Here is a 119,485-nt window from a genome sequence, read left to right on the forward strand (position 1 = left end):
AAGTGGAAACTAATATGATGCCCTCACAATGCCATAGGACTCCAGTTCCCATCAGCATGGCTGGTGGCAAGGGATGATGGGAGTCCCAACAACTTCCAGAGGGGGCGCTACAGTAGCTGCTCCTGTTTTGCTACCTAAAGAGGCCCTTTGCACAACACAGGAATAAGATGAATAGCTCAGCTGGTTAGAGTGTGGTGCTGATAACGCCAAGGTTGCAGGTTCGATCCTTGTATGGGGCAGCTGCATATTCCAGCATTGCAGGGGGTTGGACTATTATCCTCAAGGTCCCTTCCAACTCTATGATTCTATGAAATATTTCTATGAATCTGGAGCTTTGGGCAGGGGGAGGGAACCCCAGAAACACAGAATAAAAACTAGGGATTTAAGTCAACCAATTAATTGTTGAGTTTGAATTATGGCAGAGGTGGGGAGCCTATTTATGGCCCACCAAACTTTGTTGGGAACCCAACCGCCTGCCCCCCAACAGCCCAATCCAGCTTGTTCAATGATCAGAGATGCTGGAAATTGTAACAGGTTCTGCTGGACTAGGGAGAAACAGCAGATCCCAGTTTATTTTGCTTATTTTGGGTGACAAAACATTTATCGGTTTTGGTTTGCTTGCTTTTAGCCTGGTACCCTGGAGGAAAAAATTACCGGGGTAAAACAAATCTCTGCATCTGGACTGCAACCAGAAGAGCTGGAGCAAACGTCCATTTTAAGGAAATGACAGGCCAGAAATGGTTTGTGCTGTATGACGTGATCGTCAGTGTTATTGCATCCATTCTGGCAGCTAACAAATCAACCCAGAAGAGTTTTAGTGCCTGTAGAAAGAGAACCTTGCTCTCCTCTCATGGAACCAACCCTATTTAATCATCACTGTTACATATTCACGGCTTGAATCAAAATACCAGGTGACAGGCATTAATCAGAAATAAACTCAAATGTGAGCTAAAGTGGTATTTTAATTACCCAGAATGCGTTAAGACGTATCTACACTATGAACTGAAAGTGGTTTAAATGGGCATTTTCTCCCTTCAGGAAACTCTGGGGCTGTGGTTCTGTGAGGTGATTTAGGCTTTCAAACATACAGTCGTACCTTGGTTGTCCAACTTAATCCGTTCCGGCAGTCTGTTCGACTCCTGGAACTGTTCGACAGCCAAGGCACAGCTTCCGATTGGCTGCAGGAGCTTCCAGCACTTAACTAGAAGCAGTGGAAGCCGTGTCAGACGTTCGGCTTCCAAAAAGCGTTCACAAACCGAAACACTCACTTCTGGGTTTGTGGCGTTTGGGAACCAAAACGTCCGATTACCAAGGCGTTCCAGAACCAAGGTACAACTGTACTCCTGTTCCTCTCATCAGACTTCATTTCCCAGGATTCTCTGGGGGTAGCCATGGCAGTTAAAATGGCACAAAATCAATGTAAGTTTGTAGTGTAGTTGCAGCCCTAGTTTCCGGATATAACCATTGTTCTTTTCAAGACCGCGGGCTTGTTTTTCCAACAGACACATTGCATACACTTTCCTTTTTTTTTAAGTTTATTTTTTTTAGCAAAAAAAAAGTTACAAAGCTGCACCCCAAATGTACAGATTGAAAAGATGTACAAATTACATTTTTAAAAACAACACCAACAACAATGGATTTGATAGTAAAAAAAACAACAACTGCATTTGTGACCGAGGTCAACTCGTTTTAGTTTTCATCTTTCTTTTTTAATACTGTGAGATATAGGTAAAAACATAACTCTGCATAATTTATACAGTAAGTTGCCTTCTGACTTGGTTGACCCTCTGAGTAGCGGCCTGACAAACGCACAGCGCTCGTGAATCGGTTATGCTCTCGCAGCCCCTGAAACCCTGGCCAAGCTTGGGAGCTGCTGTCATTTAAATTAGTTCCATTTTGCATTCATAAGACTACCTGCCCATGATCCACTATAACGTCTTCTTTTTCCCTTGGTCTCAGATGCTTCTGGAGATATTAACAAAACTGATACAACAACAATGCACATTCTCAAAAGGTCCTTTCAATGCCCTTGTCTTAAAATATACATATTTATTTATAGGAATATATATATTTATTAATTTCTCTCTCTCTCTCTTTTTTTTCCAGTTGGGTGAAAAGCAACAAGCCACAATTGGCTTCATAGCTAAGATTCCAGTTGGGTGTCTCCAAACAAAGTCCTATAATATAGGAGCTTGCTTCTGCTTCCGCCCCCAAACCGGAAAACAAAACAAAACAAAAAAACTGGTCATCGCCATTAGTCTGGAACAAACAAACATTTATCTTCTAAGACTTAGAGGTCTTGGTCTTTTCCTTCCCAAAACAAAAAAACAAAAACAAAAAGCGCCTTGGACTTTACAACGCTTTGTCTAAGATCTGAAGTGATAACCACTGCAAATTCCAAAACGCATTCCACTTGGCTCTAGAGAGGATATAAGGCTTAGAACCAAAATAAAACGCGTAATACTGGCCCGCCGGAGAATCCACCTGCCTGTCCAAGACAGAGTTACAAAAAGAAAAAGACTCCAATAATAATTATAATAATTATAATATCCAGTTTTTCAGCTTTCTTCCCAACGGAAAGGCACATGTCCAACAGCAACAAGAAAAGAAATGTCCAGAGATATCCACGGATGGAAAAAAGAACAGCTCGTCACATGGAGAAAGGCGCCTAGTAGTAGCTGCCCAGGTGCGATGGCATATGGGAGTTGGCATGGCGTGGCACGTTTGGGTTGGGGTAGATGCTTCCTGCCGGGGAAGTCCAATAGGGCGACGCGGCGCCAAAGAAACTGGAGGAAGTGACGGGCATGGAGGAAGGATGTGGAGGCACAAAGTTCACCTTCTGCTGGTGCGCGTGGTACGAAGGCACGTAGGAGAGATCCGAAGGGTATTTGTACATGGAGGACTCGGTGGGGTGAGGCTGGAGCGCCTGGGCGATGCCGTGAAAGTCAAACTTGTAGGCATACCTCTTGCCGTGCACCTTGGTCATAATGTTCTTGTCGTAATAGTAGCGCAGGGCCCGGCTCAGCTTGTCGTAGTTCATGTTGGGCTTGCTCTTGCGCTCGCCCCAGCGCTTGGCCACCTCGTCGGGGTCTGTCATTTTGAACTCCCCGTTGGTGCCTTCCCACGTGATGCAGCTGGCGTTGGAGCTGTCAGACAGCAGCTCCAGGAGGAACTGCCAGAGCTGGATCTGACCGCTCCCTGCAAGAGAAGAGGCCACAAATTGCCCAGTTACCAGGAGGTACAATGCCCCAAAGCCAAGGGGCTGGGAATATCATCTACCAAGTGATAATTGATCAAGGCCAAAGTGGTGCAGTGGTTAGAATGCCAGACTGGGACCGGGGAAAGACCAAGGTTCTTTTTTAATATATATAAAAATATTTATTTGGTTTTTCAAATTAAAATTTTAGAGATATATCAAAGATATATCATAAAAACAAGATTCCAAGGAATCTCATCCCGTGGGGGGTGGAATTACCAAGGAGGGCACTAAGAGGCAAGCGGTGCTGGAGATGTAAATGACTATCAGATTTTGAAAAGCTGATGTCACTGGATCAAGTACATCAAATTTTGTTGAATTATAGTTTTAATTGGATTTTGAATAAATGTGCAATTAATTGTTACTGTTGCAAATTTTATTGCATTGTGTTCTTTTGAATGATGCTTTTTATAGGGTTGGGTATAGGGCACTGGGGGCGAGTTTATGGAATCAAGGTGGTGGTGGCCTCAAAAGGTTTGAGAACCACTCAATTAAATAGAAGCTTCAGAGGGGATTTTTGTTGGGACTTCATGGGGGTGGTGAAAAGGGTTAAACCCTTCCTCACAGCTCTACTCCTGGTCAGACCTGGTCAGGCTTCCTCCCCCTGCAGCTGCTTTTTTAAAAAACAAGGATGACCAATTATCCCCAGTAAATTTTATGTTTCCGTTTGGTGCCCCCGGACAGCTGGTCTACCTGGCGGCTCCCATGAATGAAATCACAACACTCTGCTTGTTTGTTTTCTGTTAAATAGCAGCCATTGGAGAAGGAGGAAATTTGCCTTGTGAACAGCCACTTCGGTCTGCTCCCAACAGAATATTAAAAACACGATAAAACATTAAACATTAAAAACTTCCCTAAACAGGGCTGCCTTTCAGATGTCTTCTAAAAGTCAGATGGTTGTTTATTTCCTTGGCATCTGATGGGAGGGTGTTCCACAGGGTGGGTGCCACCACCGAGAAGGCCCTCTGCCTGGTTACAATGTACCGGTAATCACATTCTCAAAGCAGCTGCAGAAATTCCAGCTAATATTTTGTGAATGAGCAAACTGGCTGTGGTGAGGTATAAGCTGATCCATCAAGTCAATGCCATACATTGGTTTATTATTTCTTGGACCAGATGAAACTGACAGGGTTTTTTTATTTTTTGTTTTGCCAATGCAACTGTGACTCACCCATACCTGCCTTCAGAATTCAGCAATGACATTCCTTGTGCTTAGGATGTCTGTGTTCAGGGTATGATTTTTCAAGCCTTGTGAATCTTGGCATTGGATTTAGAAAACTCCAGCTAGCCAATATATATTCAACAAACTTTCTTTCTTTCTTTCTTTCTTTCTTTCTTTCTTTCTTTCTTTCTTTCTTTCTTTCTCCAAAATGAATACTGTGCTCGCCACACACCCCCCAGGTCTCAGCTAACAGGAATGCTCCCTGGACAGAAACCCAGTGACCTTAAACTAAAACAACATGTGACCCCAATAGTTGGTGAGTGTTTCATTGAACGGGGTGGGGGGGGGTGGGACCCAGAGTGAGAACTGCAGCCCATACAAGAGATGAGAGCCATAAGGTATTGATATAAGAACTGGAGAGATAGAATGAGCCCATGGGCTGTTAACCTGTTGACCTACTAGACTCACCTGGGTTGGCTAAACGGCTGCTGGTAGGTCCTAAAATCTGGTAGGGATCTAAGTAAAGAGACCAACAAAAGGAAAAGAAAATTAGACACTGTTCAGTCCTCTGTACTAAAGACTACTTATCACAGCTGCAAACTGCAATGTTATTGTTAGCTTCAATGTGATGCTATTTCCACTGTCCATAAGAGCACCTGAGAGATCCCTGCTTGCTGTTCGTTTCCTGGGTAACCAATAGTTATACATAGAATATTTATTAAGGGTGTGCATCACCTCTGTGTACTTTCTGAATTACGAGGCAAATAGGCATGATTTGGGTAAGCTTAAAACTACTCTTATGTCATAGTGGTATAATAATAATAATAATAATAATAATAATAATAATAATAATAAAATGCTCCACCCATCTGGCTGGGCATATACATATTTTTCTAAGGGAATAAACTTCCGACACCAGTACCTGGCTGGGGTCGCTGTTGCTCCACACTCTTGCTCACAGCTTGCGTCCCTCCCAGAGGAGGACCTGGGGGTATCAGAGAAACGAAAGCATTTCAGATCACAGGAGAAAAAAGGAAACAGATTCCATGCGCAATAAAAGAAGACTATGTAATACGGTATTTGAAGGCAGACCTTGTCGCCATAGTCCGTGTTTTTCACCAATGAGCGATGCTGGTGAAGTTCTCCTGAGCCAGGCTGAGCAAGAGACTTTGTGAGCTCAAAAAAGCCTGCCTGGGAGAAGAGGTGAGCCTTACCAGCACCTGGAGTTTTCTCTGGTTTGGATTCAAATCCAATCCAGAGAAGAATTCCCAGCTGCCCTGCCCCACCTCACCACTAGGCCACTCTGTCCTTCAACCCCCACAGACCTGCTAGCTTCCCCCCACTCCCCTAAATATTCTCAGATTGACTCAATCAATCCAAGGTCCTCTTCTTTGTGGTCTGTTTATGCAGGCCTTCCAGATAACCTACAATAGTTTGGGTCTCTTTGTTTCTGTAAGAACAAAAATACAACCCTCTGCATTTTAATCATAGGGGTGTTGTGTGCCCTATTTTCATTGCATTTGTTTAGTTGATAAGTCAGTCAATTTTATTGTATATAGCCAAAGGCCTTTACAACGAATAAAAGGAAACTTTCCTCTAAAACAGGCATAGGCAAACTCGGCCCTCCAGATGTTTTGGGACTACAACTCCCATCATCCCTAGCTAACAGGACCAGTGGTCAGGGATGATGGGAGTTGTAGTCTCAAAACATCTGGAGAGCAGAGTTTGCCTATGCCTGATCTAAAATCATACAATGTAACCTGTAGCTGTTTGCAGCATAAAAAGAAATTTAGAGCATTAAAACTTAAGATTGGAGTGCAGTCACATAGCAGGAGTGGAGCTTCTTGGCTGCCAGAGCAAATTTGGCTACCTGGTGTGTAATATGTACCTGTAGATGTTTATCTGCTAGGAGTTCAACTGCTATGTCCTGTGCAGATTGACCTGGAAGCCATTTAAGAATTGGCAGTATAAATTTTCCTCTGGGCGTTGTATACAGGAGGCAAATCAGCAGATAGCGTGTGATGTCCTCTGCCAGATTGCATCCATGTATACATTTGCAATCCATATGGGGAATTTCCTGGTATCTCCCCTCCAAATATGCTATGGGCATCTGTTGAAATCTTAGTTCCACAAAGGCCCTGTGTAGTTGTGGGAAGGTCAGAGTCTCAAGGTAATAGGGCCTTGAGTGATTGGTCTTAATTTGGGGGGTACCAAGTAGAGTAATGGGTGGCAATGATGGATGCTCTGTCTTGGTTGGCGTCCTAATCAAAAATCCAATTTCTAAGGTCACATGGGCTAAGTAGTTCTCCATTTGAAAATTATAAGCCCTAAGTTTCTCTTGGCACTTTTGTGCCCAGTTCCCTGTCCTTAGTTGCTCTAACCAGCAGAGCTTAGTATGAGTATGATCCTTGAAGGCATTTAGCCTGTGTCAGTATCTCAGATAGGCTAGATCATGGGTAGGCAAACTAAGGACCAGGGGCCGAATCCGGCCCAATTGCCTTCTAACTCTGGCCCACAGACGGTCCGGGAATCAGTGTGTTTTTACATGAGTAGAACATGTCCTTTTATTTAAAATGCATCTCTGGGTTATTTGTGGGGCCTGCCTGGCGTTTATACATGAGTAGAATGTATGCTTTTATTTAAAATGCATCTCTGGGTTATTTGTGGGACATAGGAATTCGTTCTTTCCAAAAAAAAAATATAGTCTGGGCCCCCACAAGGTCTGAGGGACAGTGGACCGGCCCCCTGCTGAAAAAGTTTGCTGACCCCTGGGCTAGATCAATTGTGGCTGCTAGTAAGGGGTGTCCCACAGGGAAGCCCCAAAATCTGCCTATTGTAGGACCTCTATTTCAGATTTAACACCAATTCCCCATATCTCAGCCCCATAGAGCCTTTGGGCAATGACTTTTGTCTCTAAAAAAAATAAAAATCTTAATAGCTGGGTTGATTAACTGTCCACCCTTTGAATGGAAGAACCTATATAGCTGCCCAGTAGAATGACCCAGATATAAGCTTAATTCCTTCCAGGTGGGGTTTCCATGATGACTTCTCATCCATAAGTAATCCTAGATATTTAAATCTGGGTACTTCCTCAAGGGTGTGACCTCCTGAACTTGGTAGTCCTCTTGCCAAATACAGTGACCTTGGTTTTATCGTAGTTAAGTTTTAGATGCTCTTTTTTTTTACACAGCTGTCCAAATTTAACCAGCATCCTTCTAAGTCCGATTTTATTCTGAGATAACAAAACAAAATCATCAGCGTAGAGCAGAATTGGCACTTTACGATTCTCAAGGGTGGGGATGCCATATCAGGGATGAGATTATTGATATACTAATTAAATAGGAAGGGTGCCAGTATACATCCTTGCTTGACACCTCTGTTAATTGGAATTGCCTTGAAGGCCCAGTCTCACTTGCATGAGGTTCCCTCGATGTTGGGTGAGCCAGAGAAGTCTTTTATCTATATTTGAATGGGCCAGTTTCTTCCATAGCTGTCCCCTATCTATTAAATCAAAGGTTGAGGAGAAGTCAACGGTTGCAGCATAGAGAGTCTTATGCGAGCTTTTGGTGAATTTACAGATTAGGTGGTACAAAACAAAAACTTGATCTGCCCTTCATAAATACTGCTTGCATTTATTTAGTTTTGATTTCAATGCTTTCTAAAAATGTTTCATTTTATATTTACATTGTTTTATGACTCTAAGCAGCCCAGAAACTTTGTGCTCCGAGGGGATGCTAAAGTAAACATCCCTTCCGCAATGTTAACTGATGTCTGTTTGAAACTTTTTAATGGTTTTTATTGTATGTTTTTAAAGCTATAAACTGCTTTGATTTTTTTTATGATAGAACGGCATGCAAATATTTTAAATACATGAATGAATAAATAAATAAATAAATAAATAGATGAGTTAGCTGAGCAGAGCTCCCACTGAAATTAGGGGGAGTCAAGTGAAGTCATGCCTAACTTGTCATGAGTCCTTTAATAAAGCCCATGTTTCATAAAGCAAGTCTGAATCCAACCCAATATTTATGCATGTTTACTAATGGAAGTTCTTGAGATGGCTTAAACTAAAATTAAAACACAGTAACACAGGCGGTTGGGACTTCACCGTCACTTAACCCCATTCCTTCATGGTATGAACATCAACAGAGCCAATGGCACTGCTCTCCCTTTCTATATCTCAGCTGAACACCTTGTGTTCTCAAGCCGAGATACAGATGAGAGTGACAGCTGAGATGCCTAACCGAAGAAATCTGCCGAAGTCTCTGCTTATTTTGAGGTCAAAATGGGTTAAAGATTCTCTCTTTCCTTTGTGTGAGAGGAGGACACAGCCATTGTTGTAGCGCTTAATTCAATTTTTTAAAAAGTTAAACAGAATACAGTGGTGCCTCGCAAGACGAAATTAATTCGTTCCGCAAGTCTCTTCGTCTTGCGGTTTTTTCGTCTTGCGATGCACGGTTTCCCATAGGAATGCATTGAAAATCAATTAATGCGTTCCTAGGGAAACCGCCTTCAGACCAGGCTGAAGGCTGGGGGGGGGGGAACAAGGGCTTTTCTTCCCACCCCCAGCATTTTAAAAAACCCTGGGACAGCGGAGGACTTCTCCGCTGTCCGGGCGATCTTAAAATGCTGGCGGGCGGCATTTTAAAATCGCCCCGGGACAGCGGAGGACTTCTCCGCTGTCCGGGGCGATTTAAAAGCCCCTGGGAAGGCAGGCAGGGGGGACAAAGACTTTCGCCCCCCGCCCGCCTTCAGAAGGTGTTCCCGCCCCCCCCCGCCCGGCTTTGCAGCAGCGCTACGAAGCCCGGCGGCTGGGGCAGGTGTTCCCGCCCCCCCACCCCGCTTCGGAGCAGCGTTCCGAAGCGGGGTGGCTGGGGCAGGTGTTCCCGCCCCCCGCCCGGCTTTGCAGCAGTGCTACGAAGCCCGGCGGCTGGGGCAGGTGTTCCCGCCCCCCCCACCCCGCTTCGGAGCAGCGTTCCGAAGCGGGGTGGCTGGGGCAGGTGTTCCCGCCCCCCCCGCCCGGTTTTGCAGCAGCGCTACGAAGCCCGGCGGCTGGGGCAGGTGTTCCCGCCCCCCCACCCCGCTTCGGAGCACCGGGAGAAGCGATCTCCCCGCCGCCCCTTGCTTCAAAAGAGAAGACCCGCTGTCCCCGGGGCCAGCTTCGTTTTTCGAAGCAAGCCCATAGGGAAATTCGTCTTGCGAGGCAACTCGAAAACGAAAAAACCTTTCGTTTTGCGAGTTTTTCGTCTCGCGAGGCGTTCGTCTTGCGGGGTACCACTGTATGCCATTTGCCCTCTAGGCCATCGGCAACTCACTTTTGTTGTTGTGGCTGGAGTTCATGCTATTGCCCCATCCTGATCTTCTGACTGCATCATAGGAAGAAGCATCTAGGAAAAAAGAAGAAGCGAATGTTTCACTTAGAGCAGGGCACAGAGGCAAGAACGGGAGGAAAGAATGGCTGGTGTTAGAAAGTGGTTAAAAATTTGTGCTTGCTTTCATTACAATCTAGGAATCGAGGTGAGCTAGTGCCCTCTGAGATGTCCATTAACCATGACTCCTGCCTTCCCTGACCATTGGACCTGCTGGCTGTGACTGATGGGAGTTGGAGTCCAACAGCATCTTAAGGGCCACAGATCCCTCGCTCCTGTTGTCCTGGATATGCTGCAGCCAACCGGTGTGAGAGGTGGGCATCACCATCAGCAGCTGTGAGGTGCTCTGAGACGTCTGAAAAGTCAAGCTGAGCCCAGGAGACGCAGCATACAAATAACGGACGTAGCCAATAGCACCTTGAAAGGAATACCGTATTTTTTGCTCTATAAGACTCACTTTTTCCCTCCTAAAAAGTAAGGGGAAATGTGTGTGCGTCTTATAGAGCAAATGCAGGCTGCCCAGCTATCCCAAAAGCCAGAACAGCAAGAGGGATTGCTGCTTTCACTGCGCAGCGATCCCTCTTGCTGTTCTGGCTTCTGAGATTCTGAATATATTTTTTCTTGTCTTCCTCCTCCAAAAACTAGGTGCGTCTTGTGGTCTGGTGTGTCTTATAGAGCGAAAAATACGGGTATGTAGGAAGCGGAGACAGGGGGTGTCCTGTTTCACATGCAGAGGGTGCTCATGCCAAATAGACCACAGGCACCATCTTCCTGTGGGACCTTTTAAAAAATGTGAACACCCTTGTTGACACCTAACCCTAAGCCAAATCGTAACCTCTCTTACCATTTGCCTGCCCTCCCTCAGTCCTCCTCTTGCCCTTTTTGTTGACTCACTGCCTTGTTTTGCTTCTTGGTGGCAGTTGCAGCAGCCCTAGGACGTTGGGGTTGGACTCGATGACCTCTGGGGGTCCCTTCCAACCCCACATTTCCATGATTCTATCATCTGAATGCTCAATGTGTATACATGCTGGCTTTGATCTTTTCCAGACAGCAATTCTGCTAAAAAAATATTAATAAATCCTGGAATTTCCATGTTCCAAGAGAGCAAGAATTTTGCCTCAGGGTAACAGCTCTGAATCAACAGGATTTGAAACAGGGAGATATTATTGAATGAGTATCCACAGGACCAAAGCCTAATACCAAAAGGAGTAACAGGGAGAGCCATCGCCTTACTCAACAAGAAAAGAACCAGCATCTCTAAAAACTAAATGCTTCCGACATTTTTCCATCAGCAAATGAGATGCCCCATTTTTGTGGCTCATTGTTTTTTTATTTTCAAAACAAAACAGCATTATGGAAGTATAAAACTACAACGGTGCTCTCTACACAGCACTTCTGTATGCCACAGGTTCACTAGACTCTGGTCCAAAGTCACCTCCATGACATGCATTTAAAGAAATTTTATGCCACTGTTAACACTCACAGAGAATCTTGGGAAACGTAGTTCTGCCCTCCCGGAGCTACAGTTCCTGGCACCCTTTGCAAACTATGGTTCCCAGGATTCTCCATGACTGTTAAAAGCTGTATAGGTAAAGGTAAAGGGACCGCTGACCATTAGGTCCAGTCGTGGCCGACTCTGGGGTTGCAGCGCTCATCTTGCTTAATGGCCAAGGGAGCCGGCGTACAGCTTCCGGGTCATGTGGCCAGCATGACTAAGCTTCTGGCGAACCAGAGCAACACACGGAAACACCGTTTACCTTCCCGCTGGAGTGGTACCTATTTATCTACTTGCACTTGACGTGCTTTCGAACTGCTAGGTTGGCAGGAGCAGGGACCGAGCAATGGGAGCTCACCCCGTCGCAGGGATTCGAACCGTCAACCTTCTGATCAGCAAGTCCTAGGCTCTGTGGTTTAACCCACAGCGCCACCCGCGTCCTAAAAGCTGTATAATCATGTATTAAATGTACAGAGTAGATGTGACCACACCGAGTCAGTGAAATAATATACTTTGCAAAGAAGAAATTGCCAACCTACCAGTTTGAGAAAACTTTCGGTCCTTGTCAATTATTTTCAGTTCTATTTTTCAAAAAATAATAAAAACCCCACCACTCAGCAGCAAAGGGGTCTTTCTGTCGCTTTCCTTTAGCCACAAGTGCAAATTCCCATCCCTGCCATCTGGCGAACCTGGCACTTGAGAGACCCTTGAAAGGGCAGTTTTGAAACAAGTCCTGAGATAATGCTCTTGGGATGGGAAGGAGAACAGCTTTAATCTCCCAAACGAATTAAAGCCAGAAGATCCTATTGTCTGCTCCTTTTGGGAATGACAAAGACTGCAAAAATTGTCAGATGGAAAAAACCCCTCATGTTGTTGTCTATTCCAGCTGGTGCAGGGAAAGCTTCCTTGGTATTTTCCTGGTTTCGTTTTTTAAACGTTAGAAGCTGGTGTGGATCTTTTAAAACAACAACAGACAAACAGAGGCAGAGTCATCTGTATGCATGATGCATGTTTCGTCAGTTATTTGTGTGTATTTGCGTGTATGCGGGATGTGGGATGGTTGTGGGACTGTCTCATCGCCCAGGGATTAGCTTGCTAGGAACACAGGTAGCCACCTTATACTGAGTCAGCCTATTGGGCCATGCAGCTCAGTACTGTTTGCACTGACCGGCAGTGGCTCTCCAGGGTTTCAGGCACAGATCTCTACCAGGTGTCCCTGGAGATGCCTGGGACCTTCTGCATGCAAAGCAGATGCTCTACCACTGAGCTACAGTCCTTCCCCTAAAAACAAGCAAGATCCCAGTCCTCAACGTTCTGCAATAGAAACACGGGAATCTCCCTTATATGGAGTCAGTCCATTGGCCCAACACTACAGCTAGAATGGAGAAGAAGTGAGGCTAAAAGCTGGGACAGCTCAGTTGGTGGCACATGAGGATCTTAATCTCAAGGTCATGGGTTCGAGCCCCACGCTGGACAAAAGATTGCAAGGGGTTGGACTAGATGACCCTCGGAGTACCTTCGAACTCTACCATTCTGTGCTTCTATGATTCCAGCTGAAACCTGTGAGGGAGACACGGCCCCAGGAAGAGGAGCTTTGGGTTGGGAATTTTGGAATCAGCAACAACTTAATGAGTGCATTTCCACATCTTTCCAAAATGACAATGACAATAGTTGCTCAGGGGAGCCAACATTTTTCTGGTTCTCTGGCTCCAAAGCCCACCCCCCTGCCATCAGCCAAATGAATGCAATGTGTGCACCACGGCAGCACTCGGCAGCCACCTAACCCAGAGCCTTGCAAAATGTGTTTCAGACACAATGAGGCATTCTCAGCCAGGGAAGCAATCCAGAGCACGGGGTTTCTGTTTATTTATTTTGCAAAAACAATCCCATTCTTGTGACAGAGCTCGCAGCCAGCCTGTTGCGTTGGGCAAAGTTGGCAGGAGACGCTGGATTTCAGCCCCCCACCCCAGCCAAACACTGAGATGCAGCTCTGAGCTATGGAAGTTGGGGGTAGGGTCAGTATGGATGATGCTTCGAGTCCCTTCCAATTATTGGGATTTTGTATCGGGGGGGGGGGGGGCTAGAATGTACGAAAACAAGATGGCCAGACTAACCACTTCGTCTCTAGGCAATGGCCATGGCTGACTAGTCAAGCATCGTGATTAATGTACAGTGGTACCTCTGGTTGTGAACAGAGGCCTGTTCGCAACATGAAAAGAGCGCAACCCACAGTGGCGCGTCTGCGCACACGCGGGTTGCGATTCGCTGCTTCTGTGTATGCGCGTGATGTCATTTTGTGCTTCTGCGCATGCGTGAGCGGCGAAACCCGGAAGTAACCCTTTCCGGTACTTCCGGGTCACCGCGGGACGTAGCCTGAAAGAACGTAACATGAAGCAGACATAACACGAGGTATGACTTTAATGAAATAAATTGCTCTGTGCCATAGAACAAATGGATGTGCCTTACTGCCCGGCCCATAGAATGAATGGGTGGTGCTTCCCCTTCCCCTAGATGCAAGGTGAGGGGAAAATAGGGGAAGAGTGAGTGTGTGGGAGCTGATTAGAAAGCAAGCTGGAAGCTGGAGACACAGAGACCTGCTTGCTCTGTGCTGGATCCAGAGCTGAAACTAATTGAGAAGCAGTATCTGTTGGGGTATTGATGCTGGGAGCCCCTCCATCCTGTGCTCAGGTTAAATATGTGTGGAAATATATCCAATAGACACCACAGTCTCTGCTGAGCTTCATTCCAAGGAAACCAAACCCGGGTAAGCGCCTGGAATCCCTGCAGTCTCTCACCACTAGGTGACCCTCCCAAGTGTCCCTATTTTCCAGGGACAGTCCCAGATTTACAGAAGCCGTCCTAGTTTCTGATCTGATCCCAAAATGTCCCGCTTTTCCTTAGGAGGTCCCCATTTTCATCAGAGAAATGTTGGAAGGTACAGAGTTATGCTACCCCTAAGCCAAGGAGATAAGATACAACTTTTAGAAGACATCTGAAGGCAGCCCTTTAAATGCTAAATGTTTTATTATGCTGTTATCTATATGTTGGAAGCCACCCAAAATGGCTGGGGCAACCTAGTCGGATGGGTGGGATATAAATAATTTGAATTATTATAATTCTTATGGAATAAACAGCCTGAGATGATGGACATTGTAGTTCAATGACTTCTGGAGGGCCAGAAGTCCCCCATAGGTAAAGGGACTCCTGACCATTAGGTCAAGTCGTGGCCGACTCTGGGGTTGCGGCGCTCATCTTGCTTTAATGTTCAAGAGAGCGGGCGTACAGCTTCTGGGTCATGTGGCCAGCATGACTAAGTCACTTCTGGCGAACCAGAGCAGCGCATGGAAAAGCCGTTTTCCTTCCTGCCGGAGCGGTACCTATTTATCTACTTGCACTGTGATGTGCTTTCGAACTGCTAGGTGGGCAGGAGCAGTGACTGAGCAATGGGAGTTCACCCCGTCGTGGGGATTCAAACCGCCGACTTTCTGATCGGCAAGTCCTAGGCTCTGTGGTTTAACCCACAGCGCCACCCGTGTCCCTCTTATGGAATAGGGCATCGCTATTTTCATCAGATAAATGCTGGAGGGTGATGTAGGAGACTGAGGTGGCACGTAACAATATTTTGCAAATGATGAGGGAAAAAGAGCTGCCCTCTGGTGTAGCTCGCTGCCATCCTGCCAGCTTCAGCAGATATGAGGATCTCTGTGACGGCTTCCATGACAAATGTGTGTCCAATTCCAAACAAAATTAAAAAGCACAATATAAATCCTATGAGGCTTTCAAGAGCCGTCATCTTGCAGCCATCTGGTTTCCATCCAGAAGGTCCTTGAATGAACACAGACTCTATTGCAAACCAGAGAAAAAGGATATTAAACAATGTCTACAACGTCACGGACTCTTTCATCCAAAGATCTCTCAGATTTGCAGACCATTTAGGCCTCATTGATAATTTCTGGGAGCAGCTCTGCCTGCTGCCTTTGTGCTGGTGTTTCCTGTAAGGGAGGCTTCAGTTTTGAATCGCTCCTTGCTAGCCTTAGCTGCTTTCCCTTCCAGTTAGCCAACTGCTAACCTTGGCCTATAAAATACTTCAGGCCTCAATAAGTGCCATGAATTCATGGTGCTTACTTCTGATTTACATAGTCAGGATGCGGAACCTGGGCACTCTGAATGCTGCTGGACTACAACTCCCATCATTCCTGACATCGCCCAAGCTGGCTGGGACTGATGGGGGTTGGAGTCTGGCAGCATCTACAGGGACACCCCTGGTGTATAGGATGCACTGAAAATCATGGCTTGCTTAAATAAATACTTTCCTTTTGGCCTTTCTGGTTTTCCCAGGCTTTTAAGAACAGCTAGGCGCTTAGGGTTAAATCACAGAGCCCAGGACTTGCCGATCAGAAGGTCGGCGGTTCGAATCCCTGCAACGGGGTGAGCTCCCGTTGCTCAGTCCCTGCTCCTGCCAACCTAGCAGTTCGAAAGCACGTCAAAATGCAAGTAGAGAAATAGGTACCGCTCCAGCGGGAAGGTAAACGGCGTTTCTGTGTGCTGCTCTGGTTCGCCAGAAGTGGCTTAGTCATGCTGGCCACATGACCTGGAAGCTGTATGCTGGCTCCCACGGCCAATAAAGCGAGGTGAGCACCGCAACCCCAGAGTCCACGACTGGACCTAACGGTCAGGGGTCCCTTTACCTTTACTGTTAGCATCTTTTAACATTTGTAACTATTTTGATTTAATCGCCTGCTTGACTCCCTTTGACCTGAGGGCCACATTGATGGTAAGCAACTTCTCAGGAGGGCCAGGAGGCCTGGCAGGCAGAAAACATTTTCTCTCCCCATCTCAATGTGGAGGAAGCCCCACAGCCCTGAAATGGGGTGATCAAGCTTCCAGCTTGCCAGGCTAGATCTGGCTTAGGGGGTCTGCTACCCCTGGTCTCTTGAATAAACAGTTGCTTCCTGTTGCGTTCATCTCTTTGCCAATAATTTTATTATTTTCTTTTTAAAAGAAAATGCACTTTTATGCTTATTCCATTGTTAGTCACCCAGGGAAACGTTTGTTGAGAGTGGGGTTGCAGCATATGCAAATAAAATAATTTAAAGTGATTTTAGAGGTGGGGGAAATTCCACCCACTTGAAGCACCATCCAAGCCCAAGGTCAGCCAGGATGAGTATGTTCAGAATAGGTGCCCCCACAACAGGTGGGACTTCCACAACCTGGCTCAACCAGGGATGTGCTGGTGTTAGTTCCCCTCACTAGTTTAAGTCCTGGGACTCCACTGGTGAAAGTAATGCTGCTGTCAGCCTTCGCCCACCCAGCAAAAAAATAAAATCAAACAGATTTTCAGGAACTCTTGAAACTCTACACTCTTGCAGCCAATAGAAATGCAAGATCTATTTCTCCAAACAGCTAAGGGTGCATCTGCACGGTTCTGTGCCCTCTTCCCCAACGTAATCCTCACAACAGCCTCATAAGGTAGGCTAGGCAGGAAGATAGCAACCAGCTCAGGTCAGCCAGTGAACGTTATGGCCGAGTGGGGACTAGAAGAACAAGTCCTCATCCAACACTTTTAACCAGGACACAACCCTGGTTCCATTTCTGCATGGTGAGGCTGCGGACATGCCATTCATTTGACACACATTCCCTCTCTGCAAAGTTAAACTATGGAACTCCCTCCCACAGGAGGCAATGATGATTACCGACTCAGACGGCTTTGAAAGAGGAATAGGCAAATTCATGGAGGAGGAGAGGGCTCTCGGTGGCCACTAGCCATGATGGCTATGCTCTGCCTACACAGCTGGAGGCAGCAATGCTTGTGGATGCCAGTTGCTGGAAGCTGCAGGAAAGGAGAGGGCTCTTGTGTTCGAATCCTGCTTGTGGGTTTCCCCTTTGGGGCCCCTGGTTGGCCCCTGTGAGTACAGGATGCTGGACTACCTAGGCACCCATGGACCTGATCCAGCTTCCTTCTTCCTATGTTCTTATGAATCTGGGGAGCTGTAGCTTACCCTTCCCAGCACTACGATTCCCAGCACCCTTAAAAAAAACTGCAGTCCCCAGGATTCTTGGGCAAGAGGAAATGGGATTCAATTGCATGGTGTGCATGCAGCCAGAACTCAGTACTCGTACGCATGAGCACAGGCGTAATAAAAGCTGGAGAAAGACACACGCTGTTGGTCTGTAGAAACACACCATCAGGAAACGCATTAACTTTTTGTCTTAGGAAAAAGCCCGGATCAGTCTGGGATCTTTCTGAAGGGGGCAAAGGTATCCCCTCCAGCGCATTCCTTGCACACATGTGCCAGAGGACTGCACTCCATGCACTCAAGGCAGAGGGAGGGAGGGAGGGAGATGGATGGGGGCAGAGAAGCCCCCTTATTTAGCAAGGGGCAAAGGAAGGATAATGGTTACTTAGAAAGTGCTCCAGACAAGCTGTCAGGTTGAATTCAGCCCACTGGAGTCTTGCGCTGGGACAGTCCTGGCCTTCAGGGATCCCCTGTGAGCAGTGTTTCCTGCCTGCTCCAGCGCAGAGACAACAGGGCTTTGTTTCCAGGAGGGGTTGCCTTCCCCTCCTTCCCCCCCCCCTCTCTCTCTCTGAAAAATGCACATGGCTACCTCCAAAGCGGGTCAGGGAGAAATGCAGACACAACACCAGCACTGGAATTTCAAAGGAAAACAGTGGTGGTTTTTTTTTTTAAGCTCCCAAGAGCAAGCTACTGTTTCTCCTGGAACCAAAAAATCCTGACTTTATAGTTCCACACAGGAGCAGCAGCAACAACAACATAAAGTATACGTGGTGGTGGCTGCAGGTGGGGGACGACAGCAAATTTTGGTGCGCCAAGTCCTGACTGGGATATGGGGTTGTTTGGCCAGTAAAAGGGGTGGGGGGGGAGGAATGAGGGAAAGATGCAAAGGTTCCTGAGAGGGAGAGACGGTTAAAAAGAAAGGAGATTCCAACTAAATGTCAGGAAGAACATAATGAAGGGAAGAGCTGTTTGACAGTGCAAGGGACTCCCTTGGAAGGGGGTGGAGTCTCAGGAGAGGCTGAATGCCCATCTCTCATGGATGCTTTAGTTTAGCTGATATTCCTGCGTTGCAGAGGACTGGATCAGAAGACCCTCGGGGTTCCCCTCCAATTCTATGAAATCTCTCAGAAGAGTTTGGATTTGATATCCCGCTTTATCACTACCCAAAGGAGTCTCAAAGCGGCCAACATTCTCCCTTCCCATCCTCCCCCACAACAAACACTCTGTGAGGTGAGTGGGGCTGAGAGACTTCAGAGAAGTGTGACTAGCCCAAGGTCACCCAGCAGCTGCATGTGGAGGAGCGGAGATGCGAACCCGGTTCCCCAGATTACGAAATCTACCGCTCTTAACCACTACACCACACTGGCTCTCAGGGTAAGCAAAGGTGTGTTTTTCTATCTGCAGAAGGTCTTCCTGGCAGGATGGCCTCCTTCATTCACAAAAGATGCTTCAAAAACCAATATATTACTTATGGGGGTGTGTGATCCTTCCCTTGTGGAAAAAGGTCTAGAACTCACTCTTTATAGAGCATGGATAGGCAAACTAAGGCCCGGGGGCCAGATCCAGCCCAATCACATTCTCAATCCAGCCCGTGGACAGTCCGGGAATCAGTGTGTTTTTACATGAGTAGAATGTGTCCTTTTATTTAAAATGCATCTCTGGGTTATTTGTGGGGCAGAGGAATTCATCCCCCCCCAAATATAGTCTGGCCCCCCACAAGGTCTGAGAGACCGGGGACCGGCCCCCTGCTAAAGAAGTTTGCTGACCCCCTGTTCTGGAGTAACTCTACTTCTGAGGGCACAGTGAGTTGTGCTATTTGTTAAAGAGTTTTTAGCGTTGCATAGCTGTTGCTGTTTTAATTAAATTGCCTTCTCTCTCTCTCTCTCTCTCTCTCTCTCTCTCTCTCTCTGTGTGTGTGTGTGTGTGTGTGTGTGTGTGTGTGTTTGGAGGGAAGAACAGATTTGGACCTCACATGTGGGGAAGGTTGTGGGTTTTTTTTAACTCATTGGTCTGTCTGCCATCCTCGTTGGAACAGGAGTGGTGGCGTCTGCCCACTATCTGCAATAGGCTTACCACTTGCACATTGCAACTCCCCCCACCCTGCCCACACACACACAAAAAAGAGGAAACACACTGAGGAAAAAGAGGACACTGGTTTGCATAAACATGCACGTGCTGATTTGTATACAAATCTATAGAGAATTACAATAATCTGAATAGAAATATGTCCTGTTTGTGCATTTTTACCACAGAGGGGTACATGAGTGCCTGCTTTGCATTAGACTGGGACATCAAAGCCATCAAGGTCATAGAATTATTCATTCATATGTGCCACTTAATTACAATGTTCTCTATGCGATTTACAAAGATGCAAAATAAAAAAATAAGTAAAAACTATAATATTTAGCGGGGCAGAGAGACATTACTGCCCCCATCCCAATCCCAACGCCAATAATAATTATCTTCAGGGATAATGAACGAAACAACTCAAATTTGCATTTTGTGTGTATTTTCATTCAGTTGTGTTGTCTGTCTGTCCGTCTCTTTTCTTTCTTATATTGCATGTTACTTAACTGTATGTCCTTTCTTAGATAAATAAACAAATTAAAAACTATAAAATGAAACATGCACACACACACACACACACACTCCCGCTCCTGTGGTTCCCCTATTGTTATGCCATTTTACCAAAAGGCACTGGTGCCATCTCCAGGGGGTCCTGGGTACCCACAAAGTTTTCACTGTGGGTGCCCATTCTCTGCCTGCCACCACCACCTGCTGCCTTAGCTCCAGCTCTCTGCTGCCACGGTGGCAACTGGGCTGGGGCCTCTGCCTCCACCACAGGTCCTCTGTTGGTTTTTTGTGTCCTCGGCCCTCCCCTTCTCTGCCATTTTTTCCCCATGTTAAAAACTGTTGCCAGAAGCTTTTTGCAGACTCCCAAGACCCTCGCCCAAATCTGGCCTTTTAAAAACAAAAATGTAATTTCCCCTTTTAAAAAGCAACATCTCTGACCATTTCTGTGTGCTCACTGCTGCGATGCCAAAAGGTTTCCATGTCTTCTGCGCACACCCCTTACATTTGTCCATTTAAATTGTTGTCGCTGCTGTTTGCTGAATTGAACGATGGATGATAAAATAAGGATTTAAAATGGCGCTGAACAGCTAATGGGCAAAGAAGAAGACCTGAGAATTCTGAAGTTCTTGCCACACCCACTTTTGCACATTGGCCACGCCCACATTGGCCACACCCACTTTGATGAGCAGCCCTCAGAATGTTGACTGAGGGTCAAGGCCACCCTCAGCCTCAAAAGATTTAGCCACTCCTGATGTAAGCCATGCCGTTTTGCATTGCCATATTGAAATCTGGTTTGGCAAAACGCGAATGGTGTTCTGAGGATGCTACCCTGCCTGTACAATAAACTACCTTGTGGTGTCTCCCATTTTCCTTATGCGCCTGCAATATCTGACCTGGTCTGCCAAGTCATGGAAACCGAAACAGACTCTTTCCCATCAAAACAAAACAAGCAGAGAGGCCCAAATCGTTCCACTTAGTGATGAGAGGAGCCTCATTTCGTTTGCAAGAAAATTGTTCCTTGGCCAGGAAAGCCTGATGATTCTCATTAGGACCACTCAGGTCTCCAAGGCAGCTGAAGACAATTTGTACCAAGGACGCGAAACCCCGTACATTTGTACGGTTGGGATGCTTGCTAACGGGGCACCTCAGCCAATGTCCAGAGGAGGCCGGGCTTGATCCCAAAGGAACCTGCCACATGAACCACAAGGCAGACTGTTGTGGAGGGAGCCAGAGACAACCTGAACATGTTCCCCAGCAAAACCACAACTGCCTGTGATACCGTTAGGAGCAATCTGCTCTCTTGCTTAGTGGCTTGGCTCCTAACCATGAATGCTGATTAATAGCCAATTAACACCAGCAAGGAATGCATAGCACAGCTCCTCCAAGTGTCCCTATTTTCCAGGGACAGTCCAGGATTTGCAAAAGCTATCCCAGTTTCTGATTTGATCCTGGAATGTCCTGCTTTTCCTTAGGGCATCCCTATTTTCCTTGGAGAATTCTTGGAGGGTATGATAGCATACCTACTGACTAAGGTGGCAGCCAAGCTAATTGTTGTTGAGGGGGGGCTGTGTGTGTGTGTGTGTGTGTGTGTGTGTGTGTGAGAGAGAGAGAGAGAGAGAGAGAGAGAGAGAGATCTCCTAATTTAGCAGTCATTTCTGTACTCCAGTTATACTGTGCAAATAAACACAACCCCTGAAATACTGACCATGACCATGAGTTTCATGGTCTTTTGGTTCCACAGTGTGTAATATCCCCTTTTAACCTGTGTTGCATCTCAAGTCCCAGTAGGCAATACCACTTAATTCTGGAGTGCCCTTTGGATTGTTGCTCAACTACACCATCCTGCGGAAACAAGCCCAGGCCCCATAGTCTTTACCAGATGTCCTTTACAGTGTGTCTCTTCCAAAGGAGGTGTGGAGGGTGTCCGCATGGACATGCTCTCCCCGGGGAAATGTGCCTAGTGCCATCCTTGTCTATTCTTAGGCACCAGACTAAGATGGTTTTTTTTCACCTAGCGCTTTGGTGGCTAAATCATCCTCTCCTGTGGTGCTCATCTTTTAGTTCATTGTCGGATGAGCATTTTGGGAATGTTGTACTTTGCACTTTTTTAAATGTGGTTTTTAATTTATTTTTTTATCTATATTTTATCTAGAGACCTTTGAGATCCTTTTTTTTTGGATAAAGCAACTAAGAAATGTGAATAGCAATAGCAAAAAAAAAAAAAAAAAAAAGTCCACAAAACATCTCTAACCACTGGGCATGCTAGCTGGAATTGATGGGAGTTGGAGCCCAAGAATATCTGGAGAGCACCAGGTTGGCTACTGCAGACTTCCTGCATCCCATAATACACTCTCTAGTCCAGAAAAAGCTCTCCTTACGCCACACTAAACTTAGAACATCATGTACTTGCACAAGATAAGCGCGCTTGGGGACAATCCAAATTTTTCAAACCAGTTTGAGCAAATATGGGATCCATTTGCTGCATTCTGGAAGTCTTAATTTCAAGAACTGACAGTCAAGTTGTGATTGTTGTTTGAATTATAAATTATTCTGCCCTTAATCTAATAAAGAGGGGTGGGGGAAGACAGCATTTCCCTGTGCTAGTTTCCAACAGATTCTTAGGAGACCTTTTCTTTTTCTTGGGATTTTTGTGGGCAATTTTTTCTTCTTCATTCGACTCCAATCCTTTTCCCCTTTTATTTAGAGGGAGACATACAAGGAAAGCACCCCTGTACATTAACCGCGTGAAGACCAGACACCAAATAAAATGCAGCCTCTTGCATGCTCTGGACAAAAAGATATCTAACCAGGTTGCCTTTTGAAAATGAACACAGGGCTGCTCTCGAGCGACAGAAGTTACGCCAGATTCAACAAAACCGCACAAAACCCAGAAGGGTTACTTTTGCAGCCTGAGCGCGCTCTCTCTGTCTCTCTCTGTCTCTCTCTGTCTCTCTCTGCTTGCCGTCCTGTGTTTACAGTCGCAGCACCTGTCCCCCAAGGGGTCCAGAAAGGAATGAGGCTCAGCTCTCTCAGTGAGGTTGATGGGTTTGTGTGCACTCCCCGCTTTCAGATGGAGGCTCCGGGCTCTCCTTGTTTGCTTCGTCCAAACAAGCTTTTGTTATTATTCTCAAACAGATACCCATTCACCCAGAGAAGGAGCTGGAGGCAAGCGTGGTGAGCTTTGTTGCCACCTTGCAGCCGCGCTGCTCAGAGGAGGGCGAGGAGGGCACAGGGCGCTCAAGTGGGCGGCTGCTGCAGAGACAATGGCAGCACCTGCAGGGTGCCGCATTCACACACACACACACACACACACACACACAATGTTTGCGTACTGCTTCTCTCTGCCTGCGAGGCAGGTGGCGGCTGAGGTTAGAAGGCGCAGCAGCAGAATCAGATAACATCCTCTGCTGAGGCCAAAACCACACAGAGCAGGAAACACAAGGGTGTCACCCCAAGCAGGCACCCTCGTGATGATCTCCCATTGCTCAGCCACAAGGCCTATGCTCACCTTCACCTCTTCAGGGAGTGCATCGTCACAACCGGCAAAATCACGCCTCGCTGCTCATTGCAGCTGGTTATGATGTGGTGGTGGTGGTGGGGACTCAGAAGAATGCAAAAAGAAGAAACTAGCCCTCATCGGCGCCAGCTATCAAGGTTTAGGTCCACAGACCCTCCAAGTGTCCCTGTTTACAGAACCCATCCCAGTTTCTGATTTGATCCAGGAATGTCCCACCTTTCCTTAAAGGTAAAAGGACCCCTGATCATTAGGTCCAGTCATGGCCAACTCTCGTTTCCGTGTGCGGCTCTGGCTCGCCAGATGCAGCTTTGTCACGCTGGCCACGTGACCCGGAAAGTGTCTCCGGACAGCGCTGGCCCCCGGCCTCTTAAGTGAGATGGGCGCACAACCCTAGAGTCTGTCAAGACTGGCCCGTACAGGCAGGGGTACCTTTACCTTTTATATATTATATTGCAGGACCTGCATGTGATGCCCAGGACAGGGCCTTCTCTGTGGCAGCCCCAAAGTGGTAGAACTCCCTCCCAAAGAGATACATTTGGCAACTTCACTATATAGCATCCAGAGGATGCTGAAGACGCAGCTCTTTACCCTGGCTTTTGACACCTAAGAGGTATATTTTCAGGACCCACTCTATTTCTTAAGCTCTTTATTAAATGGTTGCACCCTGGGACCTTTGGGAGAATGGCAGGTAATAAATTAAAATTGCGACATTGAATTGCATTGCTTTGATCCTGATTATTATATCATAGTTTTATATGCTGTTACGGCTGTAGATATGAAAAACACATCTAAAAAAGGAAATTGTAATCAATGAAACATCAAGTTATAAAAAGACCTGGCCCTTTTCCCTCCCCCAAAATCTCCTAGAGCCAAACCCATCAACCGTCAGCACACAGGAGATGTTGGCAGAGCTTAAACTGAAACAGATACGCTACTTGCTTCTTCTTTTTTCTGTAGGTGGGGAGGGTTAGGCTTATAAAGCCAGGATGAAGCTGGGATTTAGATTAAGTGATTGCTAAGGGAAATGGACTCAGCGGCTGCAGGATGTGGGAATGTGGAAGTACCACGAGACACAACACTTTGCAGAAGGGATTTTTATATAAAATGTGGGCTTCGTGCTGAAACAGACAGTTGCAAAGGCATGAATTAGCTAAAACCCAGACCCCGCCCCACCCCCCTTGTCAGAGAACAAGCAGGCTCTGGTGGGGTGCTGTGCTTGGAAAGTCATAAGGAGGATTCTTCGCTTGTTGGCCTCTAGACGAACAGACGTCCAAAGAGTAAATGTCTGGCTTCAACATTTGAGCAATTCACAGGATATTTTCTCCATGGATCTAGGGCAGTGCCATCCCATGGGGCACACTTATCTGAAAGTAAGGGCTCTCCCAGACAGTCATTGTTTAGTGGGTAGGATTCAGATTGCATACTGCCAAAATTCATGTTGCAGGATTAACGTGGGCTTGGTGCTTTTGTGTGGAAAAACCTGCCCCTCCCCCCCTCCCCAGATATGCAAGAAATATTTTTGCATTAAGGAAAATGGGCAAATCTGTCTATTTCGGTGCCCCTCGTTTTTTCCAGGCTTAAATTTAATCTGCCTTGTTTCCACATCCGTTTGCAATTTTTCCTGTACAAATCTGCACAAACGTTTCTGGGGTTTTTTTCCCTGTATGCAAACTTTTGTATCCAATTTGGGCCCATTTCTGCAGTTCCCCAATCAACTCTCCTTATTATTATTAGATGATAGATAGATAGATAGATAGATAGATAGATAGATGATAGATAGATAGATAGATAGATAGATAGATAGATAGATAGATGATAGATAGATAGATAGATGATAGATAGATAGATAGATGATAGATAGATAGATGATAGATAGATGATAGATAGATGATAGATAGATAGATAGATAGATAGATAGATAGATAGATAGACAGACAGACAGACAGATGTTAGATAGATAGATGATAGATAGATTAGATAGATAGATAGATAGATATAGATAGATATAGATAGATAGATAGATAGATAGATAGATAGATAGATAGATAGATAGATAGCATCCTTTTGGGGCAGAGAACTGCCTCACAAATTTCAGAGGAGGGAGGAGGGGAGGTCAGGTTGGGGTGGCGGAGGGAGCCAAGCAGACTTGCACCATGCTAGACCAACAGGTGGTGACTGATGTGGAGCACCAATGAAATGGAGCAAAGGAGAGGATGAGAAAGGAAAGTTGTTCCTTCTCCCTCTCTATTGTCGCTCGCACCGGGCCAGGCTCCTCGTCAACCACACCAACAGCGACACAGCCACCATTTTGGGCCAGCTGAGCTGAAATACGGGGATTGTGTTTGAAGTCCAAATGGGACAGGGGACACTTTTGTCAAAAAATGGGGCAATCCTGTTTTTTCTAGGGACGGGTGGCAACCTCTGGTATCATGAAGAGGAGGCTGCACAAAAGATGGATAACCAGAGAACTTTTCCAAAAGCAGTTAATTTCAAGGGCAGCTGTGTGTGTGGAGAGCTTTATTGCAGAGCTAGAAGCACGATGCCCGATTGCTGACTCAGTTCCTGGTACGGCAAGCCAGGAGGGCCAAGACAACGCAGTACACATCCAAAGACCAAGATCAGCCTCTGGGATGCACACGCTTTAAACTTTCCATCTCCCCACCAGCTGCCTCCACAATGCTGTGATCAAAGCCTTCACACACATACACTCACAAGGGTCGACTCAGATATTGCACAACCTGCACCCCTCTTAACATGATGAGGAAACCCAACCCCTAAAGAAGTGCTGCAGACCTGCTTTGGACCTTTGCTCAGCTTTGGCTTAGCAGAGATGCAGACATAGAGAAGGAGAGAGGAGGCCATGGAGGGGGAAAGGTCCAGGGGCTGCCTAGCATGGATGGGGGCCTCTACCGGGGAGGCCACATACAGGGCTGGATTTAGGCTTGATGAGGCCCTCAGCTACTGAAGGTAATGGAGCCCTTTATATGTCCAGCTGTCCTTTGTCAACAACAAATTGTCACTGTTTTTTTGTGTTGAATATATGCTATATGGTAATTTATTGACCTAATAGGTATCTAAAGCCATTTGCACATAACATAATATGTAATTGATCAAAGTAACTGTTGAACTGAAATGCAATTAAAAAGAAGTATATTAATAGTGAAATGGGGGGGGGGGCAAGAGAGTGGGGTCCTAAGCTATAGCTTGTTCAGCTTATACGTAAATCCGGCACTGGCCACATAAAGGGCAAATAAAGATAAAAGCCCCCAGGGGGACAATTACACACCTGTTCAACTGCACTGACGAATGCAACAAACAGAAAAGCAGAGCACCATCAACACACTTGGGTACATTAAAAGCAAAATACAGCAAAAGAAGGCAATTCTCTGCCCCAGTAAGGTGAGGATCTGAACTTTAGAGCAGGAACAGGGAACCTGTGGCCCTCCTGAACTTCATAGTATCATAGAATTGTGGAGTTGGAAGGAACCTCAAGAGTCAACCTCTTACAAGGGTGGAATCTCATGATTAATGCCCATCCAACCTGTGCTTTAAAACCTCCAGTGAGGGAGAGTCCATAATCTCCAGAGGGAGTCCACTCCCCTGTTGAACAGCTCCTAACGCCAGCAAGTTGCTGGACTGCAACTCCCATCAGCCCCAGCATGCATGGCCAATGGCCAGGGTTGATGGCAGTCGTAGTTCAGTAGCTTCTGGAGGGTCAAAGGTTCCCCACACCTGTTTAGACAATGGGGAAGAAAGGGAAAGCATCCTCCCCAGCCTCTGGTATGAAGAGACAAGGAAGCAGATTCTGTGCATTTCCAAACTGAGCTCCTTGTTTGGTGCTTTTTACAGGAAAACAGTCTCAGACAAATGATCAAGATCCAGAAGAAGGAACTCACCTTCTTTGGCATTGAGTCGAGAGGATTGTTCCGTGTGGGCTGGTGTGTTGTAAGACAGCAAGGAACTACCTGGAAGGGGGGGGGGGGGAATAAAGGACAAGAAGAGGTTTAGCCTTTGCAAAAAAGGTATTTAAAAAAAACAATGTGTAGGGGAAAAGCCTGTATTTTGTATGGTGGTAGGGTAGAGAAATGCTGCAATTAAGTATTCGTGATCAAATTATTTGCTTGGAAGGGATCTGTGCAGAGAAAGGAAGGAGAAATGAACAGTTTCCTAGTTCCCTTCTGCAGTTAGGAAAATCAAATTGTAGAAGAATCATCTCACGGATCATCTAGTCCAACCCCCTGCAATGCAGTGAATCACAGCTAAAGAATCCCTAACGTTCATGATCTCAAAAGGAAAATTAGCAGGTGTTCTGCAAAGTGCATCATCATAATCAGAGATCAACATCAGGGATCACTTCTAATCTTGATGGAGCACTATTGATGACTAGTTGCCATAGTCTATAAATGGAGACCATAAATCAGTTCAAAGTATCTAGCCAATTAAATCTCCCTGTTTGAATATAAACAAGACAATAATTTTGAAGAGAAAACATCCCCCGTGTTAGAGAAGAGGCATTTCCCCCATTCAGCCAAGTGTGAGAGAACTGGGAATACCTTTTACGATATGACACATACCAAAACTACCGTTAAGTATTTATATTATCTATCTATGGGTTGTATCCAACGTTGGTCATACTCAGAGTAGACCCCCTGGCATGAATGGATATGACTAATTTAGGTTTATTAATTTCAGTGGGTTTGATCTGAGTAGAACTTAGATACAGTTAAGGTTGGGAAACAGTGATTCAACTAAAAATTCATGAAACTGACCTGGTAATTTGAGATGAAATCAGTTTCCACTGATTCTTCAACAGGGGTAAATTCCATTAAACTCATGGGGTTTCCTTCTGATTAGCCCTATGCAGGGTGGCATTGTTAATCTCAGATTCTCCTCTCCTCTCTCTCCAAGCGGCATGTGATTCCCATCATGCCCATACGATGCCCATTAAGGGAAGCGTGCAAGCAAGATTCAATGCAAAATAGCAACTCTCCTGTGGCTTCCAGCAAGTGGTATTCAAGAGCATTGCTGCCTCTCACCGTGGAGGCAGAGATGCCGTCAACAGCCCTCTCCTCCTCCATGAATTTGCCTAATCCTCATTTGAGTGCCAAGGTCTCCTAACGGAAACACATTTGCAAGCAATTTCCCTTAATGCTATTTTCACAAATGCTGGCCTTTTTATGCACGTTCCTCCTTACAATACAGATTTTTGTTCACATTACTTGTTTGGAGAATCGCATCAAGAACCATCAGAGAGGTGCAAATTCCAAGGAACTGCTGCATTTTGGTTCGCCGATCTCATTCCGGAACGTGTGATTTATTTAGGTTGGTTCACATTAAAATACAAACCAAACCAAACTTCTCACCCACCCCCTTATCCTTGGTTTTTGCTTGGTGTTTCGTTTCGCTTTTAATTTGTTCCTCTCAAATATCTCAGCGAGGGAACTAATTCATGCCTGACACGTTTTCTGGCTTCTGGTTGGAAACTGATCCAGATTTCGATGTTCAGTACAACAGCATCAGCCAGCCAGCCCAGTGCCCCAAGACAGACAGCCTACATGGCTGAAGTTGCAGACTGTGGGGCAGGGAGTGGGGCTGGCGAGGGAGAGGGGGAATTCCCGTCTAAGTGAACTTGTCAGATAAAACAAGGGCCACTCTCTGCTGAAAAGCACAAGTTGTGGCCGTCAAAAGGGAGAGAGTCGCCCCAGGTTTATTGCTGAAAGTTCTCACCTTTGCCCAGCAGTCTGAGGTTTCTAGTTGGGAACACCAGAAAAGGAAGAAAAATGTGTTTCCTATTAAGATGCTTAAATGAAAAAAGGAGGGGAATGTGTGCGGGGGGGGGGGGGGAGCAAGAATGAAGCAGACATCAAGACTTTAAGGGCACTGAGACCAGCAGAAATACCAGACCTGGAATCCTTAACTGACAACTTTTACATTCTAAAGGGCTTGTGCCGGGATGGCAATCCCTCATTGCTAATTCCAGGTTATTATTTATTTTATCATTTTTATCAGAGTAAGTTAAACACAGGAATACAATAAAAACAACAGAAGTTCAAACACACGACAAAGAAGCAGAGTACTTAAGACCATTAGGAAATTTCACATTGTACCACGGAAAGCTGATAAATCATTTGGCTGCAGAGTGCAGGGCTGCTTGAAAGCCCTTTTGCAAACAGCCGCATGCTGCCTTTTAAACCTCCACTGCCCAGACATTTAGAGGGGTGTGTGTGTGTGTGTTGAACATCCCTATGCTATGCTTTGAAGCCCCAACAGTTGGGGGCTTCAAAGCACAGCATCACCTGATGTCACTATGTTGTTGGGCAACTGACAGGTGGGTGACCCAGCTCATCTGTCAGATTTGGGCCTCCAAGGGTAAGGAGGAAAGGATCTGTCCTGCTGGGCAGAAAAGGTCCCCCACCCATGGTGTTTCATTTCAGAAAGTGCAAATGTGTTAATTTTACCTTTAGATGACAAGTGAACCAGATCTCCCACCTCACCGCTTGCTGAGTCTTTAGAGACTGAAAAAGGATGTGATTGACCCCCCTGTAAGCTGTTTGTCTGTGATTCTTACCCTGGTGCCTTCAGGGCAGGACTCTGGCCCAGGACCCCAGTCAGCTACCATAGGGCTGGCTTGCCCTACTTTTAAGCAAGTGACCATCCGGACAACCATTAAACCCAGAGTCTAAAATTCCCCAACTGCTCCTCTGCTCTCTGCAAAGTGTTCCTCACTCACTTCAGTGGATTAAAGTGCCCCCAATGTCCCTCTGTTGTGGGGAAGTAAGGAGCCATCTCCTCCAGTGCCCTTCTTGGTTCAGAGATGCAGCGCAAAACATCCAGTGGAAATTAAGTCTGGAAAAACAATAAATTCCCTTCAAAGGCATGACGCCACAAGGGAGTTGCCCAGAAATCCAGAAACCAGACTGTCGTGAAGCAGGCACAGGAACAGCTGTTTGGAAAGGAGTCATGTCCAGTAGCCTGGCTTGGCCTGTGAACACGCTTTAATGAGAACAAGGCTTTGCCCTATCTCCCTCAAAGCCCACACCTCTTCCCACCCCCAATTACAGCCAGAGATGGCAGCAGCAAGAAAGCAGCGCAGAGGATCGCAGCCTCATCTCATGGAGTCAGTGTGCAAAACAGAAGAAAGGAACAGGTCAGGTGCCCAGGGAGGCAGGCTTGTGCAAGTCATTGACCACAGCAATCAAGCTGAAAAGTGTGCAGAGGAAGGCAACCAAGATGATCAAGGGTCTGGAAACCAAGCCTGAAGAGGAGCGGAGGAGGAAGTTGGCGATGCTTAGCTTGGAGAAGAGAAGACTGAGAAGTGGTATGACAGCCATCTTCAAATATCTGAAGGGTTGTCACGCAGAAGATGGAGGAAGCTTGTTTTCTGCTTCTCCAGAAGAGAAGATCCAAACCAATGGATTCAAGTTACAAGAAAGGAGATTCCAACCAAACATCAGGAAGAACTTTCTGATAGTAAGAGCCGTCCAATAATGGAATGGATGACCTTGGAAGGTGATGGACTCTCCTTCATTGGAGGCTTTTAGAGCAGCCCTTCTCAACCTGTGGGTCCCCAGATGTTGTTGAGCTACAAGGCTTGCAAGGCCAGAGCTCAGCGATGATGGGATTTGTAGTCCAACAACATCTGGGGACCCACAGGTTGAGAACCACTGTATTAGAGAGAGGCTGGATGGCTGTCTGACAGGGATTCTTTAGCTGTGACTCCTCCATTGCATGGGGTTGAATTAGATGACCCTTTGGGTCTCTTCCAACTCTACAATTCTATGGTGGTTGAGCTCAGGTCACTGCACTGTGACGGCAGGAAAACACCAAGAAAGTGATGTTGATCAGCACAACTCTCCTAGTTGCCAAGTCAGATGTGGGTGGAAAGAAGCCTCAGAACGTGGCGGTGCTGAGCATTACGTCCTCAAAGTTGCTGCACTCCAGGAAACCACATTTTGAGGCAGATAAGAGTGCGAGGCTGCTGAACTGGAGGTTGCTGGCAAATCTGTTTGGCTTTGGGTTGCACTGAAAAAGGACTTTGATGGGTTCACTCACTGAGAGGCTGGTTGAACCCTGGAACTGGGAGCCAACTAATGTCTACGCAGAGTAGACCCACTGAAATGAATGGACCTAAGCTAGCCATGCCAGTAAAATTCAGCAAATCTGTTCTGTATTGGATACAAGTCTTCGTGACTGGATCTTACAAATTCCAGGTGTACAGAAAGCAGAAATGCAAACCCTTTGGTTCCTCTTTTGCACTCTCCCCATGCCAAACAGATTTGCACGGTTCTCATTTCTGAGTTCACATGCATATAGGCATTCTGCTCTAGCTCTTTATTATGACATACATCTGCATGCAAACCTAACTACACATTAAACCAGCTATGGGACTTGCAGCCAATCAGGTGATAAAAAAACAACAACATCCTAGGCACACACACCCCATGGATTTCCATTGGGATTACACCATGTGTGGAGGGGACATGTGAACCTTCCCTCCCCAATTGCAACCCTAATAGAAAAAAACTACCCTGTGCTGCAATTAGCAATGGGGGGGCAAAGTTCCCATTGGCCCCCATAAGGGTCATGTGTGCTGTGCCCTTAAGGAGAGGCTCCCCACACACTTCACTATATATCGCTTGCACAGAGACAGAGCTTCTATAACTACTTAATCTTTCCATCAGTTAATTGGAGACACCTTTTTTCAGCCAGACAAAATGTCTGCGGCTTGGTGTTTTAAAAAGTTGTTCTCAGCGAGATAGCAGAGCTAAACAAATAAGCAATTCATTGATCTGCATTTTCAGAGGAAACCCGGTGGATCTGCTCTTCCACAATGCCAGCTAGGTTTTTGTGATAGGAGCCTCAGGGGTGGACTTTGGACTTTCAAATTTCAGAGGTGCCCTATGTGAGGCCAAAAGTCAGTGCCCCACCACCTCTCCCTTTCTGCTCAATTCACTACTGTTGCAATGCCTCCTTGGCTTGGTGGCCAGAGTAGTGGAACCAGTTGTGCTGCCCTAAATCCACCTCTGAGAGTGGGTACAAGAAAAAACCAGGCAGAACAAGCACAGCTTGGGAGATTTTGCTTCAGGCATGGAGAGACTTTGGCCCTCCAGATGTTCCTGGACTCCAAATCCCATCCGCCCCAGAAAGCAGGGCTATGGGCCAGGAATGATGGGAGTTAGAGTCCAGAAACATCAGGAAAGACACTGTTTTCTTGCATTTCTTGTTGTATGTATGTATGTATGTATGTATGTATGTATTTCAGTTATATACCACCTTTATTTTCCAAGGATCTCAAAGAGAGGCACATGGTTCTCTTCCTCCCCATTTTCATCCTCACAACAACCCTGCGAGGGAGTGAGTGGGTGGCCCAAGGTCACCCAGTGAGCTTCATGGCTGAGTAGGGGATTCGAACTCTGCTCTCCCAGGTCCTAGCCCAACACTCTAACCATTGTGCCACACTGGCTCCTGCTGTTGACCCTGGCCCGCTTTCAACCTCTTTCCTTTTCTCCTGCCAGCTACCCTTCTGACTTCAGCTCTCGGCCAAAAGAACCTACTCTTTGTTTGACATGCCAGGCAGGCCTCCGAGAAAGAAGAAGGCAGAACAGAGCAGTCACTTACTTTCCCTGAGGTAGCTGAGGTGAGACAGCAGAACTTCCGTGTTGTAGAGAGATGTGGTCCGGAGGAAATCCTCCTTGTTCATCTTGCAGAGCTCCTTCCCGTCCATGTTCTGGAAGAGGTTGGTGTCGATCTCCATCAAGCCGTACTCCTTGATAGCCCACTCAAGCCACTGGCGGACATGCTCCTGGGTCCATAATGTGGGGTCTGCCAGAAGGAAGCGGGGGGGGGGGGATAGTGATAAGTAACCAAACAAACCCCTGTGTTGCAAAGACAACGTCAGCAATGTCTAGGCAACACGATGACCATGTACATAAGCAATAGACAATCTTTTATAGAATTCCTTCAAACCATAACAAATCCAAAATGAAATCTTTGGTCTCAAAGTCTCTGAAAATCTTTAAATGAAGTGAGGTACCAGACTTTGCACGATGAAAGACAAGCTGTGAAGCTTTGTGTATTCAGCAAATATGATGTCCAACACTGAACAGTGATTCTGGATATAGACTACTATTTCGTAGAATTCTTTGTCAGCGTGGTGGGAGGATATAGAATTGCTTCATAAAGCTATCTTATTTCGAATGAATGTATGTAAATGAAAATATCAAATGTTGTGTGTGGAACAGTGCTCATGTAGTCATCAAGGTTTTTCTCCTACAACAGGTATGGGGGACATTTGGCCCTCCAGAAGTCACTGAATTACAATGTCCATCATCTCAGGTTGTTGGCCATGCTTGCAGGGGCTGATGGGAGTTGTGGCTCAGTAACATCCAGAGGACCAAAAAAAGCCCCCACCCCCACCCCTGCTTTAGAGCAACAGTAAAGCTGTTATCCTCCTCCCTGCAACAATGTGTATAGCCTTTGAGATTCCAAGTGTTCAGAGTGGATTATATGCCAATGTGTTTATTATTGATTCAACAAAATTTATGTACCGCTTAATTGCTGTAAAACCTGCAATTATGCTTTGCTGTAAAAACTCGCAATAACAATCACATCCTGGCTACTGGCTTGAATAAAACCACCACTTCCAGAAGATGCACAGGCTCTGGCTTTGGAGAGTCTCCAGGGGAAGAAAATTCTGAAGCTGGGGAGCAGCCACTGAGAACATTTCTCTGTGCACCGTTGTTCTTATGTAGGTCACAGTGGATCACAGGAGTGAAGACAGTTCTGCAGGTAAGTTGGGCCAGATTGTTTAGGGCAGGCATGAGCAACCTGTGAAGGCCTCTGGATGCTGCTGGACTCCAGTTCCCATCAGCCCCACCCAGCATGGCCTATGAACAGGGATTATTGGAGTTGTAGTCCAAAGTCATGGGGGGGGGGGTTGCCAGGAGCTTTCCTGCTCCGTCAATGTACAGGTAGCTAAGGACATTTTCCCTGCTTGATTGTGAGACTGAGCTATGCATTGGGAAAGTCCACAGTGCAAATCCCACCTCTGCCACGAACTCACCACTTGGCTTTAGGAAAGGCACTCCCTCTCAGCTTCAATCTTCCCTGTTTGTGATATTCAGGATAATGACACTGACCTACTTTACAGGGTTGTTGTAAGGACTGCAACTAAGCAAGTGGGGGGGGGAGATCTGGGCACTTGAAAATGCAAACAAGCACCGAAAGATTGTTGAGGGGGGTGTTATTCCTATCAATGAGCCATCAGTTTCAGATACTGAAGAGATTAGAATCATAGCATTGTAGAATTTGTAGACTTGGAAGGGACCACAAGGGTCATCTAGTCCAACCCCCTGCAATGCAGGAATATTTTGCTCAACGTGGGGTTCAAACCCGAGATGCTGAGATTAAGAGTCTCGTGCTCTACCAACTGAGCTAGATGAGAAATTTTTCCATCAGTAAGACTTCAGTGGGACTAAGAGGGTTGCCTCTGTCTTCCTCTCTCTCTTGCTACAGACGGACTGGTGGGCTAACCTTGGCCAGCCAGGGGTCCCAATTTGGCCTCCGATGATCTTTTCCCCAAGCCACGCTCACCTGCCACTCAGCGGACATACTTGTGACATCAGCAGATGGGAGGGCACAGCTCATTTCTGCATTAGCTGTGGGTGCTTGTGTGAGAAGCCAAATGGGCAGGATTTGACCCCACCACTCAACAACTCACTGCACACACCACACTGACCCCATCACAGCACCTCTGTTTCCTGAAGAGCAGGAGGTCTTACTCCCCACCCCCTTCAGCTACTCTTGCAGGTCTCCAGTCGCAAAGCAGCTACAAACGGGCAGGCCAGCACATTTGGTCCTCCTCTCAGCCCGTTGCAAATCTCGTACAGATGGGTTATTAAAATTTTTGGACGGATGTTCCTTACTGTGCTCCAGAAAGTAGTAAATTCTGTGAAAATGACCTCTCCTTGCTCAGACAAGCTGGCTTCCTCGGTCTGAGTCATATTTCCAGACCCTGCTGACAAAAACAAACTCTCCCCCGCCCACTCACCCTTCCCTTGCCACGCTAGCCCTGCAGAGTCAACACAGGAGGAGGAGGGCAGTAAGAATGATGGATTCCGTCCACAACGACACATTGCTGCCAAGGACTGACATACAGAATGCTAACCGCCAGTGGCGATTCTAGGAACCGATAGGGCAATTCCACACTTGGCTTGTGCAGGCTGGAGGAGTTTAGGGTACCAACTACATTAGGCTGGCCTTATGCCAACTTTAGGGAAGCAGGTGGCGCTGTGGGTTAAACCACAGAGCCTAGGACTTGCCGATCCGAAGGTCGGCAATTCGAATCCCCGCGACGGTGTGAGCTCCCGTTGCTCGGTCCCTGCTCCTGCCAACCTAGCAGTTCAAAAGCACATCAAAGTGCAAGTAGATAAATAGGTACCACTCCAGCGGGAAGGTAAATGGTGTTTCCGTGCGCTGCTCTGGTTTCACCAGAAGCGGATTAGTCCTGCTGGCCACATGACCCGGAAGCTGTACGCCGGCTCCCTCGGCCAATAAAGCGAGATGAGCGCCGCAACCCCAGAGTCGGTCACGACTGGACCTAATGGTCAGGGGTCCCTTTACCTTATGCCAACTTTATCAGACTCTGATATAGCAAGATCAGAAAACTGCCTTAAGTGCAGACACATTTGTGCAGACACAAGCCCAGGGTTGCCTACCCTAACCACCAGCAGCTCTCTAGGAAGAGATCTTTCCCACATCTCATTCTGCCACCCGTTTCTTTTAACTGGAAATGGCAGGGAGGGAACCTAGGCGCTTCAGACTGCAGTGCACATTCTCTACCACTGAGCCATAGCTTCTTCCTCCAAAACCATTCACTCTGCAGAATCTGCTGTAGCCATGTTTGGTCGTAATGCCAGACCATGGTTTAGTGGAAGATCCCATGATCCTAGATTTCCCCAGGCTCCTAGATTTGCTCCCTCTCTTCCTTCCACACAGCTGAGGAGTTCAGAAGCATGCTCAGTTGAAACAAGCAAGCTCCATAAACCATGGTTGGGGTTATTTAAAGCTAACCATAGTTACCGTGAACCGCAGTTAACTATAAAATAAAGTAAATCTAATATAAAGTTTCTACTTTAAAAGCAACACCCTTGTGCCTCTCCTTAGGGAGCAATATATCAGGGTCTGAAGCTGTTTTTACAGAGGTACCTATCAGTGCATGTCTGCCTCTCTATCTGCATCCTGTGCTATTTTTCTCATGACTCTTATCTAGACACGCTGGGGTACCCTTCGGAAAAAGAGTCATAGCAGAATGTATTCTGGCATGCCCTATACTTTCCTTCTCCGCTCTCCCAGATTCCATCCTCAGGTGAACTCTTGCAATTGCAATTACAGCACGATAGCATCTTGCATGGGGGTTATGAACCAGGATTGGTGCACATAAGCAAAAACACGTGCACTTGAACCGTCTCCTTGGAACAGTCCTTGCATGACCATCCTTGCTTACCGAGAAAAGTTGAAACATGCAAAATGTTAAAATACTAAAACAGGTTAAAACCCACCTCAGCATTTCTAAGCATCTGGACAGTCTTATCTCAACAAGAATGTTTTTAGCAGGTGCCAAAAAGAGTACAGTGGCGGTGCCTGCCTTACGTCAAGAGGCAGGGAGTTCCACAGCACAGATGCTGCCACACTAAACAACCAAGTTCTTACAAATGAGGAACGAGTATTATGTGGCACGTGTAGTAGTGCCAATTCAGCAAGTGGGCACATGTGGGATAAGGTGATCTCATAGGTTCCAAGTTGTTTAGGGCTTTCTAACCAATAGCAGAACCTTGAACTTGACCTGGCAGCAAATTGGCAACTGGTGCAGATCTCTGAGCACAAGGTGTTATATGCTGGCAAGCCCTTACACCTGGCAGCAATCGTTCATTCTGCACCAACTGCAGCTTCTGGATGAAGCGCGAGGGAAGCCCTGAATAGAGCGTGCTGCAGTAATCCAGTCTTGAAGTAATTCAAGTGCATGAACTGCTGTGACAAGGCTTTGGGTCAGGGATGAGGAGCCTGTGGCCCTCCAGGACTAGAGCTCCCGTCAAACCTGCCCATCAGCCATATTGACTGGGACTAATGGGAGTCCAACAGCATCTGGGGGCAGGGCAAGGGCACAGGTTCCCCAAGTTTGGACCAGATTCATCAAGGCAATTCATGCATCTTCAACTTGCCATCTTGCCATGATGTTTGGATTCATCACTGACCCCAAAATGGAGCCTTCAGGAGCAACCACAATAACCACCCTTCATTGAAGGCCTACAGTATTCCTGTTCATTTCTCTGATGAAAGAGGTCATGTTAGGACCACAACCAAATTTGGGCTATGCAGATGGGTGTCAGTGTCCCAGAAACTGTTGAACCCCTACCTGCTGGCACAATGACTCTCCTCTCATTGGTTGTCATGTTGGGGGGAGGAGGTCCGTTCTTCTCATCCATGTAGGTGCCATAATTTAAGGGGTTTGATTCGGTCCCGGCACCAACCAGCTTGTTGCATTTGCTGACGCTGCAATCCACCGGGGACTCCCTGAAATGCAAACACAGGGGCAGATCAGTACCAGGCAATCGTCAGCTCCAGTGCAACTACACAGAACAGTAGAGTTAGAAGTGATCCAATGGGTCAGCCCCCTGCAATGCCAGAGGAAGGAGGGCTTCTTGTGCCAAGGAGGGAAAGTGGGGCAGCAAAAATATGTTAGGAAAGCCCTGGGCAGCCATGATGACCCACAGGCCTGCCCACCATGGGACATTAAAGCAACTCCCATCTGAAACGACTGAGGACCATGATCAGTGTAGACCAAGTATAAAGGGAAAGGCTGTAGCTCAGTGGTTAGAGCATCTGTTTTGTATCCAAAAGGTCCCAGGCATCATCTCCAGTGGAGGCAACTCAGGTGGGAGTGGGAACATCATTCACCTGAAACCCTGGAGAGCTGCTGACTATCAATGTCTCAACAAAGAGCTAGATGGACCAGGGGGTCTTCCTTCCATGTTCCTTTTACATGCCAGCCACACCCATGGAGGGCAGGGGATGTGGTCACGGCCTGTGTTACCCATGGAAAGCAGAGCTTGCCCACATGGGACAGTGGACATTATACATCATATATTATTTCAGGGTGTGTATGTGTGTGTCATCTGAACTTGCTACCTCTCACATTCACACACAACCACCTCCCACATTCACACACACACACACACACACACACACACACACACACACAACCACCTCTCACATTCACACACACACAAAATCCAGCGTTGAAATAATTGCCCCTATTCACTGAAAAGGGAAGCCTTACAACTCTGTGCTGGATTCCCATCTGGCGAACAAGCCTGAAGGATTTTCCAATTGAGAACATTAAATTTGTTTGTTAAGGCGCGGAGGCAGAATTACTCTAGCATAGTTATCGTGGCTAGGAGATAAACGTTCCGCTGAGATATTCTTGAGGCGGATGGTAATTTTTTCCTCATGTCTTTCTGGGGAGAAAGGCTGCTTGGAAATGGAAATAAGATGTATAACTTACACATGTTAGAATTTAAGGTTGCACTATTTCGCCTACTGTTTTTCCAGGCACCGAACCAAAGTCAGTCTTTGGAGAGGCAAATTGCTGGAGTTTTAATGTCCCCGTGGCAGTCGGGGGGGGGGGTGTTGAGGAACTGCAGGGCAGACAAGCCTTGGAGAGAGAGAGAGAGAGAGAGAGAGAGAGAGAGAGAGAGAGAGAGAGAGAGAAGGCCAGACCATTTCTCACTGGCAATAGAAATTCTCAGTGTCAGGTGTTAAAAGCTGCAAGTATTTGGAGTGCAAAATCTTTGGCATGCTACAGAGTTTCTCTGGAGGGATTACAGCCTTCTCCAAAGTAGTGTTTGGGCTGCCAGCAGATGTATAAGATGGGACAGCATCAGAGAGCAGAAACTGCTGTCAGGGTTTCAGTTTCAGGTGTCTGGTGCTGCAAGGCTGAGGGGTTGAAGCTGTGGTCCTCTGGATATCATTGGCCTTCGATTCCCATCAGTCCCAACCAGTGCTTTTTTTCTAAAACAAAAATGTTTAGGGGTATTCTCATTTTCCTACACATATTGAAATACTGCCCCTCAGTGAGGCCAAACTTAGATTCACAAAATGTTTAGGGGTATGTGCCCCCCCCCCCAGAAAAATAAGCACTGGTCCCAACCAAACAGACCAAAGGATGATGGGAGTTGAAGTCCAGCAACATCAGGACAGCAACTTCTTCAGCAATCTAGGAGGGGCCCAGAAGCTGAGACTCTTAGGTAGCAACCATGCTGTGACTACCCTGGTGTTTCTCACAGTGGGAAGGGGAGATCTGAATGCGACAAACACTCAATGGGACATGTTGGAGAGCAGCAATTGGTCACAGTGCTATGAGCATGGACCCACTGAGGATAGAGAAAGCCACGTACGGTCTCTCTGATGAATATGAGAATGGCAGTTGTCTCAATTATTTTGTTTAAAAGCCACCTAAGGTTTCCAAAGGATCTCATATCAGGTCAGTCCACTGGGGCTTCTAGCTCAGCATTGTCTACAGTGGCTTGCAGTTCTTCCAGTCCAGGTAGAGATATAAAGAACTGGGTGCAGAGCATGTGCTATGGGCCTTCCCAAAGTTCACAGGGATTTGTACATGGATTCCTGGAGAAGGAACGGACTACCAAGAGCTACCAGCCACAATGATCATGCTCAGCTTTCAAAATTCTCACTTTTCTGAATTTTGCAAGCAAGGAATATAAAAACGCATTTACTGGGGGTAAAATGTACATCAAAATGGATCTGTTCATGAAAAAGAGCACTGCAAAATGGCTCGCGTTTGGGGAGATAGCTTCACAAAAAAGAAAAAAAAATCTATATTGGGCAAAATTGCATACAGATTAGGGGAATTTCACATGTGGGAATGAGAATGAATTTTCATGAAAAAGAAATTGCAAACCGGTGTGGAAATGTAGAGAACTGATTGGCAGAAAGGCAGATCCAGAGAGCAAGTGAAAGGGACAGATTTGCCCAGTGCTTTTTTCGGGGGGGTGCAGGGGTACGCATACCCCTAAACATTTTGTGAATCTTTGTACTTTTGTCCATTTACTGTATTTGTTTTTCCCAATTTGAAGTATAAAACGGTAATTTTATTGCGTCAAAATGAGAGTACCCCTAAACATTTTTTTATGGGGGGAAGCAGTGGATTTGCCCATCCCTGGCTGGACGCACAGGTGAAGAAGAGAGTAAAGGCTGCTTTCTTGGGAGGCAGCTGGAGCCCTGTAAAGAGGGGGGCTGAGGGTGAGGCGAAAAGAAAGAAAGAAGAGAGAGAGAGAGAGAGAGAGAGAGAGAGAGAGAGAGAGAGAGAGACCATGTTTATTACTCAGAATCCAAGAGTCACAGCTCTGCCAAACGATTGCAGGGTACAAGAAACACATGAACGGGGTGGAGGTGGAGGCGGACCCTGCAAACCACAAACATGGGGTTTCAGCATGGCCTTTCTGCGTGGCACGATGCCAAGGACACCAGCTACTTTGCCAGTGAGGGGACTCAGGCTACATACAAAGATGAGCGAGTCTCGAGCCTATTATCAAACTCTCCCCTTGTGTTTGCAAAAGGAGGAAATTTCACAAAGATTTCAACTGGCCTTCTATAGGAATGGAATTGCCCCCAAAAGATGTTAGATTGTTTTTGTATGCCACAACTGCAGCGAGAATTTTACTAGCCCAAAACTGGAAATCACAAGAAATACCAACAGTGGAAGATTGGCAGATGAAGATGTTGGACTTTTTGGAGCTGGCCAACCTTACTAGAAGAATCCGCAAGCAGAAAGAGGAGAAATATCAAGAAGATTGGAAGAAATTTCAGGAATGTTTAGCTAAATTTTATAGTATAACGTAAGTGGAAATACTTGCAAGTACCAAATTGTTTTAGGATTAAAGTGTGTTGAATTGTATAATACTATGGATTGAGATTATCATGAAAAGAAAGGAAGTTAACAATTTGAACTAGTTAATTTTATTAGAAAGTACATATTGGAAAATCGCTTAGGAAGTGAAAATCAGTTAGGAAGGATTCGAGGAAGTCATTTAACAATGGAAATTAACTTGGATTTTTAACTGTAAGAAGTTTTATATGTTTGTTTTGCCTTTTTAATATGTTTTGTTATTTTGTGTTTCTTATAAATTTGGAAAACTAATAATTTTTTTGGGGGGGGAAGGAAGATTTCAACTGGCCTTCTGCGTCTCCCCCCACCACCCAAAGATGGGGACAATTTGCCCCGCTTTCCAAGGACCCTCCATCTCCTGCAGACTAAAGGAAGAGAAATCAGAATAGCCAGGATAACAATGAGAGAAGGCATCTGAAGCCTCTGTTTCTTTCACGGCTGTGGTTGAGAAGCAGGCATTTCTCTCTGGATCAGTTTGGCATTATCAATGAATTAAGCCAGGGAGAAAGGTAAGTACAGTGGTACCTCGGGTTACATACACTTCAGGTTACATACGCTTCAGGTTACAGACTCCGCTAGCCCAGAAATAGTGTTTCAGGTTAAGAACTTTGTTTCAGGAAGAAAACAGAAATCGTGCTCCGGCGGCGCGGCAACAGCAGGAGGCCCCATTAGCTAAAGTGGTGCTTCAGGTTAAGAACAGTTTCAGGTTAAGAACGCACCTCCGGAACGAATTAAGTACTTAACCCGAGGTACCACTGTATTCTGGGCCCTGATGTGAAGGAGCCAAGATGAGTGCAGCGAGGAGGCTTCCCAGCCATTGGGATAAATCAAGGCCACTGCAGATTTTAAAGGGCTGCTTAAACCGGGTCCCCCTCCCCTTGTCCGAGGACTTTCTGTGCTGGTTTACACACACACATGCACACAGACACACACTCTGTTTTCCTGGGCAGATAAACCACGATTCCACGTGGAGAAGGGCACTTTCTGAAAGTCACAAACTCCACCCAATGGAGTATTTTTACAAGGCGAAATACAGAAGTGAGGAATTGGAGGCAAGTGTAGGTATGTGCTGGATTTCCCCCCACCCTCTCTGATGTTTTTCTTAACTTTGATATGACCCATGGTGCTCCCCCAGTTCAGTGGCAGGCAGCTGTTAGACTTAACCCATGAGGTAATTTTGAGATCCTGGTCTGAAATGGTCTTACTCTATAATACCAACAAAGGAAGAATGGCAGATGAAATGGATAGAATATGTAGAAATGGCAAGATTGACCAACAGAATAAGAAACCAAGATGGGGGGGGGGGGACATTTAAAGAAGATTGGAAATGTTTTACGGAATATTTGGAAAATTATTGTAAGCCTATTAAAAAGTTAACAGCAACAGAGTAAATTCAGCAGTAACAATTATTGAGATAAAAAAATGAGAAAATGAAAAGTCAATTAGAATATGCTGTGGAAAATAAAATAATGAAGTAAACCATGGAAAGGGTGGGGGGTGTCAACATTAAATGTTTATTTGATATTGGGATTATTATCTAATGTTGCAATTGTGAAATGAAAATGAAAAATGAAATTATTTTTAAAATGAAGAAATGAAATGGTCTTGCTACCCCCACCCTCTCAAATTCTACGAAATGCATTTTACTGTAAATCACTTTCCCGGTTGTGTGTGTGTGTGTTTAACCATCAAGCAGTATATAAATTTGGTAAATTAAATGAAATGTAATACGATACAACAGTACATAAGAAATAAAATAAGTTATTTAAATATAATTTAAAAGCATACAACACCTAGCACGGTGCATTACTATGGCTACAACAGGCAGAAAAATTGTTATGTGATTCGCCAAAACCATCCACAGTGGTCTGTGGAGGTAGGAGGAGTTTGAGAACCGCTGGAGCTGAAGATTGCTCTTGGGACTCTTTTATTAATTCCTATTTTTGAATGATAAAGGTTGACATTCCTACTGTCTGGTTTTTGTTTGTTTGCTTGTTGTGGTTATTGAAAACAACGATAAAAAAATTGTTTCAATAAAGAAAATATCCCAGGGACAGGCATATGGAGTCTGCCAGCAGAGCTCAGAATTAACATTGCTGTCTCTAAGGTGTCAGGGTTAAGATTCCCACCCAGATAGTTCCATAATCCTATAGCAACCTTAAAATCAAAGCACCAGGCATTATTCTTACAGAGTTGTCCTGTTTGCAAAAAAATAAAAAAAAATAAAATAACAGCTGCTAATCCAGCACAGACTCAGGCACTAGAAAATATTTATCCGGTTCTCGTTGGAAGGATAATAATTCAAATTGCCTTGACTCATGGAGCCTGACATATTGTCCCCATTTCTTTTGGAGCACAAGATTCCTCGGAACGAGCCACCAATTCTGTTTATCTGCCTCTAGGCGCTGCTTCTGAATTTCCTCATTTCAGGCGCAGGAAAGAAGAACGTCACAAGGGAGGCTAAACAGCAAGCCAGTGGCCAGCGGCGAGTTCCCCCCATTGCTGATCATGGGATGAAAAGCGCCATCAGGGCAAAACCACACCACAGCTAAGATGTCCATTTGTAGCCCCTCTGAAGGAAAGTGTAAGAAAGGGTGACCTATGGCCTGATAGTCACTGGCTCCATTTTTCTGTCTTTGCATTGGGATTGGCAAGGATCACAAAGGCGGAAGGTGGCAGGCTCTCATTCATTGGAGGTTTTTAAGAAGAGGTTGAATGGCCACCGGTCTGGGATTCTTTCGCTGTGGTTCCTGAATTGTTGGGTGATGCTTGAGGATCCCTTCCAACTCTACAATTCTATGAGGTGCAAAGGCCAGTTTGCCAAAACTACTGGGGAGAAGAGAGAAATTGTGCTCTACAAAGAAGCACATTGCAATTTGCAGGTCACAGCAAAATTTTGTTCTCTGGTGCTGGCTTTCCAGGTCCTGATGTAGAGGGGTCGCAGCTGTGGATGGCCCTCATGCCCCTGCCCCCAAGTCCTCTTCCTGCTCTCCTCTTGTTCTTCCCAGAGTGCAAAAAATGAAGTCCTGGGGTTGCAGCCAAAGTAGCGATACAAAATTCATATCATCAGGGCTTGCACAACGGAGCTCCCCTCTCTTCTCCTCCTGTGACCTCTGTTCTAGGGATTACCCCAAAACTCCAGAGCAATTTGGGGAGAGTTCAGAGAGCACTTGGGAGGGGGCAGAATTTCTGCTGTACAAGCAGAAATTCATGCCCTGATGAGACACGTTCCTTGGATACTTCACTAAGCAGATGCAGAAGGGAGGCAGAGACTGGAAATAGAGGGGAGAAATGGAGCAAGCTGAAGGCATCCCTGCGCCAGCTCTGATTCCCCTGACATATCTAGAGGCAGTTGTCCTGTATATGTTTGTAGCACCTCTGGATCACAAACTGACAAGCCTAAACCCTTATCCTGGAGTCTGAAAACCAATGGCCAAGGATGATGGGAGTTGTAGTCCGGCAACAGCAAGTTCCCCATCCCTATTTTTCAGTATGTGCTAGAATTTCATGCAACAACTCTCCTTTTTCCTTCCATGTTATGGCAAGTTGCCAGAGGCTCTTATCTAGAACCAAATTCTATTTCAGGAGGGGGGAATTGGCACTGGTTACTTGGATGTAGGGGAAGACACACACACACACACACACACTGCTGGAGCAGTGAGGAAAATTAGTGACAGTTTCCAGGTTCCATCGAGATCTCGCAAGAGTCCTGTGAAATCTTGTGAAGGCCTCGTGCAACTTTACCAGAGTCTTGTGAAGGCCACATGAGGTCTCTGAGAGATCTTGCAGAGATCTTGCCAGAACCTGGAGGCAGTGGTGTAGCGTGGGTTGTCAGCACCCGGGGCAAGGCAAGTAATTTGCGCCCCCTAACCCGTGGATTTGCGCCCCCTAACCTGTGGATTTGCCCTAACCCCAGATGTTGCGCCCGGTGTGGCCGGCCCCCCCTGCACCCCCCACGCTACGCCACTGCCTGGAGGCCACAGCTACACAACTCCAGTAAGCAGCGAGGTTGGCAAGGGTGTGTGTGTGTGGGTCTGTGCAGGGTTTCACTTTCTCATTTCACCTCAGGAGGGAAAAAACGACTGTTGGCCCTGCAGTAGGAGAGTGCAACCTGAACTCCAGAGGTGAGGATCTCCTCTGTGTGCCTTTCTGAGCTTCCACACACAGGATCCCAAGCTGGCACCAAGGCATCCTGTTCACACATTTTGTCAGGGCTTTTTTGCAGTTCCAGCACCTGTAAGGTGAGCACCATTGCCATTATAAGAAAACAGGTAAAAGGTAAAGGGACCCCTGACCGTTAGGTCCAGTCATGGCCGATTCTGGGGTTGCAGCGCTCATCTCGCTTTATTGGCCGAGGGAGCCGGCGTACAGCTTCCGGGTCATGTGGCCAGCATGACTAAGCCACTTCTGGGGAACCAGAGCAGCGCACAGAAATCCATTTACCTTCCCTCCAGAGTGGTACCTATTTATCTACTTGCACTTTGACGTGCTTTCGAACTGCTAGGTTGGCAGGAGCAGAGACCGAGCAACGGGAGCTCACCCCGTCACAGGGATTCGAACCGCCGACCTTCGGATCGGCAAGCCCTAGGCTCAGTGGTTTAGACCACGGCACCACCCACGTCCCTACATAAGAAAACAAGGTATATTGTTAATGGTGAGTTCCGACACTTCTTTTTCTAGAAATACAGCACAGCCTTTTGTCCTTCCTCACCTGGATCCATTCATATGCTCGTACTCCCTCTTGACGTTGACTCGGACTGGCTGGTTGATCCACTCCTGCTGAGGAGGCAAAGGGTTGATTTTGTGGGGCTGGCCATAATCGGGGTTCCCTGAGGCTGTCATGTCTGCTTTGGGGAGGTGAGCAGCAGCGCCGTAGGTGGAATCAAAGAGGGACTGATCTTCACTCACCACGGAGAGGGCCTCCTGGATGCCAAAGAGAAGAAACCCAAAATTAAAAATGGTTGTCAAAACTAGACTAGAAACTCAAGTTATGCTCCCTCTTTGAGCTGGCAAGCAGCTGCCAAGGCAGGCTTTACCTGAAACTAGTCTTTGCCTCAGAGTTGCAGATTGAATCAGATATTTTGCACCTCCACCCAACTGTTAAGTGAAACCCCTGGGCTCTTGCTCTTAACTGGAACTTACTGGAACCAGGAGCAAAAGATTCACCAACAGTCTACTGCCTCCCCTTTTTCTGGAGAAGAAATAGCTAAGAGCTCAGAGTGAGGGTGAAATCCAGTTACGCTCAGATTTTAATGCAAACCTCCCTAATTCACACCTTCCAAAACAATATGCTAAGTAAAAGACAGCTGTCCTTCAAAATCTGCAATTCTCTGAATCTGGTGAACTTCTCTAACCAAATCATATGTATTAAAATATGCTGGGGGAACCCAGCTAGATGGGCAGGGTATAAAAAATTAAATTAAATTGTTGCTGCTGCTATCATCACCATCAGTATCATTTACCGTATATTAGTCAAAATAGAAAAACAAACAACAACGAAAACCCACAGCATTTTTATCAGGGGAAACAGTTTGCAAAAATTAGAAGAAATCTACACCAAAATGCTGGTGCGGATGTGTGTGTGTTCCCCGCCCCGCAAACTGAAATATTGGAAATTGAAACTGCAAATTTGCAATTTGAGATTGGAAGAATGAGAAACTGAAAGAACCCAAAATCAACAGTTTAGCCCATCCTGACTGAGGGCTGAGACATATGAAAACCCACTTGGTGGAGGCAGTTTGGTCAATCAGGCCCCATGACAGTAGCAGCCCTTTTGTTTGGCATGGCTTCATATCCAGAAGGCTGCTTATGGCAGAAGATTCACCTCACACTGGAAAATGCTAATGCATAGAATGTGCTGTGCTATGATGGAAGCCCCAACTCTGGTGACTCTCAGTGTCTGCAAGTTGAGCATTTTGAAAATCCTGGACAACCTTTGTAAACATCCAAATACTCAAAGGAGATGCAGCAACAAATATTAAAGATGCTCGTCAAATTTGAAGATGGCACCAAACTGAGAGGGGTGGCTAATGCCGCAGAAGACTGAATCAGAATTCAAAATGACCTTTACAGACTGGAGAAGTGGGCCCAAGCTAAGAAAATGAATTTCAGTAGGGACAGATGTAAGGTTCTGCACTTAGGCAGGAAGAACCAGATGCACAAATATAAGATGAGGAACACCTGGCATACTAGCAGTACATATGAAAAGGATCTAGGGGTCTAGGTGAGCCACAAGCTTAACATGAGTCAACAGTGTGATGCAGCAGCAAAATAGCTAATGCTATTATAGGCTGCATCAACAGAAGTATAGTGTCCAGATGAAGGGAAGTAATAGTCCCGTTCTATCCTGCTTGGTCAGACCACACCTGGAATATTGTGTCCAATTTTGGGCATCAAAATTTAAGAAGGGACCCTTCGGGTCCCTGCCAGCTTTACAATTCTATGGTACACGCTGGGCTCCTTCAGTAATCTACAGCAGCAGATCAAGAGGCTTCTATCGCCCAGTCAGGCTAGAAGCAACCTAGGCAAGTTCCTTCCCTGCAACACAATGGCCTGTCCTGATCTTTGTAAAGCTGGCCAGACTGAACTTGAGAGAGGGGCCTTGTGCTTGCCTCTTGCCTTTTATTGCCCTTGGTGGAGAGCCAGCTCTCTAGCTTTCCCCCATTTTGTAGATCTGCATTCCTGGCACATTGCTGTGGGCTCTGTCTGTGGCCAAGCTGAGCATAGCCCAGGTTCCTGGGACTGTCAGCACCACGCCCCAACCCCTTGCCCCCCCCCAAGACAGCTGCATGGCGCTACAGAAGACGGCCGCTTTTATGGCTGCAGGGATAGGGAGACGATTGTGGGGCGTCACTAGGAAAAACACCTTAAGAGCTCACAGAGATATGGAAAGAATTCATACAGAAAACAAGTAGAAGGTGCTGGATGAGGTGGAAGAAGCAAACATATCACCAGCTGGTCAACCAGAGCTACAGATAATTCTCCCCCTTTTGTGGCAGCTCACTGCGACACACCTGTGCATGTACATTTTTTGTAGATTACGAAACAACAGCAAAAATAGTCTAATCTCCAAGAGCAAGCAATCCTTTCTAGGAAACCACCCAAGGGTCCTTAGAGTTTTCCAACGCAACACCAAATTTTGAAAGCCTGAAATCTAGACATCTTGTTATCCTAGCTCCTTGGCTGTGTGTACAATTCACCTCGCAAAGGATTAAGATCCTGCTCTAAAGCATTCTTCATCCAGGAAGGTTGAATCCTGCGACCTAAATTTGTTATAAAAACTGGCACAATTTAGTCTATTTTTGCTAGCGATGGGGAGGGGCAAAGAGTTGATTGGGGTGCTGAAGCCCCCATTCACTGACCACTGTACCCACACATCCAAGCACCATCAACGTCTGGCTTCTGATACTTGGTTGCAGGCGTAAACACTTGATGACTGTCATAGGAGAAATAAATTTACCGTTCAATTTAAATAAACAAAACTGAAACTCATTGAAGACTGAATTCTGCACTCTGGGCCATATTATGCATGTTTCCTGTCTACATACAGCTATTCCAAAGGGAAACCAACCACATGGAAGGTGTGGGGAGATTCTTATTCCATTCACATTTTATTGCCAATCTACGCAAGGTGCACTTCATGAACCAATAAGTGAACTCAGTTGCTGCTAACCTTCAAAATTCGCACTTCTCCGAATTGTCAGCTCAAGTTTATTTATTGCGCTTGTTTAGTTCTCCAGCCAAAAAAACTGTGTCCCAAAATGCATTATTTTAGGCAAAAGCTTGGGCATACCAAAAATACATACACTGTTGAGACAAATGTACACAAAGATGTGACGTTCTGGGGAAGTGTTTGCAAAATGCACACATTGAGGGAAAAATACTCACAAAAATGCTTGCCAGTTTTTGCCTACCAACTGATGCAGAAATGGGGTGGACTAAGGTGAAGACTGAAAATATAAGAAACCTGAGAAAAGAGAAAATTGGTGGTTTTCTCCATCCCTGGCGATAAGTGGCCGATGATGCTCTTAGTTTTGGAAGGTTAGAGAATATATTCCAGTGGAATAAGTGCACTACACACAGGAGGCAGCAGATGAGCTAAAGGGAACTCAGAGGGAAGTGAGAAAGCCCTGGGAATAATTCAGATTGGGGCTCTTAACTCACTTCTCTTTCATCTCAGACTAAGCAATCAAGGAAAGCACGACAGAGTTTTTATCTGCAGCCTGCAGACCTGGGTGGGGCGAAGACTTCCGCACAACTGACTTGGGAACCACTTAAGTCCATCAGATATAGGGGGTGGCTGGCTCACATTGTCAGGGATTGTTGCTTCACAATAACAGGCCTGACTTTGAAACTTCTGAATGCCTCTCAGGGCAAAAGGAGTCCTCTGAGGAAGAATCCGCCCAAGCAATTTTGAGCTGTGTTTTGAAACGACTCCTTGAATCAAGTGTTGGCCAGATTGCAATTTGGGAGCCAACGTCCAGCTGACGTCATACCAAAGCACATCTGCTGAAACAGAGGAAGTGAAGAACAAACCGACAAAAAAAGAGAGAAAAGGATAACCCTTAAAAATAGACAGTCAAAATGTTTTAGAGCAGCCTTAGCCAACCTGCTGCCCTCCAGATGTTCTGGACATCAGCTCCAGCCGGGGAGTTTCATATTACCATTTTCAAGCACAGTGGAGTTGTGGTGGTGCTTTTCACAACTCTTTCCTCCTCCACCCCACAAAAGCCATTCACATCAGCACGGCTCCATTAGTATGGAGGGGGAATAATCCCTTACCTCTCAACAGGCCCTTACTCTCCAACCACACCTAGATCCAGGTCTAAATATGCAGAATCATAGGCACAAACTACAGGGGCCCTAGGGGCCAAGGCACCCACACAAAAAATTGTGGGTCTACAGCACAGGCTCCGATGCAACTTCTGGCTTCTACTGAAAGTCACGTCAGAGGCCCTTCCCAGAAGTCACGGGGGAAGATGTGCAAGGCCTCGGAGATCACGTCAGAGGCCCTGCCAGTCCTCAGAAGGGCTGCTGCAGCGCATTGATGTAACATGATGTCTTGACATCACAACATCATGACATCACACTATGTCATGGGTGCCATTGGGCACCCACAACCTGGGGCCCAAGTTGGCGCCCCTGTGCAGAATCTATGCAAATCTGTATCATCATTTGACTTTTATTGGGGGGGGGGATGCGTTTCCTGAGCCAGCTTCTAATCAGAAGAGACCACTTAAATTAATGGCCCTACATTAGCTGTGCCTGTTAATGCCAATGGGTCTACTCTGAATCGGGCAAATCGGGTTGGATACAGCCTCCTCTTTTTTGACAATGCGTAAGTGTCCACCTCACCTTCCCAGCAGTGAAACAGGCAAAGCATTCCTTGTTGCTTCATCTTTATGCCAGGAAAATATCCCCCCAACATCGCAGTCATGTTGAAGGTGGAAAAATATGGCCTGGTTGCTGTTGTTGTTGTTGCTGCTGCTTTTTAAAATTCCTTTAAAACTCCTGGTCTTGTTGGGACTGCAAAGGCAGCAGCCTTGACATTGGCAACCATCTGGCAGGGCCACTCATCTAGATTCATCAGCTCAGTAGGTCATGAGATGTGCAGAGCTGGTCCAGAGTATACAGACAGATCTTACCACACTTTTTTTAAAAAAAGCAAAAAACCAACCAGCTGAGCAACATTCAGCTCTTCCTTCTGAAACCCGTTTCACTTCTGTAAGGCTGCCATTTTCCATCCACTGTCCATCCCATCCCTGTAAATCTCTCCTAGCCCTGATCATAGAATCAGCAAATTGTAGAGTTGGAAGGAAGCAAATATGTCACCTAGTCCAACTCCCTGCAATGCAGGAATGATGCTCAGGCATATTCTTAGGAGAAGGAGGGAGGCCTGTAGAGTGAACGCAAAATGGTTCGAAATAAATCCATAAACAGACAATTAAAACAAGCACACACACACTCACTCACACACACACACACACATCCCTTATTAATCACAGAATTGTAGAGTTGGAAGGGACGCCTGAGGGTCACCTGGTCCAACCCCCTGCAAGGCAGGAATGGCAGCTTAAAGCACCCTTGACCAATGGCCATCCAACCTCTGCTGAAAAGCCTCCCGTGCAGGAGAGTCTTCTGCGCTCTGTTCTTGTTTTGGAGCAGCAGAGCAGAGGCAGCCAAAACCGTTGCAGCTGATTTGGCAGCCGGGCTAAACTTGTCATGCTAATCCCAACAAGAACCACCTGGGCCTGGTGCTGGATTGATCCAAGCTGGCAAATCAGTTCAAGACTCCGAGTCTTGCCTCTTCCACCAAATACGCCCCACTTTCCCCTTAATGCTCACTTACATCTGGTATGTACATAACAATTTACAGCGCCGCTCAATTGCCCACAGACCAGACCGGGGCGGGGGGGGGGGGGAGAAGCATGTTTTCTCTCTCTCTCTCTCTCTCTCTCTCTCTCTCTCTCTCTCTCTCAAAGCGTGATTGCATTGATTCGCTTTCTCTCTCCCCACTCCCTCCCTCCCTCTCTCCTGTTGTTCCTTTCATTTTGGGGGGAAATAATTAGGCATCCCTATTTGTCAGCATTGACCCAAGGCTATAAATACACAGTCGCATATTGCAGACACAGTTGTAAATATTGTTTTAGCAGGTTTTATGGTCTTTTCAGCTGGAGATGCTCGGGGCCAGGGAGAAGATGGTTTCAAGAACTGGCTACTTTGCAAACCAAACCACTTCCTCGACGAATAAATAAGTGAAGCACGTTGCATTGCAGAAAGCAGCAGCTTTCTCTACTTTCTGTCTCCCTTGCAGCCAGAATTTAAAGCGCAAGAAAAGGAGGGAAGTCATGAACCCTATAGGTCTTTGGAGGAAGGGGCTGCTACAGGTGACTTGTTCACTGAGACTTCATCCTGCTACTTTCTTGCACAAAACATACAGAGAGGTTAGACTATGTTTGCTCACCACTGAGCATTCTTTCTGGTTAAAGCAAATGTTATATGGCAAGGAGACTTTATTCTGATTTGCTCACATGGTGGCCATGCACCTCCCCTTTCGTTATTCATTCACCTTGGGCTGCATTTCTGCATCACTTTCCTAACCACAAAAAAACCAGTTTGGTGTTTTTTTGTTTTTTTGTTTTTTTTTAAGTAAATTAGTTGTGCTGGTGTGAAAGCTTTACCCTAATTTCGCAAACCTAAATTTCTGAATCCCTCCCACAAAATGCTAGCAACCTGGAGGGGAAGATGGAATCATAGAGTTGGAAGGAACCCCAAGGATCATCTAATCCAGGGGTGGCCAACTCCCAAGAGACTGGAGACTGTGATCTACTCACAGAATTAAAAGCTGGTGGTGATCTACCCCCTTTTTGGGTTTCAGGTCACAGATGTAGAGCTTTTTTAGGGGGGAGGTAAGCCCCGTTTCTTTCTTTGGGGTGCAGGGCAAAAATGTTGAGCTTTTTTTAGGGGAGCCAACAAAGTTGTTGAGCTTCTTTGGGAGGAGCCAGTGATCTACCAGTGATCTACCACAGACGTCCAGTGATCTACTGTTAGATCACGATCTACCTGTTGGATGTGCCTGGTTCTAATCCAACCTCCTGCAACCTCCAGGTATCTCAACTAAAGCATCCACGACAAGGTAGTAATAGTATCCAACACCTTCTGCATGTGAGCAGGCCAGACTTCTGCTCGTGCAACAGAATTCACTCTTCCCTCCCAACAATATATTGAATTTTGCTAAGAGGTTTTGTCTTGCATGCGAAGTTGAGAGGTTAAATGAAGTGCACAGTTGGGTACAATGCCTGTGAAGTTGCTAATGTGCATAAACAACTGCATAGCCTCCAACATTTCTCCAATGAAAATAGGGATGTCCTATTCCATAATAATAACTGTACTATTTATACACCACTTGTCTGACTGGGTTGCCCCAGCCACTCTGGGTGGCTTCCCAAATACATAACATAATAAAACATTAAACATTAAAAAATAATCTTCCCTATACAGGGCTGCCTTCAGATGACTCTGGGGTTGGATAACTCCATACCGTCCAACATTTATCCGACGGAAACAGGAACATCCTACTATACCCTCCAACAGTTATCCAATGAAAATAGGGATGTCCTAAGGAAAAGCAGGACATTCCAGGTTCAAATCAGAAACTGGGACAGCTTCTGTAAATCCGGGACTATCCCTGGAAAATAGGGACACTTGGAGGGTCTACAACTGGCCGTTATGCACATTTAACATGCCCCATAGAGGGAATTGTGCACATTTCCCAGTCAGTGTACATAGTCTCCAAAAAAGGAATGAGGATCATTAATATCTCAACAACATTTTATACATTATCCAGTCAACAGACACAGTCTCCAACAGGCCTTGGATATAATGCATGCATCTGAAAAAGGTTTTTGAACATTCTCTGGGTAATATGCACATTCTCCAGTTAATATGCATGTACTGTCTGAGAAGCATGTCCTTCCTTTCTGTGTCTAGTTCAAAGGTGGGCAAACAGTTGCCCACAGGACACATGCGAGGCAGTGCCCAATTTTATGTGACTCGTGGTGTCCCCCTCTTGCTAATCAGCCAAAGTTATGTGACATGGAAACTTTATTCTGATTTGCTCAAAAGATGGCCATGCATTTCCCCTTTCCTCATTCATCCATCTCACTGCAAGTGGGCTGCAGTCTCCTTTCTCCTGCCAAATCAGTTGTTCCCTGCCAATCAGCTGAGCAATGGGGGGTGGGAGAGAGACTGCAGATTCGGTGGGTATTTAACCCTCCCCTCTGCAATACCAAAGTTGTCCCCTGCCCCAGACACCACAGGCAAAGTGGTCTTAATCGGTTGTGTGGCTGGCCCAAGACATTTTGCTACCTGAGGTCAAGGTCAAGATGCTGCATTCCCCTTCTCCACCCCTAATCTGTTCATAGAAACCCACTGGATTAACAGTTTGATCTTGCTTTGACACTACCGACTAGGTAGCATCCTTCATCAGAAGTCTAGTGTGAGAGGAGCATGCACAGCTCTCCCCTCCCACAGAAGGGATAAGGTCCTCAAGAAGAACAGCTGGAGGGCTGCTGCTCCTGTTGTCACTGCCCAACACCTGCCACCTGAGGCAACTGCCTCCCAGTGCCCCATGGCAGGGCCAGCCATAGAGATGAGAAGGGTTAAACTTCCTCCGAGGAGGGAGAGGAAGGCAGGCGATTGAGGTGGAGCTGGTTGGGCTGAGAAACATGGCAAATCATTCTGAATAAAATCCATCTCCATTTGCAGCCCTGTTCGCTTCTCTTTAATCTGAAGCTTGAGCATTAAGTCCTTTTCGCTTCCCGAAGCTTTGGTTTTTATTCCTGGTACAGGAAAGTTTAGAAGCCTCTCTAGCCACGTGCCCAACCAGACCGAGAGACGCTCTGTCCGACGGTCCTGCGGTTTGATTTCCCCATTCAGAAAGGATAAACAAATGTGGGGTGAGGGGGAATATGAAAGGACGACTCTCCGGTCAGAAGGTTACCTTTTGTTAGCATGCCACATCAGAAGGAAATAAAAAGATGCAGAACCACAGCGGACATCAAATGTCCTTTTGAACAAAACCAAGCCGGCCATTTCCAAACTTCCTATCTTGAAGCAGAGCCGGCGTGGAAGGCATTTGGAGGAGCTAACTATTGTTTTGATACGTGAATACGCCGCATGCTTTGTTGTGACTTTTTATGTTAAAGATGCCATTCTTTGTTGCGAAATTGCTTTGAGATGCTTCATAGGACGGCACACAGGAAGCTGCCTTGGACTGAGTCAGGCCATTGGCTCATCTTGGTCGGCACTGTCTACACACTGACTTGCAGGAAAGACTCTCCAGCCATGGCAGGGATTGAACCTGGAACCCTCTGCCTGCAAGACATGAGCTCTGCCACTGACCTCTGACCCCCTTCCCCAAAGGAAGCTGTTGATAAATGAAGTAAACAAATGGCGCCGCCTCAAGTCAAGGCACAAACTTCCCAACAGCAGTAAAAACACAACAATGAATTAAGTGCTGCCCTTCAAGGACTCCAGAATGGGCTGCCTGAGGCAGTTGCCTCCCTCTGCCTCACTGTGGGGTCAGCCCTTTTCCACACTGATTGATCTACAGCAGTGGTTCCCAAAGAGTGTGGTGCACCACACCAGTGTGGCAGGAGATTATCTGACCTTTACCTATAGCATTATTTCAGCAGTGGAAATGCTCAAAAACCCCCACCAAATTAAGTGTGAGATCCAACCTAGCATGAGCAGGCAACAGGGTTCCTCTGCTTGACCCTCCTAGCCCCCCAAAACCTGCCCCAGATTACTGAGAAATCCTGCGGAGCAGACGGAGGACTAGGGACTTTGCTCAGTGCTGTGCAGGAGTGAAAAAAGACCAGACCAAAGCACCTGTGGGTTCCTCCTCATGGACTTGCCTACTTTCACGGGCCCAGTACAGTCATACCTCATGTTACGTCCGCTTCATGTTACGTTCTTTTAGGTTACGTCCCGCAGCGACCCGGAAGTACTGGAAAGGTTTACTTCCGAGTTTCGCCACTCGTGCATGTGCAGAAGCGCTAAATGACATCACGTGCATGCGCAGAAGCGTCAAATCGCAATCCACACGTGTGCAGATGTGCCGCTGCGGGTTGCGCTCTTTTCATGTTGCGAATGGGCCTCTGGAATGGATCCCATTCGCAACCAGAGGTACCACTGTATACCGTATTTTTCGCTCTATAAGATGCACCAGACCATAAGACGCACCTAGTTTTTGGAGGAGGAAAACAAGAAAAAAAATATTCTGAATCCCGAAGCCAGAACAGCAAGAGGGATCGCTGCACAGTGAAAGCAGCAATCCCTCTTGCTGTTCTGGCTTCTGGGATAGCTGTGCAGCCTGCATTCGCTCCATAAGATGCACACACATTTCCCCTTACTTTTTAGGAGGGAAAAAGTGAGTCTTATAGAGCAAAAAATACGGTATATATTTTGGCTCAACTGACAATGATCCACTTTCGTTCCTAGGATGCTGTGGTGGAGAAAGCCGATCGGGCGCCTGGGGCAGCGCACATGCCCTGCACCTGGGGGCGGGGCCAGCCACCCATGGGGGCACCACAGCACCTCTGAGGTGTCTGCCTGCCTCCTCCCACTCAACCGCCCTACAGCTGAGGGGGAACCACCACCACTGGCAGAGCTTCATGCTCCAGCACTGGGGGATGGAGAGCAGGTGGGGGCAGGGTTGGCACGCGTCCTGGGGGCGTGGCACACCGCCCATAGGGGCATGGCACCCAGCGTGGGTGGGGGGCAGCCGCGATGGCACCTTGCCGGGATCTCGCTGCCGGGGGCAGTGCGCTCCCCCCGCACGCCTCTTCCTCCACCAGTGGCCACCACTTCACTCCCAGGAGAGATGTGTGGCTCGGGTGCGCTGCAGGCCCCGCGGTGACTGCCGCCCACCATTTTGTCACCCCCCCCCTCAGTGAGGATACCTGGGGCGGACCGCACTTACTGCACAACCCTTGCTATGCTCCTCCTAGGATGGTTGCTAATAATTCTTCTAGCAACTTGCTGAGCTCTTCAGTGCCTCTGTTCTCACTGTTAGCACAACTAGATTCGTTTTCTTCTTCCGCTAAATGGCTTATCTAAGGTTCATCAATCTCGCTCACTGCTTCGGTGAATCTGTTTTCTTCTTCATCTTTTCCACTTTTCTCATAACAGTGACAATTTTGCTGTGTACTTCTGCTTTCTGAAATACCTTATTTATCCATTATGGATTAAAATCCTTTTTTAAAAAAACTTCTCTCAAACATATTTAGTTTTAATTTTATTTCTGATTTTATCTTTTTTTCTTATTTACTAATTCATCCTTTTTCAAAGCCTTTAATATTATCACTGAAATTATGAAACCTATTCTTCATGTCCTGGAGGACACTCACTAACACTCTGTGAATATTCGGTCTCATCTTTATTCTGTATTGATTTATTCTTAATGAGGACTGGTTCCCTGAATAGGTTACATCTTCATTTATCTATTTATCGCATTCCTCAAATAGACAGTTACTTCCTCCAGACCTTCTATAAAGTTCACAACCCACAATAAGCACAGCTTTCTATGCATATTGCACAATCCCTTCATTTTGAATAACATTGCACTATTCCTTTAATAAATATATTCCACAAACCCCACCATGAATTTCACTAGTATCTCAACGATTTCTTATAAACTATCCGACCCCCTTGCAAATGATCTCGACCCTTATTCTAAAACTTCATTTTCCAATAAACTACTACTCTATCAGTCAGGATCACAGTGCTACGTAATGTCTACTTCAGTTACTTATCTCTTCACCCCAGTTAACAGTATCTATCAATAGGCTACTCCAATTCAGTTCCTGGGCATAGATCTCCACATTTGTGCTCACTGACTGGGCACCCTAGCAGGAACTCTCGGTTCTAATTTGCTGTTGTTTCTCTTGCCTCAGTAAGTCACACAAATGGATCCTTCCAGAAACACTTTCCCATTGCAGTTCTGCTAATTTTTGCCCTGAAGCTTGAGGCTACCCATGCAACCTCAGCGGGAGAATGGTCAGGCGAAACTCATGAATCACCATGGAGGTCACAGAGATGGCTTCAGAGACCACACCCCTGCTCACCACAACTCCCCCAGAAGTTCAGGCTGTTTGCCCATCTCAACCAGTATTCTCTATTCCAGCCTTCGCCAACCCAGTGCCTCCTGATGTTGTGGGACCACAACTCCCATCAGTCCCGGCCAATATGCCCAATGGTCAGGGATAACGGAAACCAAAATCCCAAACATCTGGAGGGTCAGGGGAAGGCTGGTCCACTCAAAGAGGCAGTGGGCTCTTCAAGGTCTCAGCTGGAAGTCTCCCTCATCACCACTAACAGAAGATATTATGGGTTGAACCTAAGACTTTATCCATGCTGTGATGGCCTGGGATTTGGACTCGGATGCTGAACCTGAGGGATCCCAGCCTGCACAGGATTCCCCACCTCCAGAACCACCTGAGCCAGGGCTGGGGCATGAGCCTGAAGGGTCCTCACCTGTGCTGGATCCTCAGGTGCAGGCATCAGCTGAGTCTGCTCTGGCTCCTGAGGTGATGGAGGACCCATTGCCTGAAGGTGCTCCACTCTCAGCCCCGTCAGAGGAAGCTGAGGTTACCTCTGGGTCCGGTAACCCTCCAGCCTCTCCTGAGCTGCAGAGGCTCAGGGCAGAGATGTGGAGGGAACTAAGTTTCCGCAGGAGGAATGCTTGCCTCCAGGCCAGGAGAGGCGAGTCACCAGAGGATTGGAGCCACCCTATGCCTCGGGGCAGATAAAAGCCAGCCAGCCCCAGTCCCAAGTTGCGGGAGCAACATTGTTGGTTGCTAGTTCCTGCCTGAATCCTCTCCTGTTTTCCTGCCTGAGCTCCTGACCCGCCCTGGCTCCCTGCTTGCAAGCCTGTTCCTGACTTCACCCGACTCTCTGCCCTGCACCCAGCTCCAGCTACTATGGACTGCCTCCATGTTGCACTTTTGACCATGGACCGAACTTGGACCTCGCCTCTCGGGTAACCCACGGGACCAGCACACATGCAAACATGTGCTCAGTTACTGAATTTTGAATCCCATCCCACACTAGATGAAATGAAAATTTGCCTTAAAACTAACCCAGTGCTACCTTGTGGGTTGACCATTATAACAAAAGGCCAGCAGTATTGGACATCCTATCTCCCAGGGAATCTTGTCCGTGATGACTGATCTTCTCAACCAGGAACAAAATGTTCCCCAGGAACACAGTTGGGAAACCACCAGTCTATACAACTCATTCAGAGAAGCTGAGGGACATACGTAGCCGCTTCTGAAATCTGCCATGTTGATCCACCATCTACAAGCAATGCCCATTCATTATTTTTCTTAAACCAACCCGTGACACTATTATTCCACCTACATTCATAAGCATTGTGTTGCAACATCCTGTTTCCTTATCCCAACGCCATTTCCAGAACAATTAGCGGAAGCCCATTAGGAAACATTCACAAGGTGTTGCTGATAGAGTCTGGTTCAAACACCAAAACATTCACTTCCAGCATGAGATGTTTTATTGAAGACTAAAGGGGAGGGGGGGACAATCAAAAACAAATAGGACTGCCTAAAGAAAAACTCTCAGGAAGAGAAAGAATGCAATTTGAGGATGTTTGCAGGCCCAGTTAAAGATTCAGGCTCAGCTGGTAAGGCTTGAGGATGTGGACACAGTGCTTGTATCGGTCAGGGTGACCACTAGCGCTCTAGCCCCTTGCCCCTCTTGGCTGGTAAAAACCAGCAGGGAGGGAACAGGTGGCTGGGCCAGGGAGATGATCAATGCCTCTTTAGGAGAGGGGGTGATCCCTGTCTGTTTGAAGGACGCAGTGCTAAAACCACTCCTTAAGAAACCTTTCCTGGATTCGGAAAACCTAACTAACTACAAGTCAGTTGCTAATCTTCCTTTCCTGAGCAAGGTTCAGGAAAGAGTGGTTGCAGACCAAATCCAGGTGCTTTTGGAAGAAACGGATTTTCGGATCCATTTCAATTGGGTTTTAGACCCGGTTTTGGCACAGAAATTGCTTTGGTTGCAGAGGTTGCCCTCTGTCGAGAGGTTCATAGCATGGGGGTCCTCCTGGATCCTTTGCTGTCGCTCGAGGCTCAGGTGGCCTCAGTGGCCCAGAGTGCCTTCCATCAGCTTCGGCTGGTGGCCCAGCTACGCCCCTATCTGGACAGGGGTAGCCTAACTACTGTTGTCTACACTCTGGTAACCTCAAGGTTAGATTACAGCAATGCGCTATACATAGGACTGCCTCTGAAGATGGTTCGGAAACTTCACCTAGTGCAGAATTCAGCGGCCAGGTCGTTCACCAGAGCAATTCAAAGTGCTGGTTTTGACTCCTGCCTAAACCCTGAAGATCTTTGTCATGGCAGCTTCCTGGTGCTGTGAATTCATGTAACATGTTCAGCAGCTTGTCTCCTGCTGGGGGCATGTAATACCAGAGGGTTACAAGTTACAACACATGCCACCACTGCTCCAACAATCCCATTGGCTTCCTGTTGTCTTCTGTACATGATGCAATGTGTTGTTTTTTGACTGATGATGTCCCTGAAGAAAGACTGAGGTTGTGCACACACTATCCCTTTAAATCACTTCCAAAGCTCATTCTTTCCCTCAGAGGATTCTGGGAACTGTAGTATTCCACCTCTTGGAGTTACCATTACTACCAACCTTCAACAACAGGGCCTAGAATTCTTTGAAAGAACACCCTTCTAAGGTGCTTTCAAGGGGTGGAGAAGGCTATCAATGCAGACCTTCCAAGTTGTCCCTACTTTCCAGGAACGTCCCTGATTTAGAGAAGCCACCCTGATTTCTGATTTGATCCCAGAATGTCCCCCTTTTCCTTAGGATGTTCCTATTTTCATTGGCGAAATGTTGGAGGGCATGGAGTTATCTGATCCCCAAGCCATATGAAGGCAATCCTGTATAGGGAAGTTGAAAAAAAATGTTTAATGCTTTATTATGTTTTTACATATATTGGAAGCCACTCAGAGTAGCTGGGGCAACCCAGTAAGATGTGTGGGGTACGAATAGTAAAATTATCGTTATGGAATGGGTCCTCCCTATTTTCTTGGCGAAACGTTGGAAGGTATGTCAATGGCTATTAGCCACGATGGCTATGCTCTGCCTTCACAGTTAAAGACAGCAATGCTTCTGAATACCATTTGTGGAAACCATAGGAGCCAATGCCTAGCGGCTGAGGTCCCTTTGGGACCACCCTATAAAATATTTGAGGAGGATGGCCCTCCCCCAAAATTAATGGGCATTGCCATTCAAATGACATCTTATGATTGATTGTGTGGGGCAGAGCTTACCTCCCCCCCCATTTTATTCAAATTGGCACCCATAGACAGGAGAGAGTACTCTTGTCCATGAATCCTGCTTGCTGACTTCCTGCAGGCATCTGGCCAGCCACTGTGAGAACAGAATGCTGGGCTAGATGGGCCATTGCCCTGATCCAGCAACCGTCCCCTGGGTCTGTCCATGAGAGAAAACTGTGTGATGAATATACCACCACGAATTATTCCAAGCCATCTCCATCCCTCTCTTTGGGGAAAGAGGAGGAAACCATCATTTGTCTTTTCAGCTGTGCCCTGCGGTGGACAATATTAGTGCTGCCCACCTCGAGTTATTTAGCAATCCACTGGTTGGCCTCCTCCACAAATATGTCCTTCTCTTGAACTCCTCTGCGTCTCTCCCCTGACTGGCCCCCCACATTTGGCAGCCCAGCCCAAATCTGCTGCCCCCACTGGGCTGGCAAGCGTCTGTGTTTTCTTTCCACACCCAGTCCAGCCTTCAGCTCCACGCTGGCCGGTTTGCCTCCACGCACTTCTGCGAGTGTGTGTCGCGGTGGCAGGAGTATAGACTTTCTTTTTGTGTGTGTGCACGTTGCGAACGAGTCCTCTCGTGGCATTCCAACAAAAACATCTCAATGGGATTACATCAAGCTATTTTCTTTGTCAGTCCCAATCGCACCGTGGGGGATTGAAAATCCAGCTTCAAGCCGCCGAAACTTCTGTCGGGGGAGGCGGGCTTGGCTGATCTCATTTTCCACAAAAAAGATTCATTAATGTTCCAATCTCCAAAAGAGCAAAAGGGTGTCCCCTGGAGGGGCTTGGTGGGTCGCAGGCTGGGATGGAATGTTGGTTGGTTGGGGGGGGAGTTCAGACCATGCTGGGCACAGACCCAAAGTTAACACAGCAATGTGTCGTTCACTTCTAAAGAGGGTGGGGCAATGGTCAGAGCAATAAACCAGTTTCCCTTCAAGGGAAAGATCCACTCCAGAGATCCTGCAGTGATCACGGGGTACAAAATCTTCCCGATGTCCTAGTTCTGCAGAACAGCATCTTTGTTGGGATGCAACAGGCACACCCTTTGTTGTGCTTTCCAGAAACAACTGAAGAACATTTTCATTTCAGTTTAGCCTTGGGTTTTTTGTGTGAGAAAATAAACAAGTGTAGTTTCCCCCCGCTGCCATTTATGGAGGTAGGTTGGGGGAATCCAGCTTGGGAGGGTTTGGAATAGGGAGGTTAATTTTGGGAGGGCGATCATGTTTTGATCACGGTTATTTTGTCTGAAAGGGTGAAGTTGTTATTGCTCCATTTCCTCAACATTAAAGTCTCACATCGAATATAACTGATCTGTAGAAAGGATTTTACGATCTGAAAATAGAGACAATGCATGTAACTTTCATAAGCTAAGAAAATCTTTAATGAAAACAATTAAAAACAAACAAACAAAAAACCATTCCAGCTGAATGCGTAAGGGCTTCTGCTTAAAGTATTCATTGAGCCAAGGGTTCAAATCCAGGCTCAGGCAGGCAGCTTAGAAGGTGACTTTGGGTCGGCCACTCATGCATACCCTAGCCGACCTCACAAAGTTATTGTGAGGACAGAGTGAGAGGGATAATCATGGAGGCTATCCTGAGCTTTTGGAGGGCATAAAGAGAGGCAGGGTGGTGTAGTGGTTAGAGGGTCAGACTAGGACCTGGCAGAGACCAGGGTTCAAATCCCACTCAGCCATGAAGCTCACTGGGTCATCCTGGGCCAACAGTCACTGCCTCTCAACCTGACCTACCTCACAAGGTTGTTGTGGGGATTAAATGAGGCGGGGGAGAACTGTGTACACCACCTTGCACTCCTTGGAGAAAAAGGTGAGATACAAATGCAATAAATAATAATTACAAGCAAGCAGAACAGATGGAGTCCTATTCAGGTTTCCCTCAAAGGTTTTGCAAGGCAGAGGCTTGAATGCAAACCTAAACACTTCAATGCTCTTTGTGCCCAAACTCTGCATCCTATTCCTCCTACGTCTGGGTGCAATGAGTATAGGAAATCGGTTGGCATTTCACATTCATGGGGATTTTGCAGCTTTGAGCACAGTCTTGATATGAGTAACGCAGACCGAAGATGAAAAAGGGATGACTGCACTCAGGGAAATGAGAGAAAACTCCATTTGACACACTGGTTTAGGTGTTGACCTCAAAATTTGCAATCACAAAAATCTGCAATCAGTAATAAAACACGTAAGATTCCTGTTGTAACAGTTGGTGCAAGACTGCTGACTTGGTCAGAGAAAGCTGGATGGTGAAGCATATTGCCCGAAATTGGGTGACCATCTGCCAGGGATTCTTGAGCCACGAACCCTTCATTACAGAATTGGGGTTCCTCTCAGCCCTACAATTCTATGATTCTAATATGTTTCCATACAAGATCTTCTCCCATCAATGTAGTGTTGTCCAATGCTGCTGGACTCAGCTGCCCACCAGCCCCAGCAAGGGGAGCCCATTGACGTGCCTGTGGAGACAATTCTTGCTTTGAGCATAAGAGAGCCAACATTCAGCTCTCTGCCAAGTCTTCCAGTTGTTGGGGAGAAATGCCAGGAGATTTCCCCCCATTGTAGAATAGGCGAGAATGGGAGTGTGGCTCACGTAACCCTTTCACTTGCTGCCAACTGTCTACTTCTTTGCACAGCTGACGGTGCCTACTCAGATGTAAGCCCCAGGAAAGTTATGTCTAGGATTGCAGCCCGAGTTCCACACCTAGGGCGAAATTAAATCCAGTTTGCACTGAAAATGCAGCCCTAATCCTGATCCACACTTTCTGAAACTATACACAAGCTGAGCTCTTTAACAGGACTTAAATAACACCCGCCATTCACTGAATCTTTCACATCTCCAAAACTTGCAAGGCAATTAGATGCAAGGGTAAAGTGTGCGTGAAAATGCATATATTAGTAAAAACAGCATACAAAAATGGGGAAATGCCCTGCAAAAATGTGTATATTAGTCAGAATTGCATACAAAAAAATGTGATTATTATTAGGGGGGGAATGCACGAAAATGCTAATAATTTTTCATGAGGATTTTTAAAATTGAAAACTGATGTGGGAAGGTGGAGAACTAAAAGTTGGGGAAAATGATAAGCCGAAGGATGCCAAAATTGGCATCTAGGTCGCCCAGATGTGATGGTTCTGCATGCATGGGTGTGATCATGGTAACCAAAATGCATATATATCTCTGCATTAGAATTTCAACAGTTGTGTAGGGAGGCAGAGCTGTGGCAAAGGTCAATGAACTAATAAACGAGGCCTCTATGGGGACATAAAGGATATGAAAGAGTTTTTCTGTTTTCCCCACATCTGTTCTTTTGCAAATATATTTTAAATGCTCTTGGAATTGGGACTACCCATTGAGCCCACCCTAAAACCACAATATTTATTTCTCTATTTATTTTTATAATGTTTATTTCCCACCTATCTTCCATCAAGAACTCAAGGAGTCGTCAGTGATCTAAGTTCCACCATCCAGGTCACATGACCTCAAAGTGAGCCCTAGGCAGAGCAATAGACTGTGAGGTCACTCACAATGACTAGAGGTGCATGAGAAATTAGCTATTTGCAAATTCCCATGCTAATCAACCTGTTTTCAGTTCCATGGGATTCACAAATGGATTTTTTTTTTTCCTGGAAGCAAATGATATGGAAATAAGCACTATATTCCACTATAATTCCAGAATCTCAAATATAGTGTGGAAACTGACAGTAAGGGAAATGTTGGGGAACTAGAAGAAATTGCCGTGTGCGTGAAGCCACTTATCAGATGTCTTCTAAGGGAGCATGATCCAGCCTAAGATGGCAAAGTACTTGCCCAGAGATGGAAAGACGACAAGGTCCCAACCGGAAAGGAATGGCAAACTAAACTGATGGACTAGGTAGAGATGGCAAAAATGACTGGGAAAATCAGAAACCAGGAAGATGAAGATTTTAATATAGACTGGAGGAAAATTATGTTGTACCTAGAAGACCACTGTAAACAGCTGAGCTCTTTAACAGGACTTAAATAACACTTGTGAGTTAACAGAGACTTAAGATATAAATATTAAATCTTAAGTCTCTGTTAACTCACAAGTGCTATTTACCGTAAGTCCTGTTAAAGAGCTCGGCTGTTTACAGCAGAAAAGGTTAAATATGGAACCCATTGAAGGGCAGAGGGAGGTCCAAGGATGCAAGAGAATCTTGTATCTGTTTCTTTTCTTTTGCTGTTTAGGTTTGATGGAGAATGTTTAAAAATAATTGGAAAACTATTTTTTAAAAAAATGTTTAAAAAAATAAAATAAAGAATGCTAGAGCTAAACAAAAAAATAAATAAAAAGATGGCGAAGCACTTTAGCAGAATCATGTATCTGAAGAGGAAAAGAAAAAAGTCCTTCACTCAGCACATAGTTAAAACTGTGGAACTGCCTCCAACCGGAAGCAGTAATGGCCACCAACTTGGATGGCTTTACAAGCAGATTAGACAAATTCATGGAGGAGGAGAGGCTATCCATGGCTATAGCCACAGAAGCCGTGCTCTGAACACCGGTTGCTGGAAACCGAGGAGGGAAAACCACAGGGCAGGAGAGTGCTCTGGTGCTTGAATCCTGCTTGGGATTTCCCACAAGCATCAGTTGGCCACTGTGAGAAGCGGATGCTGGAGCCTGGTCTACCAGGGTCTTCTTATCTTCTTACAACACTGACCTAGATGGACGAAGCCTCTCTTATGGAGACTGGACCTCTCTGTTGAGGTCCTCTGTGGGCTGATCTGCCCCACCTGATCTAGCAAAACACTAGGCAGGTGTTGATGGGATCCTTTCCCCTGATGGGGCAGGTTGGGGATGGGGGACAGGAGACACACCTTGACCCAAGCCCTTGCTTTGCCCCTGAGGGGCAACGGAAGAGGGGCAGGCTCTGATGGAGAGGGGCAAAAGGAGTCGTCTGCCCCTGCCTTCCTGCAGCCGCAGCACTGGCCCCTTTGCCCCAACAGGAACCCCTTGTCAAAGAGAGCTTAACAATCTGCTAACCTTTCCACGCAATTAAGAGGCCACATCTGCCTCCCAGGCCGGCTTCTCCTCCTCTGCTGAGGCGCAGACATGAACTAAACAGCCTGTCTTGTTGATCTGGCCGGGGAACAAAGGCACCCATTCATGGAGCAGCCATTTGGGCCACGTGTGGGTGTGCAAAACTAACTTTGCTCAGAGGGGTGGGGTGGGCGGGAAGGGGGGGGGGAGAGAGGGAGCCTTTGCTGCAAAGCTCAGCCCTGCCCTCCCCCAGCCAGCATAAATCAATCGGTTTCATTGGCCCAATAGGACAGGTTGTTTTTTTAAAAAAAATCCCCACTATACTGAACATTGAGGGGAGGAGCGCAGTCAGTGAAAGGAAGAAAGAACACCGGCTTTTTTCTTTCACGTGTATGCCACCTGAAATACAGCTTGAAAATTACTTGATATAAATTCATATTGAGCTAAAATTGGGCAAGCTTGTTGATAACGTTTACCCAGAATGGTTTTATTGTATATTTTGATTGTGGAATTATTAGTATTAGTATAGTGGTACCTCAGGTTGCAGACGCTTCAGGTTACAGACTCCGCTAACCCAGAAATAGTACCTCGGGTTAAGAACTTTGCTTCAGGATGAGAATATAAATCGCACAACAATGGCACAGTCCCATTAACTAAAGTGGTACCTCAGGTTAAGAACAGTTTCAGGTTAAGAATGGACCTCTGGAACGAATTAAGTTCTTAACCTGAGGTACCACTGTATTCCTTTTTCCTGACAGGGACACAAGGCAGAGTACAGCTAAAAGGGTAACATCTAAAAACATGAAGGTATCTGAAGAAGCGTGCATGCACACGAAAGCTCATACCAACAACAAACTTAGTTGGTCTCTAAGGTGCTACTGGAAGGATTTTTTTTATTTTGTTTTGACTACGGCAGACCAACACTGCTACCTACCTGTATCTAAAAACATGGTGGGGGAGAAGACAATAATGAAAAAACAATTAAGCATTAATGCGCGGGTGGTACTGTGGGTAAAACCTCAGCGCCTAGGACTTGCCGATCACATGGTCGGCGGTTCAAATCCCCCCGGCGGGGTGCGCTCCCGTTGCTCGGTCCCAGCGCTTGCCAATCTAGCAGTTCGAAAGCACTGCCGGGTGCAAGTAGATAAATAGGAACCACTTTCTAGCGGGAAGGTAAATGGCGTTTCCGTGTGCGGCTCTGGCTTGCCAGAGCAGCTTCGTCACGCTGGCCACGTAACCCGGAAGTGTCTGTGGACAGCGGTGGCTCCTGGCCTATAGAGTGAGATGAGCGCCACAACCCCACAGTCTGGCAAGACTGGCCCGTACGGGCAGAGGTACCTTTACCTTTACCTATATTTATTTCATATATTTTAATGCTGCACAATTAGCTTTTCTATTTTGTAAACTACTTAGGAGCCTATTTTGGCAGTAAGGGGCATATAAATTAATTAAATAATGATAGTTAAATAAATCCCAGGGCCTAGATTGGGGTTGGCGGCTTAGGGCAACTGCCTTGAATTCCACCTTGGAGGAAAGGTGGGAAAGAAATATATTAAATCAAACAAATAAAGGATGTAATTACGTTTATTTCTTTGATTTCATAGTGTTGTTGCCAGGTGGTACACTAACTCGGGATTCAGGGTTTTTTGCTGGACTCAGGTATTTTGTCTAATCTTTTAGCTTATTGGCTCCTCTTTGGAAGAAACCCACAAGCTCTGGAGTTTGTGAGCAGGTTGAAAAAGCCTATGCCTCCATGAAGTTTTCAATTTATTTTTCTGTCGAAAGAGTGTGTTGGTAATAACAAGGTTGTGCGCTGCACATTTCGTCAAAAGTAAGATTCCGTTCTGGTTGCTGTTGCCAACTCCTTCTTTCCCAAGCCGCAGTCCCAGGCCGCAGATCGAAATCTCGCCCAACTCTTGCATTAATATCACCTAGGAGGGTAATTTTATCTTCCTTAGGTGTCTCTGATAGGATGGTATCCAGCTGAGAGTAAATTTTTTCTTTAATGTCTTCATCAGCATCCAGTGTTGGTGCATAAGCTCTTATAATAGTAGCCTGTTGGTTTTTGGTGAGCTTTATTTGAAGGTTTTTTCCCCCCTTTAATTTATTTAATCATTTTTTTGATACAAACATCAACTGCAAAAGACACATACAACAAAAACCATAATAACAATAATAACACAATTTAACAATTCAGATTTGAATACACTGATATACCTATGACTACACCTTTTTTAACAGTATTTCCCCACCTCTCTCTCCTCCCCCTACTTCCCACCACTATCCGCCTTACTGCTTAAATATTCATTCCAGATTTTTTCATATTTATCCAATCTTATTTTGCATCGACATGCAATTCATTCATATGTTGCTAATCTGTCCATATTATCAATCCATGTGCTCAATGGAATCTTTTTGTGGCTCTTCCAATTCATCAAAACAAGTTTTTTTGCTTCTAATATAGCACGGTACATCCATTATTATTTTTTACCCCTTGAAATCTCCCATGTTTCCGGAATATAATTTAGAATTAGATTCAGTTCCCCTAAATAACAATTTATTTTTATTAATCTTGCTATAAATATCCTCACCCCGCACCAAAATGATCTTATCATCGGGCAGTTAATCAACATATGTACTAAGTTCGCATTTTTACTCCCACATCTCCAGCAGTTGTCTGCACTTGTTATTTTCTTTTGGTATAGTTTTGCTGGAGTCCAGTAGGCTCTGAATATTATTTTCTGTTGAATAAGTCTTAGTCTTAGATCCATAGAGGCTATTTCTGTTGATTTTATACTTGACTCCCATATATCATTTGTTATCTGTACCCCTAACTCTTCACTCCATTTTTGTCTATCATATTCTAAATCTTATTTCTTCCTGTTGAGTAGGATTTTATGTAGTGCAAGTGTACAGTTTTTTTGTTTTTGTTGCAGAGATTAAATCTTGTAGCAGCAAGGGTGTTTCCGATGCTGCTATAGCGTCAGGGCCAAACTGCCATTCCAACATATGTTTCAATTGGATGTATTGCCATTGTGTTTCACTGGTTAATCTGTACTTTACTTGCAAAGTCTTATATTGCACAAATTTATAATTTTCATCAATAAATTGATTTAATGTCAAAATACCTTTTTTCATTCAATTTTGCCAAATTATTACTTGATTTCCAATTTTTAATTTTGAGTTGGCCTATATTGTTAGTTTCTCATGCTGATAGGGGTCATCCTTATTATTTTTAGTTATATTCATTTCTATTTATATTCATCCAAATTTTTATAGGTGCTTTAATAGCCTCCAGGATAATAGGATATTTCATAAAATTGGAGCCGAGTTTAGTCCACCCTACAAGAAGTTCAAAGAAATTATATTCGAGAGTAGCCCATTTGGGATTCCTGCTAGCTCTCCAATAATTAGTCTTACTCATCAGGTAAGCCTGGTGATATGATCCAGATTTGGGAGCCCAAAGCCGCCTTCCTTAGTTGGAAGTTGCATTTTATGTAGTGATATTTTTTGTGACTTTGTACCCCAGCTTTATACACATCACTTGGGAAGACAGGCAAACTAATATCAGTATACTGGAAGAAGCAAAGATCACCAGTGTTGAAGCAATAATTCTTCAACATCAACTTCGTTGGACTGGTCATGTCGTGTGGATGCCTGATGATCATCTTCCAAAGTAACTATTCTGTAATGCTGGTGGTCAACAAAAGAGGTTTAAAGACTGTCTCAAGGCAAATCTTTAAAAATGTAGTATAAACACTGACAACTAGGAAACACTGGCCTGCGAGCGCTCCAGTTGGAGAACAGCCTTTACCAAAGGTGTCATGGGCTTTGAAGACACTCGAACTCAGGACGCAAGGGAGAAATGTCCTAAGTGGAAGGCACGCTTGGCAAATCCACACCATGATCAACTCCTGCCTGGAAACCAATGTCCCCACTGTGGAAGGACATGTGGATCCAGAATTGGCCTCCACAGTCACTTATGGACTCATTGTTAAAACCGTGTTTATGGAAGACAATCTTACTCTGCTATGAGTGATCGTCAAAGAAAGAAGAAAACCTACCATGCATACTGAGAGTCCTGTCTTGAACGAGATAATCTGAAAATTGAACTGGATAAAACGTTGTGACAATAGCCCTCAACCCTCTCAATGGGAGGAGGACATCTCGGAATTATGGAAGCCTTCTGAATGGATCCCAGAATGTCCCATTTTTTGGTCCGATGCTCTGGCACAAATCAGCTGACGCCCACAAGAGCTAGGGACCAATCAATCAATCAATCAATCAATCGCTCAAAATAAGCTTTCTTGTACTTGCCAAAGACTATGACAAAGCCCTACAAAAACTGACAGGAAAAGGAGTATCTATATAACTGTATATAAAAAGCAGCGCCACTGCCTGAACCATGAATACCATAAAATGCAGACGCACATGTAGACTGGTGAGTCCACACAGCACACAAACACAAATGTCCTGATTTTGATCATTGTGATGTTGTAGGGCATGGCATGTGGTTTGCAGTAGGTTAAAAGAAATATGCTACGCGGGCGCAGTTCATAAAGGATATCATAAAGGACTTTGATGTCAGGGTTCTAGCCAACTATGCTTTCCCTCCTAATTTCTGCAAGGAAGGGGGTTGGACGAGATGATCCTCGGGCGTCCCTTCCAACTGCACAGTTCTGTGCTTCTATGACTTCACATCCTCACTGCAGGAAGAAGGGAGCACTGGGGGATGAGTCTTTCATTGTAAGAAGGTTCAAGGGGCTCAAATTGATTATGTCTTGTGCTCACAAGGCTCCAGGCCTCCTGACACACATAGGAACACATCCTGCATTCATCCGGCACTGGACACAAACCAACCTTGAAGTGCTAGGAATGCTTTGCATTTCAAAAAGTGCCTGAATTCCCATCTGCTTGATGGGAAACACCATAGACCCTTGGAGGTGGGCTCTCCTTCACTGGAGGTTTGTAAAGTGAGTTTGGAAGGCCATCTGTCAAGGATTCTTTAGCTGTGATTCCTGCATCTCAGGGGGTTGGACTCGATGACCCACAGAGGTCCCTTCCAACTCTATACAATTCTATAAATGCAGCCCCCACCCCGTCCGGCATCTTTGCCTAGCCCTTGGGATTCTCCTCAGGCCCCATAGCCTTTCCTCCTTCCCTCTGCTTTGCATCCTCGTTCTGAGATTTTGCCAGGCTGTAATGAACTCTGGTTGTGCCTCTTGCTTGTCCAAACCCAGGACAGAGAAAGGTGTGTGAGGTGTCTGTAGAAACTAGCCTGCTGCAGCAAGCAACCTCCTCTTTGGTCTTTTTCAGTCTGGAGCTCAAAGTAACCGCTGGAGGCGTGGAGAAGATAATTGGAGGACACCTGCCCCATGGCTCAGCTCCTCCAAGTCCAAGCCTTGGTTCCTTGATGAGCCGTTGAGTATATGCTGAGCATCATGTACAGCACACCAAAGGTGTTGTAGAAAAAATGGATCACAAATACAACTACACAATTATACATGAGAACCCACAAAGCAGGAAGCCAATAGGTTTGCCACCTATTGGCCAAGATTGCCCCTCACACAACAGCTCAGTCACAGGGGGATTGGGTTCAGAGGGTTAAGTCCAAGCAAGTTCTACTCAGAGTATACCCATTGAAATGAACAAATCTGTTATCATAGAGCTGGAAGAGACCCCAAGGGTCATCTAGTTCAACTCCTTGCAAAGCAGGAATCATAGCTAAGTGATCCATTCATGTCAGTGGGTTTTCTCTGAAGAGGACTATGAATAATGGATATGAATTTCAAAAGGGGAACCACTCTCACCCTTTTAGGGGTTTAAAGACCAATTTAAATGCTCCCAGTTTTCTGTGTCCCAGGGCCTTTTTCCATTCCCCAGCCTACTTCTTTGAGAAATTTTAATCCAAGCCAAACTGACAGCTGCCCCTTCCCTCACAGAACCTGAACGGAAAGCTGCTGTGTTGCCAAAGTAATTCAGTGCTCTGTGCTGCCTGCAGCAGCTCAGCTGGTGCGGGAGCAACACAGCACAGATAATTAGCGCCATCAAGTCTCCTTTCTTAACTGAGATTAGGTTGTTTGGTAATTCAGACCTGTATATAATCAAGCCTATTGAAATCAAAAGGCTGATTTGGCCTGCGGTTCTATCCTGCCCCAGTCATGCACATGGGTGTGTCCACGTGTTAAAAATGGCACAATGCAAATGATCCTGAAACTGCATGTGTTCACTGAATGTGTATGATGCCTTGCAGAATGGTATCTTGGCCAAATGGGAAGATAAAAAAAAACTTGGGAGAAAGAGGGAAGATTTGCAAAGTTATTCCAGCCCACACAGCAAAGGGCCTCGGAAACCGAGAGAGGACAGTTCGCATATGTCAGTGCGTGGACAGCAGGCACACCCTTTGCCAGGCTCAAAGCTCTCGCAAGCTGCAGCAAGAACAACAACAGGAAACGGCCCGGAGTATTTATAGCGCAATTGTGTTTATCCCAAAAGTGACATTCTGAAAATATGGTGATGCACGTTCAAAAAATAAGAAATAAAGGTGGAGATGCAGAGGGGAAAAGAATAGGCGAGCGTTAACCTCATCCTTCGCACTCGGATCCTATAGGGGCTTGTAACTTGGGCTGTCTGTTTCCCCTCCCCCTCCCCCCAAAAAATAAAGGCACAGAACTGGGTGCCTTTCAGCCAAAACTTTGTGGCTTGCAAGACGAACAGCAAAATAAGGCATTTTTGATTGAAGATTGTAAAGACATTATCAACCTTATATTCGTGAAGACACAGTAATGTGGAAAGAGAAGGGGTGGGGACTCCCAATTTTTACTGGGGAGTTTTATGATGTTATTAGATTTGCTCTCTTTCTTTATCTTTAAGAAAGCCTTAGTAATAATAATAAGAAAACAAGCAATTTCCCACTCCTTCCCACCCTCTTCTCCCTGCAATTTATTCAAGGGCTGAACCAAAAATGCTTCTCCAACTTTAAGATTTTATACACATGCAATGGTTGAGAGGGGAGAGGTTTGGCAAAGGGGGCAGCGGAAAAAAAGTGTGTTTTGTGGGGGAGGGGAGGTGCCATGATTTTAATCCTGGTGAAAATCGCAGTCCCGGGAGTTGCAGTGGTTTTTAAATGTTACTTGTCTTCCATATACCACCACCAGGTCAATCAATGTAAAGTTACTCCTGGCTGTCCACACTCTCCAGTCTCCTGAGGGGGAGAAATGGTGTCCACCAGCCCCCAGAGCTTCTGTTGGGGGCATAACCACTACCAGGATCACAGTGATCACTCCCTATTTTAGCTGGAAAAATTAGAATCATAGTATTGTAAAGTTGGGCCTCCAAGGGTCATCTAGTCCAACCCCTTGCAATGCAGGAATCACAGCTAAAGCATCCCTGACAGGTGGCTACCCAACCTCTGTTTAAACAGCTCCAGTGAAGAAAAGTCCACTTTTAAACAGAGGCAGGATAGCCATCAGCTAGGAGTTTTTTAGTTGTGATTCCTGCATTGAAGTTCTGAACGCAACTTTCATCTCAGTCCTAATTCTGCAGATTATTATTATTTCATTAAACACCTCTATTTTCATGTTTTATTCTGATTTCTGCTAGTCACAGGGAAAGGCAGGAAGCGATGCAGGATGCTCGGAACCCCTTCTTACAACCGCTGGAAACCTTTTGGCGTCTGAGATGGCACTAGGCATTTTGCCCACAGTTGAAAGCAGATTCTGGAAAGGTTTTGAAAACACACACAAGTGCAAGGTTTCTTGGAAAGATGAAATTCTGCGCCCCAAAATCTGCATGAAGCAGAACTGAAAAGCACTTTGCCGTTATGGTCAATCTGGAACCAGGCCCCGGGACTTTGCACTTAAAGGGGCTTCGGATGTGCAAATCTCAAACACCATCAGGGCTGGGTTACCCATTTGGCTAATGTGACTACAATTGCCTGGGTTGGGCCCCCACTTTCGTTAGGTCTGCCATTTCCCAGCTCAGTCATAAACCTGTTTGTGCATCACCAAAAATGCTGGAAGGCATTGCAATCAACAAAAAAAGGTTAGCACAAGGCTGCAGATTTGCACAAGAAATGTAGACATGAAAATACAGAGTGGCTATGGGGAACATGTGATGATCCAGAAGTTTTATTATTTTATTGCATTCATATCACACCTTCTTTCCCTCCAAGGAGCTCCAGGTTGTGTACATGGCTCTTCCCCCCTTAATTCAATCCACACAACAACCCTGCAAGGTAGGTTAGGCTGAGAGACGGTGACTAGTCCCCAAGGTCACACCCAGTGAGCTTCACAACCAAGCAGGGATTCAAACCTAGGTCTCTCCCACATTTAGTCCAACACAGGTTTTCGCAAACTTGGTTTTCCAGATGTTGTTGGACTACAACTCCCATCATCCCCAACTAGCAGGACCAGTGGTCATGGATGATGGGAACTGTGGTCCAAAAAGAGCTGGAGGCCCTGCTTTCTGCCAGTTAGAGAACCAGTGTAGTGTAGTGGTTAGAGTGTCGGACTAGGGCCTAGGAGAGACCAGGGTTCAAATGGCCACTTGGTCATGAAGCTCACTGGGTGACCTTAAAGGCCAGTCACTGCATCTCAGTCTAGCCTACCTCACAGGATTGCTTTGGGGATTACATGAGGATGGGGAGAACCACATAGACTACCTTGAGGTCCTAGGAGAAAAAGGTGGGTTATAGATACAGTGGTACCTCAGGTTACAGACGCTTCAGGTTACAGACTCCGCTAACCCAGAAATAGTACCTCGGGTTAAGAACTTGCTTCAGGATGAGAACAGAAATAGCGCGACATCAGCAGGAGACCCCATTAGCTAAAGTGGTACCTCAGGTTAAGGACAGTTTCAGGTTAAGAACGGACCTCCAGAACGAAGTTCTTAACCTGAGGTACCAGTGTATGTGATTTCCTCATCTGCATTCCAGGGAAAGCTTTATTGTATGATTCTGCTAAATTTATGAATCACAACTCAAAAATGGAAGCAGAACTCAAGGGATGGGGAGGGGAGGGGAGGGGAGCTTTCTGCTGACACTACCAGAAATTCTAATTCTAGATTTCTAGACAGAAAGAGGAAGGGAACTGATGAAAATAAGCAAAAGAAGCATGTGAGGAAGAGACTGTTAGCAAAGTCACTTAAAGAACACCAATGGAATCCAGAGGGAAACATCCTGGTAACGCTTAACTAAGCCAACTGAACAAAAACAGCGGATAATTGAAGGAGAAACATTTGAGGGAGACATTCAACCAAACACACAGAGGAAAATAACCCTCAGGACTGCACAGTCAATCAGGGCACCTGTTCCCCCCTATGAAAATCATGCCACTCTGCTTGGTTTCTAAGCAACACCTGTACCTGCCCTAACCCTTAAGTTTCAATGACTCCTGCTGCTGCACTTCCAGCAGAGACAAGTAATATGTGAATGTGAAGACACATCATGTGCTCCTTTGGACATCAGAACTTGCTGGATCAGGCCAACGGCCCATCTAGTCCATTATCTTGTCCTCACAGCAGCCAAACAGATGCCTGTGAGAAACCCACAAGTGGGATCTGAGCCCAAGCACCCTCTCTCCTCCTTTGGCTTCCAGAAACTGGGATTCAGAAGCTTGGCTACAGCCGGCTGTGGAGGCAAAGCATAGTTTATGATGGCTAAAAAGGGAAAGGGACCCCTGACCATTAGGTTCAGTCGTGGCTGACTCTGGGGTTGCAGCGCTCATCTCGCTTTATTGGCTGAGGGAGCCGGCGTACAGCTTCTGGGTCATGTGGCCAGCATGACTAAGCCACAGCGCCACCCGCGTCCCTAGTATAGTAGCCATCAATAGCCCTCTCCTCCATGAATTTGTCTAATCCTCTTTTGAAGCCATTGAGGTTAGCAGGCAATATCCCCGGGATCAGTTTACGATACTTATTAAATAGTACTATCGGTGTACATGGTGCTTCATCATATCACATCATGTGATATCATATCACATCATGTGCTTCATAATGTCACATGGTGAAGCAATGCTGACATATTTGGAAAGCACTGCAACAAAAAATCCAGGGACCATCATATTATCTTAACTCACTCCTCCATTTCCCTTGCAAATTTTAGTGGCACTGTTGAGTCCCTGGGTGCCCCATAGACTCCCATAAATGCAGACTTGAAAGCCACAATCTGGAAAAAACATCTCCAGCCTGTTGCTGCCATGAATAAGCGGAAATCATTTTTCTGCAATTTAAGCTTTCAGCAACAAAATTCCTCTCTCTCTCTCTCCCTCTCTCTCTCTCTCTCTCTCTCTCTCTCTCACACACACACCACCACCTATCTGTGGAACACATCAGAGTCCCTGGAGCACATTGCTTGCAGAAATAATAAAAGCTCTCCCTCCTCATTCATTTATTTAAAAAGAAAGGAAACCAAGCAGCAACCAAAACAGCAAAAACAAAAAACCACACACACAAGAAAGAAAGCACTGAGAATTCTTTCTTTTGTTTTGTTTAATGCTGCCTTTTCCATTCTGACTTGTTAATTAATGCAATTGAGTCCATATCCACGCCTGGCCCCGTCTAAAGGGAAAGCCATTCAGAAGCATTGTTGTCATGTCTATTAGCCTTCATTATGGCCTCAGCTGATCAAGCTCAGATTTCCAGGGCTTATTTGCATCTTTGCTGTCTTGGCAGGTGCTAACCCAGGTGTCCAATTGGCATTCAGAGAAGATGAGCACTGAAGACAATCCAGTCTCTAAGCATCATTTGCATAAAAGGGAGCCTATACATACATATATATATAGTCAGACTAATTAGTTATCATCTGTGGGGTCGACTCACATGACCCTCAGGCACACAGCTAATGTTCTACTTATGTCCTGCTCAAAAGCTTCAGAACTTTACCGTGGATTCTGATGAGCTGTCTTCACCCACCACCAAAGAAACCTGGATTCGGTTGGTACAGTTGCGTACCATTGATGGCTATTGATGGCTACCAACCAGGGTGGCTTGGCTCGGTCTCCCCAATCATTGGCAACTATGCTTCTGAATACCAGTTCCTGGAAGCCACGGGGGGGGGGGGAGACACCAGGCGGGATCCCTCAATCCCCCATCCCCCCATGGGCCAACTTTGGCAGGCTGATCAACCGGCCCAATGACATCATGGGATCGGCACCTATCCAAGTTCAAAGGAGGTAGCAGCAACAACCGCACTGTGCTTTGAATCCAAATAATTTCTCTACAGATGGGGGAGGGGATGTCATTAAAATTTTCATGCATGTGTGTTGGAGGTATGCTGTATTCACCTACCCACTCAGAAGAGTTGACTGTTTATGCTTCTGGGAAGGAAGCTGAGCTGAATCTGGAGAATGGCCCAAATCTAGCAACTAACACTTAACAGCGTTTCAAGACGGCATCCTCCAAAAAGGCAAAAATAGGAAGCACAATGGAGACAGGGATTTTCTAGGGGAAGGCACCAAAATATAGGGGTTGTCCCCAATATACAAGAAGTGCTGAATGTGTTTCTGGCATCCTTTGCCAGCCACACCCACCCAGATGTTTTGAATTACAGGTCCCAGCAACAATTGATGGGAGTTGTAGTCCAAAACATCAGCACGGCACCAGGCTGAAGGACATAATGAGAAGAGTCTGCTGGATCAGGCCAATGGCCCATCTAGTCCAGCATCCTGTTCTCACAGTGGCCACCCAGAAGCCTGTGGGGAACCCACAAGCAGGATTACATCACAAGAGTCCTTTCCTCTCCTGTGGTTTCCAGCAACTGGTACAGTGGTACCTCGGGTTACAGACGCTTGAGGTTACAGACGCTTCAGGTTACAGACTCTGCTAACACAGAAATAGTTCCTCAGGTTAAGAACTTTGCTTCAGGATGAGAACAAAAATCAGGCAGTGGCAGCAGCAGGAGGCCCCATTAGCTAAAGTGGTGCTTCAGGTTAAGAACAGTTTCAGGTTAACAATGGACCTCCAGAACGAATTAAGTTCTTAACCCGAGGTGCCACTGTATTCAGGAGCATCACTGCCTCTGACTGTGGAGGCAGAGCACAGCCATTAATAGCCCTCTCCTCCGTGAATTTGTCTAATTCTCTTCTAAAGCCATCCAGATTGGTGGTCATTACTGCCTTCCGTGGCAGCAAGTTCCTTAGTTTAATGAACGTCTTTCATGTTGCCTCTTACTTTCCTTTTCTCTAAAAAGTCCCAAACCCTTCCTAAGGAAGTTTGGAAGATGAATTCCTATTGGTTCACTATCTATCTCCACTGTGTGGGAGATGCATATAGATTAACACTCTCCCAGGATCTGTGATGATGTGTTAGGCTCTTGAGCATGCACTGATGGCAGCAGATTTGAGATTCCCACATGTCTCCTGCAACATCTAAATTTCCGAAACAAGGGATGCAGAGGATGGGATGAGAGCAGATGCTGGAGAGTTTTCTTTGATCAACCTTTTTAAGCAACCTGGCTCAGCTTGCACTTCCTGGGTTATCCCCTGTATCAGAGCACAACTTATCCTTTGGTTTACACGCTGTTTTGAATTTTGCAATAAAAAAAAAAGTACCAATATGCATATAGAAATTGTGTATGCCTATAACAGTATTATTTTAAGTAAGAATTACATTTCTGGGGGTAAATTGCCTACAACAATGCGTATTTCATGCAAAAAGATTCAAAAATAATGTGAACTTTCATGCATTTTTCCCCCTTTAAAAAAATCAGGTTGCTAGGGAAACAGGATGGAATGGAGTTATGAACGAAGACATGCAAAATTAACACAGATTGAAAACAGACGGATCCATGCATCCCTAAGAAGATAGAGGCATAGCCCTCTAGCTCGGCAAAAGGAACCTCTTGAAAAATCTCTCACCTAGAAGCTTGACCCTTTAAAGTTGACCCAGGTACCCCTTTTTTACCCCAGAGGTAAAGAGCTTTCGGGCTGACATGGTCAATCCATTTCACAATTAAAGTACTTTTTAAAAAGAAACTGTTGAAAACAGTATGTGAAATGAAAAACATTCAGACAATGCTTGCTTTACCAAAAGAGAGAGAGAAAGAGAGAAGAAAGAAAGAAAGAAAGAAAGAAAGAAAGAAAGAAAGAAAGAAAGAAAGAAAGAAAGAAGGCAATGTTCAATGCAAACATTATGTGAGGTTCCCCAGGAGAGCTGGAACAGGAGCAGCTGAGAGTTATAGCTTCCTTTGTTCTGTTTAAAAGGGAAAAAGGAAACGCATCAGGAAGCCAGGCTGTGGAGCGCAGGAAGCCTCTCTCAGCCTGATAAAAAGAACTGAAGCGAAGTGGGTTTGGATGCAGTTATAAGTCAATCAAACCTGGATGGAGAAGTTGCAGCAGAAAGGTTTTAAATTTGTGCAGAGAACAACCAAGTTGCCGCATTAAATGCAACCCAAAGATCGTTTCTTGAGCAAGCCCTGGACCCCAGACCCGAGACATGGGAGATTGGGCTTAGCCTGCCACCTGCCTGTTGACTATCCTCACCACTGCTGGTGGGATGAGAGAGAGGCAAAAAACAATTTGTGGGGAAGACAAAAAGAGTGCCATCCTCCCACTTCTGGAGAGAGAGAAGATCTGAGCCCAGTACATTTCCGACCACAATTTAAAGTGTTGGTGCTGGCCTTTAAAGCCCTAAACGGCCTCGGTCCAGTATACCTGAAGGAGCGTCTCCACCCCCATCGTTCTGCCTGGACACTGAGGTCCAGCACCAAGGGCCTTCTGGCGGTTCCCTCACTGCAAAAAGCCAAGTTACAGGGAACCAGGCAGAGGGCCTTCTCAGAGGTGGCACCCACCAGATGTCAAAAAGAAGAACAACTACCAGACTTTTAGAAGACATCTGAAGACAGCCCTGTTTAGGGAAGCTTTTAATGTCTAACAGACCACTGTATTTTAATACTTTGTTGGAAGCTGCCCAGGGTGGCTGGGGAGACCCGGCCAGATGGGCGGGGTATAAATAATAAATTATTATTATTATTATTATTATTATCATCTGCAAACAGAACAACAAAGGGAGAGCATGGCTCACACGACCTATTGCCTTCATCACACAGAATCCTAGAGTTGGAAGGGACCCAGAGGGTCATCTATCTAGTCCAACCCCCTGCAATGCAGGACTCTTTTGTCCAACATGGGACTCAAACCCACAACCCTGAAATGTAGAATCTCAAGCTCTACCAGCTGAGCTATCCCAGGGCTCCCGTGTCTAGGAGAATCCCTGGCTGACCAAATGCAGAGGCACTGAAAGAGGCACAAGCAAAGCAACTGGAGGTGTCTCCATAACATCTCCCATGCCAGTTGGTGTGTCCTGACGCATCACGAGGCAAGACTGTCGGTGGCAACCCGTTCTCCTTGCAGACATCATTATCACACCAATAGCACCAGTTGGGTTGACGGTTCTGGCTTCAGAATCCCCACCTACCCCCTTTGGGATCTTAAAGCATGCCACAGGTGAGGAACCTGCAAACCCTCTAGATGCTGTTAAATACAGTTATCATGTCCCTGGTCGTTAGCCATGTCAGCTGGGGCTGATGGGAGTTGTAGTTCAACAACCTTTGCAGGGCCACAGATTCTCCATTGTTCAACTCCATCGGGTTCTCAAAAAAACAGTTCTTGACTTGGGGAGGCTTAGCGTGACAACATTCACCAGCCTCTGGGAAAGGTATGACTCATCCAAAGCCACCAATTTCATATCTAGGTTAGCAGGTAGGTTAGCATTTGAGCTCTTAGCAGGTGAAGTTGATAAATTTAGGTTAACGTGCTTTCATTTTTTCAAATAGAACAATTTCACAGACAACAGGCAACTACAGCCCTTTTGCAGTTTGGTTCTATGTTTGCTTATGGCACAAATGTTTATTTACTTATTAAATAAATTGGATTGCAGTGTGGAACAAACTTCCGTTTCCTTCTATTTCTGTTGATGTGAGACTGGGTCAAAACTGATGCCTATATGGCACTTGGCTCCTATAAAACTTTATAGGTTTGATATAACACACACTTACGGGAGAGGCTGTGGGAATGTGGGGTGCTCTTTTAAGTCATGTGTCCAAGTATAACCTTACTGGGTAGTGTGTGGAAATATCTTCAGAGAAATATAACTGATAATTGATCATGAATTGAGATCTGTGCGTACTTAGCACTTCTAGGCATGTCTGACAATGAAGATTATTCTTATCGAGACTTGATCACATTTGGCTTATTAGCAGCCAGACTCACGATTTCCAGGCACTGTAAAAATACAGAATCACTTATCGGTTTCTCAACGGTATTAAAGAATATGGAGGTTCTGTCTTGTGGACAAACTTATACTGATTCACTACGACAAAAAAAATGGCTATGTTGAGCATTGGATCCCATTGATATCATGTGCCTCTTAGCATGCCACTGTTTTCGAGATTACCAGCATGAGTTTGACCAAACTGCGGGAAGTAGTGGAGGACAGAGGTGCCTGGCGTGCTCTGGTCCATGGGGTCACGAAGAGTCGGACACGACTAAACGACTAAACAACAACAACAACGTGTGCTCCACATTCTGAAAGGAGGTGATCTCTCTGCAACATTCAAGAACATTACCTAACACATATACTTTCACATAGAACTCTCTTTTCATCTATTCTTTTAGCAAAGTATGTCTTGCTTTGATATTGCCCAGTCTGATTGATTTGACTTTCTAATTCCAAAAGGCTTCTTAATTTTCCAAACAACCTGCTTTGCTTAGGCAGAGGTCAGACCATTTCTGGGCTTTACTGAGCATTCATTCCAATATGCTTAAAGGGAGGTTATACAGCAATGAGCTTTCACCTTGATTCGCTTGCCAAGTATTTAGTACATCTTCCTGTCATCCATCCATCCATCTCCCACACTTTTCCATGCATCTCCCTGTCATTTTCCCAACCACAAAAGTCTGGATTTTCTAAATTTGTTGTGTTAGGGTGACAGTGCACTTTCACCCACTTTAACTGTGCAAACCTAAATTTTGGGTCTGCACTTGAATATGGACCATCTGGGGAAAGCCGAAGAGGAGAATCCCAGGGAAGCTGGCGACTCTGAGCCCTTCTGCTTACTGCTACCATTAATGGTGCCCAGTCTAGGAGCCATACCTAAGGCTTCCTGATGTCCAGTCCCACCACCAATTGGACACCAGTTGGTCTAACTCAACACTCTTCTCTATGACCTCAATTTCTGGAGCTCCACCAAACTGTATAAAACTCTAGTGGCGTTAGATCCAAAAATGACACATGCCAACCATTTCCCCCACCCAACCATGCAACAATGTGTGTCACATATTTAAGCAATTTTCTGAGGTTATGGTGCTTCTTAAGAGGTTATGGAGGAAAACGGGAAACATCAGAGAGGAAGCTGTGAATCCCTGAAAGGCAGCCAACCATTTCTTGACTGCAGTTCTCTTTTCCTTTGCACGTAAAATTAATTTACGATGCACTCAAGAACTATCAATGATACAGCCAGAGGCTGATGTTTTCCAACAGTGGCAGCCGAAGATGGCTTACAGGTGCGAGAGCACATCTTCAATCCTCAGGCAGGTATTTGCAATTTTACCACTATTGGGTTAGGAAAGCAACCAAACACCTTTGTATTCCATTTGCCTTGGGACAGAGGCAAACTTTCAAAAAGGCATGTTGGGCTCTTTCCATGGGGGGAGAAAACTGCTTGTTTGATGTGAAAAATGGATCAATTTAATAACAAATGAAAGTCTCCTGTTGCTTCATTCACAAAGGAGGCTGCCCCCAGCACCTTACACACCAACAGTGAGCTCGGTTTTTATGTAACCAAAATGGCACCATCCTCACAGAAGTGGGAGATATCAACAGGCTTGGGGAAATTCAAAGGCTTGCAGTATTACATAATATCTTCAAAGGGGGACTGAAAGACTGTAATGCAGGAATTGAAAACACCAAAGAGCTTAGTGAAGACTGAGCATGCCCAGTGGGCACAGAATGTTGTGGTGGGAAGAGGAAGGGGAGGAGGAGGGATGGAATGGAGTCTTGGGAAAGGGCATCACTGTCTGGCTGGAAATGATGGAAATCAGCTGTGATTCCGGCATTTCAGGGGGTTGGACTAGATGGCCCTTCAAACTCTGCAATTCTACCATTCTACGAAGTGCATCCCTAGCAACCTTGTAAAGCAGAGGACTGAGAACAGAAAGGGGATGTGCAACACACCTTGGCAAATCGTTTTAACCACAGCAGCAGCAACCACAACAACGAAATAACCTCCTTTCCCAATCTAGATAAGTCTGTTGAGATGAAGCAACCTAACCAGGCATGGCTTTTTGTGAGAGTTCAGTACTGATACTAGAAACAAATCCTTAGGCTCAAAAAGTGCTCAGATGTACCATGTTATTTGACAACCCCCCCCCCCAAAAAAACCCCACATTTTCTTTTTTATTATATTTTTTCTTTTCTTATTTACTTAGCACCTGGCTATGCTTGGGAAATCTGGTTCCAATAAAAACAAACAAACAAAGGACATCTGACAAGTCGGAAGGCTGCCTTCACCTGTTCTAAAGAATGAAATAATTGTGACAACCAGAAGAAAACATGAGGAGGGGGGGGGAGGTATTATTGGCCCTAGTGACCCCCACCTATAGGATGCCAGGAGACACACACAGAGATCCAACAGGCGACTTTTGTGCCAACTTTTAAAGGCCTGCTAAAAATGTTTCTATTCTGCCAGGCCTGTTCAAGCAATTCATAGAACTGTAGGGTTAGAAGGGACCCAAATGTCAGCCCTGTTTAGGGAAGTTTTTAATGTTTAATAGATTATTGTATTTTAATATTCTGTTGGAAGCCACCCAGAGTGGCTGGGGAAACCCAGCCAGATGGGCAGGGTATAAATTATTATTATTATTATTGTTGTTGTTGTTGTTGTTGTTGTTATCTAGTCCAACCCCCTGAAATGCAGCAATCCTGCCCAAGACTGATCCCTGGGTGGGCTCGAACCACCAACCTTCTGGTTAACAGCCAGGTGCACTGACCCACTGTGCCACAGTCTAGCCCATCCATAGTAGTCTGCTGCTGTTTGTTTTAAACTTTTCTTTCCAGCTCAGAGACCTGCACTGTTTGCTGGTTTGCTACTGGGCCAGGTTCCAGGTGTTGCTAATAGTATATAAAGCCCTTAACAACCTGGGATCACTTTCCCTACAAGATCGCCTTACCCCACATGTGCCCACTTGACTGCTTCAATTGATGGAATTGGCACTAATACACGTGCCACATAATAGCCTGTCACCATTTGTAATAACTCAGTCATTTAGTGTGGCAGCACCTGCACTTTGGAACTCCCTGCCTGTTGAGATCAAGCAGGTGCCTTCAGGGTCCTCTTTTTGACGCTTGCTAAAAACATCCTTGTTTAGACAAGCCTACCCAGATGCTTAGAAAGCTGGTGTGAATACTAATCTGCTTTTATTATTTTAACTTTCTGTGTGTTTCAAAGTATTTGAATTTTTTCTTGATTTTCTTGTTTCTGTAAACCACTTCGAGGGTTTTTTAAACAGTCAAGCAACATATCATTTTTCTGAAATAAATAATAAATAAAACATGTTTAAATCTTTTTATGCTTTAACTGTATGGCTTCATGTTTCCATTGCTGTAAACCACTTTTGCTATATTTTTATGCTATGTTGTTGTTGTTTAGTCGTTTAGTCGTGTCCGACTCTTCGTGACCCCATGGACCAGAGCACGCCAGGCACCTCTGTCCTCCACTACCTCCCGCAGTTTGGTCAGACTCATGCTGGTAACCTCGAAAACACTATCCAACCATCTCGTCCTCTGTCGCCCCCTTCTCCTTGTGCCCTCCATCTTTCCCAGCATCAGGGTCTTCTCCAGGGAGTCTTCTCTTCTCATGAGGTGGCCAAAGTACTGGAGCCTCAGCTTCACGATCTGTCCTTCCAGTGAGCACTCAGGGCTGATTTCCTTAAGAATGGATGCTTTTGATCTTCTTGCAGTCCATGGGACTCTCAAGAGTCTTCTCCAGCACCATAATTCAAAAGCATCAATTCTTCGGCGATCAGCCTTCTTTATGGTCCAGCTCTCACTTCCATACATCACTATTTATGGTCCAGCTCTCACTTCCATACATCACTATTTTATGCTATAGTGGTATACAAATATTTTTATCAATCAATAAATAAGCTCTGTTTTAATTTTTGTAAGCTGCCTGGAGTGCCAGTTTAAAATATTTTTATGATATTATTATTATTATTATTAGTCAGACTAATTTTTCCACCTCTGAGTCCATGTTGGCCTCCAGTGACTACAGAGTTTACTTTTCCATCACCTACAATCCTGCCCTCCTAACCACAGCAGGTCCTCCAGAAGTTCCTGAACTACAACTCCCATCAGTCCCAGCAAACACTGCCAATGGTCCAGGAGGAGGATGGGAGTTGCAGTTCAGCAACGAATGGAAGGCCAAAGGATCTCTACACCTGCAGAGCACGTGCTGCATAGGAGCCCAACTCCTAGGGGCCACAAGAGCTTTGGCCCCTGCAATAAAATATTTGAGGGGGCCAGCCCCCCCAACAAAAGTTGGTGGGCATTGCCATCCATATGGGGTGTGTGCACCACATCAGGTGATCGATTATGCTGGGGCCCCACAATATTCTATTCAAGTTGACACTCTTGACATGCTGTGCCCCTGAGCTGTGGTCCCCAAAAGCGTATACAGAATCACTCTGCATCACAGATTTGTTGTTGTTGTTTAGTCGTTTAGTCTTGTCCGACTCTTCATGACCCCATGGACCAGAGCACGCCAGGCACTGCTGTCTTCCACTGCCTCCCGCAGTTTGGTCAAACTCATGCTGGTAGCTTCAAGAACACTGTCCAACCATCTCGTCCTCTGTCGTCCCCTTCTCCTTGTGCCTTTCATCTTTCCCAACATCAGGGTCTTTTCCAGGGAGTCTTCTCTTCTCATGAGGTGGCCAAAGTATTGGAGCCTCAGCTTTACGATCTGTCCTTCCAGTGAGCACTCAGGGCTGATTTCCTTAAGAATGGAGAGGTTTGATCTTCTTGCAGTCCATGGGACTCTCAAGAGTCTCCTCCAGCACCATAATTCAAAAGCATCAATTCTTCGGCGATCAGCTTTCTTTATGGTCCAGCTTTCACTTCCATACATCACTACTGGGAAAACCATAGCTTTTACTATCTGGACCTTTGTTGCCAAGGTGATGTCTCTACTTTTTTAGATGCTAAATCACAGTTTTCGTTGTCCTTTAACTGCTTAAGAGATCCCAAAGAAGCACATTTAAAAACACAGCCAGCGTATCACGCAGGTTAAGAGTTGACCACTGGCAACCTTTTTTTTTAAAAAAAAGAGCCAGCCGCTGTTCTAAATGACAGGCAGGCAGACGGTGTATGTCAGTTGCATGTTTCAGAGGACAGAAATAGGCACAGACTCTCAGGAAGCACACAGAGCTCTGGCTCTGAGGTTGGACAAATTACCCAGCCTTGCGGGCAACTGCTCCTTCCCTTGCAGGCTACGCTCAAGGGTTCCTTCCCTGTCCTTTCACAGATCTTCCCTCCTCCATCTGTTATGTTGTGGCAAACCAACTTTGCAAAGAGGAGCCGCAGCTGCAGAAAAATGCCCGTTACCGTTAGGACGTTGCCAGGTGCATCGAGAGTAGCCTCCTGCCTGGAAGGGGACTGTCTTGCGCTGCACCCATCTCCCGGTGGCCCAGAAGCAGCAGTTCCACTTGGAAAGCTTTCTCAATCCAGCTTTCTCTGGCTTGGCCAACTGGCAAAGGACCAAACTGGGTTTCCTCCTAATTTATTTATTTATTGCCCGCCTTACAGTCCCAGGGCAGGTCACGTAATTAAAACACAACATTAAAAGCAATTTAAATTTAAAGCAATGTAAAGGTCATCTCAGTGCTGTTTTGCAGTCCCAGATTCTTCCAGAAGAAGAAATGTTCACCGTTCCACAAATAAGTACACAGATGTGATGATTTGGACAGGATTCTTTCTCGTCTTGGAGCCCGAAAGGGGTGAATTATAAGATTAACACTGATAGGAACTGCATGTTTGAAGGGGCTCAAACACACAAATGCCATCTTCCAGGCCTGTTTGCCAGGAGAGAGAAGCCAACAGAATAGAGACACAAGACTTCTTGCCCTTTCCCCAACTTATGCCTCTGTCTTGAGAGCCAGAAAATTAGCAGTCGCCAGATCAGCCTTCACCAACCCGGTTCCCTCCAGGGGTTGTTGGACCACATCAGCCCCAGGTAGCATGACAAGCACTCAGGGATGAGGCAAGTTGTAGTCCAAAGGGAACTAGGCTGAGGAATCCTGCATTGGACCAGTCCCCACCCTCCTCTCAGATCAATCTGCACGATTGGCAATCAAGGGCATAAATTGCCATGCTTGCTTATGGAGCAAAGGGACAAGGGTGAACAAGTATATCCAAAGGCAGCGGTGGAGCCTGACCCATTAAGGCAAATGGAGCACTGCCCCATCAACCTTGGTTAGGGTTGCCATATTTCAAACAGTGGAAATCCAGACAGAAAAGTGGTTGAGCTTTCCCCCCGCAAAATTGCATTAAAATGCCGTTTTTGAGCTATTTTTATGGGGAAACAGCAAAAACAGAACTGACACAGGCTGCCATACGCCCAGATTTTCCAGGACATTTTCCTGATTTCTCCCCAGACACTGCTGCTGACTGCAGTATTCTGGATTTGTCCAGGAAAATCCATACATATGGCAACCCTAACCTTGGTCTTCCTCCAAGCGCCTCCATCCTGGCCTTCCTACTGACAGCCAGTCCAGCAGGTGGCCCTGCCTATCAACTTCCTCCTCTTCAGTATTGCCCTTGTAGAACTCAGCAGAGAGAAGGATTTGAGCCAAAGCAGACTTAGTTGGCCCTGCCTGTCATTGGATCTGGTGCCCCCTACTGTTGGGCTCCCTGCCTTCCACCCTACCAGTACCCTATGGGCACCAGCCGCCACTGTAACAAAGGCAAACAACCACCAACGCTCACTCACAGTTCATATTTATGTCCACGTTTCCAAATCCATTCCCTCCACCTTCTGGCGAGCATTCTGCTAATGCAGCTTGCGTTTCTTCTCTTTTCAGATGCACTTGAATTTGGAAAAGGGAGAAGAATATAGCAGGGATGGGGAATGTGGGGCCCTCCAGACAACGTTGGATTGCATCTTCCATGTTCCCCTAACCGTTGTCCAGGCTGGCTGGTACAGATGAGCACTGATGCCCAACATCACGCAGGAGCAAAACTTGGGTGTTGGTTGCCTCCTAATTCTGCAGTTCTGCAGACCTAGCGAGATTAATATTTTGCCATTTTACCCAGGGCACCTGTATACATTGCATGTCAGTTGCTGGGACCAGCGCCCCCCACGCCCCAGCCTGCCTTGCTGGGAGCAACACTGAACTGTTTAAATACAAACTGCATTTCGCTGCAAGGGCAGATAATGCCAACCACAATGCACCACTTCCATTTACATGGATGCACATGGTTACAGCCGGTGCTTTTCTTCAAGAAAGAAAGGCGCCAGTTCTCACCACAAAGATGTTACAGTAAGCGCCACACTTTTAACCAGTGTTTTTCTTCGTGGGGGGGGGGGGGAGCTGCCGGTACTACGTACCTTGAGTACCCCCTGAAAAAAAGTACTAGTTACATTTCATGCTCACCACCTGCTCCTCTTGTGGGTGGCTAACACAGGAAAAGCCTTTTCCCACAGCAGCCAGAGCAGTAATGACAAAGGTGGGCTTTGGCCTTTCAAATTTCAGATGTACCCAGTGCCGGATTTACATATAAGCTAAACAAGCTATCGCTTAGGGCCCCACTCTCTTGTGGGGGCCCAAAAAAATTAAAGGAAAAAAAACCTGGATGTACATTTCCAAAATATAAGGTAACAAACAAATAAAATAAAACCTACATATGGCAACAGTGTTTTGTTTTGTGCTGTGTAGGCTCCTATGATGTATGTAAAGGGCCCCACCTGCCATATAAAGGGCCCCATTACCTTCAGTAGCTTAGGGCCTCATCAAACCTAAATCCAGCCCTGGCTGCGCCCTCCTGTCCAAAGCCAAAATTCAGTGCCCATCCCCATCATCTCTTACCTTCCGTTCTGCACAATGCACTATGGTGCGGCGCCAGTGCGGGGGAACCTGTCGCACTGCCCTGAATCCAAAACGTAAACCGTCCTTTACATCATGGATGGGGCAACCTGTGGCCTTCCAGATGTTTACCAAATGACACTTCCTATCAGCCTTGACTCTTGGCCAGGCTGGCTGGGGTTGATGGGAGAGGTAGTTTAGCAACAGCTGGAGGGCCGAAGATCTCTGCTGCCCCCCCTGCTCCCCCCAAAAACCTTTCCAACCATCAGAGACACCAGCAACTGGAATCCAGCAGCATCTAGGAAGCTTTATTTATTTACTGCATTTCTATCCCACACTTTTTCTTCAATGAGCTCAAGGTGGTGGACATGGTTCTACCCCTCCTCAATTAATCCGCACAACAAGCCTGCAAGTTAGGTCAGGCAGAGAGATGGTGATTAGCCCTACGGTCACCCAGTGAGCTTCATGGCCAAGCAGGGATTTGAACTCTAGTCTCCCAGGTCATACCCCGTCTGTCCAACCATTACACCTCACTGGCTGATTTACACATTAGGTCCCATATAAAGCTACACACGGAGTTCAAGCCCATGGAAACAATGCTGAGGCCTATTATACAAGCATCCACTTTTGGCCCAGACAACACAAAACATAGCTCTTAAGAGTGGTGCTGGGAAAAGTCATAAGGTGCTCCCCCATATTTCATGTTGCACAGAAGTTATTACAGAGATTTTTAGCAGCAACCACAGCAAATACTTGTAAATGCATGCTGCTGTTTGGCAGTTCAGCTGGGACGGGATACTAAAGCAAGCCTTTGAACCATTCGCAGAACTTTTCCTTGTTTCATTCCCTCTTACAGATTCCCATTATTATTATTATTATTATTATTATTATTATTATTATTATTAACTATAAAAAGACGCCCCAAGCAGCTACAATTATGGCACCATTGCTGTATCTGTGCGACACAGAACAACTAGCAAAGCAGATTGATGTATGAATGATCCAGTATAAATCCACCACGAAGGCCCTGGCATTACATCAACGATGTGTTGCTGAATACAGGGAGGGGTTTCCTTTCCATTCAAAAAATTGCCATCCTCTACCGGCAGCCTCAGGGCTCTACCACTTCGCTATAGGGCAAGGGCAGGGAACCTCTGGCCCTCCAGATGTTGCCGAACTACATCTCCCACCCAGGACAGGGGCTCAAATTCACCTCTAGGTGGGGAAAATCTTGGAAGCCCAAATAAATAATTCCCAGAGCCCTGTTGCCTTCTCCTGGTTTTACTCAGGAGTGTTTCTGTCCGAGAGAGAGAGGAGGAGGAGGAGGAGGAATAGGATTTGGAGTAGTTGGCTTCAGTCAGTGCCTGGGAGGCTGAAGGAGAAACTGATGTTTTTTCTCTCCAGGAGTTGGTGGTTAGGACGCAAAATAGCTGAAGGCTTCGTGGTAGCAGCAGCCTCCTTGCCAGGTCATCAAGACGTCGCCCGCTCCTTCCCCACCGCTCCCTTCCACCCTCCCTGCAGGGTGGGATGCTGCACTTGTTACTCACTACGAGGAATCTGGCAGATTCCGCAAGAGATCACTTGCGGGCGAGGCGGGTGCGGGAGAGGGAGGGAGAAGAGGGAGGGAAGCTGCTGCCGCCGCCCCGCCCAGGCAAGGAAGCCGCTAGGGCTGTTTCTCCGCCCGCCCGCCCGCCGCGTCCCTGCGCACATTCGCCTCCTCTGATCCGTTTCAGGGGCTGCTGGTGAAGCCGTCAAAACAACAACACAAAACTACTTTCCTGCATTGCAGTGGGTTGGACTAGATGACCCTGCGGGTCCCTTCCAAATCTACATTTCTAGGATTCCGACAACAACAACGACGAATCTCCAAAAACAGGCAGATACGTTTGGTGGGGGAGAGCACCCTCCGCGCCAGCTCCCTTTCCCCCCGGGGCCCAGATCCAACTCGTGCGCCTCGCAACGAAGTCCCGCCCGACACACGGAAGTTTTAAAAGATCCCTTCCCCGCCTCTTTCTTCCTCTGAAAGGCGACCAAGAAATTAAGCAGGTCCGTAATGGAGCTGGGGGTGGAGGAAGGGAGCCCCCTTGCCCCGCGTGTGGCGTTGTTGTTTTTCTGTAGAGCGGCGCGTGTTCAGACGAGCCCGAGGATCAACCGTGTCCATGCCTTGAAAGGGGACTGCGCCAGTCCCAGCAACCGAGTGGCCGGGCTCGGGACACTCAGACACCCCACCCCGGTCGCAGCAATCCAAAGAAACCCCGAGCAGTGGCGCCCCCGCCGTGGGAAGGGCGCGCGTGGAGCCAGGCAGGCGAATAGCAGCGCCCAATTGACAGAAGGCGCTTCGCGGGTAGAAGTTGCCCTGAAAATTGGGGGGGGGGGGATTGCAAAATTCAGAAGGAGGGGAACCGGAGATCCTGACGCCGCACCAATCCCGATTACCCTGGACCTGGATTTCGTTGCGCACGCTGTAGTCCTTCTGCAAAAGCATCCCCGACCTGAGCAGCTCCTCTAGCCCGGAGCTGCGGGGTCCAGCGCTTCTCGTCCTCCCGCCAGCTCTGCCTGTTCCAATGTGTGCGTGATAATGCTGGTGGGGAGAAGGGGGGAAACGCACAAGACTAGCCCCCAAGATCCCACCAGATGCTGCCAACCCCGATTCCCCAGCCGAGGGGGAGGCTAAGCTGGAGGGAAGGCAAGCAGCTCAGGCTTGCGCTCTCCCGCGCGCCGCTTGCGCCCTTCGCGTAGGATCGCAGCCGGCGCCGCGCAAGCCAAGTAGCGAGGAGAGGTAAATAGGCAGGAGAGGGTGCTCCTCGCTCGCCGGCCGGGTTTTAACCCTTCCTGGACCTCCCCTTTCGGAAAGAGCCACAGCAGCCCTCTTCCCAATTGTGCCCCCCAACCCCTGCTCGCTGCGCTCCTCTCGCCCCGCATCCATCCATCCACCTCTTCATCCGTCCTCGTTCCCCCAGTTTCTCCCCCCCCCCTTACCTTAATGGTCCCGTCCATCGAGCGCGCTTCCCAGTCCGGCGTCCCGGGAGTCCGCACATTGACCCGGTTGAGCTCCGCGCCCGCGCTACGCCGCCCGCTTCAGCCCCGACTCTGTTCCGCGCCCGCCCGGCCTGCCTCCTCCGCCTCTCCTCTCGCCGCAAAGCGAAAGAGCGACAGTTAACCGGATGAAACTTTTTTCCCCAGCTCACTTTGGGAAGTGAAGTCACTCGAGGAGGAAACTTCGCTCCCCGCCGCGCCTGGGCCGGCCCTGCTGGATCCGAAGAGGAGGAGAACTTTTTTTTAAAAAAAGCTAGCAGGATATTTGCTGGGGTTAGATAAGGAGCGAGACCCCGGAGCGCGCTTCAGGACTCGGGGCGCTCCCTCCGGCTCCTGCAGGATTTTGGCTGGCTGGTCAGGAGAGGCAAGGAGCCCCCACTCGGCTCTCCTCTCCCGGACATCTGGGGGAATATTTTTTTCCCCCAGCTGTCCAGACAGATTTATTTAAAGGTGCCCGACGCTGCGATCCTGGCTCTATTTATCCGGAAATTCAGTAGGATACAGATCCGTTGCAGGGTCCCAGTTTGAGCCATCAATTCCCGTTTTCCTTCACATGCAATTTGTAAAATAAATAAATCATTCATAAGGCGTTTTCCCGTCCGGAGGTTAATTACATCGGGGATGGGGGAAGGCTCTCGTTCGCCCCAGCCTACCAAATTTGATTTGATTTCTTACGGTTAAATGTGTCAATGTGCTCTTTTGGATAGATGACAAAACCACATGGTTGTCAATATTCAACAGGCGTTTCATGGAACGGTTTCTGGAGGATTTTTCCTTTGTTTGGCTTTTCCCCTCCCCCGTTCCTAACAGGGAACTCAAAACTCCCGTTTATTGCCAGGAAAAGGGCAACTAAGGTAAGGCGCGAGGCAACCGTGGGTGGACACGTGTATACGTGTATGTGTGTATAGTGAGAGCGTGAACCTTTTCGCTGGCTTCGCGTAACCGAAAGCCACAAGATTTCTTTATTTTCAAAATAAAATAAAACATTGTTTGCCACCAAGTTTAATAAGCCAAGAGTGGCATCCTATGCGTGTCTACTCAAAGACCACGGGATTCAATGGAGCTTACTCCTAGTTAACAGGGTGGTCCTAAGCGTGCTTCCCTGTAAGCAAGTCCCACGGGCTTCAGTGCGATTTACTCCTTTGTAAATTTGTTTCGGATTTCAGCCCGACCGGAGGATTGCAGCTTTGCAACGCGACCCTAACCATGTCTACTCAAAGGTAAATCCTATTAAATGAAATGGAGTTTACTCCCAAGTAAGAGGAGCTAGGACTGCAGCCCTTCTGGGGACCCCTGTTCTTTATTTTCTGCACCTTCTCAGTAATACAGCATTTGTACTACGGAATGGTTCCTGGAGTCACAAACTGACCTTCTTGAGCAACCTGTTCGGGTGATATCCTGGTCAGCACTGCAGCCAATCGGCATTTTAACGTTTTTGCGTTGCAGGACAGCTGAGATGCAGCGGCATCCCAATGATGCCTACTCGGAAGTAAAGGGTTCCTGAGTTCTCCAGAGTGTGGAGAGACGTTTGCTCATTTCAAGTGAGAGGGACTGTGCCAAATTTACTGCGTTTGGGGGTCTGGGACAGTTTTAGGACAGATTCACATGCGGGCCAAGCAATTGATGGAGTATATCTATATATGGAGACGCTTAATTTCGAATATGTTTTTCTATTACGAAACAAACTCCCCCCGCTTAGGACTAGGTGCAAGGGACTTAGAAGACCTCCCTTGCCGATTTTGATGATGGAAATAGGTCTGAGACTCAGGGCGGACGGTGAGGGGACCCAATGTAAAAAAAAAAGGATTGAGAAGAAGTCCGATCCTCTCTGCCTTTTTTTTCACCAAGCCCAAACCTGTGACTAGGCAGGTTTACTCGGAAGTAAAGCCCCAACGGAGCTCAGCCCCACGCAAGTCCCGCCTTACCGGACTAGATGATCCTTGATGTCCCTTCCAACTCTACAATTCTATGATTCTACTCAATGGGACCTACTTTCAAGTAAAAGTACACAGGATCGCGCGACCGGCCAGCAGAACCCAGACAAACCCGGACGAAAGCCCGATTTTTTTCCTGATTTCTTTCTGGGATATTCCCTGCAGGATCTGGGATTTGAGGGTCTGGCGGAGCGTTTCTATCTAACGAGCGGCGGCGGTTGGAGATTCTCATATATATATATGAAAATGATCTGGACAAACTCCCCAAACACTCAAAGCCATGCACTGTTCAAACAAATCTCTCTCCCTCCCAAAGTAGCCCCAACATCCAACACTTCCACCGTTCTTGTGCAACAGAGAAGAATGGAAAGACGCGCGCGGGGGTGGGGTGGGGGTTGTCTTACAAGGAAATGGAGCAGAAATTGGAAAAGGAGTTTTCCCCACACGCAGCCTCAGCCCCCCACCCAGCAGTTCACTGTCAACATCTCTCTCTACAGCCCCCCACCCCAAAGATGGTTACCTCATACAAGGTCCAGCCTTTCCTCCTCCCCCCTCTTCCGGTTTTGTTAGTCCAGCCAGTGTCTGTCTGTCTGTCTCAAGCAGAAGCCCAAGTCCCTTTTGCCCCTCCCGTCCAGAAGGGGAGGTTTGTTTAGGATGCCGCGCACGCGGAGGCGCGGCGCCCGGATAGTTGGATGTTTGACTTCCTCGACGGCGGAGAAGCCTCCCTGGCCCCTCCCTCTGTCTCCCCTTCTCCAAAAATCAGCCCCCATCCATTCCACTCCACTCACCCCACCCAGTCGGGGGCTCCCGCCTTGCCAGCCAGCCAGTCTCTGCTGGGGTGGGGGGCTAAGGCTGGCGACAAGACCACCGCCTCCCCCCGCCCCGCCGCCTTGTCTCCTTTTTACAATCCGAGCGCTGCTCTGCCGCGGTGTCCCCGGAGAGCAGCCCACATCTGGATGCTGCTAGCGGGGTCAGGTCCCCTCCGCCCGGGGCCACGGGGGCTGGCTGGCAGGCCGCGCAAAGGCACCAGGCTTAACCCTTGGCTGGCCGGCTGCTTGTCTCTACTAACCAACAACTTCCCTCCCTCCGCTTCACCACGACATGGCAAACTCCAGTGGGGGAGAAGGGAGGAAAAGGGAAGACCACCCCCCCCCATCCTCCTCTGACCCTGATGTCGCTTTCTTAATGTTTGCAACCCGAACCAATGCGTGCTTGCCCAGAAGAACCATTGGATCCGGGGGAGTTTACTTTCGAGTAGATGTGCACAGCAGCGCAGTCCAATTCTAAATGGCATCGGGAAGAACAACAAGAAGTTTTATATATGTTGGAAGACGCACAGAGTGGCTGGGGGAACCCAGTCAGATGGGCGTGGTATAATTATTATTATTATTATTATTATTATTATTATTATTAAGCAGTGCCCATGTCGACTGAGAAGAGCAAGCCATCCCTGTCGCTGCCTGGTGTGTTTGTGCGCCTTGAGAAACGTATATACTGACCTTCAGGTGACCTGAGGTCGCTTGCCATTAAAACCTGGCCGTGAATGTCAAGATCTGAAATCGAGAAAGTTTCTGGAAATGATGCGAGGCGAAGAGAGGGCTAGAAAGCGCTCGTCTTCCAGCGATCTGGGCTCTTCCGCCTTTTATACTGGAAGCCGAGATCTGAACCAATTTCCTTTCGGAGTTAAGTTCTAATAAAACGCGGGTGTGGACAAGAGGAGCGCCAGAAGGGATCAGGCCGCCTGTTATCGCCCCCCACCAGCCAACAAGAAAAGAATTGGGGTGCCTTTGACAAGTAAAAGGGAGGCGAAAGTTGGAACGCACGAGATTCTCACCTATCTATATCTATCTATCTATATCTATATCTATATCTATATCTATATCTATATCTATATCTATATCTATATCTATATCTATATCTATATCTATATCTATATCTATATCTATATCTATATCCACACACATATGTATATACATCGCTGTATATAGTGATCAACCCAACGAAGAGACAGGATTGGCCGATAGCTCCCCCCAATCCTGGCTTTCCCTTGGGTTGATCACTTCCAGCAATTCCTTCTTTCTGCCCGCTTCCTTCGGCAAGTCTCCCTCACCTGCAGGAAGATCAGGAGCTAAGCGCAGCCTCAGAGTTAGGCTGCTGAAACCCCATTGACATTAATGGGACCTAAGCCGCCGAGCCGGCGCTGGATCGCCTCAGAGAGGACTCATCAAGATCCTGAGCTAGCTGACAGGCCACTGAGCACAGTCAGTCACAGCCAGGCTAGGCACGTCTACTCCGAAGTAAGTCCCGTGGACTTCAACGAAACTTACTTTCAGGCCACATCCTTCTCGCAGGCCCAAGAGGTCTGGCTGAAGACTGGCGAAAGATCCGAATTACCCTAACATTTCCCGCTTGTCAGCCGCGGGAACATTCAGCGACGCTTTGACAAGTAAACCGGGATAGTAGCGAGGGAGGTAAATGGACAAGGAACTCTTTCCAAGCCTTTCTTGATGCGTCCGATGAACCCGGGCGGGCGGCTGCCTTGCGTTCTTCATGCAACTGGAAAACAATTTTTGCAAACTCTCAATTCGACTTTTTGTTTCTGTTTTGTCTCTATTCAAGAGTCCGCCTTGAAAATTTACGACTTAATAGGGATGCCAAGGGAGATTTGGAAACAATTTTTTAAAATGTCAGGATAGTTTTCCTCTCTCTTTTTTAAGATATTACTTTTTTGTGGGGGGATAGAGCAGCAGATCACAATGAAATTTTAAAACAAGATGTTCAATAAACTACGCAAATCGGTTAAAATGAGCGCAAAACCATCCTACTCATTTTGCTGACTTAGAAGTAAATGCCATCGATTTCGATGGGACTTACTTTCGAGTAAGCATGCCTAGGAAAGCTGGGAGCCTCTTTCCCCAAGGGCTCTCCTTTTCAATCCGGCGCTGAGTCCCCCCGCGCCTCTCCGGATAGCTCTCAAACGCCAGACTGGGCGTGGCTCACGTTGCATAGGATCCGACTGTAGAGGAGCTCCAGAAAAGATGGGATCACTGGCGGGCAGTATTTAATACCGTCGTTCAATCAATCAATCAATCAAATCAGGATAGTGGAATGCACCACCCCTTACGCCATTTATTGTTTAAAGCAACCGTGGACTGCACAAGAACGCAATTATGCTACGGATTCGGTGAGAAATGCTTAGACCGCATCACTGAATCATATAATTGTAGAGTTGGAAGGCATCCCAAAGGGCATCTAGTCCAGCCCCCTTGCGATGCAGGAATTGTCTCTTCCATCCACAATGAACTCTGTGCTTAGGATCGAACCCTATGCCAGACACCTATGCAAGAAAGATACCCTCTTGGTACCTCGCTGGTGTCTATGTTCATATCACACACACACGCTGGGAACATGGACACACACACCCTGCTGGAATCCTATGCCTTCTTACTTGGAACTCCGTAGAACATCGTGGCAAAAATGCGCAGGATCCGAATTCTTTGGAACTAAGTTCCATTGACTGCAGCAGAAATCTGCTCCCAAGTAACTATGCAAAATGCTGGCCATACTACAGAATTATCGTTTTTGCAGTGACATTTTGTGCATCTATACCGCTGCTCCACGTATAAGCTACTGATTACCCAAGCTGGAATTCTATTCTATGCATGTAAGGTAGAAATCCCCGTAGATTCAAATAAGACTTGCTTCGGGCTCCACTCTTCCGGGAAGTCTCCCTTTACCTATCCGATCTGGCTTAAAAAGAAGCCTAGCGAGTCCTCTTTCTCATGCATTATGATTATTATAGAGCATTGTGAACGGACGGGAGGCTTTACAGTTACAGAAGCGGGAGTGAGAAGTCCTCGCCCCCAAGGAGCTTACAATATGTAGCTGTCAACAGTGCGGAAATCAAAGGAGTTTGGAGAGAAGTTATATATTGCATTCATTGCTTGCACAATCCATTCCCCCTAAAACCATTATGGGGGGTGGGGGGCAGTGAACGTCAGTTAGACATTTCAGCCGACCCCCGATGAGCGAAGGATCTGGATGCAAGGCTGCCAGAAGAACTGGAAGCTCTTCGACTTGGCTTGGATCTGCAAAGAGACAGCAGCAGAGGGAGATCCTGGCTCATTCACAGATTGAGGGAAAGCCTCTCATTATCTTTCACATAGGGTGGATTCCACACCTTGCGCGCGCGCGCGCGCGCACGCACACACACACACACAAACAAGGCAGTGACATAAGCTAAGGACCAGAAAGACTGGGGACTTGCTTTCGGCTGAAGTTGGCAAGGTTTGAATTGCAGTCTTCAGCACAACTAGACAGAATAATCGTTTGTTTGTTTGTTTGTTTGTTTGTTTGTTTGTTTGTTTGTTTGTTAACTCTTCCTTAACAGCTATGAAATAGGCAGATATTCAGCAGGGCAAGTCCACACCCACACACCCTGCTCAATATGGAAATACAGGTATGGCAATGATAATGGGCAAATTGATGTATGCCTAGGATACATTCCTTTGGGGGGGCAGGGGTGCCAACTTGAATAAAATATGGGGGGGGGCAACTGAGCCCCACTCCACATAATCAAACACAAGGTGTGGCACACTCACACCACTTCAATGGCAATGCCCATCAACTTTGTGGGGAGTAGACCCCTCAAGTATTTTATGGGGGGAGGCTGGAGTTGCCTCTAGGAGTTGGCTCCCGTGGTGGTGGTGGTGGTGGGAAGTAGCACCTCCATAGGTTTTTAGCATTAACAAGGACAAAAAAACCCCCAAAGCAGCACACATATCTCAGCCAAGCAGTGGTACTAACAAAGTAGGAATTTTGCACATGCTCAGAAGCAGTGACATCATTAGTTTTCTTACTCCATGCTGGAGCTGTAGTTCAGGTTTTGTCATCTCAAACTCTTTCTTTCTTTCTTTCTTTCTTTCTTTCTTTCTTTCTTTCTTTCTTTCTTTCTTTATTTTTTCTTTCTTTCTTTCTGAATAGATAAGGGATTTCTCTTTGGGTACACGCCCCCCCCCAATCCAGGAATGAGGAGTCCGTGTCCTTCCAGAAGTTGCTGGACTCTCATAATCTCTGGCCGAGGGTCATGTTGGCTGAGGCCGAAGGGATCCAAGAGTCCACCATACACATCTGGAAGGCCACATGTAAAAAAGAGACCTCGCTTTCTCTTCCCCATTTCCCTCCAATATTGTAAACTTAAAGTGGTTGCGGGAGGAGGGAGGAGGAAGAGGAGGAGGAAGAAGAAGAAGAAGAAAAAACGAATTCCCCAAAACCAGACTGCAGCACACCAGCTCCAAACGTCTGGCCCCTCGCTTGAGGCCATAATTAATTTGAGATTTATTTTTATTGGAGAGCCCAGTCTCGTCTGACCTTAGCCAAACAAGACTCCAGCTAGACCCTTGATGCGCTTGAATGAAACGGAATATTTCTCCCTCTAACTTCTCTTCAGGCGTCCGTGCCTGCTTTGAATTTGTTCCTCAGACTTCATATATTTGGAGATTTGAAGGAAAGATTTAAGGCTTCCCCCCACGCCCTCCCCTAGCATCCCCCTCCCCTACTGAGAAAGGGGGCAGGGGGCGGGGGGGGGTGGAGAAGTGGCGAGGCAGTCTGGGTTGCAAAATGTGCAGAGGAGCTGAAGTCTGTTTTCTTTGAGGTGCATTTTTCTATAAGTCACAGAAATAATGGAACCTTTAGAAGGTCAGCAGAGTTAGTGAATTAACTGAAGGGGGATTTGGTTACTTGGATTCTGGTGTCTGGAAAAGCAAGAGACTTTTGCAGTGTAAAAAGCCGATCCCCTGTGCCTATTTTGCTTTCTTGCCTTTTTTTTTTTAAGCTGTTTTCTTTTTAACAGCTTCAGCCTGTTGAATTTTCCAGGATAAATAACGTTGCTCTTTTCTTTAACTCCAAGTGATACCTTTTAAGTATTATTTTTTTAAAAATAAAATAACTCATTGCAGTTGATGATGATTTAAAATAACAAGGTGGAGATTGTCCTAGGATGAGAAAAAAAGCTGCTGATTTATTTTAAAGCTGTGTGAAAACGGTTCATTCAAATGTTTAAAAAGGTTGGCACATATTTTATTTTTTAAGTAAGTTTTTGTATTAACTAAAATACATGTTTTAATCTATGCTGCTGATTGACTGCACAATCCTATACATACATGTCTACTCAGAAGTAAGTCCCTCTGAGTTCAGTTGAGCTTACACCCAAGTAAGTGAGCATAAGGAGTATTTCTCTCTCCCTCAAGCCCATGGAGGTTTCCTTGAAGCACTGTAAGCCAGGAGTTTAGCAACATGTTTGGCTTAAGGAAGGGAGTGTGGATGTGGATCTAAGAAGGAGAATCATGTCGGGCAGCCTTAAGTTTTACCATTTATTGAACCAGCTGTGTTGGCAGAAGAAGGAGCTTTGCAAATTGCACAGGACTTTCCCTGGCCCCCTGAAGAGTCTTGTATTGGTCTGGAGAAAAGAAGGCTTTACAATCTTCTCCTTCCTCCAGATGGACTGTGACTTACTCCAAGTAACACACAGAGATGCCACCAAGAAGGATCTACCACAGCAGATCCCTACTCAGTCTCAATTTGACTACCTCCATCCTGGAGTGGGAGGAAAACACTGCAGTGTGTGTGTGTGTGTGTGTGTGTGTGTGTGTGTGTGAGAGAGAGAGAGAGAGAGAGAGAGAGAGAGAAGGGCCAGTGGTGGGTGGAGCCAGAAGCAAAAGTGTGTGGGACAGTGTATGTAAATTTTGTGTATGTAAATTTTATGTAAAGTATAATAGGTTAGTTTCTATTCTTTCTTTCTTTCTCTCTCTCTCTCTCTCTCTCTCTCTCTCTCTCTCTCTCTCTCTTTTTCTCTCTCTCTCTCTCTCTCACACACACACACACACATTACTTCCTAGCTTCCATTTAGTCAAGCTAAGAGCACTGGCAGAGGAATGTGGGGGAGTGCACTACCCCTGGCACCACCAGGGAGGGGGGTACCATTGCGGCTGCCCCCCTGGACACATGCCATGTGAACCCCCACCGCACTAGGTGCCACGCCCCTGCAGGCGGCGTCCCACACCCCCAGGATGCATGCCACGCCCCCAGGATGTGCACCACGCCCCCCCGGGACGCACGCCAGCCACGCCCTCGCCTACTGTCCGCCCCCCCCCCCCGGTGCTGGAGCATGCAGCTTTGCCACTGGCACAATCAGAACAATATTGAGCTCATGGAATCATAGAGTTGGAAGGGACCCTGAGGATCATTCTAGTCAAATTCCCTGCAATGCAGGAATACGCAGTTGTCCCACATGGGGATCAAACCTGCAACCGTGGCATTATCAGCGCCATGCTCTGACCAACTGAGCTATTCAGAGTTCAGGGGCACATTCCAGCCAGGGGGGGAAACTACAGGGCCAGTGAGGGGTGTAGCCCTGGGAGAGAGGTGTGAAGAGGGTTCTGGGGACCAGACACAAAGGCCTAAAGGGCCACATTCAGGCCCCAGGATGGCTTTAAAAGGATCTTGATGGAGCAAACCAATTGGCGCTAAGAAACGTGGATCCAAATTGTACCGCAGGCTGCTAGGTGTCTTTGGCTCAATGCACATCTTACGCGATGTGCATCTTAAGCGATGAAGAGTTCGTTACTGCTTTGTGACGTTGCTTTGTATTTGCAGCTGACGCAAGCAGCCTTGAGCTTCGCGCTGCACAATGAGTTGTCTTTTCTCTCATGGCTCTTTGCTACGGCCATTCATTGGGGTGATTTCAGGCAACATTGTCTCAGCACCATTGCTTGTGGTGCCCACTGAGTGTGTCATGTGCCCAGGGCAGATGCCTGGCTTGCATTTATGGGTCCAGGAACACAAGCAGATTCAGAATGAAATGTCTCAACAACAGTTGTTTTCAATTACTTTCTTCTGACCCCCGAGTGCCCAGAAAAATCTGTCAAAATCTTTTTGCAATCTCTACTTTTAGTTAAGTATTTTCCTAGCTATGCCTATGCCCTCCCCCCACAGTGCAAAGCCTGAGCTGGCAAAGACTTGAAGGGAGAAAGGGGCTATCTATTAAAAGACGCCTGCTTCTTGGGAGAAAAGCAATGACAAACCTAGACAGCATCTTAAAAAGCAGAGACATCACCTTGCCGACAAAGGTCCGTATAGTTAAAGCTATGGTTTTCCCAGTAGTGATGTATGGAAGTGAGAGCTGGACCATAAAGAAGGCTGATCTCCAAAGAGTTGATGCTTTTGAATTATGGTGTTGGAGGAGACTCTTGAGAGTCCCATGGACTGCAAGAAGATCAAACCTCTCCATTCTTAAGGAAATCAGCCCTGAGTGCTCACTGGAAGGACAGATCGTGAAGCTGAGGCTCCAATACTTTGGCCACCTCATAAGAAGAGAAGACTCCCTGGAAAAGACCCTGATGTTGGGAAAGATGGAGGGCACAAGGAGAAGGGGACGACAGAGGATGAGATGGTTGGACAGTGTTCTCGAAGCTACCAGAATGAGTTTGACCAAACTGCGGGAGGCAGTGAAAGATAGGAGTGCCTGGCGTGCTCTGGTCCATGGGGTCACGAAGAGTCGGACACGACTAAATGACTAAACAACAAACAACAACATGGGCAAGAAAGGGGAACCAGGAGGGCAGAGCAACTTTCCTCCTCTGGGCCCTCAGCCACTTGGTCCTTTTGCACCCATTCCTGCCCCTGTGAGTGCCCCAAATATCAATCACTAATGAGCAAAACATGGAAAATGACTTATGCAACTTTTTCTGTCTCCAGATGCTTGTTATTAACTGCTGAAATGCTTGTCATTCTGATGAGTGGGGGCAGAGAAAAGGCTGGCATATTGCAGGGATCCTGGGGGTCTTTCTCTCCCCACCCCTTCTGGTGCCCAACCCCTTGAGGCCAGTGTTTATCCCATCCCCCCAGCGTCCCCCCAGCTGAGCATTTTCCTGTTTTCCATAGAAGTGAATGGCACTCATCTCTTACTGGAAAAGGCAGAAGTGTGTTCCAAGTGATACCACAATGATGGCAGCAGGGCAGGGGTGGTGAGAGCTGCCCTTGGTGACACACTTTTACTCAGAATTAGTGGGTCTACTCTGTGTAAAAATGAGTTGAATACCACCCCTGGTTTATTGTGGGTTATGCCCCTACTAGAAGGTCTTGCTGTTTGCAACCTTTTCTTAATTTCCCCCTATAGAATCCAGTGGGATCTATCAAAAAGGGAGTTTGCTTCATCTGCACAACATCACCCTGGGCTCCATATCTTGGTCACAGCAGAGTGTGACAAAAAGACAGAACCCAGAAACAGAGACACTAGAGATGTATCCAGGGCAGGCAGAGAGAAGCTTGTTTAGATTGGGACATACTGCAGTTTTGTTTTTTCTCTGATAAAATTTTATTAAAGATTTTCTTGGTTTACAAAAGTTCATGTCTTGTGTCTTTTTTCAGGTTGTACAGTTTTTCTTACAAATGAGTTACATTTGTTGTGAGGCATTAGTGTTGAGTACAGTATAAGGTTAGGGAAGAAGAGGGGGTGGGGAGGCTTATATTCTTTTGCACAGTGTACATGTGGGGTTTTGAGTCAGCATCAACTGGGTAGGTTCTCTTTCTATTTGCTTATTGCATTTCCTTGGTAGTGAGAGGTATTGTGGGGCAGGGTGTGGTTGGTTGTCTGTGGTTGGCTGCAGTGGGGTTTGTTTGCATGTGGGATGGTGGGGGCTTGTTGGTTCAGGTAAGCCAGATTGATTTGTATGCTGTTGGTGGGTTCTTGTTGTTGTCTTGTTGGGCTGTGTATGTGATAAAGGGGAGCCATACTGGGGTGAAGGTGTCCTCTTCTATTTGTCCCTGTGTCAGTTTCAGTTTATGGGTTAGCTTTTCTAGTAAGGCTGTTTCCCATGCAATTTGGTACCACTGGTCCATGTTCACTCCTGACAGGTCTCTCCAGTGTCTGGCTATGAGGCTTTTGGCTGCTGAGAGTAGGTGGGTTATAAGCTCTGTATAATGTGAGTGGTCTTGGAAGATGTTCAGTAGGGCCAGTTCTGGGGTGAGGTCTAATACCTGTTTAGTTATTTTGCATATCTCTTGTCCGACTACTGTCCAGAAGGGTTGGATTTAAGGGCATTCCCACCACACGTGAAGGTATGTGCTTGTGGAGGTGCAGCCTCTCCAACATTTTGGCGAGGTTCCTGGGTATATCAGCACCAATTTCTGTGGTGTTAAGTACCACCTGTAGGTGAGTTTCAGAGTGAGTTACCTTCTTTTGGCTGAGATGGATTTAAGGGAGGTTTAGACCACATTCTAGTCCATTGGGTGGGGTTAATTTCATAGCCTATGTTATGCTCCCATTGTTCTTTGCATCAAGGGGGTTTGTGGGGTTTTGGAACTGTATTTTGTATATTGTGGATACCATTCCTTTGCCATTTCCCTCTGCTGTCAGGAGAAGGTTTTTGAAGGTGATCAAGGGCCTAGTGGCTGCTGATTTTACTATACTGCAGTTTTGTTGATGGCAGTCTGTGCTGTTCTGTGCTGTCAGATTGCTTCATTGAAATCTCTTGGAATGGTGGTCTTGCCTTAACCCAGACAGCATCCACCTAGGCCAAACTGGGCCTACTGAGGCAGTCCTTTCCTCTGCCCTGCCTGTGTGTAACCCTAGCTGCAAGAGATATGTAGGAACAGGATTCTTATTTTTCCCCAGCTCTCCCACAATCATGGGCAGAGCCAGCCCTACCGTTAGGCAGAGAATTTTGGATTTCATAAAAGGACAGTAACTTGTTAGTTATTTAATGTATTGCTACTGTATTTGTATTCCAAGGGAGAAAAACTTGTGGGACTTTCTGCCCCAGATTCCAAAATAACTTGGCCAGACTGGAGTACTAAATACCTTCACATGTGGTGTGGGAGACAGTGGGAATTATCCAACTATTATTATTATTATTATTATTATTATTATTATTATTATTATACTATCCCTCATCTGCAGGGTGGTTCACAACATAAAATTACAATATAAAAACCACAAAATACATAATACAAACCAATAACCATAATACAATACAACAACAAGCCAATAACACCCCCCTCCACACATGTTTAAAAGGGCACTGGATGTCAAGTAGCCAAAGAGGAACATTTTCGCCTGATGCCTAAAGGTGTATAATGAAGGCATCAGCCGAACCGCCCTGGCGAGAGCATTGCACAAATTGGGAGCCACTGCAGAAAAGGCCTGTTCTCATGTTGCCATCCTCCAGACCTCTCATGGGGGAGGCACACATAGAAGGGCCTCAGAGGATGATCTCAGTGTTTGGGTAGGTTCAAATGGAGAGAGGCAATCGTTGCGTTATTGCGGCCCTGAGCCATTTAAGGCTTTCTGTGTCTACTAGTGCAAGGGCTATTGCTCTCGTGAACAGGTGAGTTTCAGCTTTGCCCAACAGAGGAATCCAGAGCTAATGGAAACACACAGTGCACAATCTGTTCTGCAGCATAGCTACCTGTAACCTGCTTATGAGTTTGCTTGTGCAAGAACGCTCTGCTCATGGAAAGCAACATTCGGCTTGCACAAAATGTTTTGCCACTGAAAGAAGTATTCCACTAAGTGCATTGGGGACAATTCTTCTTGCTCTTCTGCCTCAGGCAGCACAATGTCTCACACCAACCCTGACCATGAACCCATGATCAAAGAACTGTAGCAAATGCTGTCCTCTGAAAAGTCATCATTACCAAGTCCAGTCATCATTTTGCCTGTGTTGTGTAGCAGTTAGGGAGACAGACTAGGACCTGGGGCATGGGTGTAGGCAGGATTTTTGTTAGGGGAGGCAGAACTGAGGTGATTGGTCAGTTAGTTAAGTATTTCTATTGTTTTACTTTATCTAGGGGGCAGGTGCCCCTCCAGCTATGCCCATGCCTGGGAGTCCAGTGTTCAAATTCCCCACTCAGCCATGCAGCTTGCTGTGTTGCCTTGGGACCATTCACCATCTCTCTGCTTGACCTACTTTGCACAGTTTTTGTGAAGATAAAAGAGGGAATGGGGAGAATCATGTACAACCCATGGAAGGAAACATAGAATAGAATTGTAATAAGAATACATGGAAATGAATCGCTCTGTTGCGCAGTCATTTTGCTACTTAGGCAGAAGTTCTCTCTACTATCCATTGTTACTGCATGACATAGCACAAAACTGATAAGATGGAAGTGTCACAATTTGTCAGCAGTTGTAATTGTTTTCTGTCTAGTGAAAACATTGATGTTTTTAGCTATCAACAATTCTCTCTCTCTCTCTCTCTCTCTCTCTCTCTCTCTCTCTCTCTGGCTTTGCAAACCTTCCAGACAGGCCAATGCCAAGAACAAGCCAAATATTGTTTCCATTCACCCTCCATGAATGTGCTTCTTTGTGAGAGACCAAAAACATTATGGCTGTATGAAAACCCATTTTTGAAAAAGCAAGAAATTGCGCACTGAATTCATTCAGATGGCAAACAGGTCCTTTCTCAAGCTTGGTAGAAACACACAAAGTTGCCCACTTTGCACACCTTTCAGACACAGGGGATTTTGAAAGGGACCTGTTTAGATCTGAGTAACGTTGGTCATTCCTTCTCAAAAATTACATCTGCAGCACAGCCTCCTCTGGACCTCATTTCATCCCTTTTCACAATTTCCTCCCATTTTACAGGCAGAGAACAAAGACCAAGTTGTGACCCAACCCAAATGTCAAGATTCAGAGTGAGCCAGGATCTGAACTGCAAAATTTGGAGGAAAAAATTGAATTTTGAAAAATAATTGCAATTTGGTCCATACATTGTTTGGGAAGTACAAATTAGGTAGATTCACGTGAAAAAGCAGGCTGAACTGATTCCCCACCCCCACCCCTACATCCCATTGTAGGTGGGTACCAACTGTAGGAGAGCAAATGTCCTTCTCTCTCAGGCTCTCCTCTGCCCTACTGGGTTGTACAAGGGGAAACTTTGAGGCTAAAGAGGAGGAGGAAGCTGGCAGGCAAGTCCACTCTCTGGATTAGATGGATGTGAGAAGGTAGGCAGGTTGTGATGGCCTGGGATTCGGACTCGGATGCTGAACCTGAGGGATCCCAGCCTGCACAGGATTCCCTGCCCCCAGAACCAGCTGAGCCAGGGCTGGGGCTTGAGCCTGAAGGGTCCTCACCTGTGCTGGATCCTCAGGTGCAGGCACCAGCTGAGTCTGCTCTGGCTCCTGAGGTGATGGAGGACCCATTGCCTGCAGGTGCTCCACTCCCAGCCCTGTCAGGGGAAGCTGAGGTCACCCCTGGGTCCGGTAACCCTCCAGCCTCTCCTGAGCTGCAGAGGCTCAGGGCAGAGTGGCGGAGGGAACTAAGTTCCCGCAGGTGGAGTGCTCACCTCCAGGCGAGTCACCTTAGGACCGGGGCTGCCCTATGCCTCGGGGCAGATAAAAGCCAGCCAGCTCCAGTCCCAAGTTGTGGGAGCAATATTGTTGGTAGCCAGTTCCTGCCTGCACCCAATGGCCTGCTTTCCTGCCGGAGCTCCTGACCTCACCTGACTCCCTGCCTTGCACCCAGCTCCAGCTTTGATGGACTGCCTCCATACTGCACCCTTGACCTTGGACTGGACTCGGACCTCGCCTCACGGTTAACCCATAGGACCATCACACAGGTGGAGCTGACTGCTGACTGAGGGCAGGCTAGGGTGGGTGGGTGTCTGGAGCAAGCCAGCAATAAATCACACAGAGGAAGTGAACTTAACCCTTTATTAGAAGAAAGAAGATCTCTCAGTACTGCCAGGCCTAATGAGCACAGCAACTCTTCTTCTATAGGTCCTGCCCCTATGAGGCAGTTGTGGGGACTAAATATGCTCACCTGCCCCCAGCCGCCTGTCTCCTCCTCTCCTGGGTCTTTCCCAAGCAATCTGAGAGTACGCCATGTGCCTGCCTTTGCTCCGCCTGCTTCATGCCTCTCCTGGTCCTGGGAGACCAGCGGGAAGGGAGCTGGTTGCAGCAGGAGGAGAAGACACTCTGGCATCTTCACCAGCCTGAATTATCTCTGGCTCTTGGTGTCTCTCTTCTCCTGCTTCCACTTCTGATTCGGGACTTCTCTCTGCCACAAACTCTCCCTGCTCACTAAATCCTGTTACCTTTTCAGCTTCTGACACCAACTCCTTCCAGTCTCGTCCCTCTGACCACCCATCGTTGTCCCACCACCAATCCCCAGACTCTCAGCCTTCTTCCCTTGGGGGTTCTCCAGCTGGTGCCTCTCACCATTCCTTTGTGTCCAGCCAGACCATGACGGTGGGGCACTGCCCCATTTGCCCTGATGGACCAGCCTCCTCTACTATAGATCAAGAGATGTCTATATATACAGATGATTCAAAATTGTCACCTGGCACACATTTACAGGCGCAAAGAGCTGTTTTATGTGCTCTTGGGAGCTTGGGTAAAGGCAGTCGGATTGGTAGCACATTCACATCTTCACACAGCAGATCTCCCCCTACATCATTACAAAATGCTTTGGAAGTTCCTCTCACTTTTGAAAGCCCCTCTACCCTGAGCCATGAGGTTCTGTTGCGCTAGAAGCACAAGCCCACCCTCTTCCTCCTCACTTGAGCACACAGAACTAGTCACACAGGCCTTTGGATCCTGGCCAATGTGTGGCCATAATATTTTATCTACGCAACAGAGAGATGACAACAGTCTGGCCAGCTTGAATTCCCATATCAACCCCAAAGGCCTTCCTAAAACATCATCATCTTTAAGCATTCATATTGCACCTCTGGAGTGTTGTTGACATGCAGTAATAGCTCGTTTCACTTTCCTGCAGGATCCTAGGCTGTTTCAAACTGAAATATGATGCAGCTAATTCTGAATCTCAAAGAATGGCCAAAATGCATCCCCCAAATTGCAGCATTTTCAATATGCTACATGGAAATCTAACTTCTACCTTGGTCCCAACCCCTAATGCAATGGCCATCATTCAGTAACACATGGGGGGGGGAATCTTAGATCCTGAATGTGGCCCTCCAAACCTGTCTATCTGGCCCCTGGGATGCTCCCCAAGCCACATCCTTCACTGACCTTGCCTCCACATATTTTTGCCTGGCTGGGATGTGTCCTTGAACTCTGATCATGCCTCTTGCTTGTCTGCCTGGAGGACAGAGTGGGCTGTTTGAGTGTAATAAGCTAGCCTGCTGTACAAGAGTAACTTTCATATTCATTGCCCCACCTACTTTAGTCTCTGGCTCCACCCACCATGGATATGTGAGCCCTGCAAGACTGCCCAGAAGGGAACGAGGCTCTCAGGTTGAAAAAGGTTCCCCCTTCCTACAATAAAATGTATCAAGTGGGTCCCAAAGCAAAGCCAAACATTTGCTTACACTACTTCAATCCATTTTGTATTCAAAAGGGCTTTCTTCTTATTTCTGGCTACATGTCCTAACCCAGGCATCCCCAAACTTGGCCCTCCAGTTGTTTTGGGATTACAACTCCCATCATCCCTAGCTAACAGGACCAGTGGTCAGGGATGATGGGAATTGTAGTTCCCAAAAAGCTGGAGGGCCGAGTTTGGGGATGCCAGACCTAACCAATCAGAGATCACATAGCCAGAGGGATGATGATGTCACAAACAGTTCTGGCTACCTGTTGGAGGGTGACACCATGAAGGCAAATCAGAGATGGTCATGCATCTTGTCATTACTACGGACAGGTGAATATTTTCATATTGTTTTGCAGGACCCTCTTAACAGCCTCCAAAGTGGGAGGGCATGATTCACAGGAGGTCATTATTATTATTTCAATGAAACACCTTCCCCTCCACCCCAATTACCATCATTGTATGTGGCCATCTTATAGTCAAATTGATGCTCTTTTCGTTTTTCACCCGACTGCTGCTATGCAGTCAATTTAGGAAGAGGGGGTTGAACCTGGTCAAACTCTTGGTCCATCTCTTCCAGTATCTTCTATGGAGAAGCTGGCAACAACAGCTCTCTGGTTTTTCAGACACCTCATCTGAGTCCCATTACAGACCCAGCAGTCCCACAGTAGCCTCAAGCAGAACCCCTGTTGCCAAGCCTATCTTGGGGCAAGGAAAGCAGTTTGATTCAGTAGTTTGATTCAGTAGTTTAAATATGTACAGTATATCCACAACTTACGCATGATCTACATATGTGATTGCGGGGACGTGGGTGGCGCTGTGGGTTAAACCACAGAGCCTAGGACTTGCCAATCAGAAGGTCGGTGGTTCAAATCCCCGCGAGCTCCCATTGCTCGGTCCCTGCTCCTGCCAACCTAGCAGTTCGAAAGCACGTCAAAGTGCAAGTAGATAAATAGGTACTGCTCCGGCGGGAAGGTAAACAGCATTTCTGTGCGCTGCTCTGGTTCACCAGAAGCGGCTTAGTCATGCTGGCCACATGACCCAGAACCTGTACGCTGGCTCCCTTGGCCAGTAAAGCGAGATGAACACCACAACCCCAGAGTCACCCAGGACTGGACCTAATGGTCAGGGGTCCCTTTACCTTTTTACATATGAGATTGCAGCTTTGTGTGAATGGTGGGGAAATAAATAAATGAAGGGAAGGGACAGTCGGAGATCTCTTGCAACCTTCCCAGAGCCCAGTAAGCAAGGCAAGAGGGCTTACAAAGCTCTTTTGGCACTGGATTTTCCTGCCACGGAATGAGCCTTGCTTACAGCGGTCTGGGAAGGTCATGCAAGACCTCTTGAAGGCTGTGAAAGACTCCTGCAAGATGTCATGAGAGCTTCCAACAGACTTCCAAGGGTCTCGTGCAACCTTCCCAGAGCCTGGTAAGGTAGGGATAGTCAACACAGGGGCAGTTCCAGGAGTTTCCCTGACTTTGCACCATTTTATTTTCTCACAAACCCCCAGAACGTAAGTTACATAACCCCTGTGTAAGTTGCATTGCCTATAGTACTGCTATGAAGACGGGATTCTTCAGAGCCAGGAGAAGCAAGAGCAGAAGGAAATGGAGGAGGATGGGTGAGGCTGATAAGATCTGGGCATGAATTGGCATTCAGCATTGGCTTTTTGCAAGTCTCTCCTTGCAAATGGATTAAGCATGCCTGCCTTCCACCAAGTCAAAGCAGCTCTTCTACTTGAGATCTAAAATTAGTGACTGGAAGGATGTCCCCACCGTGATGGAAGGCTCAGGAAGAACCAGAACTGTTTCCCCAAACCTGGAAAATAGTTTACAGTTATTTCCGATCTGGATTACAAAAAAGTTATGTCTTTCCCCCAATGATGTCATAAGAAGCGCAATATGGTCCAATCCCTTCCTCCAATCCTGCACCAGGAAGTCTTAAGCATTTTTCCTGCTCTCCTGATCTAATTGTCCACCTCTTTTTTTCTTTACAGCCAGATGGGCAGAGTATTATTTTTATTTTTATTATTATTATTTATAACAATAATTTATCATTTATACCCCGCCCATCTGGCTGGGCCTCCCAAGCCACTCTGGGCAGCTTCCAACAAAATATTAAAATACAGTAATGCATCAAACATTAAAAGCTTCCCTAAACATTATTATTATTATTATTATTATTATTATTATTATTACAGCCCCATCCCCAGATTGCTGCTTCAGCTGCATGTCAGGCTCCAGGAGCACTGGGAAATGTGATTTTCCCAGTGCTACCAATGCATGTGAGTGGACAAATTCTATTTCTCAGAGGGGGAGCGGAGGGGACATAGGCTTCCCTTCCTCCCTCTTTCCACTGCCTATGGAGCAGCAACAAATTTAAGCAGGGGCAGGCGTGGATGGAAGGCATCCTGTATGGAGAAGGACACCAGAGTCACAACTCTCACCCCATACTGAGGAAAGCATTATGAGCCTACAGAGGTTTGCTTTCTGGAGCCAGGAAATACAGATTTTGGCAGCATTACGCGTTTTGACGCCAGAAATAGCTGGGACCATCTGCATGCAAAGTGCAGGCCCTAGCTCCAAGGACCAGCAAATCTGTCAATTTCACTTTCTCTCGGTTCAGTCCTACCTGTTTCTACATCAGTTTGTGAATTATTATTTTTTAAGTCCTCATGAATATTCACCAGCGTTTTAGTGTGAAATTCTCCTATATACCTATATACCTTGTTTACAAGGTCATTTCTCCTAATACAATGCATTTTTTTCATCTTGCTTTCACTAATATGTGCATTTTTATGTATTTAGTATTTTAGAGGGATTTGTATTTTAGAGGGATTTTTATGTATTTTGTATTTTAGAGGGATGCGGGTGGCGCTGTGGGTTAAACCACAGAGCCTAGGACTTGCCAATCAGAAGGTCAGTGGTTCGAATCCCCACGACGGGGTGAGCTCCCGTTGCTCGGTCCCTGCTCCTGCTAACCTAGCAGTTCGAAAGCACGTCAAAGTGCAAGTAGATAAATAGGTACCGCTCTGGCAGGAAGGTAAACGGTGTTTCTGTGCGCTGCTGTGGTTCGCCAGAAGCAGCTTAGTCATGCTGGCCACATGACCTGGAAGCTGTACGCCGGCTCCGTTGGCCAATAAAGTGAGATGAGCGCTGCAACCCGAGTCGGCCACGACTGGACCTGATGGTCAGGGGTCCCTTTACCTTTACCTTTACCTTTAAAATGTGCATATTTAGTACACATTACTTGGCTGTGAAACTGCATTGCAATATTTGGCAGTTTACAAACTTCAAAAGACGGTTTTGGGTTCACATATTGTTTTGGAAAGTGCTAAGGTTCGCTTTAAAATGCGAACTGGGTCAAATTCCTCCCCCATCCCAAACTCCCTTCAACTCTAATGGGACTTCCAAGTAATCATGCGTAGGAACCTGCTCCATGGGGGATAAGACTGTCTCAACTCTGTGGGGTCTCTGTCTTTGGATGTTATTGATTTTCATGTTTATAAGGAACCATGTTGTGAAGATCAGATCCCAGCCTGGCAAAAAGGGAAAGGGCAAATTCTGCATCAGATACTGGTTTTATCACAGCCTCTTCCTCCACCTCCACTTTTTCAGACAAGGAAAGTAGCAGCAGCCTGCATGTTAAATTCTTGTACGGACTGCAAGCTGGTTTAAAATGTGTAATCCAGATGTCGCAGACCTGATTTGTTTACATTCTTCGGCACTGTTTTGGGGAGGCGGGGGAAACCCCATATATATAATGTAAAATATGATACTGGGCTCAAATGAGCTTAACAAAAACAAACCCAAAAATCCTGATCTGCAATCTCGGATCCCACAATGTATGAGGACAGGCAGTCTAAAAAAGGCAGGCAAGTGAGATCCTGATAAAGGCTATTCTCCAGATTTCACATTGTACAGTGAAGTTCAATGCAAAAGTAAAACAAAACAAGTTACAGTGGTACCTTGGTTTACGAACTTAATCCGTTCTGGAAGTCCTTTCTTAAACCAAAGTGTTCTTAAACCAAGGTGTGCTTTCCCATAGCAGCGGGGGACTCAATTTACAAACGGAACACACTCAACAGGAAGCGGAACATGTTCTGCTTCCAAGGCAAAGTTCACAAACCAAAACACCTACTTCCGGGTTTGCAGCGTTCTTAAGCCAAGTTGTTCATAAACCAAACTGTTCTTAAACCAAGGTACCACTGTACTTTGTTTGTGATTCAGCACAGGAACTCCTCTTCGCATCATCCGCTGGCATAAATAACATAAGATGAGCCTGTTGAATCAGGTCAATGGTCCATCTAGTTCAACATCCTCACAGTGGGCAGCCAGATGTCCACTATGGGAAGCCCACAAGCAGGGAACAAGCTCAAGAGCACTCTCCCCTCCTGCAGTTACCAACAGCTGACATTCAGAAGCTGAGCCATCATGGCTAGCAGCCACGGGTAGCCCTCTCCTCCTCCATGAATTTGCCTAATCCTCTTTTAAAACCATCCAAGTTAGTGGCCGGCACTGTCTCCTGTGGCAGTGAGTTCCACAGTTTAACTTTGCGCCGTGTGAAGGAATTTATTTTCTCTGTCCTGAATCTTTCAACCTTCAACTTCTTTGGCTGTTCGCAAGTTCTAATGTTATGAGATGGAGAAAATCTTGCCTCTAACCTCTCTCTCTCCGTGCCATGCATGATTTTGGAAACTTCTGTCATATCACCTCTTACTTGCCTTTTCTCTAAGCCAAAAAGTCCCAAATACAGCAACCTTTCTTCAAAGGGGAGCCACTTCATCCCTATGATCATTCTGGTTGCCTTTTTCTGAACTCTTCCTAACTCTACAATATCCTTCCTGAGGGGAGATAACCAGAACTGTAGTCTTCCAAATGTGGTCGCACCATAGATTTGTATAATGGCATTATGATCCTGGTAAGTGTTCTTTTCAATTCCTTTCACCATGATGCCTAACATGGAATTTATCTTTTGCATGGCGGTGGCCGCATGCTGTGTCGAGCTATTTACTACTTCTATATAAAAGCCCTCCTTATACATATATATAAATATTATTTCTCAGTTTTTCAAATTAACAATAATCATCAAATACATACATAGCTGTTTAGACTTCCCTCCTCCCCTTCCTTGGTTTCTTATACAAACATTTTCAAAACTGCACCTCCTCCTTAACTCCTTTTGTTTATTACTCTCTATATTTCTTCCAAAATCACCTCTTAAGTGCTAGATTTTAAATAAATCCTGCTAATGTATTTAATTGTTTACAGTATTTTTTCAGATAATCCATGTACTGTATCTCCCCCATTCTTCGTTAAAGAATCACTTCTTGATTTCTTAATCTTCCCATAAGATTTGCCATATAAAGGGCCCCCTTAGCACCTGTCATAAGGATGGGCTATTTGTTAGTGGAGCCCCAAATGTGACAAGAACATTTTCCGACATTGCACCAAATTTGGATTCTAGGCTTGATACCATTTGGGGAAGCATGTGTATTATACAGTACTGTATATGTAAATCTGAGCAACAGGCTGCTGTTTAATAATCTTGGAACAAGGTTCTATTTATTCATCAGTACATTGCCTTATAGGACTACTTAGTTAGACTCCCACAAGGCAAAAGGATGAATATGACATACGGTATGTCAGGAAACCCCAACTTGACTCCTGTAAACATCTCTGCATTAAACAGCTGATGCAAGGAATTTTTCAGGAAGCTTCCCTAAACTCAGCCATTGTCACAGAGGCTCAAGTCTCACCTTGAAACTAACACATGTGGTTTACTGAATAGGGGGAGGGGGTTGTAAATGGGAGGATTGTAAATGTTTGACATTACCTGTTTAAAGATGCTGTCATGTCTTACCTTGACGTAAGACGAAGTGTCTGGTACCGTCTGGAACATCCTTATCTGTACAGAGATGTTTGAAAGAGCCCCAAAGTTGGCCTGGAAGAGTAATGCAATTTTTTAATTTAAAAAAACTCCCAAACACAAACCTGTTCGATTTTTATAATAAAAACCAGCAAGGTGAGATACAGTTTGAGCAGGTTTTAATCCAGCTTTATATGTCAGAAGAAAGAACAATTTTGGCGAAACCACATGAAATAATAAAATTATCCATTTGCAGCGTCTCTTTTGAAGGGGCCAGGAGAATAGGGAGGGCAGAGGAGGTGGAAAACTTTGCACTGGATAATTGCACTCAATTTCCACATCGACAATTCATAATTAAAATAAACTTTTGCATATTTAGGCTGAGACTGGCTAGGCATTAACATCCAAATTGGAAGGTGTGGGGTTTTTTTGTTTTTTATTTTGCAAAATGAAATGCAATTGTACTAAGTTCCTATTTTCAGAATAGCACATGCTAACTCTTTGCAGTCCCTAATGTGGTTTGCACAAACCTTGTTGATTTCAGGGGGTGTGTATTGCCCATTAATAAACAAATCAGTGTTGTGCAAGTCATATATTAGAAAGCAGAACCTGTCACCAAAAAGAACAAAGAAACCCAGTTTCTTAATGTCAGCTCTGCTGGTGGAACAAGTAGCTAGCCAGCCAAGGGGCTCCTGCTGTCTCGCATACTTTTTCTGCTGGCCAACCTTTATGACATCATGATGTCATCATTAATAGCTTTTAATAAACTGTTAACATGATTTCTAATAAGGCAAGGGAACAGAACCTAGTGTGTTCACAGCAAAGCCCCCTTAGTAGTAAAACGAATAGTCTCAGATTATTTATTTCTACTGATCATTACACACTTCGCACTTGCATGCACAACCAAATATATCAGCAGTAAATAAATGCTATGGGTCTTGGTGTATATAAGTTTGGGCCACCAGCCAATCAAAGCCAAGTCCTTAAAAGTCCCGTTGAGGTCAATGAGCTTAGCATGTGCTTAACTCTCTCCCATACAAATCAGTGGGTTTGGAAGTGTTTAACTTTGGGTGAATTTCGTCCTCAGATTGCAAGGGAGACAGCTGACATAGCCACACTCAGCCACTATCTTTTAGAAGTCAGGAATCAACGATGCTCATTTCCCAACAAGCCCATGTCCTCAGTGCGGAGACACAAATCTTCCCAAATGGTCCTTTTGCGGACCCGCTATTCCACGTCGTGCCTGATAAGCATCACTGATAACACGAGTGACAGACAGAGGTGCTTCTGGCCATAGATGTGTGGGTTCATGCGAGTGGGAACTGGTTAAGCAAATGAAGTTATTCCTCACGACTGATTTTGGGACAGAAAAGCACTCTGCAGTCGTTTGCAGCTACAGCTGTGTTTGGTCATGGAAATACTTATGGACGGGGGTTATCAACACTGCAAGGAACAGGCAGCCCGTGTTATATCTGATGTCAAAATAATGGGTTGTTTATACGGAACCACTTTCCCTGCAACTTAAATGCGACGTCACCGTGAAGCGTTTTATGGAGGCGCTGGTTGCAGGATTCAAGGGAGCAGCGATCCATACACTGCTTCCTCGGGAGCAGGTCCCATTGATAAGATCTCGATGTATAAGGCGGAGAGAATTTCAGGGAGACGGAAGAAAATGCCATCGGTGCTCAGCTAAAGTGTGTGCGTGTCATTAGTTTATTCAGTGTACAGTAGTTTTATTACATTGCTAGGAATAAGTATTGATTTCAGTGGAAACCATTACCAAGCCATTTCTTTTGGATTGGAGTGCTGCTTTGTTTGGAGAGTCCCACACAGCTATTAACAGGTTAGGATCACACACCCACACACAAACACCCACCCACACCCACACACACACCCACACCCACACACACACACACAAATATGGATTATCAGAAGGATTGATTCATTTCACGCATACGTAGTAACCAAGATGGGAGAGAGAGCCAACTCCATTTTTTCAAAGTGCTTCTAAAATTAAGGGGAAACTTCCTGCATCAGAGTGGCTAAGGAAACCCAGCCAGATGGGCAGGGTATAAATAATAAAATATTAATTGTTATTAAATAGGAATGAGTAAACTTTTTGCCTTATGTTTGAGCGACTGACAGAACAGCCCTAAGCATGTTTACTCGGAAGTAAATTCTGTCAAATGCAGCCAAACTTACTTTCTCTTTTAAGATTGTACCCTGAGCGCACAATTCCTGGAGTACGACAAAGTTCATCCAAGATCTTTGTCGCGTCCCCCATCCACCCGCAGCTTTTAGGCATTTTGAAATGCAAACGATATTGATTTTCTACAGCTAACTGGGATTTAAAATCGCCAATATGAAATGTTGCATTTGGAGGTGTGTGTTTCACGGTGCAAGGGTGGTGTCGAAGGCGGGGAAGGGGGTAGGTATTCGTGCAAAGTTTCATGTTTGCTGTTTTTGTGAATGGTACTGGCAAAAAGAAATGCAGCCCACACAATGCAGGACCGACGTTGTGTGTCAAATCCGGCAGTTGATACTGAAGCTCTTCGGTTGCGTCTCTGCTGCCTTTGCAGCTTTAGGACACAATCCAACAACGGGAGAAGCAACATTGTGCAACCCCCGCTGAGCCGTCCTCCGGTTTGCTGGACCAGAGCGAGCGCTCCCGTTCATTTCACTGGGACCCTGAGCAGGAGAACTTCTCGGAAGGAGAAATCCTGAATTTCATCCCCTGACCTTCCTTTTGAAAACTATTCTTCTCCAAAGCCTTTTATTTTTTTGCTAAAACATCTACTATTAAAAAGAAAAGTTCAAATAATGTAGAATATACATTTGTTGTTCAGCCAGCTAGCACAAACGGACGATTGACTCTAAACGGTTCCTTCCTTTAAACATTCCTTTTTTTGTACATCTGATTTTTAAAAAAAAAACTATAAGGAAGGGGCTGAAAAGCCTCTGACTTAAGGAGCAATATAATTTCCCTTGGCCAGTTCGTTTTCAGAGGTCAGGAAGGGGTTCACCACCCTCAAATTATCTTTCTCAGATGGGAAATCTTCTCTGCTGCGAGCAGAATTGCTTCCAGAACTCCTCTTAAATTTCGATATAAAACTTTTGGCATTAAGCGAAACCACCCTGGAAAAGGAACAGCGGGTGGTGGTGCTCCGGCAATGTTTCCAGTCCACGCAAAACACAGCCCTCCGTTTACAAGGCAAACTTTTAAAATCCTTTATTTGCATTGCAGATTTCATTTACGTATTTACTTTAAAATATTTTTAAAACCTCACCTTTTATGCACGATCTCTCTCTCTCTCTCTTGCCAGCAAGAAGGCCAAGTTGTAAAGATCCAAAGTGACGGAGAAAATTAAGCAAAGTCTCCCCCAGTCTGGTGGTCCAACATAGCCCTCTGCTACAGAGGCAACACTGAGCTCTTTTCTGCGGGAAGGAGATTAACCTGGCTGCATCAGAGGCTGTAGAGAAGATGAAAAGGGTCCTTCTCTTCCCAGACTCTCCAGACTGCCTGCATCAGCTCTCAGGCATCCTCGGGGGTTTTCTGCAATGCTGTGGGTCCCAGTGCCTCCTTCCCCTTTTGCTCTCTCCCCTACTCCCAGACCCCTCTCCCTTCCTCTCCTCTCATTGGGTTTCCTCCCTGCCACCCAGCGTCACCTCTTATCAATATTTCAGCTGCTCCTTTGATAAATCAGCCAAATGTGACCATTTTTGCCTCCCTCTGTTGCTCTTCGACTGGAGCTGCTTTCACCTTCTAGAAACCCTATTTTAAAAAAAAAGATGCAAGACTGCAAAACTTTTGGGGAAGGGGAAAACACACACATACACACACCCACTGGAGCAACCAGTCCAAAAAGCGTCACTGAGTGGAGCTCAAGTGCTGCTTTAGGTCTCCCGCTTCAAAAGAAAGACACTCCAAATATTAGCTCTTAAAATCATCATTCCTCGGTTTGGACTTTTACTTGTTTGGAAGGAAGGCAGTACTTTTAAGTTCAAAAA

At 46.3% G+C, this 119,485-nt stretch overlaps 1 protein-coding gene and 1 long non-coding RNA gene across 6 annotated transcripts; one reads left to right on the forward strand and one right to left on the reverse strand.

Annotated features, from left to right (window-relative positions):
* Window positions 1-1,517: 1,517 nt before the first annotated feature.
* FLI1 (Fli-1 proto-oncogene, ETS transcription factor) lies at window positions 1,518-119,073 on the reverse strand. Of its 5 annotated transcripts, none has more exons than XM_028707550.2 (10): window positions 118,765-119,073; window positions 115,472-115,552; window positions 46,064-46,275; window positions 37,804-37,961; window positions 33,009-33,212; window positions 27,287-27,355; window positions 9,734-9,805; window positions 5,341-5,403; window positions 4,887-4,934; window positions 1,518-3,198 (listed from the first exon to the last, which is right to left on the reverse strand). In XM_028707550.2, the coding sequence occupies exons 2-10, from the start codon at window positions 115,508-115,510 to the stop codon at window positions 2,669-2,671; spliced, it is 1,395 nt and encodes a 464-aa protein (XP_028563383.1). In that variant the 5' UTR covers window positions 115,511-115,552; window positions 118,765-119,073; the 3' UTR covers window positions 1,518-2,668. The 5 variants fall into 5 exon arrangements, with proteins under 5 accessions (XP_028563383.1, XP_028563384.1, XP_077776022.1 ...); XM_028707551.2 differs by having other exon boundaries at window positions 115,445-115,552; XM_077919896.1 differs by lacking the exons at window positions 115,472-115,552; window positions 118,765-119,073 and adding an exon at window positions 94,805-94,915.
* LOC114585174 (uncharacterized) lies at window positions 90,934-92,942 on the forward strand. Its single transcript, XR_003703833.2, has 2 exons — window positions 90,934-91,360; window positions 92,498-92,942. It is a non-coding gene; the product is annotated as an uncharacterized LOC114585174 (long non-coding RNA).
* Window positions 119,074-119,485: the final 412 nt, after the last annotated feature.

This window comes from Podarcis muralis, chromosome 15 (genome assembly GCF_964188315.1).
Source record: "Podarcis muralis chromosome 15, rPodMur119.hap1.1, whole genome shotgun sequence".
Taxonomy (NCBI): Eukaryota; Metazoa; Chordata; class Lepidosauria; order Squamata; family Lacertidae; genus Podarcis; species Podarcis muralis.

Coding starts and splice junctions, on each gene's coding strand:
- FLI1 (XM_028707551.2), bottom strand. CDS start 115,510: ATGTTCCAGACGGTACCAGACACTTCGTCTTACGTCAAGGTAAGACAT. Junction 27,356..33,008: donor CCTCAGCTACCTCAGGGAAA/GTAAGTGACTGC, acceptor CCCCCCTTCCAG/GTAGTTCCTTGCTGTCTTAC. Junction 4,935..5,340: donor GCAACAGCGACCCCAGCCAG/GTACTGGTGTCG, acceptor CTCTTTACTTAG/ATCCCTACCAGATTTTAGGA.